The sequence below is a fragment of the Trichosurus vulpecula genome, chromosome 7 (genome assembly GCF_011100635.1).
Source record: "Trichosurus vulpecula isolate mTriVul1 chromosome 7, mTriVul1.pri, whole genome shotgun sequence".
Taxonomy (NCBI): Eukaryota; Metazoa; Chordata; class Mammalia; order Diprotodontia; family Phalangeridae; genus Trichosurus; species Trichosurus vulpecula.
In genome coordinates this window covers 218,556,651-218,700,829 of record NC_050579.1, presented here as the reverse complement: position 1 = coordinate 218,700,829, position 144,179 = coordinate 218,556,651, and the positions used below count along the sequence as shown (strand labels likewise).

General features: G+C 36.0%; 1 protein-coding gene across 1 annotated transcript; it reads right to left on the bottom strand.

The window, feature by feature from the left end:
- Positions 1 to 35,105: 35,105 nt before the first annotated feature.
- On the bottom strand, positions 35,106 to 85,751 carry LOC118857818 (developmental pluripotency-associated protein 4-like). Its single transcript, XM_036768328.1, has 2 exons — positions 85,671 to 85,751; positions 35,106 to 35,930 (listed from the first exon to the last, which is right to left on the bottom strand). The coding sequence occupies exons 1-2, from the start codon at positions 85,749 to 85,751 to the stop codon at positions 35,106 to 35,108; spliced, it is 906 nt and encodes a 301-aa protein (XP_036624223.1).
- Positions 85,752 to 144,179: the final 58,428 nt, after the last annotated feature.

The window sequence follows — 144,179 nt, the reverse complement described above, 5'->3', positions numbered from 1 at the left end:
CCAGAGGTCAGGGGTAAGAAAGCTAAGAAGCAAAATGGGAACAAACTTACGTAAATGGAACACTGAGGTAGGTAAATCTATGTGCCTGAGACAACTCAGAAAACTCTTTTAAAGCCTTAATGTCCTTGGTCTCTTTAGGAACAGTCTGTACTATATCAATGGCTGGATGGGACTAATCAATTTTCTTACATGTTGAAACCATCTCTTTGCTAGTTATGAAGCATGTTAACAAAGTTAAGCTCTTTCAGTAAAATGGCAATGTTATACTCACAAACACAGTTAGAGGCAGTCTAGGTTCACCTGGCATCCACAGAGCTATGCCGATTGTCTCTCTGGTCTAGGAGGAATTTCTTACCCGAGAGGGCAGAAGAGGGACATACAGTCAAGCCTCAAAGGAATTTCTCCTTTTTCAATTTGTAAACAGCACTAAAGAAAACTGAAGACAAATCCAGGCCGCTCTTCAAAACGTAGAGGAGATAGCTTTCTTGAGATGATCTCCCAGCATCAAAGCTCTTCTACTACAGAATCAATGCCAAGTAGAGTTGTAGAGTCTGTGTATCTTCAATCAACTTTCAACCTGCAAATGTTGCCAAGAAGTAATATGGACAATTCCAGCCCGCACTCCGCCCACAGTAGAGCTTTCTCCAATCAGATCTAAAGAATAAATCCTGCATTTCTCCTCTCAGCTCACTAGAGAGAAAATAAAAATTCTGAGATCTTTCCCAGCTCTTAGTTCAACTGCTTTTCTCTTCTTTGGCATCAGTGCTGGCTCATTTTATTCTCGTTTTTTGTACTTCTGTCTATGTGCTATCTTCTCTTCTCTGTTGGCTTCTATTATGACTTATGTCAATGCCTTCAGTTTCATTCTACTACTTCAAATCATAGCCTCCTGATATGGTGATGTACCTCCATCTTATTGTGGCAAAATGTCCATCTCTTTCATGTATGACACATAATTATTATGCAATTATCCCACAGTTCCAAAATGGCTCTTGGATGAAAAATTTCCCAGTAATAAATTCCATAGTCTTAAATGTAACTGTATTCACATTAGATATAGAAAAGCAATGCATTGCTGCAGTTTTCGTGATTTTCAGTATTTTTGCCATTAATTTGTTTTAAAACAGGTCAGCACAGTACATTTTCCATCTGTTTCCTCAAGAAAATGTCTTTTTGTCTGCTCCTTTAAATAAACAAAATTCCCACATAAGAAAGGGTTACTATTTATATCCCAGTTACCTAACACAGTGAATACTAGCCAGTATGCACTTCACTTATGTTCAGTAAAAATAATTTCTGGAGTGATGCTTCTTTTCATCTATTGAAAGCTAACAGATACTGAGGAATCTATATCCAGTTTGACACTCTCAATGATATAAGGCAGGAAAGGAAAATATTGGAGGCAGAGCCAAGATGGTGGAGTAAAGGCAGGGACTCATCTGAGCTCTCCTGCAAACCCCTCCAAATACCTTTAAACAATGACCCTAAACAAATTCTAGAGCAGCAGAATCCACAAAAAAAAACAGAGTGAAACATTTTTCCAGCCCAAGAAAATTTCAAAATTTCAAAGGTTGGAAGGAAATGTCTGTTGCACCAGGGTAAGAGAGAAGCACAGTCCAGTGCAGGCTGTACCAGCACAGGGCAGGCCCCAGCAAATCAGGATCAGACCTTGGAGCAACTGAATCACTGGCAGCAGTGGTGGTTTTCAGACCTGTCAGCCCACAGATGCCAAAGATAACTTAGAAGATCAGTAGGAAAGGTCTGTCATACCTGGGTGAGAGTGGAGCATAGTTTAGCATAGCCTGAGCCAGCACAGGAGCAAACCAGGAGCAGGCATTGGGAACCACTGAATCAGCAACTGCAGCAGTTGCTAATAAAGCTCTCAGCACTCAGACAGTAAAGGGGTCAAAGCATTGGTCAGAAGGAGATTATAAGGATCACTTTGCTAGCACTGAGGCAGTAGTCTATTGCTTTAACCATACTCAGATCTGGGTTGCAGTTCTTGGTGAAAAGGAGGACTAGCACATTAGATTTTGCAGGCACAGTGGACCAGGTACCTTCCTCACAGTTCTAGGGAAGAAAATAGTGATTATGGTCAATCACAGGCCAGAGCACAGGCCAGGAGAGTAGTAAAGACCTCTCCTTATATCACACTACCTTGGAAGATTTGAAAACTTAAAGTTCCTAGAAGTATCTCTGAAAACTGCTGAACAAAATCTCTGAAGTTGGGACAGTGCAACCTCTGTCCTGGAAGGAGAGCCCTTCCTTAATAAAGAGTTAAAAGTGAAATAAAAGGCTAGGAGAATTAGTAAACAACAACAAAAATATCCTGATCATAGAAAGCTACCATGGTGACGAGGAACATCAAAACACACTCAAAAGAAGATAACAAAGTCAAAGCTCCAACAACCAAAGCCTCCAAGAAAAAATATGAATTGGCTATGGGCCATGGGAGAGCTCACAAAGGATTTTGAGAATCAAGTAAGATAGGTAGAGGAAAACCTGGGAACGGAAATGAGAATGACATAAGGCAATCATGAAAATCAAGTCAGCTTTAAAAATACTGAAGAAAATAATAACTTAAAAAACACTATGTCAGGGGTGGAGCCAAGATGGTGACTGGAAAGCAGGGACTCGCTTAAGCTCCCCACCAGGTCCCTCCAAACACCTATAAAAATGGCCCTGAAGAAATTCTAGAGCTGCAGAACCCATGAAATAGCAAAGGGAAGCAGGGCTCCAGCCTAGAACAGCCAGGATGGTCGCTGGGAATGGTCTATCACAAGGAGCTGGGAGTGGAGCAGGAGCAGAGCCCTGCTTGGGCCACACCAGGACCAGCCAGACCAGAAGCCAGGGAGAACAGGCATAGCACCCTGAAGCAGTAAGATGTGGCAGTTACCAGACTTCTCAACCCACAAACACCAAAAGCAACTGAAGAGTTTAGTGGGAAAAGCTGCTGGGACAGAGTGAAAGGAGTTCGTGGTTTGGCCACCAACCAGTGGGGAGAAGAGGTCGTGCAGCTACATAACTACAGCTGCAGTTGCTTCTGGCCCCAGGCCTGAATTAAATGGTGGATCAGAGCAGGAGTGCAGAGCCTGCTTGGATCTGAGTCGCAGTTCAGGTTGGCTGTTCTTGAGGGAGGAGGAGTGCTGCTGTGGCAGAGCTTGCTGTGTAGAAATAGCTCTGAAAATAGTAGCACAGCTCCTCAAGCTGGGGACAAAGTAGTCTATACTCTACAAGCAGTCATACCCCTATAAAAAACTCAAGGGTCAAGTAGTTGCCTGGGAACATGGCCAGGCAGCAAAAAAGGACCCAGATTCAGACTCAGACTTTGGAATCTTTATTTAGTGACAAAAAGGAGAAAAAAATATAGCCAGAAGAAATCAACAAAGTCAAACAGCCTACATCAAAAGCCTCCACAAAAATATGAATTGGGCTCAGGCCATGGAAGAGCTCAAAAAGGATTTGGAAAAGCAAGTTAAAGAAGTAGAGGAAAAATTGGGAAGAGAAATGAGAGTAATGCGAGAAAACCATGAAAAACAAGTCAATGACATGCTAAAGGAGACCCAAAAAATCCTGAAGAAAACAACACCTTAAAAAATAGACCAACTCAAACAGCAAAAGAGCTCCAAAAAACCAATGAGGAGAAGAATGCCTTGAAAGGCAGAATTAGCCAAATGGAAAAGGAGGTCCAAAAGACCACTGAAGAAAATACTACCTTAAAATTAGATTGGAGCAAGTGGAAGCTAGTGACTTTATGAGAAATCAAGATATTATAAAACAGAACCAAAGGAATGAAAAAAATGGAAAACAATGTGAAAAAAAAACCACTGACCTGGAAAATAGATCCAAGAAAGATAATTTTAAAATTATTGGACTACCTGAAAGCCATGATCAAAAATAGAGCCTAGATACCATCTTTCAAGAAATTACCATGGAGAACTGACCTAATATTCTAGAGCCAGAGGGTAAAATAGAAATTGAAAGAATCCACTGATCGCCTCCTGAAAAAGATCCCAAAAAGAAAACTCCTAGGAATATTGTTGCCAAATTCCAGAGCTCCCAGATCAAGGAGAAAATACTGCAAGCAGCCAGAAAGAAACAATTTGAATATTGTGGAAACACAATCAGGATAATACAAGATCTAGCAGCTTCTACATTAAGACATCGAAGGGCTTGGAATACAATGTTCTGGAGGTCAATGGAGCTGGGATTAAAACCAAGAATCACCTACCCAGCAAAACTGAGAATCATTTTCCAAGGCAAAATATGGATTTTCAATAAAATAGAGGGCTTTCAAGCTTTCTCAGTGAAAAGACCAGAGCTGAATAGAAAATTTGACTTTCAAACACAAGAATCAAGAGAAGCATGAAAAGGTAAAGAAGAAAAAGAAACCACAAGGGACTTACTAAAGTTGAACTGTTTTGTTTACATTCCTACATGGAAAGATGATGTGTATGATTTCATGAGACCTCAGTATTAGGGTAGCTGAAGGGAATATGCATATACATATATATATATATATATATATATATATATATATATATATGTGTGTGTGTGTGTGTGTGTGTGTGTGTGTATGTATATATGTATGTGTATACATACATATATATAGACAGAGGGTACAGGGTGAATTGAATATGAAGGGATGATATCTAAAATAATCAAATTAAGGGATGAGAGAGGAATATATTAAGAGAGGGAGAAAGGGAGAGATAGAATAGGGTAAATTATCTCACATAAAAGTGGCAAGAAAAAGCAGTTCATTGGAAGGGAAGAGGGGGCAGGTGAGGTGGAATGAGTGAATCTTGCTCTCATGGGATTTGACTTGAGAAGGGAATAACACACACTCAATTGGGTATCTTACCCCACAGCAAAGAAGGAGGAAGGGGATAAAAAAGGGGATATGATAGAAGGGAGGGCAGATAGGGGGAGGAGGTAATCAAAAGCAAACACTTTCAAAAAGGGACAGGGTCAAGGGAGAAAACTGAATAAAGGGGACTAGATAGGAGGGAGCAAAATATAGTTAGTCTTTCACAACATGAGTATTGTGGAGGAGTTTTACATAATGATACACATGTGACTTATGTTGAATTGCTTGCCTTCTTAGGGAGGGTGGGTGGGGAGGAAAGAGGGGAGAGAATTTGGAACTCAAAGTTCTAAAAGCAGATGTTTAAAAAAAAGTTGTTTTTGCATGCAACTGGAAAATAAGATATGTAGTCAATGGGGAATAGAAATCTATTTTGCCCTGCAAGAAAGTAATGGAAAGGGGGGTGTGGGGAGTGGGGTGACAGAAGGGAGGGCTGATTGGGGAATGGGGCAATCAGAAGATATGGGGGAGGTAGAAATGGGGTGAAAAATTTGTAATTCAAAATCTTTTGGAAATCAATGCTGAAAGCTAAAAATATTAAATAAATAATGATAATTAAAAAAAACTATGTCAAATGGTGAAAGAAGTATAAAAAACGAATGAGGAGAAGAATGCCTTGAAAAAGCAGAATTGGCCAATTGGAAAAAAGAGGCACAAAAATTCACCGAAGAAAAAAAATCTTAAAAAAGTAGAATTGGAGGGGAAGCTAAGTGGCTCAGTGAATAGAGCACTGGCTCTGGAGTCAGAAGGACCTGAGTTCAAATCTTACCTGAGACACATTAAAAGATAGGAGGACTTGTAATACAATATTTTGGATGGCAATGGGGCTGGGATTAAAACCAAGAATCTCCAACCCAGAAAAACGTAGTATAATCCTTAGGGGAAAAAATGGGCATTCATTGAGATAGAGAATTTTCAAACATTGTTGATAAAAAGACCAGAGCCAAATAGAAAATTTGACTTTCGAATACAAGACTCAAGAGAACCATAAAAAGTTAAACAGGAAATGGAAATCATCGGGGACTTAACAACGTTAAACTGTTTGCATTCTTACATGGGAAGATGATACTTGTAACTCATAGAAACTTTCTCATTATTAGGGCAGATAAGAGTGTATATAGACAGAGGGCGCAAATGTGAAATGAATATGAAGCGATAATATCTAAAAAAATTAAAAACTAAAATTTAGAGGTGAAAGAGGAAGGTACTGGGAGAAAGAGAAAAAGAGAGGTAATAATAAAGGTAAATGATTGCACATAAAAGAGGCAATAAAAACTTTTGTAGTGGAAGGGAAAAGGGGAGAGCTGAGGAAGGGTGATTGAACCTTATTATGATCAGAATTGGCTCAAAGAGGGAATAACATATACCCTCAATTGGGCATAGAACCCTATCTTATCCTACAGGAAAGTAGGAGGGGAAGGGGATAAGAGAAGGAAGGGGTAATAGAAGGTAGGACAGAATGAAAAGGGGATATCAGAACCAAAACACTTTTGAAGAGGGACAGGGTGAAAGGGGAGAGTAGAATAACTGGTGGGCAGGAATAGGCTGCAAGGAAATAGAATTAGCAATAGTAACTGTGAAAAAAGATTAAGCAAGTTTCTTTGATAAATTCCTCATTTCTCAAAAATATAGAGGACAGAGTCAAATTTATAAAAACAAGAATTACTCACCAATTGATAAATGATCAAAAGTTATGAACAGTTTTCAGAAGATGTAATCTACAAGATATCTATAGCCATAGGAAAAAATGTTCTAAATCATTATTGATTGGAGAAATGCAAATTAAAGCAATTAAAACATTTCTGAAGTACTACCTTGTAACTATTATATTGGCTAATAGGACAGAAAAAAGTTGAATGATCATGGAGGGGTGTGGGAAAAGGAGACATTAATGCATTGTAGAGTTGTGAACTGATTCAACCACTTTATAGAGCAATTTCCAACTATGCCCAAAAGGCTATAAAACCATGCCTACATATTGACCTAGTGATACCATTACTAGGGCTGTATCCCAAAGGTGCTAAAAAACAAAAAGGAAAAGGACCTATGTGTACAAAAATATTTATAGCAACTCTCTTTTGGGGGCAAAGAATTGGAAAATGAAGGGATGCCCATCAACTGGGGAATGGTTGAACAAATTGTGTTATGTGATTGTGATGGAATTCTATTGTGCTGTAGTGAAGAAATGATGAGCAGGATGCCCTAAAAACAAACAAACCTGAAAAGACTTATATGAGCTGATGTGAAGTAAAATGTACTGTGTACAAAGTAATAGCAACGTTGTAAGATGATCAGTTTTGAATGACTTAGCTAATTTTCAGCAATACAACAATCCATGACAACTCTGAAGGACTTATGATAAAAAATGCTATCCATCCCTGGATAAAGAACTCTCAGTGTCTGGATGTAGACTGAAGCATACTTTTTTACTTTCCTTATTTTTCTTCACTTTTTTTGTCTGTGTTTTCTTTCACAACATGACTGTTATTAAAATGTTTTGCATGACTATACCTGTATAACCTATATTAAATTGCTTGCCTTCTCAATAAGAGGTGGGGTGAAGAAAGAGGAAAGGAGAGAATTTGAAAGTCAAAATTATAAAATTAATGTTAAAAATTGTTTTTCCAACAACTGGGGAAAATAAAGACCTATAAAAATAAATAAAAAGAGGAAAAAAAAAGAAAGGAAAGGAAAATATTTAATTAATGTACACCTAACTGAAGTCGAAGAACATGCAATATGTCCTTTAGGTGAATACATTATATTTTTAGGTGATAAACAACAGTAGAAAGGGAACAGGAATTTATTGTACAGTGCTATCATGCACAAAAAGTTTCTTCATTAGTAACTAAATAAATTTAAGAGATTTTATGGAAACAAATTAAATTGTATTTAATTCTATTTTGCATGTATTTATGAAGTACCTACTATGTGTTAGATACTTTCCTCTACATTGGAGATCCAAATGAATGAAGATCCCATGACCTCAAGGATTTTGCCATCTTTTTGGAAAAAATGAAAAGAATAAGCACTACCATTTGCCAGACACTATGCTAAGCACTCATAATATCTCATTTGATCCATTTAAAGCAATTAGATGGACCAGTAATTAGAGTGCTGGGCCTAGAGTCCGTAAAACCTGAATTCAAATCCAGTCATAGACAGTTAGTAGTTATGTGACTATGGGCAAATTTTTAACCTCTTTGCCTCAGTTTCCTCATCCACAAAATGGGAATGAAGGATCAAATGAAATAATTCTAATATGTTTCCAACAGTGCCTGGCACATAGTGAGTGATATATAAATATTATATATTATTATCATTTGATATTCACAACAACCCTATAAAATAGATGCTATTATTATCACCATGTTACAGATGAGGAAACCAAGGCAAGTAGATATTAAGTAAATTGTCTGGGTTCACATAGACAATAGTTTCTGAAGCCAGATTTGAATTTTGGTTTTCCTGTTTCAGTGTGCAACACTACACAATGGAGCTTCCTTGAGATATATAACATTTACTCAGATGAATAAAAACAAGATAATTTGAAAAGGAAGTGCACACAAAGTACTGAGGAATCACTTCAACTCATAGGTGGTGAATATTCGGGTAAGGAAGCAATAATTATAAAGCGACAGCATAATTTTATTTTTTAAGATTAATTTATTTATTTTTGGTTTTCAACATTCATTTCCACAAGATTTTAAGTTACAAATTTTCTCCCCATCTCTACCCTAACCCCCACTCCACTACAGCAGGCACTCTGATTACCCCATCCCTAGTCTGTTCTTCCTTCTGTTACTCCGCTACCCCCCATCCCTTTCCCCCTTACTTTTTCTTGGCATGCTAGATGTCTATACCCCATTGCCTGTATATCTTGTTTCCCAGCTGCATGTAAAAACAATGTTTTAACATTTGTTTTTACAGCTTTGAGTTCCAAATACTCTCCCTTCTTCCCTCCCCACCCACCCTCATTAAGAAGGCAAGCAATTAATATAGGTTATACATGTGTCATTATGTAAAACACTTCCATAATATTCATGTTGTGAAAGAGTAACTGTATTTCCCTCCATCCTATCCCATCCTGCATTTATTCAATTTTCTCTTTTGAGCTTGTCCATTTTCAAAAATGTTTGTTTCTGACTACCCTCTCTCCCAATCTGCTCTCCCTTCCCCTTATCCCATCCCCCCCCATTTTCCTGTAGGTTAAGAAATCCAATTGAGTGTGTATGTTATTCCCTCTTTAAGCCAAATCTAATAGGAATAAGGTTCACTAACTCCCTTTCACCTCCTACCTCTTCCCTTCCATTATCGCAGCTTTTCCTTTTTCTTTCATGTGAGATAATTTATGCCATTCTATCTCTTCCTTTCCCCTTCTCCCAATATATTCCTCTCTCACCCCTTAATTTTATTTTTTAAATATCATCACTTCATATTCAACTCACCCTGTGCCCTCTGTCTATATATGTGTATATTCCTTCCAACTACCCTAATGCAGAAAAAGGACTCATGAGTTACAAATATCATCTTTCCATGTAGGAATATAAATAGTTCAACCTTAATAAGTCCCATATTTTTCTTTCCTGTTTACCTTTTCATGCTTCACTTGATTACTGTATTTGAAAGTTGAATTTTCTATTCAGTTCTGATCTTTTCATCAAGAATGCTTGAAAGTACTCTATTTCATTGAAAATCCATTTTTTGCCCTGAAGTATTATACTCAGTTTTGCTGGGTAGGTGATTCGTGGTTTTAATTGCAGATCCTTTGATCTCTGGAATATCATATTGCAAGCCCTTTGACCTCTTAATGTAGAAGATTTTATATCTTCTGTTATATTGATTGTGTTTCCATAATACTCAAATTGTTTCTTTCTAGCTGCTTGCAATATTTGCTCCTTGACCTGGGGACCCTGAAATTTGGCTACAAAATTCCTAGAAGTTTTCCTTTTGGGATCTTTTTCAAGATGTGATAGGTGTATTCTTTCAATTTCTATTTTACCGTCTGGTTCTAATATATTGAGGCAGTTTTCCTTAATAATTTTTTGAAAGCTCTCTGCTCTTTTTTTTTGATCATGGCTTTCAGGTAGTCCAGATAATTTTAAAGTTATCTCTCCTGGACCTATTTTCCAGGTCAGTCTTTTTTCCAATAAGATATTTCACATTGTCTTCTATTTTTTCATTCTTCTGGTTCTGTTTTATAATTTCTTGATTTCTCATAAAGCCACTAGCCTCCATTTGCTCCATTCTGATTTTTAAGGAATTATTTTCTTAATGTGAGCTTTTGTTACCTCCTTTTCCATTTGGCCAATGCCGTTTTTTAAGACATTCTTCTCCTCATTGGCTTTTTGGATCTCTTTAACCACTTGTGTTAGTCTTTTTAAGGTGCTATTTTCTTCAATATTTTTGGGGTCTCCTTTAGCAAGCTGTTGACTCATTTTTCATGGTTTTCTTGCATCCCTCTCATTTATTATCCCAATTTTTCCTCTACTTCTCTTACTTGATTTTCAAAATCCTTTTTGAAGTCTTCCATGGCCCAAGACCAGTTTATATCTTTCTTGGAGGCTTGGGATATAGGATCTTTGACTTTGTTGTCTTCTTCTGGTTGTATGTTTTTATCTTCTTTGTCACCAAAGTAAAATTCTCTAGTATGAGAATCTTTATGCTGTCTGCTCATTTTTCCAGCCAATTACTAAAATTTTCAGCTCTTTGTCCAAGTCAACTCTGTTTCCAGAGTGGAGAGTGCTCTGTCCAAAGCTTCAGGGGCTTTTCACAGCTGTTTTCAGAGCTACTTGTAGGCACTTGTCAATTTTCAGATCTTCTGAGGTGGTATGATCCAAGGAGTGGTTTTTACTCCTGTACTGGCCTGTGATCTGGTCTGTGAGTGTATTCAAGGACTCTTTTGTGCCTTGGAACTTCTAGGACGCTCCCTCCACAGCCACCACACACTCTTTCACACTAGCGCTTCTCCTCACCCCAGGACTACCATCCAAGACTGAGACCCAGAACGAAGCCGGGCAAAGCAAGAGAATACTGCCTCAGTGCAAGCAAAGAGATCCCTGCACTCTTGCTTTAATCAGCCACTTGATCCCCGCACTCTCTGTGGGCCTGGATCTCCAAAAGTAACAGCAGCTGCTTCTGCTGCCGCTGCCACTGCCACTGCCAACACCTCTAACATAGTCACTACCTCCGACTCCATGGGGTTGGGGCCTGACCATGACCTTTCCTCACCCACATCCAAGAGAGTTTTCTCATGAACCTGCTAAGTTGTCTTTGTTGTTTGTGGGTTGAAAAGTCTGGAAACCATTACAGCTTCCAGTGATTCAGTGCCCTGAGACTTGCTCTGCCAGGTCTGCTCCAGCCTGGTCTGTGCCAGCACGGCCCATGCTGGACTGTGCTCTGCTAACAGCGTGGTGCAATAGACCTTTCCCATCTATTTTCCAGGCTATATTGGGCTAGAGACTTGTTTTGCTCTGTCATCTTGTTGGTTCTGTAGTTCTAGAATTTGTTTAGAATATTTTTTACAGGTGTCTGGAGCGATTTAAGGGAGAACTCAAGCAAGTTGCCACTTTTACTCCACCATCTTGGCTCCACCCAATAACTTTACTTTGTTTAAAAGGGCTTTTGCCAGATAGAACTAATTCCTTTTCTTGATGAGATTACTGAACTAGTACACTGATTTAGAGCTCAAAGATACTTTGGAGTCAACAGAATCCAATGATGGTAGTTCATCACCTGATGACCAAACTTGTGTTGATTTTCTAATAATGAAACTACTATGTCACTCAGATGATAAATTGTATCCATAATTAGGACCTTTCCAGCTTTGTAGTTTCTTCCAGGGAAAAGGGTGGTCCCCCTCAGATGATGAAACATCAGGTAAGGATTGTAGTGGAGGACTTTATGAAGGCATATCAGATATATTTACACATGTGAGATATATTTAAGCTGCAACATCTTATCAGTGAAGCTATGCATGAAAGAAGCAACATAAATTTTATCATCATAGAAACGTATGATAAGAAAAGCAGTAACATATTCAAAGTTGAAAATAACCAATGGAAAATCCATGTGCCACACTGGTATCCATATAATGCCAAGAGCTCTAGAGGAAGTAACTCAACTTTTGATATGGACATCTTGTTGGGGAATTAAAAAATATTCATAGCTAAGAGACACCCAAGATGAGATGGCATGGGATTGCTCCAATCAGTATTATTGGAAGGACCAGCCACATTATCAAGATTAAAGATCTACTAAAGGATCTAAGTATATGACTATTTTAAGATTTCCAGAATATAAATATATTTGATGCATTTGTTCATAATAATTTTATTTTCTTCTGCTTTTTAAATGTCTAAGAGAAAATGGACATAGAAGTTTCCTATGGCAGGCACAGCTTGTAATTACAGAATCATATAAATTGTTCATGCATTAAGAGAACAAACAACCAAACACTAGGGGGAAAAGAACCAGAAGTCATCAAAAATGTCACAGCTCAGCATGGCAAACATATTTCTATAGGAAGTGAATGTTGTCTTTGTGATCATTTCTATAACAAATAGCAGTTCAAGTGGAGAGTTGTTTTTTTTTGCCAATTACTGAATTTTCTTTTTTTCTAATAACTTTTCAAAGTACTAAGCAAATAGAATTATTAAATTACATTCAACTTATTCAAAGCACAGAAATGACATGCTTGTGTCTTAGTTCCTAAATTCCTTGCTTCTTTTTCCATGAGGAAAATAAATATCAATATCTCAAATGGTGCCAAGGAAAAGAAGGAATAAGGATGCCATTTTTAAGAAAGATATTTTTGTAACATTTTCAGAACTACCAGCTAAAACTACTAAAATTTGAAAGTATATATTGGAGTGGACTACATTCCTAGCTTAAGGAAGGAAATCTACTATTACACAATTTATAAAAGAACTCTAGGCATTTTTTGTATTTCTGTATAAACATGGATAATGCATTTGTGGCTGTTTGTGTGGATATATATGTATGTGTGTATATGTGTATGTATGTAAATATATATACACACACATGTATGTATATGTGTATGTATATATACATATATACACACATATATTCATACATATACATTTATGCATAGAGAGACAAAGTATTGCTAATCTCCTTCCATTCTCTGTCTTGTCCCCTACCCCTTAAATTTGAACTGGCCTACTTTATGCAAGTGAGAATGTCCAAAAATATCCATACTGGAACTCAAAAAATAGATGTGCATTACACCTCCTTATTCTCTTGAAAGAACATATTTTCCACTTCACCAATATATTGAGAATCCAGGTTTCCTTTCGTGGCATGATGTAGCAACAATAGGACTCTAATGAAAGTATATTTAATTTAACTTGCCATGAACATTCATTCATATTTAATAATTTCATATTCCTCAATCAAAATTTCATGAAATCTGGAGGACAGATGAAGAAGAGAAAATATAAGAATAACTGGACTACCTGAAAGCTTTCTTGTTCTTAAAACTGCTTGTTCATATCCTTGGACCATTTATCAATTGGAGAGTGGCACTTTTTTTATAAATTTGAGTCAATTTCCTATACATTTGAGAAAGGAAGCCTTTATCAAGGAAGAAAAAAATATGCTGTAAAATTTATTTCCCATTATCCTGATTTCATTCTTATTTTGGCTCCATTGCTTAGTTTCTGTAAAAGTTTAATTCCATGTGATCAAAATTATTCATTATACTTCCCATCATCCACTCTATCTTTTGTTTGTTCATTAAATATTTATTTATCCATAGTTTCACATGTAAAAATTTCCATGATCCCCCTAATTTCCATATGATACCACAATTTCGTCTAAATCATGTACCCATTTAGACCTTGGTATATAGTGTGAAATGTTGGTCTATGATTAGAATCTGTCAAACTACTTTCCAGTTTTTGCACAAGTTCTATATATTTCATCGATACAATGAAATCTGCCAGTGGCAGATTGTCCTCATTATTATGTCTTTGTAATATAGTTTGAAATCTGGTATTTCTAGCCCATCTTCCTTTACATTTTAGTTGATTCTGTTGATATTCTTTACCTTTTGTTCTTCCATGTGGATTTGTTATTTTTTTTCCTAACTCTATAAGGTAATTATTTGGTATTTTGACTGGTATGGCTCCTAAGTAAATAAATTAATTCAATTAGAATTGTCATTTTTATTATATTGGCTTGGCTTACCCATGAGCAATTAATAATTCTCCAATTATTTATACCTATTTCTATGCAAAGTGTTTTGTAATTGCATTCATATAGTCCCTGGGTTTGTCTTGGCAGGCAAACCCCAAAATATTTTATATTGTCTGTAGTTATTTTTAATGGATTTTTTTCTTTCTATCTCTTCCTGATGGACTTTGTTAGTAATATGCAGAAAGGATGATGGTTTATAAGGATTTGTTTAATATCCTGCAACTTGGCTGAAGTTGTTAATTGTATAAATTTTCTTTTAGTTAACTCTCTAAGGCTCTCTAAATATATCCTGTATCTGCAAAGAATGATAGTTTCATTTCCTCATTGCCTATTCTAATTTCTTCAATTTCTTTTTCTTCTCTTATTCCTCTAGATAGCATGTATAGTACAGTATTGAATAATAGTGGTGATAAAGGGCATTCTTGTTTCACCCCTGGTCTTTTTGAGAAGGCTTCTAACTTATTCCCCTTATTGATCATGCTTGCTGATGGTTTTAGATAGATACTACTTATTCTAACAAAAGCTCCATTGCTTCCTTTGCTCTCTAGTGTTTTTATTAGGAATGGGTATACTGTATTTTGCCAAAGTCTATTTTATGGATTTATTGACGTAATCACATGATTTTTATTGTTTTTGTTATTGATATGGTCAATTATGCTAAAAATATTCCTAATGTTGTATCAGTTTTGCATTCCTGGCATAAAACCTACTTATTCATAGTATGTGATCTATGTGATATATTGCAGTTATCTCCTTGCTAGTATTTTATTTTAATTTTTTTACATCAATATTCATCAAGGAAATTGTTCTATAGTTTCCTTTCTCTATGGGTTTTGTATCAAAACTATATTTGTGTCATAAAAAGGAATTGAGGAGGACCACTTTTCCTATTTTTTGAAAAAAATAATTTATGTAGTATTAAGATTAATTGTTCCTTAAATACTTGGTAGAAGTCATTTGGAAATATATCTGTTTATGGGACTCTTTCTTATGGAACACATTGAAAGCTTGTTCAATTTCTTTTCTTTTTCTTTAAGAATTTTATTTCCTTTTCTATTCATATGGGATGTTTATATTTTTGTAAATATTCATACATTTCACTTAGATTGTCTGATATGTAAGCATATCCTCAGGCAAAATAGTTTATAATAATTGTATTAATTTCATCTTCATTGGTGATGTATTCAGTATTTTCATTTTCAATGCTGGTAATTTGGTTTTCTTCTTTCTGTCTTTTTTTTAAATCATCTCAGCCAATGGTTTGTGTATTTTCCCCCTTAAAACTGGGTCCTAGTTTTATTTCTTCATTCAGTGTTTTTTTCTTAAGCTTCAATTTTATTGACTCTCCTTTGATTTTCAGGATTTTTATTTTGGTGTTTAATTAGGGTTTTTTAATTTGTCCTTTATCTAGCTTTTTTTAAAAATTGCATACAGATTTAATTGATCTATTCTTTCTGTCTTCTATTGATATACAGATTTAGAAATATAAATTTTCTCCTAAGTACTGCTTTGGCTGCATCCCATAAATTTTGGTATATTGTCTTATTATTGCCATAATTTTTAGTGACATTATTGTGTCTATAATTTGTTCTTTGAAAAAGAAATTCTTTAGGATTAGATTATTTAATTTCCATTTTTTAAAAAATCTAAGCTTCTAAGGCCCTTTATTAATTTGTACTGCATTGTGTAGACTTATCTAGTTTTGAAATGAGAAAGTTGAAGTAACATACTAGCATAGTTTCGCTATGTCCTCTTTTAGGGTTTCAACAATCTGGCTGGCAACTGCTGTGGGGGTGTAAAACCAACAACAACCAGCTAACCAAACACTGCAAGCCCAGGTTCTTTGATCTGCTTTACTAAGGACAGCAGCGTTAAGGAGTTAATAATCTTTCTTTAATCCAGCATACAAATGTCATTCACTTAGTTCAGGGGAAAAAGCCTGCACCCTAAACTTCAGAGCAAATACAAACAAATTACAAACATACATTTATAAACAGACCAAATACAATTCATAGTTACCAACATCTGAGTTCAGCCCAGAGCTCAACAATGGCTGGCTCAGAGTCATGCATCACTACTGCTGCAGCTCAGAGCTCTGGAAAAAGAAAGCCAACCCCTGGTTTTATATCTTGTTCGGGGTCAAAGGTGACTTGCATGTGTGACCTAAAATCATCACAAAATGCAACTTAAACCCATGTGGTCTAAAAGCCTCTGATGTCACAAACATGTCACTCAAACCCATGTAAACTAGGCTTTCCCTTGAGGCAAAGAGGTCATCAAAGACTCCTAATTTAATCAAGGAAACAAAGGCCAAACTCTTCAAGGGCACTTGGTTGAATAAGTGCTAAGAGCCCATCTTGATTCCCAATACACTTATTTACTATTTCCTTTAAGAATTTGGGTGCTCTGACATTTGGCATATATATGTTTAATATGAACATTACTTCATTTTCTATGTCACCTATGAGTAAAATATAGTTTTCCTCCTTATCTCTTTTAGTTAGGTCTACTTTTCACTTTTGCTTTGTTGGAGATCATGATTCCTCTCCCTGCCTTTTTTATCTGAGCTCAGGCATAATAGATTCTGCAATAGCCTCTTATTTTAACTCTTTATGTGTCTTTCTCTTTCAAGTGTGTTTCTTGTCAACAATATATTATTGTATTGTTCTTTTTAAGCCATTCTGTTATCTGCTTCTGTTTTATTGATGAGTATATCCCATGTACATTCAGTTATGATTATTATGTATTTTCTTGAATCCTACTTTGTTCTGTTTATCATTTGATCTTTATTTTCATCCTGTCCTATCTCAAAAGTCTGTGCTACTTCTGACCACTACCTCTATTAATCTTCCGTCCCTTTTATCAACCTACTTTTTCATATCCCCATTCCCTCCTACTTTATTTTTGTTAAGATAAATTTCTATACCAAACTCAGTAGTTGTGTATGTATGTATGCATGTATGTGTAAACATATGTATATACACACATGTGTGTATGTGCATATATGTATATTGTGTATTTTATCTATATATGCGTATATATGTATATATATGTAAGTGTGTTCTTCACTCCTTGAATGAATTATAAAGGAAGTAAGGTACCAGTGTTGCTTCCCTCATTTTCCCCTCAACTGTAAAAGCTATTCCTTGCATTGTTCTTTTCTGTGAGGTAATTTTCCCTTTCCTTTCCCATTCCCATTTTTCCAGTTCATCTTCCTTCCTCATCCTTTCTTTCTGTTGGAGATTATCCAAACATAATCAGCTCATACCCATGTCCTGTATGTAGACTCCTTTTAACTTCCCAAGTAATGATAAAGTTCTTAGGCATTACATGTATCATATTCTGATAAAGGAATGTAAACAGTTTAACCTTACTGAGCCTATAATGATTTCTCTTAGTTAACTTTATGCTTCTCTTGAGTCTTCTGTTTCAGGGTGAAAATGTCTATTCATCTCTGATATTTCCATTAGGAATGTTTAAAACTCCTCTATTTTCTTAAATATTTACCACAGCCACCCCCAAAGGATTGTACTCAGCTTTGCTGATTAGGTGATTCTTGGTTGTAATCTTAGCTCCTTTGCAGAATATTATATTCTAAGTGTTCCTCTTCTTTCATATACTGTTAAATATTATGTGATCCTGAATGTAGCTCCATGATATTTGAATGTTTTCTTTCTGATTGTTTGTAGTATGTTGTCATTCACTTGGAATCTCTTGAATTTATCTATCACATTCTTGGGAGCTTTCATTTTAAGATTTCTTTCAGGAGGTAAATATCTAATTGGCCTTCTGCTCCTAAGATACGAGAGCAATTTTCCAGTATAATTTCTTGAAGCATGACATCTACGTTCTTTTTTGGATTATGGCTTCCAGATAGGTCCAATAATTTTTAAATTATCTCTCCTACATCTATTTTCCACATCAGTTTTTTTTCCAATGGAATTTATATTTTCTTCTATTTTTATTAGTTTTACTTTATTTTATTATTTCTTGATGTCTCGTGGAATTATTAGCTTCCACTTGCCCAATTCTTCTGTTTAAGGAATTATTTTCTTTGGTGAGTTTTTGCACATTTTTTGTTCATTTGGCCAATTCTACTTTTTAAGGAGTTCTTTAATGATTTTTTGTGTTTTTTTCTTTTTCTTTCTTTCTTTCCTTTTCTTTTTACCATTTGCCCTATTTGCCCTATCTTATTTTAAGGTATTATTTTCTTCATTATTTTATGTCTTTTACCAAGTTTTTAATTGTCTTTTCATAATTTTCTTGCACTAATATCATTTCTTTTTCCAAATTTTCTTTTCCCACTATTATATCTTTCCTTAACTCCAGCAATTCTTGTTGGGCTTATGCCCAATTTGTATTTTTCTTTTAAACTTTGTCTTTGTCTGCTTTCACGTTGTTGACTTTTTCTGAGTTTGTGTTTAATCTTTCCTGTCACCATAATAGCTTTCTTTGGTCAGGTTCTTTTCTTGCTGTTTCTTCACTTTTCTGCTCCATTTCTTTATTTTTAACTTTATATTAATACTGGGTTCTCCTTGCCTTAGGTTGTGAAGGCATTGAAACAAGCTTCAATATTTTTTCATACTGCTCCTCACAGAGCTAGTTTTAGCGTCCTATAAGTTTTCAGTGCTTCAAAGGAAGTGTAGAATAGAGAGAGGAGGGGTCACTGCTCTCCTTGCCCGTACTCTGGGCTCTCCCCAGGAAGGTTCTGATCTCCTGCAGTCACAAGAGATAGCACTTTTCTTGGGCCTGTAACTGTGACCAGGTTTCCTGCTACCCTACATACAAAGGCAGTAATCCTTCTCTCTGCCATGAAAGTGTGACCAAGGCCCCTGCTCACTCATGACTAAACAGAAGAGTTCCTCTCTACACTGTAACTGTGACCTTTTGCCTGACCCGCCTTCTCATCTCTGCACTGACAGATTCAGAAGCCGTTACACCATTCTGGATGTCGCCCACTCCAGTGTCCCAAACATCTTTGCTGACTTCCTAAGTTGTCTTAGGCTTGAAGGATGCTGCACCCCAATATTTTGTTGGGTATGCTATTCCAGAATTTGATTTGACACACTTGGAGGGGAATTTTGGTAGGATTTGCCAGTTCTACTCCCTTAAATCTACCATGTCAGCTCTGCACCCCTTACAATACTGTGTTTTTGAGAGCTAACTGGGTTACTGAGAAATTAAATGATTTGCCAAGGGTTATCCAGCCTAAATATGTTGCAAGGCAAGATTTGAACAGAAGGGTACCAGATATCTAGGCTAACTGTCTATTTACGTAAGAATGTACAAAGAAACATCAAACAGTAATTTGTCATTTTCCTAGTTGTTCATCAATTTATTATATCATATAATTATATCATATTTAATTGCTTGCACTTTTAGACCATTTTGGCACATTCTTCTTTTCTCTTCAGACAATGTTGCTATTGTTTACAGTTTTTGTCATGCCTGAAACTTTGTGACCCCATTTGGGGCTTTATTTGCAAAGATACTGGAATGGTATACCATTTCCTTCTCTAGCTTATTTTATACATGAAGAAACTGAGGCAAATACAGATAAGTGACTTGCCCAAGGTCACATATCTAGTAATTGTCTGAGGCCAGATTTGAACTCAAGTCTGCCTGACTCCAAGTCTAGAACTTTATCTACTGCACCTTCATCTCAGAAGCTATGCTTTTTTTAAATAAATATTTGTAGTATTTTTAGTATTACAATCTATGAGGGCTTGGTTTAAAACACAAACATATAATATGCCAATATCTTGAGAATCACTCATGTTTTAATCTTTTGATTATGCATATATAATATCATTTGTTAAGACATTAGGATTAGATGAATCACAGAGAAAACTGGTAAAGTTCTTAGATATTAATTTGCTGTTAAGAATTATAGATTAGATCCAAACCTTCTGATATTCAGATTTAAAGATAAGTTAGGGTATAAATCACCACCAATGATGTAACTTAGTCTGTGCATTATGTTAAAATTTTAGTTTGTGTTTGATTTAAATTGAATTTTAGGTTTTCTTTTGGACTTCTTTTGGCCAGATTGGCCATCAGAAATTTTATTCATTCTCCTCCTTCAAAGTTGTCCTATTTCAACTAATTAATTTGCTGCTCAGACCTCTGTAGCAGAGTCTTACCCTTCTCTCTGTTATGGACTCCTTGGAAATCTAGAGAATCTTCGGACACCTCAGAATAATGTACTTAAACCAATAAAATATATAGCGTTACAATGGGAAATTGCATTGAAATACAGTTTGTTGCTACTCGGGCTTTTTCCAGTCATTTCCAACTCTTCGTGACCCCATTTGGAGTTTTCTTGGCAAAGATACTGGAGTGGTTTGCCATTTCCTTCTCCAGTTCATTTTAAAGGTGAGGAAACTGATGCAAAAATATGCCTATGGTCACACAGTTAGTAAGTGCCTAAGGTCTGATTTGAACTCAGGAAAATATGTCTTCCTGATTAGCATTCTACTGATTATGCCACCTAGCTGCCCATATGGTTAAAAATGCAGTTATAAAATTATTATTTTTAAAAGAATCTTGTGGAATCCATTCAGGTTAAAAAATTATACTGCATTGTTTTACACTTATTTTAATTGGTAATTTTGCTGTGTGCATTTCTTTCATTCTTTGTATTTCTTAAAATTTTAGCTTTTACTTTTAGTTATTGCTTCAAGGAATTAAAATTTTCTGATAAAGTACTTTTTCTTATTTTCTTAATTTCTATTGTTGTCTTTTTTTTTAACAGCAGATGAATTCCTGCCAATATCTATCACCCTTCCTCTTAAAGTGAGTTTCATAAGTATATGTGTGTGTGTGTGAGTGTGTGTGTGTGTGTGTGTGTGTGTGTGTGTGTAATATTTTAAAGAGAAATGGGAGGAGGGGATGAAAAACTAGCCTGATTCATCTGTACACCAATTTTTTTTTCATTAACATACCTGTGGCTCTTCCAATTCTGCAAAGGGATGGGTAGGGATGTCTTTTTTGTATTCCTTCTTTCAAGGAATGCTTGTTATTTTGTTTTGTTTTTAAGTTTGCAACATTCACTCCTGATTGGTGGTGGGGGGGGCATGGTGGTCATTCTATCCACCTACATTTGCCTTTTCTCTGTAGCAATTCATGTAAATCTTTTCATACTTCTTTGTAATCATCTATTCATCATTTTTATAGCACCATGTCATATATGTGTGTATGCTCAATTACAATTTCTTTATCCATTTGCCAATTGAAGGGTATCTGCATTGTTTTCAGTTATTTTCTATTACAAAGAGTGCTATTAAAAATATTTTGGCATACATTGAAGGCAGCAAGGTGTTGCAATGGATAGAGTATGTTGCCCAAAGTTAAGAAAATGTAAGTTCAGAAATTTCCTATGTGCTTGATCATGAGCAAGTCACATAATCTCTGTCTACTTCAGATTCCTCAACTGGAAAATGAAGATAATTGTGAGGATCAAATGAGGTAATATTTGTAAAGTACTTAGAACAATGCCTGATCCATACTTGCTACTTAAGAAATGCCTTCCCTTCATTCCATAGGTCATCTTTGCTTATCTATGACTCCCTTGGGGTATAATAAGCCTAGTAGCAGACATGCTACATGGACATGTAAGTAAATTTAATTGCGTAATTCCAAATTACTTTCCAAAATAGTTGTACTGATTCTCATCTCAATGAACAATGGACTATTCTACTTCTCTTCCTACAACCCACCTGGCAGTTTGTTCTAGTCCAGGGGTGGAGAACTCACAACCTTGAGGCCATATGTGGCCCTCTAGGCCCTCAAGTGTGAACTTTTAACTAAATCGATTGTCAATGGGCTGCACTTGAGGACCTAGAAGGCCCCATATGTCCTCAAGGCTGCAGGTTCCCCAACTCGGTTCTAGCCACTTTAATTCTGTGTATTTTTTTGTTTTGTTTTTTTAGGGGTGTTTTCTGTAAGCACTATATAGTGGGATTTTATTTTGTGATTCAGTCTGTTTTATTTTTAATCTTAATGGGTTGTTTTATACATTCACAAGTTACATTTCAATTTATATTGTCCTTCATTTATCTTTAATACTTTTGTTTCTGAATTAGGATTTTCCCTTTTCCTCTCAAAAGTCAATACTTTATCTCTACAGTAACTTTAGCTTAATTTAATTCAAGGCCACAATATTCTCATGGGATTTCTCCTCTTCAATCTCAATCCCTCCTGTGTTCTCCTATTTGTTTCCCCTTTCCCAATTTTGAGAGTTTGTTTCATTTATTTATTTCTTTTTCCTTCTTCATTTTATTTACTTATCTAATTCTTTCACTCATTTTTATCATTAAGTGATTGATTTCTTTTTCCTCTCCTCCCCTAAACTTTTTTTGTTTGTTAGTCTTAAATTTTCATTTTTTGGCACCTTTTGCTAAAAAGGATTACTTTCATTATTTCTCCTTCCTTTTTGAATATTCTAGTCTTTTATTTTTTTGATTCATGACCCTTTTGCCCTTATTCCTTCTTTAATCTCTGTAGTCCTCACAAAACCATCCTATAACCACTATATATAAACTTTTGGACTTCAAAAATTTTACATTACTGCTTTAAGGTTCAGTTTCTTTACCTATGAGTTTAGTGACACAGTCACAACATTATTATGCAGATTAGATGAGGTAATCTATTTAATAATTTGTACTTGAAGTGATGTCTATAGGAGCTTATTATTAATAATATGGATAAGAAGCAAAGAATAAAAGTGTGTTGTTGAAAAATTATGTCAGTGTCATGACTCAAGTTAAAAACCAGCACACATACATGTTTTATTCTTTTCAATACTAAATAGAAATCTCCCGGGAAGTGTTAACAGTGCATTATCACTACATGATAAGAAAGTTAAAAGTATAACATCTTAATTTAGCAGCCCTTCTTGTGACCTTTATATCTGTAAAACTGGAATGATACTTTGAGACTTCTAAAAGATGCAGTGTAACAGGACTCACTAAAACAGAGACCCATGAAGACTTCCTTTTGATTAAGATAATACTCAGTGGAGAATCTTTTTTTTTTCTATTTTAAATCCTGATGATGGTAGAAAAAAATGCTGTAAGGAGAGATTCTAAGTTGCCATTCTTTAACAAACAAAATTCTAAGTTGAATGAGCTGGTCGTTTAAAAGAATTTTTTTGACATGAAAAAGGCACTAATTTGCAAAGTGGATCAAGAGAAAAAGAGAGAGAAATTAGCTGTTAGGAAACACTATGACTACGAGTATATACAAATATGTATATGTACACATATGCACATATACATATGTGTGTATATGCATAAGTATATGTATGCATGTGGATACATGTGAATGTATGTTTATCTATGAATGTGTGTGGGTGTGGTTTGGATATATACACATGTACAAATATGCAGAGAGAGAAGCCATTTCTTAATACACACACACATACACATAAACACACATACACACATAGGATTCCACCTCCCCAATTCTGTACTTTTCCCGCGTTTTCTGGGATATACTCACACCCAGAGGGTGCCCCAGCTCTCATTGTCAGTCCTAGTTTTTTTGGTGTCAAAAAAGGATCTGAACCTAATTCACACAATGTTGGCAATAGATGGTAGCTTAAATTATCACCTATCCTAAGGGAGGATTTGCATTTTAATAAGGATTAAAGCTTTAAGGAAAAAGAGAGGAAACCCAATAAATGCAATTGTGGACATCAGCCAGACTAGGTTTTCCCATTGCCTGGTACGGTGCTTGGCCCATGGTAGATGATTCATAAATGCTTCTAGGTTGATAGATTGATGATGAGCAAAATATCTACATTTGGAAAAAGTAAAACAGCACACTTTCTTGGTACTCATGATATTTAATCCATGTAAATGATATACAATATGGTCTATAGGAATTGCCGTATATGGAACATGTTCATAAATGTATATAATCCACACATTCATAGAAAATATATTAAAGAATTCAAAGAGAAGGTGAAGAACTTCAAAAGATGAGAGACTCATAATATTTATAAATTCTGTCAAAGTCCACCAAACATTTAACATGCACTAGGCATTCTGGTCACTTAAGTAAAAATATGGCATCCTTAAATATGAGAACAAAAGGTCCATTTCTAGAAGCAGTGTTCAGCCTTGACAGGAAATATGGCAGCACAATAAAAAGAAAGAGAAATAAAGATAAAATTTTTTAAAAAATTAAAACAATGAGTTCACAATGGGAAAATAAACAAATAAATTAAAAACACTAGAATTTATGGAAACAGTAATGACAAGAATCCAAGTTGAAAAGAAAATAGAATTGAAATGAAAATAGGATTATATGTGTATGTATATTACCCTATGCTGCCTCTTCATCATTTGTGTTTCTCTACTTTGCAAAAATTTGTTCAGATTCACTCATTCAGAACATGCTTTTTAGCACCTGTGAAGTTCAAAATATTCTGATTGGTACTAGGGATATAAAGATTTTTAAAAATGGATGCTGTCAAGGAATTTAGATTATACTGGTGAAAATAGTAAAGATTCATCAATGAGAAAAATAGATTCAGTATTAACACAAGTTAATTCAGGAGGGTTTAAATTTTTGTCTTTGGCAGAAATATGCACTCACATAACTTAATAATAATATTCATATAGTTCATAAAGATTTTAATGAGAAAGTCATGATGGAATACATTGATATTTATGAAATTTATCGGCATCTGCAAATCAAGGGGGACTAAGGACACACTTAAGGCAATTAACATCTATATCATGCAAGTCTTAATGTATATTTTGAAAAATGTCAAATTGATCATGACAGACTTTGAAAAAATCTTCACACAATACTAATTCTCATACAATATTAATCAAACTTAGGACTCTGCTTAAAGCAATTGTAGAAAGATTACCACTTCCTCAACAAAGGAATAACAGAAAGATTGAAACATTCTAAGAGCAAATGAATAAAACAGGTAGAAAGATATAGAAATGCTTTTGGAACAACTAGATTTCATTTCAAGAGGCAACAGTAATGATTTATAATAGACATAAAACTTTGAATATACAACTGAACCAGTTTACCTCTGGGTGAAGCGGATGAAAATTCTGACATCCAAAAGGGCCAACAAAACTTCCTTGGCAACATAAGCATAACTTTATTTATTTTTTTTTAACATAAGCATAACTTAATTAAAAATATATCACAAAACAAGTATTAAGCAAATGAATGAATCATGCAACTTTTAAGGTTAGTGGTTTGTTAAAAATGAAGTTCGTGATAGTAATCTGGGAACAGATCATTTCCATGAGAAAATACAGGCGTTTAACCTAAAATAATCTTGTTGAAAGAGTGGGTCAAACCTAGCACAGATTTTGATGCAAATCTATTTTCAATGGTCAGAAAAATCTGAGAGGCCACCACATTGCTTATACATAATGAAAGTATAGTCATTTGCTAAGGCCATTTCTACCCAAAAGATGAAATGTGGATGAAGATATTATGGATGTAGAAATACTGTACTTTTTAGTAACTTTTTTGAACAAGAAGAATATACTCACTATTATTTCAAAAGAAAAAATAGGATATTTTTTTAAACAATGTTAAACCTAAATAAATGACTGTTTAATGAAATTTAAATTCTGTCAAACATCATGGATGATCTGTAGAGACTGGGGGAAGAAGAGAAAACAGAATATTCCCAGAAAATCAATTTGATTGAATTTTTCACTTTGTAAGTATTTGCTTTTATGACAGATATAAACAATCTTGATGATGCAACATACTCTTTGCTATATCTTCTTTTCAAATAAATAATGCAATATGATAACTCAGTGAGTTTTAGGTATTACCTAGTCTAAGCATCTCATTTTAAAGGTTAGGAAACTAAGGCTATGAAAGATTAATCATCTTCATAAAGGCCATGCAGGTAACTAGTTAGTAGCTAAGTTATAAGCCTTTATGGTATCCAAGGCCATGCTCATATTGCACTGTCCTTCCTCATAGTACAATTAATTTCAACAACTTCAATATTCATTCTTTGATATCCCCTCTTAACACTTTTGCATCTTTAAATAATGATAAGAAAAGAGATGCTGAGTTATCAGCATGTGCATATGATTGTTACAACTGGTGAAAGATCTGTTAGAATAGGATAGACAGAATAGGATAGATAGATAGATAAATAGGTAGATAGATATGCAGAGACAGACAGACAGATAGATGATATATGATAGATAGATGATAGATAGATGATATATGACAGATGATAGACAGATATAGAATTGTAGATGATGATGATGATAAACAGAGGATTGATAAATAAACTAAAATGCCTAAATTGATAAGTATCTATAAACATATACCAAAAAAGCTATCAATATCAACATACCCACACTTGGGAGAGAAAATGAACTAGGAGAGAAAAAAATCTGGGCCTAGACTGTATTCTGGGTCTCCATCTAATTTTAATTTTACAAATGCCAAGATATGAAAAGATTCACATTCACCTTTCTGGTATGTTTTATAAGAAAAAACACACACTCATGTATTTCTCTTTTTATAGCACCTATTTCTGTCATATAAAAAATAGGTATGCAATCTGTAATTTTGAATGGTTGATGGCTTTACCTATGTTATATGACATATAAATATCATAGGAAAAGAAACCTGTGAATTTAGGTTAAAAGAAATCAAACAATTAACTTCATTTATAATCTATTAATACTCTTTTCTTCTACATTGTGTTGTATTGTGTCTTATTTTCAAATAAAATAATATATTTAGAAGTAGTATACAATATTAATGAATGAAAAGTTGAATTATTAATAGGAAAACTTTTTATTGGGAACCATAAATGCTGTTAAATAATGGACCACATTTAAATAATAAAAATAGTATGCTGGATAAGATGCTGAATGTAAAGTCAGATCACTTTGTTTCAAATCCTGGCCTGGGAGTTACTTTCTATATGACTGTGGAAAAGTCAGCTTAACCTTTTAGAAATTAGTTTAGTTTATTTTCTTTTTTTTATTTTATTTTTTTTAAAATTTATTTATTTATTTTTAGTTTACCACACACGCTTCTACATAGTTTTGAGTTCCAGATTTTCTCCCCTCCCTCCCCCCTCCCTCCCCAAGACGGCATGGAATCCCATATAACTGTCATGGATAACTTCGCATTGAATTAATTTATGCACTAGTCAAGTTGTGGAGAAGAATTATGACCAATGGAATGAATCATGAGAAAAAAGAAACAGAACCAAAAAAAAAAAAACCCAAAAGCAAAAACAAAAGAGAAGCAAAAAAGGCGAGCATGTAGTACGCCTCAATCTGTATTCAAACTTCACAGTTCTTTCTCTGGATGAAGATAGCATTCTCCATCGTGAGTCCCCTGGAGTTGTCCTTGCACCTTAGGTTGCTAAGAAGAGTGAAGTATGTTAGGGTTGGACCTCACAGAATCCATATATCTGTGGCTGTGCACAACGTTCTTCTGGCTCTGCTCCACTCACTCAGCATTATGTCGTGTAGGTTTTTCAAGGTTGTTACGAAGTCTGCATCATCCCATTTCTTATGGCACAATAGTATTCCATCACCTTAATATACCACAGCTTGTTCAGCCATTCCCCAATTGATGGGCATCCCTTTGATTTCCAATTCTTGGCTACCACAAAAAGAGCTGCTATAAATATCCTTATACATATTGGTCCTTTTCCCGCTTGTGTGATTTCTTTGGGATACAACCCTAGAAGTGGTATTGCTGTGTCAAAGGGTATGAACATATCTATAGCTGTTTGGGCATAGTTCCAAACTGCTCTCCAAAATGGCTGGATCAGCTCACAACTCCACCAGCATGCAACAATGTTCCAATTTCCCCACATCCTTTCCAGCATTTATCATTTTCCTGCTTTGTTATTTTAGCCAATCTGACAGGAGAGATGTGGTATCTAAGAGTTGTTTTGATTTGCATTTCTCTAATCAGTAGTGATCCAGAGCATTTTTTCATATGCCTATAGATAGCTTTAATTTCTTCCTCTGAAAACTGTCTGTTCATATCCTTTGACCATTTCTCAATTGGGGAATGGCTTGTATTCCTATATATTTGGCTCAGTTCCCTGTATATTTTAGAAATGAGGCCTTTATCAGAGATACTAGTTGCAAAGATTTTCTCCCAATTTTCTGTTTCCCTCTTAATTCTTGTTGCATTGGCTTTTTTGTACAAAAATATTTCAATTTGACATAATCAAAATTAACCATTTTGCATTTTGTAATGCTTTCTATCTCTTGTTGGGTCATGAATTCTTTACTTTTCCGTAAATCTGATAAGTAATCTATTCCTTGCTTTCCCAAATTACTTATAGTATCAGCTTTTACTCCTAAATCATGAACCCATTTTGACTTTATTTTGGTATATGGTATAAGATATTGGTCTATGCCCAGTTTTTGCCCTACCATTTTCCAATTTTCCCAACAGTGTTTGTGAAATAGTGAATTATTAGCCCAGAAGCTGGCCTCTTTGGGTTTATCAAAGAGTAGATTGCTAAACTTGTTGATTTCACCTACTTGTGTACCTATCCTATTCCACTGATCCACACCCCTGTTTCTTAACCAGTACCAGGCAGTTTTGATGACTGCTGCTGTGTAGTACAGTTTAATATCTGGTGTGGCTAAGCCACCTTCTCTAGCATGTCTTTTCATTAATATCCTAGATACTCTAGACCTCTTGTTTTTCCAAATGAATTTTGTTATTATTTTGTCCAGCTCAGTAAAAAAAATTTTTTGGTAGTTCGATTGGTATGGCACTGAATAGATAGATTAATTTAGGTAAAATTGTCATTTTTATTATATTAGCTCGGCCTAACCATGAGCAACTGATATTTTTTCCATTTATTTAGATCTGATTTTATTTGCGTGAAAAGTGTTTCATAGTTATGTTCATATAGGCCCTGGGTTTGTCTTGGCAAATAGACTCCCAAATATTTTATAGTGCCTTCAGTAACATTGAATGGAATTTCTCTTTCTGTCTCTTGCTGTTGGGCTTTGTCAGTAATGTATAGGAATGCTGAGGATTTATGTGGGTTTATTTTATATCCTGCAACTTTGCTAAAGTTGTTTATTTTCTAAATGAAGTGGGAATTGGATGACTTCAGGGGATTTTTCCAACCATAAATCAATGACCTAGTATAGTTTCATTGCTTGTAAACTTGGACATGATTGAAAAGCAACTGAACAAACAACAGCAACAAAAAGTACTTTAACTCAATTGAACTTCAGAACAACCTATTAAGTGTGTGGTTCATGCATCCTTGTCTCCATTTTACAAATGAGAAAAATGAGTTTCACATAAGTCAGTTCATAAAGTGGTAGAACTTGGAATTCAAACTTGGTTATTTTTACTACATATCCAGTTGCCCTTTTGTTACATCAGATTTGCCTAAAACTAAAATGGAACCAAGTGTGAATTTTTCAACCACAAAGAAATAATATAAATATACATGCAAAATCTAAAAGTCTTAAGGTAACATACAGATACAATTTCGTAACTTCTTCTTAAGTTCTTTTTGCTTCATGTTCCATACTTATTAGTGTTTTACTCATAAAATTAATTTCATCTAGAAATATGAATTGATTATCATCTAATGAATAAAAACAGTACTTGTGATTCATATAGTTCCTATGCTATGCTAAATTTCTTCTATGACCTTCAGGAAATCAACTAATTTCTGTGGCTCAACTGAAATATTTTAATTTCATATATTGGCAAACTACTAGGCCAAGCTTTTGATTTTATGAATTAAATATTTAGTAGCCCTTTGATGACATCATAACTTTGAAATATTACTTTTTCACTAGATGGCAGTGTGACTTTTTAAGAAAAATCCATTTTATATTATTAATTCATCAGTATAGAATCATGGATATTAAAATGGAAAATACCCAGAATAACTGAAAGATCTAACACATACAAAGACTAATACTAGGAAGGCAAAATGAATTGGGAATTTAAAATAATTTTCCAATACTTAGAACAGGTCTTGAACGTAGTAGGTATACACATACACATTCACAAACACATACACAAAGGTATTGACTTGGCATAGTAAACTGACCACTGTTCTTTGAGTCAGGAGTGTCAACTGAATCTTATTTTAGACACTTAATAGCTTTATTACACTTTGTAAGTCAATAACCTCTCTCAGCCTCAGTTTTCTTATCTATAAAAAGATGAGGGAGATATCATCTATCTCTCAGAATTGTTGTGAGGATTAAATAATTTGTATTACAGTGCTTCAGATACCTTGAAATGTAATGCACATGAACAAATCAGTTGATATTTGATTGAATGAAGTCAGACAAGTAAACTTACCAGTACAAAATAATGGGTCATCGTAAAGTTCAATAACATTCTTGGTCAGATAATTTTTCATATTTTATATTCTATTGCCAGTTAGATATAAACTTTGGGAAATGAGCCACATTTTAGTGTTTCAGGCCAAGATAGCACTATTTTGTTTGTTGGGTTTTATATGTATAATCTATGCCCTCAGTTTATCAGTATACCATTTAGTTAGGGAGTTTAGAGATACCAAACACAGCTAACAATAAAAGAACAAAAATGCAATATATAATATATATACATGTGTGTGTGTGTGTGTGTGCATAGAGTTTGTTTTATAAAATGCACAGAGTTTGTTTTATGAAATAATAATTCCAGTAAGAGTTTCAGAAAAAGTATAGATAAAAAAGTAATCACTTTGACTTAGTTAATCAGGAAATAGTTCTTTTTTTATGGCCAGGTATCTCTAAGATGATACCCCTTATTTCTATGCAATTCCTCATTGGCAAAACCATGATCTGCTAATAACAGGATGTACCACCCACCTAATCTTCTTTAGGTGACCTTTATTTTTTATTTTGGGAGTATATTGTATTCTACTATTTGTAACCATACAGTATCTCTGAGACAATATTCATGTTTAAAAGACCAGCTCTTGTTTTAGGGAGAATGTTAGGATCATTAAAAGCACTAGAAATTTCCTTAAGGCAATGCAGCTTGGTCTCCTTTTCCTTTCCAACTGCTATTGTACATAAAATAAAGCTATTTCTTCTTTTGTAAAGTGGGGTCTTGTGATTTTATAAATATAATAATTAAGACACAGAAAAGGATTGGGAGAATAATGACTTGTATTCACCAGATAAGTCAGTAGCAAATCAAGATGCTTGAGCTCCAAGACAAAATCTCTTTCTACTACACTCTGAAGCCATTAACAAATCTATTATCTCTTTATCATTACATTATAGATTTAGAGCTGGAAGGATATTTTGAGATCATCTAGTCCAATCCGCTCATTTTATAAACGATAAAAGTGAATGTTAAAGAAGTTTAGTAACACTCTAAAGGTCACATATGCTGTAATTAGCTGAGATAGGATTTAAATTTGAGTTTCATGATCAGATCATGCTTTTTGATGCTCCAAGTATACATCAACTCAATAGAATTAAAAATTAATAGATGGAATAGACTCAAAGAGATTTCTCCTTTTAAGGTGATTGAACAGTTAACTCATCTAATGGCTGGTTTTATGAAGGCTTGGAATGGAGCTGGCTCCTATATGAGAATGTGACATAGCAGGCCCCTCAACTGCATTTCCACTAGTGGATTTAGTCTTAATAAATACTACAGTCTCTTGCTGCAAAGAGAGAATATTCTTGAAGAATTGCTGGGCCACACACACATACGCACACAAGTATACATACATGCATGCATACATACATGCATGAATATATACATACACACACATACACACAAACAAGAAACAAGATTTGGATATGAACTATTACATTAAGGAGGAACAGGAAATGGTGTGTACTGATTACTGCCTGTGACAGGAAAGGAGAATGGGGTTAAAGGAATATAATGGCCTGTGACACTGTAACTTAAGGTAGGCATATGGCACATTTGTTCTTTATCGGCTTTAGCATCTTTTATATAGACCAAATTGTACCAGGTCCAAAACTGCTACTGATCATGGCCAAAAGAAAGCATTTGGAATTTACCAGTCATTATAAATCATCAGGATGTCAAAACACATGAGATAACATAAGATCCTCTATAAGGTAAAGTGAAAGAAGGAAACAGATTCATGGGATTGAGAAGAAAGATGGTTTTCTTAAATAATGAGAGCAACATGGAAGAGGCTGACATGAAGGAAACTGTTTATCTCTTAAGACCAGTTCAATTGTATGGTAAAGACAGTTAGTTTTCTTGTTACTAAGACTTTTATAGAGAGGCGTACTGGATAAAGAGATGGCCTGGGAGTCAAGAAGACCTGGGTTCAAGTGCTTCCTCTGGTACTAGTAACTATCCTGGGAATGTCACAACCTCTCAGAGCCCAAGGCAAATTTCTGAGAGTATTAAACCATTGTTTAATGGTTTAATTTCTGAGAGTATCAAAACCATTGTTAGTTGGAATTGGTAGAAGGAGCTTGCTTCCTGGGAGTCCCCTATACCAATGAAACTACAAGTCAAGTTTCCTTCTGGATGTAGCCAAAAAATTAGTTTTCCAGATATGTCTCCTTGCTATTCATGTCCCCATACTTGAGATGAAATGATGTCTCTGTGAGAAATGTTTATTTCCCTCTAGTATTAATAACTAATTATTGTAGTAAGACTAAAGTTTCCCCCCTTTATCTTTCCTCATCCAAAACCCAACCAGTGTGGGAAATCTTAGGCAGAGAATTACCCATGCCAAGATCTAATCAAACAGTAAAACCAGTTGGAAGTTTGGGCCAATGGATGCATTCCTGTTTATTGTGTTTGTTCAGAGAGGTCTGGGGAAGTGTTGATTCTCCCTTGTATCAGACAGGGGATATGGAAATTTACGTCTCTTTGACCAAGACTTGGGTGATCTAAAACAAGTATACCAAGACTCTCATTGTAATATAGCCTACCACTTCATTATAATATTCATTTTCTTGTGAATTTTTAACCAATCAGAGTTTAGAGTCTTCCTCAGGAAACTACTCTTCAAAGGGCATACAAACTGTGAGCCCACCTCCATGAGGGATCTTTGGTCTAAGAGAGATGGTGAAATGACTATCCTTTTATTAATAAATATGCTGAACTAGTTAATAAAATCATTAAGTTACCCAGAAATTATGTTTCTCAAACCTTTTTAAATGCCATACCCCCTAGAATATTTTTAACTAATATGATTGGAGAAATGTGCAACATGATATTTTTATGAAAGTACTTGAGGAATTTGCAGAAAGATTTCAGCTTCTAGTGGACAAACTATACCTCTCCAAAAGTGGAATGGGCCACTTCACATGGTGATAAGTTACCTATCCCTGGAAATCTTTAAGATGAAACTGAAGAACCATTTGATAACAGTGTTAGAGAGTAGGCCCCTTTTCAGGTGTGGGGTGGGCTAGAATGAAGCCTGAGATCACCTTTCACCCTTCCCCTTATAAAGAACAAAATAAAAACAAAACCTTTGCAACAAATATGTGTGTGTGTGTGTGTGTGTGTGTACACGTATATAAGCAAAACATATTCTCTCATTTCCCTTAATGGTAAATGAATGTTCGATTCTCCACCTTCTAGCCAGCACATTCTGTCAGGAGGTGGGTTAGACCCTTCATTATGGATCCTCTAGAATTTAGTTTATTTCATTAATTAAAAATCTTAAGTCTATAAAAGTTTTCTGTTTTTGCAATTTGTTTGTTTTATGCCTCTTTTTCTGTTTAAGTTGTTATCAGAGGTCTGTTTGGCTTATTCAACATGAGTTCATGTAAGTATTTTCAGATGTATCTGAAGTCCTTTTCATTGTCACTTATTTTCTATCACAATCATATGCCATAATTTGTTTATGTACTCTTCATTGATAAGCACCTCCTTAATTTCTAGTTCGTTGACATTTCAAAATACATGTATCTATGTCCTTGTCCCTTGCATCTCTTCTATCATCTTTGTTCTATAGACTTAATAGTAGCATTTCTGACTCAAAAGCCGTGCATATGTTAGACATAGTTCTGAATTGCTTTTCAGAACAATTAAATCAATTCATACATTATCTCCATCAAAAGCACATTTCTTTGCCTGTCTTTCTGCAGCCCCTACAGCAGCTCAAATGTTTCATTTTTGAATAAGTTTCTCAGGCTAGACTGCAAATAAAGATTAAGAATCAACTAGTAAAATTGCTGTGTCACTTGGCAGTCCATGCCAAAACCCTGTGGTACTTGTCACCTTCAGAAGGATACATTTGGAGGTTTGACTGGAAGCAATCAAAAGTCCCAGATATTTCATATCAATAAAATAAAACTTAACCATAAGACACAAGAAAATCTGAGCCGTGGATTGACCAACAGAATTAGAGAAAGTAGCCCCATTTTAAATCAGAACTCATCCATGGCTAGAAGCATTAAAGAGTACCACAGGGCATGCCAAAAGTAGACAGCAGTATAAAAGTATACTAGGAAAACTGAAGCCCAGAAAAAGAAAAGAAGAAGGATACATGCAAAGCCAGAGAAGAAAAATTGAGTTGTAGCACTGGAATACATATAGATTTGATGAGAGAGATTATATTCATGCTTTTCCTAATATATATGCATACATGCACTCATATATACATATATATGAAATTTTGTTTCTGTAATCAAATGATTCTAAGAAAATATGTATTCCAGATATGCAAGAGAAAGAAAATTTTAACTTTTTCTATTTACAGTAAAATTCTTTTTTTTCTGTTTTTTTTTTTTGTGAATAGACTTAAATTTTATTTGGTTGCAAGATTTTCACCTTTCTCTGTCCTCAGCTGCTGATCAAAACCATATAACGTGTGGACTTGGTTACAATGTACTACCGTGTTGATTCACAAGGACTTTTCTATCTGTACCAAAATCCTGGGTGGATAAAAACTGTCTCCCAATGGAAATGGGAGTTACATCAAGGAATAAGTGGGAAAGAAAATTAAGTTGAAGGAAAGTCACATTTCTAAGTCAGGATCTTGAGGAATTCAAAACAGTCTTGCAGCCTTGGTCCTTTATGGTTATAGAACATTGTTCATCAGAATTTTATTCCTGTCGACACATTTAGGGCACAACCAATTGTCTTCTACTTGTGGGGGTGGAAAAGAGCAGGTCGGCAGTAATAGGAGAGGAATCAACATATCATTTTCAGGCACCCAGGTCTGTCCAGCATGGAACTCCAAAGAAGCTGAACCAGGGGCATCATTAGGAAAAGCTTCACCATGTACTACACACCATCGTGGTAAATCTGATTGCTTGGACCTAAGAGGCTCAAGAGATGTGGGCATGACCCACACTGCCTTGGACTTCACTGTGGCCATGAGTCTGCTCCATGCTGCCATGCTGGCTGTCTGCACAAGAGAGTTCTTTGTCACCTCTCTTTTCTTTTTCTTATTTGTCCCTGTCTCTGGTTCTTTAGCCATCATCAGACTTTCACCTGGAGAATCTTCAATTGAAGCTTCTGTTTTGATTTTAATCAAATGGGCCTTTTCTTCTATGCTGGAAGTATCTTGCTCAGGTGACACATGTTCCAAAAGTCTCTTGTATAAAACGTGCTTCCGGCCATTTTTACTGATATTGAGTCTCTGGCACCATGTCTGCAGATTATTTCGGGATAAGGTATGCAGAGGAGGTAGAGGGGTGGGCATAGGAGGCACTTCCTTATGCTGCAATTTCTGAGGTGTTGAGGCAGTTGTATTAGATTTCATCTTTGGAAAATGTGCAACAGCTTCCTCAAGATTTCCTGATTGTTCCAGGGTAAATCCTCCGGTTGCTGCTTTCATCCTGGCCTGAGCATCTGCCACCAGCTTGGCCCATGCTGCCATCACAGCATTTTCTCCCCATTTCTACCCTCCCCCCCACTCCAAGATGGCATATATTCTGGTTGCCCTGTTCCCCAGTCAGCCCTCCCCTCTATCACCCCCCTCCCCTCTCATCCCCTTTTCCCTTCCTTTCTTGTAGGGCGAGATAAATTACTACACCCCATTGCCTGTGTATCTTATTTTTTAGTTGCATGCAAAAACATTTTTGTTTGTTTTTGAACATCTGTTTTTAAAACTTTGAGTTTCAAATTCTCTCCCCTCTTCCCTTCCCACCCACCCTCCCTAAGAAGTCGAGCACTTCAACCTATGCCACGCGTGTATCATTATGTATAACCCTTCCACAATACTCATGTTGTGAAAGGCTAACTACATTTTGCTCCTTCCCAACCCATCCTGCTTTATTGAATTTTCTCCCTTGACCCTGTCCCCTTTCCAAAGTGTTTGTTTTGATTACTTCCACCCCTATCTGCCCTCCCCTCCATCATCCCTCCCCCCTTTTATTTTTTTTTAATCTTCCTCCCTCTTCTTTCCTGTGGGGTAAGATACCCAACTGAGTATGTATGGTATTCCCTCCTCAGGCCAAATCTGATGAGAGCAAGGTTCACTCATTCCCCTTCACCTGCCCTCTCCCCTCCTCCCACAGAACTGCTTCTTCTTTCCACCTTTATGTGAGATAATCCACCCCATTCTATCTCTCCCTATCTCCCTCTCTCAGTATGTTGCTCTCACATCCCTTAATTTCATTTTATTTCTTTTACATATCTTCCCTTCATCTTCAACTCACCCTGTGTCTGCTCTCTCCCTTTTACATATATATATATATATATATATATATATATACATATACATATATATGTATATATATACAAAAACACACATATATATACATACATACACATGCGTACATATACACATAGATACATACATACATACACATTCACTTATATATATGCATAAACATATATATATATATATATATATATATATATATATATATGCATATTCCCTTCAACTACCCTAATACTGAGGTCTCATGAATCAAACACATCATCTTTCCATGTAGGAATGTAAACAAAACAGTTCAACTTTAGTAAGTCCCTTGCAATTTCCGTTTCTTGATTACCTTTTAATGCTTCTCTTGATTCTTGTGTTTGAAAGTCAAATTTTCTATTCAGTTCTGGTCTTTTCACTGAGAAAGCTTGAAAGTCCTCTATTTTATTGAAAATCCATATTTTGCCTTGGAACATGATACTCAGTTTTGCTGGGTAGGTGATTCTAGGTTTTAATCCTAGCTCCATTGACCTCCAGAATATCACATTCCAAGCCCTTCGATCTCTTAATGTAGAATCTGCCAGATCTTGGGTTATTCTGATTGGGTTTCCACAATACTCAAATTGTTTCTTTCTGGCTGCTTGCAGTATTTTCTCCTTGATGTGGGAGCTCGGGAATTTGGCGACAATATTCCTAGGAGATTTCTTTTGGGGATCTATTTGAGGAGGTGATCGATGGATTCTTTCAATTTCTATTTTGCCCTGTGGCTCTAGAATATCAGGGAAGTTCTCCTTGATAATTTCTTGAAAGATGCTATCTAGGCTTTTTTTTGATCATGGCTTTCAGGTAGTCCAATAATTTTTAAATTCTCTCTCCTGGATCTATTTTCCAGGTCAGTGGTTTTTCCAAGGAGATTTTTCACATTGTCTTCCATTTTTTCATTCCTTTGGTTCTCTTTTATAATATCCTGATTTCTCATAAAGTCACTAGCATCCACTTGCTCCAATCTAATTTTTAAAGTAGTATTTTCTTCAGTGGTCTTTTGGACCTCCTTTTCCATTTGGCTAATTCTGCCTTTCAAGGCATTCTTCTCCTCATTGGCTTTTTGGACCTCTTTTGCCATTTGAGTTAGTCAATTTTTTAAGGTGTTGTTTTCTTCAGTGTATTTTTCAGTATTTTTTTGGGTCTCCTTTAGCAAGTCGTTGACTTGTTTTTCATGGTTTTCTCGCATCCTTCTCATTTCTCTTCCCAATTTTTCCTCTACTTCTCTAATTTGCTTTTCCAACTCCTTTTTGAGCTCTTCCATGGCCTGAGACCAGTTCATGTTTTTCTTGGAGGTTTCTGTTGTAGGCTCTTTGACTTTATTAATTTCTTCTGTCTGTATGTTTTGGTCTTCTTTGTCACCAAAGAAAGAATCCAAAGTTTGAGACTGAATCTGGGTGTGTTTTCACTGCCTGGCCATATTCCCAGCCAACTAACTTGACCCTTGAGTTTTTCAGTGGGCTATGACTGCTTGTAGATTACAGAGTTCTATGTTCCACGTTTGGGGGGGAGCTGCCAGCTCTGCCACACCAGCACTGCTCCTTCCCAAACCCCCAACCCGAACTGGGCTTAGATCTTTGGCAGGCTGTGCACCCCTGCTCTGATCTGCCACTTAATTCCTCCCACCAGGTGGGCCTGGAGCCGGAAGTAACAACAGCTGTAGCTGATCCACCTCCGCTGTCCCCGGGGCTGGAAGCCCAACCGCGAACTCCTTCTACTCCCGCAGCTTTTCCCACTAACCTTCTCCGCAGTCTTTGGTATTTGTGGGTTGAGAAGTCTCGTAATTGCCGCAGCTCACTGAATCAGGGCGCTAGGGCCCCCTCTGCCTGGCTTCTGGTCTGGATGGTCCACGCCGCTCAGGCTGGGCTCTGCTCCACTCCGTTCCCAGCTCCCAGCTCCCAGCTCCAAGCTCCGTGTGGGATAGACCTCACCCAGAGACCATCCAGGCTGTCCTGGGCTGGAGCCCTGCTTCCCTCTGCTGTTTTGTGGGTTCTGCCATTCTAGAATTGGTTCAGAGCCATTTTTTATAAGTTTTTGGAGGGTCTCAGTAGGGAGCTCACACTATTCCCTGCTTACCAGCTGCCATCTTTATTTACAGTAAAATTCTAAAAATAATTTTCTATATTATTAACTCTAATACGTAGCTAGTCAACCATATATGGCTAATAATAATAAGATTAATGCAAAGATGTAGTTTTATAGATCTCTGAAGATAATATAAGTTCCATTGATCTAAGTGATTCAGATGAGTTTTCCATTTTACTATTACTTGTCTCCTATTTTAACCTACGTATCTGAAAAATAATTTCAGCAGTGGCACATCTGAAGATCTTCTTCCATCTGATAAAGGTTAGCACCCAACTTCTAACTAATTTTTATTTTTTTCTACCCTATATACTAGCAGTCATGTGTAATGGGGTTCCATATTCAGATTTTGACAATTTTGCTCATTTAAAATGACAATGACAAAGATAAATATGAGAGTTGTATGTTTAGGGAGAAAAAACACTAACAAAGCACATGACATTAGCAACAGACTTCCTTAGGGTAATGGTGACCAAAGTATTATTTTACAACTTACATGTAATTTGCATACTAGCAATAGGAGGACTTTGGAGCTGAAGGCTGGAGAACCTTGAGCCAAGAATTGTTTTGTGATTTTTAGGAATTTTAGACAATTAGTACATTTCTTACTTATTATTTACCTGTCAGAAATGAGGATTTGGTTAATTGGATCATGCTTTGGACCAGCAGAGACATCTAAGAATAGACCTCAGAGAGTGAAAGAGATTATACCTTTCTCTGTGCTGCCACCTGCTGCATTGAAGACCTGTCTGGATAAAAGGAAGCTACAACTTTTTTTTTCTCTTCATAAAAATTACTATAATAGATGAATCTCTAGAAAGGGATAAGGGGAGAGATATGTGGGAAAGTTTAGGTGAGATTAAACAAAATACATCAAAAACTTTAAAGTGTTTATGGAGACTTCCAGGTCAGATGAAGGGGAAAGGAATCAGCATTCATATAGCACTTTATTCCAGGCACAGTACTAAGTAATTTATAAATATTATCTTATCTGATCCTCATAAAACCGATCTAAAGAAAGTGCTGTTATTATCCCTATATTAAGATGAGGAAACTGAGGAAAATAGAAGTCAAATTACTTTTACAGCATCATATGCACAGTAAGTGCCTAAAGCTTGATTTTAACTCAAGCCTTACTAACTGCAGGACCAGCACTCTTCACTGCGACAAGATCCAGACATTTTATCAAGTCCCATTCACTATCAAAAACAAAACCAAACCCCAAAAAGTCAGTCAGTCAATAAACATTTATTAAAATCTATTAGATTGGGAATTATTATAGATTGAATCTGGAAGGAGGCATGCAAAAGGCAATAACATTATATGACACAAGATCTGTATGTAAGTAAAACATATTGATATTAAAGATAGAAAATTTCTCAATTCTCCCAGAAGAGGAATTATAAAAGAAGTAGAGCAAATACAGCTATTTTTATAAGATAGCAAAGCAAGAAGTCCAATATGGTGACAGGTATATTAATTTAAAAAAAGAATGATAATCCTTAATGTGTTCACCTACAAGATAGACATACCAACTCCCACTATGCTCCATGACCTGAAAGGATGCATGAATCAACCTACCAGCTTATGCTCTGAGATATACTCATAAATTTATCTCTTAATATAACTCTGATATTACACCCTTCTTCTCCCTTTCCCATGTCACCAGCATTTTATTGTAATGAATAATAAGCCTTGTAGCTATATATAGAGGAAAGGTGTCCCTTAGGTTTTCAACTCTAAGGCTGTAGAAGTTTTATATAGAACATTCATACCTACCTTTCCTGTTATTAATGGTTCAGTTGCTTTTCAGTTATGATGGCTCAATTTGGGCTTTCTCGGCAAAGATACTGGACTAGTTTGCCACTTCTTTCTCCAGCTCATTTTTACAAATAAGGAAACTGAGACCAACAAGGTTAACATACTTGCCCAAGGTCACGCAGCTAGTAAGTGTCTGAGGCTAGATTTGAACTGAGGAAGAGTAGTATTCCTGACTCCAGGCCTGGTGCTCTGTCCACTGTGTTGTCTAGCTGCCCGTGTCCTACCTTTCCGACAATCCTGAAAATGTTTCAAACACTGATGCAGGGCAGCAAGAGAACTAAATAATGGCAAGAATTAAGGTAGGATCCAGTATGTAGCCCTATCTAGCTCTTGAAAAGAAAGAGGGTTTGAACTCAGCCTGGCCCAGTTCTGTTCTCTTCTGAATACTTTATGGCAGATTCAGTGGCCATTCATTGAAAGGTAAATTCCTCCAACATGGGAGTACACTGAAACAACTGTGAGAACGATGTTAAGTGTAAATGTATACTTAAAAGACAATGAGTTAGAAGGTAGAATAGGAGAATATCAGGGGAAAGAACTAATACCAACAATGTACATAGGAAGAAAATTGACTTAAAATTAGAGTATGAGGGGTCAGCTAGGTGGCACAGTGGATAGAACACTGGCCTTAGGGTCAGGAAGACCTGAGTTTGAATCTGACTTCAGACAATTGACATTTATTAGCTGAGTGACCTTGGGCAAGTAACCAAATTACAGTTTATACACACACACACACACACACACACACACACACACACAGAAACAAATTGTTTATAAGGAGATTAAACAACAGAGGATGTGCGGCCATACCTTGCTCTGTTGTGCTTCATTTTATTGCACTTCACAGAAACTGTATTTTTTACAAATCAATTTGTAGAAATGGGTGCAAACCCTGTGTCAAGCAAGTCTTTGGGTACCTTTTCTTTTAACCAAATATGCTCAAATTGTGTCTTTGTGTCTCATTTTGGTCATTCTCACAATATTTCAAACTCCCATCATCATCATCATCATCATCATCATTATTGTTATTATGGTGATCTGTGATCAGTGATCTTTTTTTTAATTTAATTAAATTTATTTATTAAACATATTTAGTTTTCAGCATTGATTTTCACAACAGTTTGAATTGCAAATTGTCTCCCCATTTCTACCCTCCCCCCCACTCCAAGATGGCATATATTCTGGTTGCCCTGTTCCCCAGTCAGCCCTCCCCTCTATCACGCCCCCTCCCCTCTCATCCCCTTTTCCCTTCCTTTCTTGTAGGACAAGATAAATTTCTATGCCCCATTGTCTGTGTATCTTATTTTTTAGTTGCATGCAAAAAACTTTTTTTTTGTTTTTGAACATCTGTTTTTAAAACTTTGAGTTCCAAATTCTCTCCCCTCTTCCCTTCCCACCTACCCTCCCTAAGAAGTCGAGCAATTCAACCTAGGCCACATGTGTATCATTATGTATAACCCTTCCACAATACTCATGTTGTGAAAGACTAACCACATTTTGCTCCTTCCCAACCCATCCCGCTTTATTGAATTTTCTCCCTTGACCCTGTCCCCTTTCCAAAGTGTTTGTTTTGATTACCTCCACCCCTATCTGCCCTCCCCTCCATCATCCCCCCCCTTTTATATTTTTTATCTTCCTCCCTCTTCTTTCCTGTGGGGTAAGATACCCAACTGAGTATGTATGGTATTCCCTCCTCAGGCCAAATCTGATGAGAGCAAGGTTCACTCACTCCCCCCTCACCTGCCCTCTCCCCTCCTCCCACAGAACTGTTTCCTCTTGCCACCTTTATGCGAGATAATCCACCCCATTCTATCTCTCCCCATCTCCCTCTCTCAGTATGTTGCTCTCTCATCCCTTAATTCCATTTTATTTCTTTTAAATATCTTCCCTTCCTCTTCAACTCACCCTGTGTCTGCTCTCTCTCATTTACATATATATACATATATATACATATATACATACATACACATACATACATATACACATAGATATATACATACATACACATTCACTTATATATATACATAAACATATATATATACATAAACATATATATATATATATATATATATATATATATATATATATATATATGCATATTCCCTTCAGCTACCCTAATAGTGAGGTCTCATGAATCATACTTATCATCTTTCCATGTAGGAATGTAAACAAAACAGTTCAAATTTAGTAAGTCCCTTGCAATTTCTGTTTCTTGATTACCTTTTCATGCTTCTCTTGATTCTTGTGTTTGAAAATCAAATTTTCTATTCAGTTCCGGTCTTTTCACTGAGAAAACTTGAAAGTCCTCTATTTTAACTGTTTTGGGAGTGTCATGAACTGCATTCAAATAAGATGGAAAACTTAATTGATAAATGTTGTGTGACCAGCCATTCCCCATTTCTCTTCCTCTTCTCAGGCTACCCTATTCTGTGAGACAAAATAATATGGAAATTAGGCCAATTAATAATGTTATAATGACTTTTAAGTGTTCAAATGAAAGGAAGAGTCAATCTATGTGGCAATTTCCATTGTTGTTTTCTTTAAAGAAATTGCCACAGTCACCCAAACTTCAGCAACCACCATGCTGATCAGTCAGCAACCATCATTGTAAAGGCAAACATCATGAGAAAAAAGATTATGATTCACTGAAGCCTCAGATTAGGGATAGTACTTTTTTAGTAATAAAGTTTTTAATTAAGGAATATACATTGTCTTTGCTACATAATTCTATTGGTCACTTAGGCTACAGTATTGTGTAAATATCACTTTTATATGCATTGGAAAAGAAAAGAATTCATATGATGTGCTTTATTCTGATACTTGCTTTATTGCAATACTCTAGAACCATACCCACAATGTCTCTCAGATATGCCTATATTAAAATTAAAAGGAATGATGTTAACACAAAGTATGAGATTACAATTTTTTTTAAATAAACGTGAATTACAATATGAATCAAAATCTAAAAAATATAAATGCCAATAGGTTGAAGCCTAAGAAAGTATGGCAGTATAGCAAGATGTTTCAGAATGTTGAGTCCTCTCTTTAAGTACTCTTTATAATATTAAGAGAAGATAGATAGGAAGAAATACAAGAATGTGAGACCTTACAACAAATAATTAGTCAAATGGCAAAACTTGAATCCACAGTGGTGAGTCTATCCAAACTAGCAAAAGAAAAAACACTAAATTATAAAAATAATTTCTAATATATTTAAAAAATTTATAAATATATTTAAATGATAATTTATAATTTTGTAGTAAATAATAAGAATAATAATTATGCATTAAATCTGGAAGAGGATGTGCAATAAACAATAACATTGTATGACACATGATCTGTATATAAGAAAAACACACTGATATTAAAGACAAAACTCTCCCAGGCAAACTTGACAAATCAAAGAACATGCATATTTTAGTGCAATAAATAATATAAGGAAACTGCCTAGAAATTTTGAATACTGAAAACAAAGCATGAGTCCAAAGAATCCACAGGGTTTGGATTAAAGTGTATTCTTTCAACTCTAGGACAAATAGTACTTTAATTTAATAATTTGAATGACAAATAACACACTCAGCAAGCAATCAGGATTAAGATTTTAAAATACAAAGGATAGGAAATCTGAAAATAGTCTGTACATACCAGAAACCACAGAAAGGACCAAAAGTCTTATAGCATTTTTAATAATATAATAATACATTCCAAGATGTCTAACTTCAAAATGCAAACCAAAATGATAAATTCTATACACCTGAGCATAATTATCAAGGAATAAGTGATATATGTTCAATTAAAGACAAACACTTTAAGTATCCCCCCCCAAAAAAAAACCAACTCATCTCATGAGCAAATTATTAGGATTAGAAAACCCAAAAAAAACCCAGAAATATGAGAAAGGTAAAAAAATAAAAACAACAAACAAGGAAAACACAAGGAATAAAATGAATTAGATAACCTTTAGAAGCTATACTTTTTAAAAATCTATAAAGAGAAACATATTCATTGAGTTAAAAAAACCAGAAGTCATCATTAAGAGATTTTTCCCCTAAAATTACATAAGGATAGGCGGAGCCAAGATGGCAGCTGGAAAGCAGGGACTTGTGTGAGCTCCCCGCCACTTCCCTCCAAAAACTTATAAAAAATGGCTCTGAACCAATTCTAGAACTGCAGACCCACAAAATAGCAGAGGGAAGCAGGGCTCCAGCCCAGGACAACCTGGATGGTTGCTGGGTGAGGTCTTTCGCACACGGAGCTGGGAGAGCTGAGAGCTGAGCAGAGCAGAGCATAGCAAAGCCCAGCGTGGGCGGTGCACACCAACCACACCAGGAGCTGGGCTGAGCAGGCCCTAGTGCCCTGAATCAGTGAACTGTAGCAGTTACCAGACTTCTCAACCCACAAATACCAAAGACAACAGAGAAGTTTAGTGGGAAAAGCAACTGGGGACAGGGGGATAGAGTTCACAGTTCAGACACTTCGCCAGGGACAGCGGAGGTGGGGCAGCTACAGAACTACAGCTGTAGTAGTTTCTGGCCCCAGGCCTGCCTGGTGGGAGGAATTAAGTGGCGGATGAGAGCAGGAGTGCAGAGCCTGCTGAAGATCTAAGTCCAATCCCGGTTGGGAGTTCTTGGGGAAGGAGGAGTGCTGGTGTGGCAGAGCTGGCTGTAATAGCTCTGAAATCAACAGTGCATCCCCCCAAGCTGGGAACATAGTACTCTTTACTCTACAAGCAGTCATAATCCGCTGAAAAACTCAAGGCTCAAGTAAGTTGGCTGGGAACATGGCCAGGCAGCGAAAATGCACCCAGATTCAGTCTCAGACTTTGGAATCTTTCTTTGGTGACAAAGAAGACCAAAACATACAGCCAGAAGAAGTCAACAAAGTCAAAGAGCCTACAACAGAAACCTCCAAGAAAAACATGAACTGGTCTCAGGCCATGGAAGAGCTCAAAAAGGATTTGGAAAACAAGTTAGAGAAGTAGAGGAAAAATTGGGAAGAGAAATGAGAAGGATGAGAGAAAACCAAGAAAAACAAGTCAACGACTTGATAAAGGAGACCCAAAATAATACTGAAAAATATACTGAAGAAAACAACACCTTAAAAAATTGACTAACTCAAATGGCAAAAGAGGTCCAAAAAGCCAATGAGGAGAAGAATGCCTTAGAAGGCAGAGTTAGCCAAATGGAAAAGGAGGTCCAAAAGACCACTGAAGAAAATACTGCCTTAAAAATTAGATTGGAGCAAGTGGAAGCTAGTGACTTTATGAGAAATCAAGAAATTACAAAATGGAACCAAAAGAATGAAAAAAAATTGAAGACAATGTGAAATATCTCATTGGAAAAAACACTGACGTGGAGAACAGACCCAGGAGAGAGAATTTAAAAATTATTGGACTACCTGAAAGCCATGATCAAAAAAAGACCCTAGATATCATCTTTCAAGAAATTAGCAAGGAGAACTTCCCTGATATTCTAGAGCCAGAGGGCAAAATAGAAATTGAAAGAATCCACCGATCGCCTCCTGAAAAAGATCCCAAAAAGAAATCTCCTAGCAATATTGTCACCAAATTCCCGAGCTCCCAGATCAAGGAGAAAATACTTCAAGCAGCCAGAAAGAAACAATTTCAGTATTGTGGAAACACAATCAGAATAATCCAAGATCTAGCAGCTTCTACATTAAGAGATCGAAGGGCTTGGAATATGATATTCCAGAGGTCAATGGAGCTAGGATTAAAACCAAGAATCACCTACCCAGCAAAAGTGAGTATCATGCTCCAAGGCAAAATATGAATTTTCAATAAAATAGAGGACTTTCAAGCTTTCTCAGTGAAAATACGAGAGCTGAATAAAAAGTTTGACTTTCAAACATAAGAATCAAGAGAAGCAAGAAAAGATAATCAAGAAAAAGAACAAGAAAAAGAAATTGCAAGGGACTTACTAAAGTTGAATTGTTTTGTTTACATTCCTACATGGAAAGATCATGTGTTTGATTCATGAGACCTCAGTATTAGGGTAGCTGAAGGGAATATGCATATATATGTGTATGTATACATATGTATATATGTATATGTGTTTATATGTGTATATGTATGTGTGTGTGTGTGTATATATATATATATATATATATATATATATATATATATAGAGAGAGAGAGAGAGAGAGAGAGAGAGAGAGAGAGAGAAAGGGCACGGGGTGAGTTGAAGATGAAGGGGTGATATCTAAAAGAAAAAAAATCAAATTAAGGGATGAGAGAGGAATATATTGAGAGAGGGAGAAAGGGAGAGATAGGATAGGGTAAGTTATCTCGCATAAAAGTGGCAAGAAAAAGCAGTTCTGTAGGAAGAGAATAGAAGGCAGGTGAGGGGGAATGAGTGAATCTTGCTCTCATCAGATTTGATCTGAGGAGGGAATAACATACAGACTCAATTGGGTATCTTTACCCCACAGGAAAGGAGGAAGAAGACAAAAAAGGGTGGATGATAGAAGGCACAGCAGATGGGGGAGGAGGTAATAAAAAACAAACATTTTCAAAAAGGGACAGGGTCAAGGGAGAAAATTGGATAAAGGGGGATAGATTAGGAAGGAGCAAAATATAGTTAGTCTTTCACAACATGAGTATTGTGGAGGGGTTATACATAATGATACACGTGTGGCTTATGTTGAATTGCCTGACTTCTTAGGGAGGGTGGGTGGGAAGGGATGAGGGGAGAGAATTTGGAACTCAAAGTTTTAAAAACAGATGTTCAAAAACAAAAAAAAAATGTTTTTGCATGCAACTAGAAAATAAGATACACAGGCAATGGGGCATAGAAATTTATCTTGCCTTACAAGAAAGGAAGGGAAACGGGGATGGGAGGGGAGTGGGGTGACATAAGGGAAGGCTGACTGGGGAACAGGGCAACCAGAATATATGACATCTTGGAGTAGTGGGAGGGTAGAAATGGGGAGAAAATTTGTAATTCAAACTCTTGTGAAAATCAATGCTGAACACTAAATATATTAAATAAATTAATTTTAAAAATTACATAAGTATAAAAATTAAAGTGGAATTTGAATGAAATTGAAGAAGTAGACATGAATGAACAAATTTCATCCACCATGAACAATACCCTACAATAATTACTATAGCTGAATCAGTGCATTTCATGTAAGTAAATTGCAGAATGAGAAAGTGCATAAAAAAGTGAGATGGGATGGATAATAGATGAAAATGTGTCATGTACCTTAATCAAGTTTCTGGATAAACATCCAAGGGAGGATAACTCTTGTTGCCTTATGCTAAGAAGAGGGGTTACAGGACAATATATGAGTTGAAAAAGGCTAGATATAAATGGGGGAAAGAAAGAGGAGATATCACCTCACCAAGGGCTGGGAGGTCCCACTTAGAAACATTCCCTGTGGGAGAGGGATATATTATGCAATGAGAATTTGTGTCTCCATTGACAATATCTTGCCTCAGAAGATGTTAGAGTTTCTTGGACAATCAATACCCAGAAGGGTTGTAATGCATGGAACTATATAGATTATCATGTGACAGACTGGAAAGCAAATTATCATAGTGAAGGCAAGAGTTAGAACTGAATTAAATTGATTCGTACCACTTGTAGGGGAATAGAGGGTCACATGTGAATTTACAATTTGTTGGAGAGAGGGGAGATAGTGAGGGGAAAGATGAAAATAATTGGACAGCTAAAGAAAAGGAAGAAAAATTTAAAAATGAATAAGTCATGTAAAATTCCACAACTAGTTTAAGGGCTGAAAAGCAGGAGGGGTAGGACTGACAATGAGAGAAGAGAGTCTCTGGGAACAAGGTTGCTAGGTGGTACAGTGGGTAATGTCAAGCCTGGTGTCTGGTCCCAGACCCTTACTAGCTGTGTGACCCTGGGTAAGTCATTTAACCATATTTGTCTCAATTCCTCATCTGTAAAAATGAGTTGGTGAAGGAAATGGCAAACTATTCTAGTATCTTTGCCAAGAAAAGCCAAAATGAGATCAGAAAGAGTCAGACATGAGTGAATGAACTGAACAGTAGAATAGATTGAGGAAAACTAAATATAAGAATAAAGTACTCATTTTAAAGAAGTAGGGCAAGAAAACCTACTTGAAGGGGAGAAAACACCAGACATTAACAAAGAAGAAAATATAAACTTTATTGTGATGACTTTAAACATGAACAAATTAAATGATCTAATTAAATGAAATAATGGCAGATGAAATTAAGCAAAACTCCATCATCTGTTAATTACAAGAATTAACATCTAAAATTCAAAGACCTACCTATAATAAAAATGAGACACTAAAAAAGAGTTATTATTCATTAACACAATAAAAAAGGAATTATAATCACACTTTGCTATCCAACAAATTCAAGAATTCAAAATATATAGAGATTTTAAAAATCACATTATGTAGAAAGAAACCATAGCCAATATTAAAATTTTAATATTAAACTAATAATGCCAAAATGGCATAGAATCACAATTCATAAAAGAAAAAAAATTAAATAAATTTTAAGATGACATAGAAAGCAATACAATAATTGTAAAAAAAATTCATTTTCCTTTCTCAGAACTGAAGAAATCAAACAAGAAAATAAAAGATAAGCAAAAGGCAAAATTTGGTAGAATTCAGCAAATTTTGGAAGAAATCAAAACTAAAAAAATGTCCAAAAGTGAACATTAATGAATATACTTTTTTATCAATACATAGAATCTCGGGGGGGAGGGAGAGGGGCAGAGTCAAGATGGTGGGGTGAAAACAGCGACCTACTGGAGCTCTCTTACAAATTCCATCAGATACCTCCAAAAAAGTGAATCTGAGCAGATTTGAGAGAGGCAGAAGACACTAGGATAATGTGTGTTTCAGACTTCAAGCCCAAGAGAGTCCCCAGGGTTGACTGGACAGATCTGTGTGCTGAGAGAGCACTGGGAGTTGGGAACTGTACCCAACCACAACAGAACAGGAGCAGCAGCTAACTCACCCAGCAAACCAGGCTGGGAGAACATTAGGCATGTGGAACAAAACCATACCAGAGCAAAAGCAGGAACAGGCCCAGGACTGAATTGACAACTGTGGTGGCAATGCCCAGGCCTTTCAGCCCAGGACAGGAGTCCATCAGAGCTATGTGAGGCAGCAGCACAGACCCTGTGGCTGTGGCAGAAGCTACTCCTGAGGCATTCAGCTCACAGTCTAAAGGTATGAAACTTGACTTCTCAAAATTCTGGCAGCCATGATGACCAAGTAAAATGGCTCTCATCCCTCCCTTGAATACAACTGGAGAATACTGCCCTAGGAGAAACCCTGGAATAGAGGAGGCAAAAGTGGACATTCAGTAATCTTATAGCATAAGAAGCTGGGGAAATGGCCTCTCTTGTGGTGGTGGAAGGAGACCAGTACAGGAAGGGATGTGTCCCAGGAAGCCTCACCTTGGCAGACCAGCAGAAATTCCTGAGCCCCAGGGGGGGTGGAGCTGGCAAACACCAACACCAGGACCCCAGGCATGCCTTTACACATCCAGGGGACTGGCAGACACCAGGGCAGACAATGCCTGAGACCAACCATGCTGTAGTGCAGCCCTAGGGGAAGAGAAGACTTCCAGAATCCAGATTACCTCGACCCCACACCTCATATGGTGACCCCACAGGGAAACTCAGAAAGACGTCCCTGGGTCTCAATCCTTATCACACACGAGCCAAATCCAGCTCAGCACCAGGTGAGTAGCAGTACTATATGGCCTCTTGCTGACAAAAGCAGAGTCCATAGCACACAAAACCAGTAACCAGGCCCCCAGTCCCCAGCACAAGAATCTTGAGACAGAGCCCCCTGGGCCCCAGAAGCAGAGATACACTTAAAAAGCCAGGAAACAGACAACCACCATGAAGAAGGAATCTAGAAAAGTAAAAATGACCATTGAATCATATTGTGGGGACAGAGAAGATCAAAATACCAATTCAGAAGAGGACAACATTGACACTATATCCACATCTGAAAACACAAAAGGGAGTGTGAACTGGTCTCAAGCCCAAAAAATATTCCTGGAAAAGCTCATTGAGGATTTTAAAAGCAAAATTAGAGAGGTAAAAGAATAAGTGGAAAAAAATCACTCATGAGAACAAATCTTCAAAAGGCAACTTTGGCAAAATGGTTAAGGAGGTTCAGAATCTGATTGGAGAAAATGACTCTGAAAAGTAAAATTAGCAAAATGGAAAAAGAGGTGTAGAAGCTAAATGAAGAAAACAATGTGTTAAAAATTAGAACTGGGCAAGTGGAAACTAATGACTCTATGAGACACCAAGAATCAGTCAAACAAAATCTAAAGAATGTAAAAATAGAGGAAAATATAAAATATCTCACCAGAACAACAACTGACCTGGAAAATAAATCCATGAGAGACAATCTAAGATTTAGTGGTCTACCAGAAAGCCATGATGAAAAAAAGAGCTGGGACAGTATCTTCAAAGAAATCAGCAATGAAAACTTCTCCGAGATCCTAGAACCAGAAGGGAAAATAGTCACAGAAAGATTCCACCAATCACATCCTGGAAGAGATCCTAAATTGAAAACTCCAAGGAATATTGTAGCAAAATTCTGGAATTATCAGGTCAAGGAGGAAATACTGCAAGCATCCAGAAAGAAACAATACAAATATCATGGAATTACAGTCAGGATCACATAAGACCTTGCAGTTTCTATATTAAAAGACAGGAAGTATTGGAATATGGTATTACATAAGGCAAAGGAGCTTGGACTACAACCAAGGATCCAATACTCAGCAAAATTGAGCATAATTTTTCAGGCATGGAGATGGGCATTGAATGAAATCGGGGACTTCTATAACTTCCTGATGAAAAGACCAGAGCTCAATGGAAAATTTGATCTTCAAATACAAAACCCAAGAGAGACATAAAAAGATAAACAAGAAAGGGGAAAAAATCCTTGTTATTCAGTAAGGACAAAAAGTTTATAACCTTATATAGGATTATCTTATTTTATATATGTTAATCTTAAGAATGGTATAGTCATTATGGCAGTCAAAAGGGATATGCATAGACAGAGGATGTTAGTATAAAGTAACTTATGTGATGATAAAAACATAATTAAGGGGTACAAAGGGATTGCTCTAGGAGAAGAGGTAAGGAGGAGGGAGAAAAGGGTGAATTACATCACACAAAGAGGCACAAAGACATTATAGTAGAGGGAAAGAAGGCGGAGAGAAAACCAGTGTTGAGCTTAACTCTCATTGGAATTGGTTCAAGAAGGGAATAACATACTCTGATTAGTAGAGAAATCAAACTTGTTCTATGGGCAGTAGTCGAGGATAAGGGGAAAAGGTGGAGTGGTTAAAAGGGAAGGAAGTAGTAAGTGGAAAATGGTAAGCAGTACCAAGGGAAAGAAGTAAGGGGGGACCAAAAGGAAGGGAATATGGAGGGAGGCAGGGGTCAAAATCAAAACTTTTTTGAGGAGTGGAAGGGAGAAGGGAGAAATAAAAGCATAAACAGGGGTGGGGGAATAGGACAGAAAAAGAGACACAGATAGTAATGATAACTGTGATTGTGAATGGGATGAACTCTCCCATAAAACAGAGGTGGATAGCAGAAGGAATTAAAAATAATAATCCTGCAATATGATGTTTAAAAGAAACATATTTGAAGCAGGGGGACACACACAGGGTAAAGGTAAAAGGCTGTAGTAGAATACATTATGCTTCAGCTGAAGTAAAAAAAAAAAAAGCTGGGGTAGCAATTCTAATCCCAGACAAAGAAAAAGCAAAGATAGATCTAACTAAAAGAGATAAGGAAGGAAACCGTATCCTGGTAAAAGGCACCATAGACAATGAAGTAATATTATTACTAAACATCAATGAATCAAGTGGTACAGCATCCAGATTCTTAGAAGAGACGTTAATCTGGAAAAACCACTGACCTGGGGAATAGATCCAAGAGAGATAATTTAAAAATTATTGGACTACCTGAAAGCCATGATCAGAAAAGGATCCTAGACATCATCTTTCAAGAAATCATTAAGGAAAACTGCCGTGATATTCTAGAACCAGATGGTAAGAGAGAAATTGAATGAAAATTGCCAGTTCATATCCTTTGACCATTTCTCAATTGGGGAGTAACTTGTATTCTTATAAATTTGACTCAGTTGCCTAGTTTAAAATTACTAAGCCAACAAATTAAAAAGTCTCAAAATTGAAAAGAAAGAAAATTTTGAAAATTAGAGGATAAATAGATACACTGGGAGAAAAGGCTAAAAATTATAAGCAAAAATAAATCTGGATTAATTGAAAATATTAACTAAATTAATAAATACTGAATCAAACTCATAAAAAAAGAACACAAAAGTCCAGTCAACAAAATAATTAGACAAGGTAAAATTTACAAAATCACAAGAATTAAAAAGGATGTTTAAGACTTATTGTGAACATTTATAATCAAATAAAATGGAGAGCACAAAAATAGGGAATTATTTTCCAAAATGTAAAAATAAATAAATGGATAACTAATACCAAGTAGAAATTGTAAATAATTCAAATTTAGAATAGGAAATAGAACTAGTTGTAAAGGAACTAACAACAGGAAAAAATTATCTTCCTAGATTTATAGGTACCCATCAAAAATTAAAAGAACACTTATACCAATACTATGAATATTACTCTTAAAAAACTGATAAAGAAATAACTCCACATTATTCTTTTTTTTAGTGGGACAAATGTAGTTCTGATACCTAAATCAAGGAAAGAGAAATCCAGGTACAACTAAAAACTAGTTTTAAGGGTAATTGATAAAAAAAATTTTTTTCAAAAGAATAATCCTGTCAAGAGACTATAGCAACTTATACAAGAAGGCATTCATTATTATCATCACATTTATGTCAAGAATGAAAGGATGAAATCACATTAAAACAATTAAAATAACTATATTAAAACAATTTGTATAAATACAGAAAAATCCCTTGATGAAACACTCATTTATGCTGAAAACAACTCTACTAAGAATAAGCATAAGAGAAGTTGATGCTTTCTTTGCTATTATTTGCTTATATTTTTAGAAATGCTAACGATAACAAGAAGACATAAGAAGAAATCAATAAATTGATAGTCAAAGAGGAGATAAAACTATCCCAATTTGTGAAGACTTGAGGGTTCACTTAGAAAATTCTAGGAAATGATCAAAGAGAATAATAGAATTAAATAATAGCTTCAACAATATTGCAACATTGCCCCTTAACCCTGAAATGAATAGTATTTCTGTATAATAACATCTAAATCCAAAAAGCAATAATAGACAAATTATATTAAAAATAAATACAGGGGCAGCTCTCCTCATTGAGGAGAGGGCAGAATAGTTCATTATAAATGGTGAAAGGGAGGGTCAGAAAAGAATCAGGAAGAGATCAAGTTCCCATTATTATAGTTTTTTCTCAAATGTTTTGGTCTCAGAACTCATTTATACTCTTAAAAATCATAGAACACTCCAAATAGACTTTATTTGGGTTGTATCTATCAGTGGTTTACCATGTTAGAAATTAAAATATCTTAGTATTATTGTGAGAAAAGTTTTGATGTTCCAGATCCACTCAAAGTGTCTCAGGGTCCTCTCTTTGAGAGCTGCTATTCTAATATAATACCTCGGGGAGTTGGGCTGTCCATTGATTGGCAGAAAAGGCTTATTCATCAGTTTAACAGATGACACAAAGCTGAGGACACATAGGATGATAGAATTGGGTTCCCTAATATTTTAATGCATGAAAATGTTGAAGTGAATCTACCATGAAAATGACTTGTATAAAAATAGTCTTTATATTTTGGTCCTAAAAATAACCTTTTCAAGTTTAAAAAAAATGGAGAAGAGGTACTGGAGATTAGATAATCTAAGGGAAAAAAAAAAGATCTGAGGGATTCATTTGCAACATAATCTCAGTAGAAACAAAAAGTGAATATATTATGATAATCCAAATATTAACTCAGTCTTGGGCTGTATTAAAAGAGGTATGTTTTTCATTACCAGAGAGTAGACAGAACTTTTGCTGTTCCGACTAAATCTGAGATATTGCTTCCAGCTCTTGATACCACATTTTAGGAATTGGATTTATAGAATACAGAGTTTCTAATATAGAGTGGTCAGGATAGCCCAAGGCCTTGAGATCATATTGCAGGAAACCACAGGAAAACCAGTTGAAGGAACTGAGCATGCTTAAGTCCAAGTAAATGATTTATTGTGGTCATCATATTTGTATTAAAGTATTTGAAGAACTGTTAAGTTGAATGCACTCCTGCTTGGCCTCTGAGTCTACAGATAAGAAAAGTAGGCTCCATTAAGAGTACATTAATATACAGAAAGTTAATTCTTCATTAAGACTTCATTAACATACAGAAATATTTTCAACCTAGATCACAAAAGCCCCAGAATTTACACTTCCATAGGACTTTATATCCCTCAGCCTTCTCCCTTTGAATAGATGGTTCTTCCCTTTCCTTCCATTTAAGGATGACATCCAGGCCAGCCATCTGTCCAGATTTCTCATTAGTAAGGTACCCTCCTACCCACTATCTTATTTTTTTTTGAATTTGTATTCCCAAATCATAGTTTAATAAGTGCTTCTTAACTGACTGATGATGTGCGGACACATTTCAGCTTGATGTAAGGAAATATTTCCAAAAAAAGAAGATATATACACAATTAGAAGTGTTTGGGAAAGTACTAGATGATCCCAGGAAGATAACAACATAGACTCAAGCTAACTGTAGAGCTTATCTTGCTAAACTCCTTCATTTTATAGATGAGAAAACTGATGACATGTAAATTAAGTGACTTGACAAAAATCATACAGGTCATATGTACCAGAGCTAGGATTTGAATTTAAGTCCTCTGAATCTAAATCCAAAATTCATTCCATTGTCCTCTTTTGCTTCTTATTTGATATTCTGTAAAGAGGATTCATTTTCAAGCATGGATTACTAGAAGTATCCTTCTAACTCCGAGATTCTGTGATTATATTAACACAATGGATGATTGTTTTCCCAGTTTCAGCATTTGCATAACGATTGACTCATATTGACCAGAAACCATGTACTAAGAGGTTGAGGGAACAATGGACATTAAAAAAAACATGAGAGACTAAAATAAATCTAATGTCCACAAGACTAAGAAGAGAGCTCTCCTTACGTTGACCCTGCACTCCAAATCAAGTTGGAGTAAATATCCATGAAACAATTGAGAATATCAATGACATTATGAATATGCCCACTTTTGGCATTTGATTTGGCAATTGATAATCTTCCACCTTCCTTCATAGGTTTAAGCACTAATTTTCCTAAAATCTTACTGAAATTGTTCAGATAGTCAGAATGTTATTTTAGAGGTTATCATCCATCTTAAGAAGTATTTAATTTCAAAACCAGTACACCTGGAATCATTAATATATTTCTTACTTTCAATGTTAAGGCTAGGGTACATTTCTTTGCTTATCATTGCTTATCACCTTTAGTTTATACTAGTGTCTAATATTATATGGTCATTTCTTAATTCAGAAAACCCGTATTGAATGCCTATTATGTGCAATATAGTATTTTATTACTTCCTAATCAACAATCAATTCTTCCACTTTGGTCAAAATTCTGTAGATTAACAGTTATCATTCTTCTTCTATTTTTGAGAAATTAATTGGCCAACATCATATGTCAATAAATCACTGAGTGACCTGCTGTTAGAAAAAAAATAGGCTTATGGAAGAAATCTGTATAATTGCTAGTAATTAATTTTATCATGCATTGGTCATAACTGTGGGAGCAAATGTATGATTAATTTTCAATACTGATTTATTAAATATTTTCATTAAATGCAGAAAGGAACATATTTGTCTTATCTAGTAAGCAGTCAGTTCTTATGCCTTTAATTAGTCCTACCCATAATACTGAAAGTCTTTAAAAAGGTTCCCAAGGTCAGAAATGTAAGGAGCAGAAGTGACAAGAGACATGGGCTAGGTGTCAACTTTCTTTTTTTTAATTTTTTTTATTTAATATATTTAGTTTTTAGCACTGATTGTCACAAGAGTTTGAATTACAAATTTTCTCCCCATTTTGACCCTTCACCCACTCCAAGATGGCGTATATTCTGGTTACCCTGTTCCCCAGTCATCCCTCCCTTCTGTCATCCCAATCCCCTCCCATCCCCTTTTCCCTTCCTTTCTTGTAGGGCAAGATAAATTTCTATGCCCCATTGGCTGTGTATCTTATTTTCTAGTTGCATGCAAAAACTTTTCTGTTTTTGTTTCTGAACATCTATTTTTAAAACTTTGACTTCCAAATTCTCTCCCCTCTTACCTTCCCACTCACCCTCCCTAAGAAGGCAAGCAATTCAACATGGGCCACATACGTATCATTATGTATAACCCCTCCACAATACTCATGTTGTGAAAGACCAACTATATTTTGCTTCTTCCTAACCTATCCCCCTATACTGAATTTTCTCCCTTGACTTTGTACCTTTTTGAAAGTGTTTGTTTTTGACTACCTCCACCCCCATCTGCCCTCCCTTCTATCATTCCCCCTTTTTTATCTTCTTCTTCCTTCTTTCCTGGGGGGTAAGATACCCAATTGAGTGTCTATGGTATTCCCTCTTCAGGTCAAATCTGATGAGAGCAAGATTCACTCATTCCCCCTCACCTGCCTTCTCCTCTTCTCTTCCTACAGAACTGCTTTTTCTTGTCACTTTTATGCAAGATAATTCACCCCATTCTATCTCTCCCTTTCTCCCTCTCTCAATATATTTCTCTCTCATCCCTTAATTTGATTTGATTTCTTTTAGATATCATCCCTTCATCTTCAACTCACCCTGTGCCCTCTCTCTCTCTCTCTCTCTCTCTCTCTCTCTTTCTGTATGTATGTATATATATATATATATATATATATATATATATACACACACACATACAAATATACATACATACGCACTCACATATACATACATATACATAAACATATACATACACACATATATACATATGTACATATACATATATATATATATATATATATACACATACATATATACACATGCATATTCCCTTCAGCTACCCTAATACTGAGGTCTCATGAATCATACACATCACCTTTCCATGTAGGAATGTAAACAAAACAGTTCAAATTTAGTAAGTCCCTTGCAATTTCTTTTTCTTGTTCTTTTTCTTGATTACCTTTTCATGCTTCTCTTGATTCTTGTGTTTGAAAGTCAAATTTTCTATTCAGCTCTGATCTTTTCACTGAGAAAGCTTGAAAGTCCTCTATTTTATTGAAAATTGATATTTTGCCTTGGAGAATGATACTCAGTTTTGCTGGGTAGGTGATTCTTGGTTTTAATCCTAGCTCCATTGATCTCTGGAATATCATATCCCAAGCCCTTTGATCTCTTAATGTAGAATGTGCTAGATCTTGGATTAATATGATTCTGTTTCCACAATACTCAAATTGTTTCTTTCTGGTTGCTTGCAATATTTTCTCCTTGATCTGGGAGCTCGGGAATTTGGCGACAATATTCCTAGGAGATTTCTTTTGGGGATCTATTTGAGGAGGCGATCCATGGATTCTTTCAATTTCTATTTTGCCCTGTGGCCCTAGAATATCAGGGCAGTTCTCCTTCATAATTTCTTGAAAGATGATATCTAGGCTCTATTTTTGATCATGGCTCTCAGGTAGTCCAATAATTTTTAAATTCTCTCTCCTGGATCTATTTTCCAGGTCAGTGGTTTTTCCAAGGAGATATTTCACATTGTCTTCCACATTTTCATTCCTTTGGTTCTGTTTGATAATATCTTGATTTCTCATAAAGTCACTAGCCTCCACTTGCTCCAATCTAATTTTTAAGGTAGGATTTTCTTCAGTGGTCTTTTGGACCTCCTTTTCCATTTGGCTAATTCTGCCTTTCAAGGCATTCTTCTCCTCGTTGGCTTTTTGGAGCTCTTTTGCCATTTGAGTTAGTCTATTTTTTAAGGTGTTGTTTTCTTCAGGATATTTTTCAGCATTTTGGGGGGTCTCCTTTAGGAAGTCATTGACTTGTTTTCCATGGTTTTCTTGCATCATTCTCATTTCTCTTCCCAATTTTTCCTCTACTTCTCTAACTTGGTTTTCCAACTCCTTTTTGAGTTCTTCCATGGCCTGAGACCAGTTCATGTTTTTCTTGGAGGCTTTTGTTGTAGGCTCTTTGACTTTGTTGACTTCTGGCTGTATGTTTTGGTCTTCTTTGTCACCAAAGAAAGATTCCAAAGTCTGAGACTGAATCTGGGTGCATTTTCACCACCTGGCCATGTTCCCAGCCAACTTACTTCATCCTTGAGTTTTTCAGCGGGGTTTGACTGCTTGTAAAGAGTTCTATGTTCCAAGCTTGGGAGATGCACCAGCTCTGCCACACCAGCACTCCTCCTTCCCCAAGAACCCCCAACCAAGACTGGACTTAGATCTTCAGCAGGCTCTTCACTCCTGCTCTGATCAGCCACTTAATTCCTCCCACCAGGTGGGCCCTGGGCCAGAAGCAACTGCAGATGTAGTTCTATAGTTGCCTCACCTCTGCTGCCTCTGGTGCAGTGGCTAAACCACAAAATCTATCCCCCTGTCCCCAGCAGCTTTTCCCACTAACCTTCTCTGTTGTCTTTGGTGTTTGTGGGTTGAGAAGTCTGGTAACTGCTTCAGCTCACTGATTCAGAGCACTAGGGCACACCCTGCCCAGTTCCTGGTCTGGTTTGTCCATGTGCCCCATGCTGGGCTCTGCTATGCTCCCAGCTCTGCGTGCAAAAGACCTCACCCTGCAACCATCCAGGCCATCCTGGGCTGGAGCCCTGCCTCCCTCTGCTATTTTGTGGGTTCTGCAGTTCTAGAATTGGTTCAGAGCCATTTTTTATAGGTTTTTGGAGGGACTTGGCAGGGAGCTCATGCTAGTCCCTGCTTTCCAGCTGCCATCTTGGTTCTGCCCCCTAGGTCTCAACTTTCAAAGAAAAGCACCTACTGTGTCAGGTGTTTTGCTAGGCATACAAATACAAATAATAAAAACAATTTTTAATTTCAAGGAGATTACACATAAAAGTGTCACACTTGTGGTTAGTGCTTTGGAAGGTACTCAATCCTCACCTATTTTGGATGAGATGAAGTTGAACAAGTCCTTCTAGATCTTGCCAGTCTTCTACCTGGGGATAGAAAACAGAATGAGGAATCAAGAAAAGAGTGTGTCTTTAATAATTTCTCTATGTATTTGAAGAGTTGATACTCAATATTCTCATAACAAATCTCTATCTCTCCCTTCCGTTACATGGGTAAGCTCTTTTTTAGTTTCTTCTTTAGATTATAGACCCTGTGTCATTGCTTTTTAATTTAGGATTAATATGATTTGAATATGAGCATATAGCCATCATGGTCAGGGAGGAGACTTCTAGCTGGGTCTTCCTGGGCAAAGGAGCTCTTCCAAGGAAACAGCAAATCTGGTAGTTTTTCTACCTTGTCAAAGATTACAAAATGAGGATTTGTCCCATAAAACAATGAACATTCCTTAATTGTCAGAGAAGAGTGGTTACTAGCCCTATGTTGGTTCAAGTTTGCTTTCTTTGATATAACCAATGATGTTTCCCCAATCCCCACCATGCTGTCTATCCTGTAACCAATCACATTGTCTTCCCCACCCACCCAACTCTGTTCTTCCCCAAACTTTATGAAGACTAGAAATCATTGCTTTAGAGAGGCCATAGGTCCAAAATATCATTTCCTTGTTGTTGCTGTGTCGAACTCTTCATTATCCCATTTGGGGTTTTCTTGGCAAAGATACAGGAGTGTTTGCCATTTCCTTCTTCATCTCATTTGATAGTTGAGGACCTGAGGCAAACAGGGTTATATGAATTTCCCAAGGTCATATAGGTAGTAAGCTAATGATATTCTTTACAGATTATCATAGGAGGAGCAAGATAGTATAATGGAATGAATTTTGGATTTGGAGTAAGAGGGCTTAAATTCAAATCCTAGCTCCTTTACATATAACCCCTATAAGGACAGTCAGGAAGACATCTTTCTGACTTTAGGGCAGCACTCTAACCACTTCACCACATAGATTCCCAATTTCTTGGTTACTGCTAACCTAACTAATAAATTGATTGTGATCAGACCATTGTTTCCCATTTACCTTAATTTTCAAATGTAATACTGACATGTACATTTCCTTTCTAAAAAGAAATTATATGGAAAACAAATAAAAAATTAATTTGGAGTGTGGGCTCTGAAGTTTAGGGGATCAGGAAAGGCAATGTGGAGGAGATAGCCATTAGTCTAAACTTTGAAGGGAGCTAGAAATTCTAAGAGACATATGTGAGGAGGAAGCGATTCTAGCATAGAGGACCAGCAGTCAGGGCAAAGATATTTAGAGAAGATAGAGAATCTGTATCAGCACTTCTCTGGACTTCAGTTTCATCATCTTTAAAATGAGAGGGTTATACAAGATGACTTCTGTCTCTTCTAGCTCAAAAATCTATGATCCTCTTAACATAGATTTTGGAATATTTGGTTTAGTAGGTTGTATAGTATTTCATGTGAAGGTTTACTTTTTCATCCTTTACTTGTGTTTTACTTTTCAATTTCCGAATATTATGGTGACTATAAAACTTTTAATTATGAATTTCAGCTTGAATTGTATCTCTATATGATATATATTAAAAATATACATAGAGAAACATCCATCGAGTATCACCCAGGAGGGCACTGTGGTTCATATTCTGTTCTTCTGGCTCAGTAGGAGATGTTACAATCACTATATAAAGATAAAGATCCCCCCTGAGCAGTATTTATGGCTCTGAGGCTTTTGTGAAATAGTTTAGCATTTCATAAGCAACAGATCACCAGTCTGAAGAGTTTGTGTAAAAAAGTTCATTATGCTGAATGGGAGAAATGTGCAGTATTCAGTCATTAAAACAAACTCACATACATTTGGATGAAGCCATATTTTTGTCAAAGACAGGTTTATTTTAGTTTTACTTTATAATGAGGCAGTATAGAGATTTACCAATTACCACAGCATGTGTTGGGCTGTATTTTATAATAAATGAGCATGCACTGAAGAATGCTACTGTAAATTATTTCTCTATGTTTTTAAAGTGCAAACACTTAAATATCGTAGGGTTCCAGAAAGAGTCCACCTGCATGAGGCACATAATAATGAAAGAATGCAGTTTTTCCTTCCAGGATCTTACAATACAGCAGAATGTCATGAAAACCTTTCACAGTAAACTGGGGAAAAATGAATCTAGTAGTACGTTGACAGAGAAAGCTTGGGGAATGTCAGTGTAATTTACACAACATCAATACATGTTCTGTGTATGTATCATTCACTATGACCACCAATGAGGGAATGTTCCTAAAAACCATTGAAACAGTCCTTGGGCCATATAACTATAATGTTTTCTTCCCCTGACCCCAAGATGTCAAAAGAACGAGATTCAAAAAATTAGTGTGGTTCTTACCAGCTGGGGCTATGTTGCATATATCTCATTATCCCATAGCAGATCAACCAGCTTGGGGAGGTATGAATCAGATCAAGCAAGGCCATCTCTTGTCTCTCTTATTTTTTATTAGTCTGTTGGCATGAAAAGGAAAGAGGACAAAATAGAGTAAAGAGCAGCCTAAGGAAATTGAATAGCTTTTGAGTTCCTGCTCAATTGAGTCTTTAGGGTATTAACATTGTTATTTAATTAATAATAAATTAATTTGTGAATTTTGAGAATAGTATGAAATAATAGTAGTGGAGATGTGCCTGGACATTATGGTTTGCAAACACTTTATTTATATTATCTTACTTGATCCACACAACAACTCCATGAGACAGAGTCTATTATTGTTCCCATTTTAAAGAAGGAAAATAAATTTTTGGAGAAGTTGAATTAGTAGATAAGGGTCACACAATAAGTCAATATCTGAAGCAGGAATTGAAGCCAATTCTTCCCCATGTAATCACATATTCTTTCCTCTGTATGGGACACCCTTGAAGAACATCTAGTCTAGGGTTTCTTAACCTTTTTTTGTCATGGACTCTCTTGGAATGCTGGTGAAGCTCTTTTCAGAAATTTTTTAATAATAAAATTAGGATTACAAAATAATTCAACTATGTAGAAAATTGTTATCATTTGTTTTAATTTCATGGACACCAGATTAAGAAGGTCTGACTAGTATACCTCATTAGGTTACTGATATGGAAACTGAGGTCCCTTGGGGTTAAGTGACTGGCCTATGGTCACATACAGTATAACTAGCACAAAAAGGATCATATAAATCTGTACAAACACACACACACACACACACATACACACACACACACATACATACTACAGTACACTTATAAAAAGAGTGCCTTGGGAAAGATCTGTCATGTATATGTGTACATTTGGAGTATACCAGATGGACCTGAACTGAAACTTTCAGTATGTATGTATGTATCCATGTGTGTATGTGTGTGTGAATTTAATCTCATGATATTCTCTTTTAAAGCAAGCATCGTCATTGTAGTATTTTGCAATATGTGCCTAACTGATTAACGTAGTTTTTGTCTGTTTTTAAGAAATGTATAGAAAGTATATGTTTACCTACAGCATGCATCTTCAAATTTGGCTTCATTATAATTTAGCTTTCTTTGCCTGTTTTTGTGTTTTGTAGTTAGTTCATTATCTGGTTAAAGATCAAGATCAAGAAAATTTATTGAGCCTTCTCATATATCTGGTTATTATCAGAAGATAAATTTGTTACTTTGTGTCTCTTTTTTAAAGTTTCTAATTTTTAGAATATAGTTCTTAATTCAAAAGTAGGTTTACTTAAGACTTAATTATATAGAGACCTTTCTTTTGTATGATATACAAATCTTTGTCCTTGTTCATTTCTGAATGTGTGTTATGCGTGTGTGTCTGTGTATATGGGGGGGAGGGGTATTCCCATCTTTACCCTTCCTCATCTTTACATGGAATTTCTCTACCACTTTGTTCTCAGCAACCAACATTGAAGCATAAGCTGTTTTTTTCATGATAATCTTTTATTTGCAATACAAGACAAAAAAAAACCCTTATTATTAGTACTACCATAGATAATAGCCAAATTTTCCATGGATTAATTCTTAAGTATTTAAACCATTAAAAAATCACTTAACCATTTTTTCCCTAATAACTGCAAGGAATATCTTAGATGACTTTAGATTTATTATTTGTGGTATCATTTTTTATTTATAATGTCCATCATTTATTAATTTATCTGAACCCCTGGTTCTGTTTAGGCCACAAGTAAAACTCTACCTTCTCCAGGAAGCCATTTAGATGCAATCTATTCTTTTTTAATTGAAAGAACATAAATATTAATATAATTCAGGTTTTCTAGCACTAATTTCACTCTTTGGTAATTAGATAATAATCTCATAATGGGAGACCGCCATTCAAAATACAGTTTGTTAACAATATAAAAACTATGGTTATTAGCACCCTCTGTCTCCTTTCCTACATTCTACCACCATCATTTCAAAGACTCTGGATTCAAACAAAGGTAAGATTCAATCAAAGGCACTTGATTGCCTTAGTGCTGAGAAGCCCTCCCAAAGAAAAAACCAGCAAAAAGTCCCACTTTGCTTGCCATTACATCATGCCAATTAAATTACTAAAAATATTTTACTGAGTTAGAAAAATAATAACAAAGTTCACTGGAGAGAACAAAAGGTCAGGAAATTCAAAGAACCTATGAGAAAAAGATGTAAAGTAAGGAGGTTTGGCAATATCAGACTTTTAATTTATTTTAAAAGGCAAAAGCATTATTTAAATATGAAATGGATAATTTCAATTATTTTAAATTAAAAATTTCTTGTATGAATAAATCAATGTAGCCAAGAACAGAAGGAATGCAGAAAATTAGGGAAAAATAACTTTCAAAGATAATCTCTTGGATAGGATGTGATTATGTTAGAATACTGCTGTGGTGTGGGAAATGCTAAGCTGATTCATTCAGAAAAAATATGGAAAGACTTGGACCTATGAAGAAAGATGCTATCCACCTCCAAAAAGAGATGAGAAGTGGAAATATGCACGGTACAGTATTACATACATGTGTACGAGCGTATATGTGTTTGCTTACAGATATCTCTATATATACGTATATATATGCGTTTAATTGCAGCCTTCTTTATGGCAGGGAGGGGAGAGAGAGAACAGAAACAAAGTAAAAAGCACACAGCTGAGAACAAAAGAAAACTTAGAAGGAAGCAAAGAAAAGCTGGGTAGCTTTGAAAACAATGTGTTGTATTTCTTATGAATATTTACTTTAAAGGGAAATTGATTTTTTTATATTGAATCCTCTCATTTTGCTATGTACATGACATTTTTTCTTTTCTCCTTTTGCATTTTTAAATTAATAAAAACTTTACCAAAAATGTCCAGTCAGCAGATAAAGTATCTTGTGTAAGGAGACTAAAGAGAATGAAGTTGAGGGGTAAAAATAGACAGATTGGAAGAAATATTTATAGAGAACTTTTGTTTTGGTAATAAACAGTTGCGAAGGGATGAGACAACTGATGTCAAATGTACCTAGAATATGGGAAGATTCCAGAGGTATGTCAGAAATCTCAAAGCTTTCATTATCAGCAAAATAATTTAGTGAGAAACCATTAGCAAATACATACACATATGCCTACTGTATTTATTTAAACGTTATGAGAGCTATTTATATAAAACGGAAATCATTCATAAATGTATATGTAGGTTTTTACCTTATACTACAATAAGGATTTCACAAATGATATTCAACAACGAAAGATATCTTTACTTTCTCATAATTGAATAAAAATGTTTGTAAATATAAGATCCCATGGTTCCTGTTGTTTGTTGATTGTGAATGCATTGATTTAGTAAAATGTAATTTTAGTAAAATGCAGTGCTATGAACATTTTACAGGAAGACATCTCCCATAGAAATATCAAGACCATTTAGGAATCTTTATCAGATAAAACAGAAATAATTTTTATTTAATTTAATAACTCTCTGATAACAAATAGCATGTGAGGGACAAATAATAGAGATATATGCTTTTCAAAATCATCCACCTATGTAATGGAGGAGATCTATCATAAAGTCTAAGTCAAAGAGGGAACCTCTGTAAAAAGTCCTCCAAACATTCCTCTTTACAATTGATGTATCAATTAAATCAAGCCCTAAGACATTATAAAACCTCCTAGAAGACATTTACAATCACTCAAAGGAATCTGATTTGTCTATCCATACAAGAAAGACCAAATTGATGAAAAATGTTTGTTTCATACATTGTAACAAATACCCGATTGAATATCCCACAAAGTTTGTACCTCAGGACATATGTATATCTGGCATAGACAATATAGATGGATAATAAGCAGGGCCCAGATTTAGGATGATTGCAATTGAAGAACTGTAATGCTCTTCTACTGATCCCAAGTTTTCCATGAAAGTAAATATTTGTCAATACAAGCATTGTGCTGATGTTGCTATAAAGCCATGAGATCTAGCACACCAATGACTCTGAAAATCTAATGTTCTGTGACAAAAAGAACAATGGAGAAATGCATGTTGATTATGAGCATGATATAAAATATAGCCAATGAGGTACTTTAGAGAACAGAAATAAAATATACCACCGACTAATTGTATCACAAGAAGGTGGACTAGTAACTTGGCAAGAGTGGGAGATGACAGGTTTACAGCCATAGTGGTCCATCCTTAAATTCAGGATGTTGGAAGAAGGCAAAGAAGTCATCTGTAAAATTCTGGGGTCTTTGATCTTAGATAAGTCACTTAACCTCTCTATGCTTTGATTTCTTCATCTGCAAAATGGTGATAAAGTTAGACTAGATATTTGAAAGTTCTTTTTTCCATTTTTTTTAATATTCTAGGCTTCTATGATCCATTGACATAAACAAAAGAATAATTTAATTAACATTACTTCTATAAAATTGGATTCGTCCTTCATGGTGATCTTAAAAGAAGTACGGATGATTCATTCAGAATGGCCTGGCAGGGGTAGATTCAAATTTACTTTGCCGTTGAAGGAAACTCTTTCATATATGCAATCACAGAACACTTTGGGTATTGAATCATATTGGGTATATAAATTTTATTTCCTTTAGTTTGTTTAATGAATTAAAAGGTACTTTAAAATGAATGCTTGATAAGAACTGACTTTAAAAAATTGATAAAATGTAAAATGTAATTTAGTAAAATGCAGTATATTCTTTTTTTAAAAAAAATTATTTTTAGTTTTCAACATTTACTTCCACAAGTTTTAAATTTTTCTGCCTCCCTGCCCTTTCCCCTCCCCAAGATGGCATGTAAGCTGATATAGGCTCTACATATACATTCTTATTAAAAATATTTTTTACATTAGTCATGTTGTATAGAAGAATCAAAATGAATGAGAAGAATCATGAGAAAGAAAAAAAACAAAATAAAGGAAAAAAAGAGCAAATAGTATGCTTCGATCTGCATTCAGATTCCATATTTGTTTCTCTGGATGCAGATAGAATTTTTCCACATGAGACTTTTGGAGTTGTCTTAAGTCCTTGCAGTGCTGAGAAGAACTAAGTCTATCAAAGTCAGTCATCTTACAATATGGCTGTTGCTGTGTACAATGTTCTCCCGGTTCTGCTCATTTCACTCAGCATCAGCTCATATAAGTCATTCCAGTTTTTTTTTTTTCTGAAGTCCATGTGCTCATCATTTCTTATAGCTCAATAGTATTCCATTACATTCATATGCCACACTTACTCAACCATTCCCCAATTGATGGACATCCCTTCAATTTACACTTCTTGACCACCACAAAAAGAGCTGCTATAAATATTTTTGTACATGTGGGTCCTTTTTCCATTTTTATGGTCTTTTTGAGATATACCCCTAGAAGTGGTATTGCCAGGTCAAAGGGTATGCACATTATGGCATAGTCCCAAATTGCTCTCCAGAATGGCTGGATAAGTTTACAACTCCACTAACAATGCTTTAGTGTACCAATTTCCCCACATCTTCTTCAGCATTTATAATTTTCCTGTTTTGCCTGACAGTAAAGTTTAATGAAAGATGCTATTTACATCTAGGCTGTCATTTTATTTATTCATACCTTCCATTAGTATAAATAACTATAATATACAAATATATATTCATATTATCAACCTTCATGTTTCCAAGCAGTATTCCCAAGCTGGTAGGATTAGTTGATTTCCATCCGTGTGCACCAGTGGCTTGAATATTATATTTGTTACATGACATGATAACATCATTTATCCAGAAAGCACAGGTGAGTCACCTTACCTGTGCTTCCTGGATATTTGATGTTAGAAAAATTACTTAGCCAATCTGGGCTCTAATTTTAAAACGCATCTGTAAAAAAGTGGGATAAGATTGGATTATATGTTTTCTGAAGTTGTTTTCTCCAGTTCTACAATTCTATGTTTCATTGATTTATTGCTGTGAACAAGAACAATTATGTTAAATATCTCATTACTTGGGACATTGTGTATATAATACTGCGGAATTTGGAAGAGAGGTTTTCATGAATCAGATTCAATATTATAGATGTTGCTAGACTTTATCCTTTTTAGGTTATCTTTTATCTAATTTATCATAGCCCTTTATTAGGTCTTACATTGATTGCTCATTTCCAAGTAAATCAAAAGAAATACCAGAGGGTTTTTGAATCTCCAAAGTTTTACTCAATTGTTAAAGCATTTTAAATGTTGCTTCTTTTGACTCACATGAAAATAAATGTTACTAATGAACAGCAGATTTTTTTTCTTGGAAATATTTGTCATAGTGAGGCAGGACATATTTTCATTCTTTGTGACCAGTCAACAAATACTTTGAAGATTTTGAAAGTTAGTAAACATTCTCAAAAGTTTTATGAGTTTTAACAATATATTGATGGTCATGATTCTGCTTGAATAGGGATTACTGAGAAAAACTCTTATGTGAAAAAAGGCAATGATACATCTTTGAGTATTTGAGCATATTTATCTTTCTTAATATATTAGTTACCTCCCAGTAAAACTTAAGACCTGCTAGCACTTTCTCACATATCAAAGAAAAATACAACAGTAAAGCAAAACCAATAGAAACCTCTACTCCATCTGTCAGTGTACGTAGCATTCTGTATCTATAATCCTACCTTTCTACCAAAAAGAGAAAAGTCTTTTTTATCATTTGTACTCTCTGAGGAAAATTGCTCATAACATTTAATCTGAAATGAACTACTTTATAGTAATATTACCATTTTCATTATTGGAGTCATTGTATATTCATAATTCTCTTGGTTCTACTTTCTTGGTCTTAAATATCTTCATACAAGCATATGTGTATGGATGCATATATGCATATACATATATATGTGTCTGTGTGTATGTATATATACATAATTTATCATATTGGTTGATTCTTATTTGTAGTAATATTCCTTTATATTCAAATAGCATGGTTTGCCTGGGCCATTCTCTAATGGATAGGAACCCACTTTTTCCCATGTTTTTGTTTGTTTGATTTTTTACTAGGACAATAATGATTTTGTCCCTATTCCAAAATTTATAGTCTTTTTTTCTCCTGACTTTGACTCATTGAATGCATTTACATGGAGAATTATAACTAAATAAATTTTCAATCATATTCTATCCCTGTCTAGAAAGACATGACCTAAGTCATCCGAGAAGAACAGATTTAGAATTGTACAGAACCATTAAATGATATAATCACTCTGAGGTCCTAGATTTTGAGCTGACAGTAACCTTAATGCATGGAGTCTTACCTTCTCATTAAACATTCAAGGAAACTAAATCCCATGGAGTTAACGTGACTTACCCACATTCAAGTGGCAGAGCTGGGATTTGAACATAACTTATTCCATCCTGAAATCATATCCACTTTTTACTACAAGTTGACTAAAACAACAAATATTACAAGAAACCTGTCAATAATTGGTAAACATACTTGTGATATACATGCTGATGATATCATTGATTTGTTGCTTAGAAAAAGGACAAAGCAAATAAAAATAGAAATAAACACATTAGTCACCACAAGTTATTTCTATTTTCTTAGTTATATTAAATTTTTGTTTTGTCAGTATTGGAAACTTTAAAAAAAGAGAGACCAAAATTATTACTGAGAACTGAATAAACTTCATTTTCAAACAAAAAAACCACAGATTTTAGGGAGAAATATAATCTACAACTAATGTTATAGCTTTGATTTTGTTATAAATCTCTATTGCCAGTGTTTTACCTGCAAATCCAATAGTTAAGGTTGTATTTGGCCTTTGTAAATGTCACATAATTTTATATATAGTGTTTTAAGTACTCTAGACTTCCTTATTATATTCAGCTATTATAAAATTAAACAGAATATATTGCTCTGAAGTGTGTAGGTATTTTTTTTATCTAAAGACTACATCTGTTAGAGAAATTTTCTCTCCTCACAGAAAAAATAGCTCTTTTATTTGAATCATTTCCATTTCATTGGTGAGTGCTTGTGTGTGTGTGTGGGGGGGGGCTCTTGTATGTATAACAATTAAACTGAGCATTTCTATTTTTTCCATTACCTAACTCATGATTTCTCAGAAGGGGATGCATTGTACATTGAATTTTCTTCCATTGAGTAGAGGAGATAAGATTCATGCCTACGAAGGAGAGAAAATGGAATATTTGCCCCATAAACAGTACAAATCTCAGTTGCTGAATAAATAACAGCATCATGTACATGCATTATCTCAATTTTTCATCTCTTTTATTTTTACAATGTGATATCATTAAATGGTAATTTTCTAGGTACATTTCTTTTACCTATCAAGAGAAACATTCCTGTTATTATAATAGAACTAAGAATGTAAAAAATAACAGCTGTCTAGATTAAGACTGTACTTCAGGAAAAGCTGTGGTTATTAACCAGTGTTTGACATACTGTACCCTGACTGGAATTATATTATCTTAGTTTTAAAAAACATAAATTGCAATTGCATGTTGGGGATAGCTGCTGCACTTCAATATCAGAAAGACATGGATTCAAGCTGTTGCTGGGTGACCCTAGGTGAATCTGTTATTCTATCAGTTTCCCAGTCACTAATGGAGTAAAATAAGGCTGTGTGCTGATGTTTTCAGCAATGTTGCCAGAAACCTTCAATGAGGGTCAGCTACCACACTGAGGTAAATTATTTAACTTGAAACAGGTACAAGACAAGAATAAAGAGGAGGAAAAGTTGGCGCATGATTTTTTGTTCATAAATAATTGTGCATTCAATGCATCCTCTGAAATTGAGATGCAATAAAATATGGATCAGTTCTGTGCTGCTGTGCTAATTTTGGCTTTACACCATCAAGAAAACACAGCTTCTTCATCAGGCAGCACCACACCATTCATCCGTGGAACCATTTGTGGATAAAGTTTGAATACTATGGGTAAGTTCATTTACCTCGGCAGTATACTTTCCAGAGATGTTCATATAGATGATGAGTTGGAAGCACATGTTGCCAGAGGTAGCTCAGTGTTTGAGAAATGCCAAAGGAAAGTATTGGAGAAAAGAGGTATTAGACTGCCTGTCAAATTGAAAGTCTACAGAGCTGTTATGCTGATCTCATTGTTGTATGCCTGTGAAACCTAGACAGTATACCCATGCCATGCCAGGAAAAGGAATCATTTCCATTAAAATTATTTTAAGAAGATTCTGAAGGATACCTAGAAAGATAAAAATACTGGACACTGAGATTCCCTGTTGAGTTAAATCGTCAAGCATTGAAACTCTACCCAGAGAGTGCAACTCTAACAGGTTGAGCACATTGTTTGAATGTCAAACATACATTTGCTTACAAAACTATTTTATAGAGAACTCACTGAAAGCAGGTACTCATATCATGGTCAGAAGAAGTGATACAATGACACTCTCAAGGTCTCTCTGAAGAACTTCAGAATAAATTATATGACATAGGAGATGCTGGCAAAGGAATGCCTAGCACACCATTCCCACACAGAAAAAGGTGCTGTGCTCTGTGAGCAATGCAGAATTGCAGTAGCTCAAAAGAAATGTGAGATGTGAACATTTAGAGACATCTCCACTCCAAATATTCATATGTACTAATTCTGCCTTATTTGTGATAGAGTGTTCTGATCTCATATTGGTCTGTTCAGCCACAGTTGAACACACTTTGCCTTGACTCCAACACAGTGATGTCATTTTGGTCCTCTTCAAGAATGAAGGACAACAACCAACCACCAACCATTCTCTCAGAGCTCTAGGCAGTTGTCTGGAACTGCAAGTTAGAGATGATTTATGAATCTGAAAGCTCCCCAAAAGGATGAAATCATTGGCTTTGATGAGAAGAGGGTAATTTTGCAATGGGAAAATTTTGCAATATTATTAAATTATGCAAAATTATCAAATTCATCTTTTGGATTGTGGAGAACACAATCTCTGTTTCTGTCTCTGTCTCTCCCAGTATCTCTCTCTCTCTCTCTCTCTCTCTCTCTCTCTCTCTCTCTCTCTCCTCTCTCTCTCTCTCTCTCTCTCTCTCTCTCTTTCTGTCTTTCATTGGTTGATATAGTTTCAGTATTCGATTCAGACCACAGGCTTTTCCAGAAGAACAGAATATACACAGTCTTCTATACACAGGTGGCTTGTGAGTATTTACATGAGCTCATCACTATCACTCTACTTCCTACTGAAATGTCATTTTCTGTCTCTTTTGAACTTCCTAAATTTAATTTACTTCAAAAGGCATTTATTAAGCATATACTGAGTACACTGTGGATACAAACTCAACAACCATAAAAGTAAAACAAATCCTCAAGGAGTTTAGTGTCCCAGAAACCTTGTAATCTATGGGAATTTAACGTCTGTTTATCTCCTTAAACAGCACTAGATTCCTGTATATAAAGGGCATGGGTAGTTATTTCCAGCTCCATTCCTAATTAATTGTTAGAGCTACTTAAGCTATTGCATATACTCCTGTATTTGTTCGGTCATATCTGATGTTTTGTGACCCCATTTGGGGTTTTGTTGACAAAATGACTTGCCATGGATCATTTTACAAATGAGGAAAGTGAGATAAACAGGGTTAAGTGACTTGCCCAGGGTCACACAGCTAGTAAGTATCTGAGGTTGAATTTGAACTCCTGAATCCTGGCTTCCTACTCTCTACCACTGTGTGTTTCCACATGTACCCCTGTGCTAGGCTATTATTTAAGATATTAACTCTATTAACATAGTTTGGTGTAATGAGTAAAATGCTGGAATTGGACTCCGAAAGAACTAATTTAAAATCATGCCTATGACACTTGCTAGCTGTGTGAATATTAGCAAACTTTTTTCACACTCTGAACTTCAATTCCCCTATCTTTAGTTATATTTTACATTACCAAAAATGTTTTTTCTTTTACATATTTTTGTTTTTATCAATTAATTTATTTTTAGTTTTCAACATTCACCTCCATAAGATCTTGAGTTCCAAATTTTCTCCCCATCTTCCCCCCCACCCCAAGATTGCATGCATTCTGAATAACCCTTCCCCCAATCTGCCCTCCCTCCTATCACTACTCCCTTCTCTTATCCCCTTCCCTTACAATTTCCTGTATGGCAAGATAGATTTATGTACCCCATTGTCTGCATAACTCCCCCATCTTTAAAATGAGGCAATTGGAACAAATGAAATCTATGTCCCCTTCTAGCATCACATCTATGATCTTGTCCTATGAGTTCTTTAGTTATAGGCGGGTTGGCATATTCTTTGACCTGGCACATGTGTGAGCACCTCCATCTGACAAAGCTACTAGTTTTTCTTGCAATAACATTACTGACTTTTTAAATCATAGACACTGTTGGTGAGACAAATGACATGCTATATAGGAAGTATTTTGAGTTCTTTTGTCTTGATCACAGAAGGATCATTTACTGCTCTGAAATATTGCTATTTCCCCTCACATTTTAGGTAGATTCAGAATTCTGTAAGGCTGACCCAGAACTACTCTAGCAACCCAATTAATAGAGATTACTTTCCAAAGCATCCAAGGTTGAAAAATGTTTCCCTCTCATCTTCTCTGTTGCTAAAGGTCAAATGCAGAAGATGGAATTTCAAAGATCCCAACCCAACTTCAAGTATCCCCAGTGTAAGCAAATCCCCTACAGTCATAATCACCATGCTACCAGTGCCATTTAGAAATTTACTGCATTTCACAGTCCACTGGCTCAGGAAAAGCAATTTTTATTTTTACCTCCTGTATCAACCTGTGTAAAAATCTTTCAATGTTGGAGAGGCAGTAGGAGGCTCACATTAAAGAACTTTTTTTTTTTTTTGAAAATTTTACCTTTAGAAAATGAGGCTTCAAAACACTGTCTGTTTCAGAATGTTGGCAGCTGAAGAGCCAGTGGGAGGTAAAATAAAGAGCAGGTTAATACACTCTAATAAATGTCAACACACTAAAATATTCTGAAACCAAATTAAAAGAAATTGTTAATGTACCATGAGTGTTTCACATGCTCGGACTAAGCTGGCTTATGCAGACTATATTTTAAAATATTTCAAATTTTCTGGGGACGCCCAGTGATCAAATGGAACATGCATATACTTTTTTCTTTAGCTCTACATTTCATCAGAGACAACTTTGCAGGAATGAAAATGAGCACTTTTTGAAAATGATTTAAAGATGTCCAGTCATGTCAGTGAACTAAAAGAATATTTGTAATAGTAGAAAGGTGGTGTCCCTTTCTTGAATGGACATTTACTTTCTAGCTAGTAAGTGCTAAAGGCAGGAACTGAACCTACTTACTCAAAGGCTGGCTCTCTACCCATTTTGCCAGACTGCCACCTGAGAATAACATTTATAATATTTACCTCATGGAATTGTATTATGAAAATCCCCTTTAGACATTAATGTCATAAATAAAGATGAATTGTGTATTGTTATTATTCTTACTACCCCAATTATTCATGTTTTATATTCTTTTGGTCCACATGTGATTTTATCAGCATAGGGAAGTTGTGGTATGTAAACTCCATTTACACATGCAGATCAGTAACTTTACATAATATGTAATCTTAAATTTGGATAGGCTGACAGTGCCTAGATGGGGGTTGGAAAGCAAGGAGCTGCATATGGTCTCCCCCAAATCCCTCCAAACACCTCTAAAAATGGCTCTGAACAAATTCGAGAGCTGCAGAACCTACAAAATAGCATAGGGAAGCAGCTCTCCAGCCCAGAGCAGCCTGGATGGTCTCAGGGAAGGGTCTGTTGCACAGGGATGGGAGCAGAGTGCAGCACAGCATGGGCCACACCAGAACAGACCAGACTGGGAGTTGGCCTCATGAATCATTGAGCTGTGGCAGTTACTAGACTTCTCAACACACAAAAGCCAAAGACCACGGAGCAGATTAGGGGGAAAACTGCTAGATAGGGTTACAAAGCAGTCCAGCCCCAGCCCTGGGGGTGGTGGAAGTGGTGTGGAGGTGGTTGCAACAGCAGCAGGAATCTCCTGTGGCTGCTTCCAGAGCTCCAGAGTTAGATCCTTCCAGGGACAATGGCTCACACAATGGGAGAAATCAAGTGGCAGACTAGAGGAGGAGTGCAGGGCTTGCATTGCCCTGCTTGGAACTGGGTCATAACACTGGTTGGCAGTTCTTGGGGGAGGAGAAGCGCTGCTGTGGCAGAGAGTGGAGTAGAAGTGCAGTGGAAGTAGCTCTGAAAACAGCGGAGTAGAAGTAGCTCTGAAAACAATCACGCAGCCACTAAAGCTTGGGACAAAACACTCTCTACTCTACAATCAGTCATACCCTGACAAAAAGTTCAAAGGTCAAATAGTGGGCTAGGAGCATGGCCAGGCAGAAAAAAAAGGACACAGACACAGACTCAGACTCAGACTCTAGAATCTTTTTTGGTGACAAAGAAGATCAAAACATACAGCCAGAAGAAGTCAATAAAGTCAAAGTGCCTACATCAAAAGCCTCCAAGAAAAATATGAATTGGTCTCAGGCCAAGGAAGAGTTCAAAAATGATTTGGAAAAGCAAGTAAGAGAAGTAGAGGAAAAGTTGGGAAGAGAAATGAGACCTATTGTGAGAAAAACATGAAAAACAAGTCAACAATTTGCTAAAGGAGACCCAAAAAATTTTGAAGAAAATAGCACCTTAAAAAACAGACTAACCCAAATGACAAAAGCGCTCCAAAAATACAATGAAGAGAAGAATGCCTTGAAAGGTAGAATTAGCCAAATGGAAAAGGTGGTCCAAAAGACCACTGAAGAAAATCCTACCTTAAAAATTAGATTGGAGCAAGTGGAAGCTAGTGACTTTATGAGAAATCAAGATATTATCAAACAGAACCAAAGGAATGAAAAAATGGAAGACAATGTCAAATATCTCATTGGAAAAACCACAGACCTGGAAAATAGATCCAGGAGAGATAATTTAAAAATTATTGGACTACCTGAAAGCCATGAACAAAAAACGAGCCTAGATATCATCTTTCAAGAACTTATCAAGCAGAACTGCCCTGATATTCTAGAGCCACAGGGCAAAATAGAAATTGAAAGAATCCATCGATCGCCTCCTCAAATAGATCCCAAAAAGAAATCTCCTAGGAATTATGTACATACATATACATTTATACATATGTATGTATATATTAATATATATGAGTGATTATGTATGTATGTATCAGATTTATGGTACACTATTCCTGTAACTTATTACCTTTATGTTGTATTAGGGAGCTCAAAGCTTCTGATTAAATCTGTATATTGGTGTTTACTTTGCCTTCTAGTCATAAACTCTTCTCTTACCTAAAGTCAGCCATGATGCCATTGGTCATAGGATTTAGAACTGGAGAAGAACTTTGGAAACCATATAAGCCAAATTCTCATTTTTATAGATGAGCTCCTCATAAAGTGATTTTTTCCAATTTCATGCAGACAGTAAATATTAGAGAAAAGATTCATGTCCAGTTCCTGTAACTCTGTACTCGTTTTAAACTATAACTAAAACTATGTAATACTGTGAGTGCATTGGAAAAAAAATCTGAAGTCTTTATTTGAAAAAGTACATGCTTTGTTTTTGTCCCTATATCTCCATGATCCTATCATTCTCACTGTTCTTACTTCAGATCCTAATCACATATGTAGATGAGAAGGTGAGAGAAGAGAATTTGAAACTTCTATAAAATTATCTTTTCTCACAGAGGCAATATGGTATATTGGAAAGAGTGCTAAACTTCAAGTCTGGAGAAACCAAGGTTCAAAGGCTCTGACTTTTCTTATCTACAATGTGGAAAAGACAATAATAATGCCTGCATCAGCTACCTTACAGTTTGATATTCTCAAATAAAATAATTTACATAAAGTTCTACTTAACTGCCAATTATTATTTGTTTTTTCACTTTACTTTTTTGCTCATTTTCAGAGCTTTCTTTTCTCAATGCATTTGCCATTACATTGCATATCTATTTTGCTCCTCAGAAGCTTTTAAAGAAAATGTTCTAAAGTTACAAATACTAACTGTGGAGCAATGAAGAGTATTAGATTTGGAATCAGGGTTTCTTTTCTATCATTTATCTGTCCTATCTGACTTTGTGATGCCATTTTGGGTTTCCTTGGCAATGATACTGGAGTGGTTTGCCATTTCCTTCTCCAGCTCATTTTACAGATGAGGAAACTGAGGCAAACAGGAGAAAGTGACTTGACTAGGGTCATAGACCTAGTGCCTGAGGCCAGATTCGAACTCAGGAAGATGGCTCAGCACTCTATCAATTTGTATCACCTACAAATTCAGATTCAAAATAAAATCTTGCTCCCTTAGTACCTGTGTGATCTTTGCCATTTCACATCACTTCTCATTTTCCTCATTGTAAAATGAGAAGGTTGGACTAGATAATCTTCAAAATCCCTTTCAAACTCTAAATCTATGAACTATGATTATTTCTTCCTGGATTTTTAAAAAAAAATTACTTATTTATTTTTGGTTTACAACACTCAGTTCCACAAGCTTTTGAGTTCCAAATTTTCTCCTCCAACCTCTCCTCCCCTCTTCCCAAGATGGCATGCAATCTTATATAGGCTCTATCTATACATTCACATTAAGCATTAGTCATGTTGCAAAGAAGAATTATAACCAATGGAATGAACCACAAGAAAGAAGAAACAAAATAAAAGAAAACAAAAAAGAGAAAGAGAGCAAATAGTATGTTTCAGTCTGCCTTCAGACTCTGTAATTCTTTATCTGGATGTGGATAGAATTTTCCATCATGAGCCTTTTGAAGTTGTCTTAGAAGCTTGCATTGCTGGGAAGAGTAAAGTCTATCAAAGTTAGTCATCACACAATGTGGCTGTAACTGTGTACAATGTTCTCCTGGTTCTGTTCCTCTCACTCAGTATCAGTTCATATAAGTTTTTCCATGTTTTGCCTGAAGTCCACTTGCTCATCATCTCTTATGGTGCAATAATATTCCATTACATTCATATATCACAACTTGTTCAACCATTCCCTGATTGATAAGCATCTCCTCAATTTACAATTCTGGCCACCACAAAAAGAGCTGCTATAAATATTTTTGTATGTGTGGGTCTTTTTTCCATTTGTGTGATCTCTTTGGGATGCAGCCTAGAAGTAGGGTCAAAAGATATGCACATTTTTATAGCCCTTTGGGCATAATTCCAAATTGCTTTCCAGAATGGTTGGATCAGTTCACAACTGCACCAATAATGCATGAATGTTCAAATTTTCCCATGTTTTCCCCAGCATTTATAACTTTCCTATTTTGTCACGTTAGCCCATCTGTTACATGTGATGTGGTACCTAAGAGTTGTTTTGATTTGCATCTCTGTAATCAATAGTGATTTAGAGCACTTTTTCATATGACTATATATTTCTTTAATTTCTTCCTCTGAAACTGCCTGTTCATATCCTTTGACCATTTATCAATTGGGGAATGACTTTATTCTTATTCATTTGACTCAGTCCTCAATACATTTTAGAAATAAGGCATTTCATAATGTTCTCTGTTTCTTGTTTGGTCATAAGATCTTCCATTCCCCATAAATTTGACAAGTAAACTATTCTTTGCTCTCCCAGATTGCTAATAGTATCAACCTTTACAACTAAATTTTGATCCCCTTTGGAATTTATTTTGGTAAATGGTATAAGATACTGGTCTACGCCCAGTTTCTGCCATACGATTTTGCAATTTTCCCAGCAGTTTTTCTCATATAGTGAGTTCTTATCTTAGAAGCTGGAGGCTTTGAGTTTATCAAATAGTAGATTACTATGGTGTAACCAGAATGGCCTTTGTTTTCTTTGAGTGACTCAATTTATCTCAGTGAGTTTTACTAGGTGCTAAGCCCCAGGCCCAAACCCCATTAGGTGTTAATGTAATCCATGTGGATGTGAACCTTTCAGGGTCCTAGGGGGAGGGGCCAACTCAAGAACCAATCACCAGAGTCTGAGCTCTGGTGATTCAGATGATGTTTGATGTCTGAAGTCCTATAAGAAGGGAGGACAGAGCCATTTGTGCAGGGCTCTGGAGATGGTGTTGATGAGGAGACTCTGGGCAGCTGTAGCTAAGGAGCCCTCCAGCTTGTAAACCCATGCTGAAACTTTGTTGAACTCTGGTAACTGAGTGATGGGATTTGAATCAGACAAAGTCTGTTGATGTTTGTAATTTGTTTGCATTTTGTTTTAAAGTTCAGGGTGCTGGATTTTTCCCCTGAACTAACTGAATAATATTTGAATGCTGAATTAAAAGTAAGCTTGTCAACCCCTTCACCTTGCTTGCCTTGCTTAAGCAGATCAAAAGAACCTATGCTGTTGGCAGCTTTCTGGGTGCTGGCTGTGGGTGAATCTTATACCCCCACAGAAGCTGCTAGCCGGATTGTTGAAACATATGGTCATTGTCTACAGTGTCTTCTGTACCTAACCTAATCCAATGATCCCTGACTCTATTTCTTGGCCAGTACCAAGTGGTTTTTATGATGGCTGTTTTAAGATCTGGTATGGTTAGGCCATCTTCCCTAGCATTTCTTTCAGTAATTCCCTTGATATTGTGGATCTCTTGTTCTTCCACATAATTCTATTATGTTTTCTGCTTCTATAAATTTTGGGGGTAATTTAATTGTTATGGCACTGAATAACTAAATAAATTTAGATAGAATTGTCATTTTTATTATATTAGCCAGGCCTACCAATGAGCAACTGATGTTTTTTCGAATTATTTAGATCTGACTTTATTTGTGTGAGAAATGTTTTGTAATTGTGTTCATATACTTGCTGGGTTTGTTTCAGCAGGTAAACTCCCAAATATTTTATAATGTCTACAGTAACTTTAAATGGAATTTCTCCTTCTATCTCTTGCTGTCGGGATTTGTTAGTAATATATAGAAATGCTGAAGATTTATGTGGGTTTATTTTATATCCTACAACTTTGCTAAAGTAATTTATTATTTCAAGTAGTTTTTTTTACTGATTCTTTAGGATTCTGTAGGTATATCATCATATCATCTGCAAAGAGTGATAGCTTTGTTTCTTTTTTGCATACTCTAATTCCTTCAACTCCTTTTTCTTCTCTTATTGCTAAAGCTAACATCTCTAGTTTCATATTGAATAACAGCCATGATAATGGACATCCTTGTTTCACCCCAGATCTTATGGGAAATACTTCTAGCTTATCCCCAATACATATAATACTTGTTGATGGTTTCAGGTAGATCGTACTTTTCATTTTAAGGAAAACTCCATTTATTCCTATGCTCTCTAGTGTTTTTAATAGGAATGGATGTTATATTTTGTCAAAAGCCTTTTCTACCTCTATTGAGACAAGCATGTGGTTTCTGTTAGTTTTGTTGTTGATATGATCAATTATGCTGATTGTTTTCCTAATATTGAACCAGTCCAGCATTCCTGGAATAAATCCTACCTGGTCATAATCTATTATTCTCATGGTAAGTTGCTTTAATCTTTTGGCTAAATTTAAATTTATTTAAATTTTTTTGCATCTATAGTCATTATGGAAATTGGTCTATAATTTTTTTCTCTGTTTTGGCTCTTCTGGTTTTAGGTATAATTACCATATTTGTATCATGAAAAGAATTTGGGCATCCTCCTTCTTTACCTAGTCTACCAAATAGTCTAAATAGATCTGGAATTAATTGTTCTTTAAATGTTTGATAAAATTCACTTGTAAATCCATTTGGCCCCGGAAATTTTTTTTCCTAAGGAGTTCATTGATGGCTTATTCAAATTCTATTTTTTTTTTGTGATGGGGTTATTTAAGTATTTTAATTCCCCTTCTGTTAATCTGGCCAATTTATATTTTTTTTTGTAAATATTCACCCATTTCATTAAGATTGTCAAATTTATGGGTGTATAGTTGGGTGAAATAGCTCCTAACTATTGTTTTAATTTCTTTTTCATTGGTGACAAATTCACCCTTTTCATTTTTGATACTTGTGATCTGGTTTTCTTCTTTTTAAAAAAATCAAATTAATCAATGATTTATTTGTTTTTTCCTATAAAACCAGCACTCACTTTTATTTATAAGTTCAATAGTTTTCTTGATTTCAATTATATTAATTTTATTAATATATCTTTGGTTTTCAGTACTTTTAATTTGGCATTTAATTGGGGATTTTCATTTTGTCCTTTTTCTAGCTTTTTTAGTTGTGTGCCCAATTCATTAATCTCCTCTTTCTCTATTTTATTTATGTTAGTGTTTAGAGATATAAAACTTCCCCTTAAGAACTGCTTTTGCTGCATAAGTTTTGGTATGCTGTCTCATTATTGTCATTCTGTTGGATGAAGTTATTGATTGTTTTTTTTTATTTGTTCTTTGACCTATTCATTCTTTAAGATTAAATTATTTAGTTTCCTATTGAATTTTAGTCTATCTTTTCATTAGCCTTTATTACATAAAGGTTTATTGTGTCATGATCTGAAAAAGATGCACTGACTATTTCTACCTTTCTGCATTGGATTATGACATTTTCATGCCCTAGTACATTGTCAATTTTTGTGTAGGTGCCATGTACCACAGAGAATAAGGTGTGCCTTTCTATCCCCATTCAATTTTCTACAGAGACCTACCACATCTACTTTTTCTAAAATTGGTTCCAATCTAAGCTCCTTTGCCTTACTGAGTATCCTATTCCAAGCACTCTGATCTTTTAATGTAGAAGCTGCAAGGATCTGTGTAATCTTGTCTGTGGTTCTATGATATTTGAATCGTGTCTTTTTGGCTATTTGCAGTATTTTCTCCTTGATCTGTTCATTTTTGAATTTGACTACAATATTCCTTGGCGTTTTCAATTTGGGATCTCTTTGAGGAGGTGATTGGTGGATTCTTTCTGTGACTATTTCACCCTCTGATTCTAGAACCTCAGGGAAATTTTCCTTGATGATTTTTTGAAAGATGCTCTCCAGCTCTTTGGTTCTCATGTAGACCAATAATTCTTAGGTTATTTCTCCTGGATCTATTTTCCAAGTCACTTGTTTTTTCAATTGGGTATTTTATGTTTTCTTCTATTTTTTTCATTCTTTCAATTTTATTTGACTGTTTCTTGATGTCTCATAAAGTATTTACCTTCCACTTGCCCAATTCTAATTTTTAATGAATTGTTTTCTTCAATTAGCTTTTGTAGCTTCTTTTCCATTTGGCCAATTCTACTTTTTAAGGAGTTATTTTCTTCAGTGGACTTTTTTTCCATTTTGTCAATTTTATTTTTAAATATTTCTTCTACCTCTCTTATTTGACTTTTAAATCTTTCTTGAGCTCTTCCAAGAAGGCTTTTTGGGCTTGAGACCAGTTCATATTCTCCTTTGAAGTTCCAGATGTGAGTATATTGACCATGTTGTCCTCTCCTGAATTTGTGTTTTGATCTTCCCTGTCACCAAGATATTTCTGTATGGTTATTGATTTATTTTTTGATTCTTCTTGCTCATGTTGTTTGCCTTTTTTCTAGCTTTTGAATTTGATCTCTGCTTCTGGGGCCCAGGGGCCACTGTCCCAGACTTTTTTTTTCTTTTTTTGCTGAGGGCTAGGGGCCTGGGTTCTGGTTTTCTCTGCTGGGGCCTCAGGTGCTGGCAGTTGGATGTTGTAGTTGTCTGCTACTTTACCTAGTCCTGGGCTGAAGGTGGTGTGTGCCTGTTGTTGGTGATTGCCTGCTCCTCCACCCTGGAGTTCAAGATATCCCAGTGGTCCACCAAGGTGGGGCTTGCTGGAATGTCTCCCATCCTGTACTGGTCCCCTTCAGCCACAGCAAGAGTGACATTTCCTATCAATTCCCCTAGCCTCATGAGCTGAAAGGCTGCTATACTCTATCTTTAAACTGGCTCCACTATCCCAGGATTTTTCCTGGGGCAATATTCTTTGGATTTTTCAAGGTCACCAAGGGAGGGTGAGAGTGACTTACTGCTTACTTCACCATCTTAGCTCCAGGAAGTTTAAATAGGTCACTTTCAAACATTCAGTCTTTAGGCTGATATCCCCAGGGGTAGCTGCTGGTGCTGCCATAAGCCCTGTGCAGGACTTTGCTTCTCTCTTACCCAGTTCTGACAAACCCCACTCCTACACTGAGAGATCTGGCAATCACCACTGTTGACAGTGATTCAGTCTGCTGAGGTCTGCTCTGGCTTTACTGTGGTCGAGTCTGCACTGGTGCAGCCTGCATGCTATACTGCACTTCTCTCACAGCCAGATGCAACAGTTCCTTCCTGTCAACCCTCCAGGTTGTATTGGGTTGGAAATATGCCACACTCTGTCTCTGTCTCTTTGGGGGTTCTGCTGCTCCAGAATTTGTTCAGATTCACTTTTTAGAGGTATTTAAAGGAGATTGTGGGAAAGCTCAGGTGAGTTTCTGCTTTCACTCTGCCATCTTGGCTCCGCCTGTCCCCTCCTGGATTTTCAACGATCTTCATAGTTTATCCCTACCCTAGCTAATCAGATCTATTTAAACTATTTCCTAACATATTCTCTCTATTCTATTCATTCTTCTCCGCAGACTCCAATACCCACTCCCTACTAGTTACCACCTACATTTTTTCAATCATAACTTTGCCTTTCACATAATCTCTACCCTTACTTATGCTGATCATGTCCACTCTTTAAAGTTCTGCTCAAGTTCAATGTCTCCTTCATGGATCTCCCTCTCATTTATGTATCTATTAAAGCTGTATTATATATAATCATTTTTTATAAAATTCTGTTGTAACTGTGATTGCATCAGAAAGTGCTCCTGTTAGAAATGCAGCTAATGAGGATCAGTTCCTTCTCCTCAATGGACGTAGTCTTAACATGTTTCTTCAGAGCATTGAAAAGTTAAGTGACTTTCCCAGCCAGTCTGTGGCAAAGGATGGACTTGAACTCCTTTTAACTCATAGGTCAGCTGTCTAACTTCTAAAATATGCTGTCATATACTTTATCATACACTTTAGCATTTAATTATATATTCTCCTACCCCCACTAAAGTCCTTGAAATGTCCAAGCTTCAACTGATCAGACTAATTTGGAAAGACTTCTCATATGGACTTGACCACAGATTGAATCTATCAGAGATCAAAGGATCTAGGTAAAAAGATTCACCACTAGAAATTTAGTGAGTGGCTACACTGAACAAAGTCCAAGGCCTTATCGTGGAGACAGCATGAGATATTGGAATAGATACTGGATCTGGCATCAGAGTACTGGGTTACAATCCCCACTGTACCTTCAGCAAGTCCACTAATCTCTCTGAATCAGCTTCCCCATCTGTAAAATGAAAAAAAATATACTAGGTGTTCTCTCAGTTCCCTTCTGCCTGTGATTTTATAAGCTCTTGAACCCCTGAAAAACTACATACCATGTAATAGTGTTAATCACTACAATTTTGTATATTTCCCTTTTGTCTCCATCTAAATCATAAACTTCTGGAGAGAGGGTGTCATATTTTTGAGCACAATGTTGAAATTGTGTTTTAAGAGATAATGAATAAATGCCTATTGGTTGATTCAATCTTAAGCTCTAGGTTCAAGAAAGGTGTGGAGTTAATTCAGATTTTCTGGAATACCAGAATTGTTCATGAAATTCCCTAAAATATATGTCTTTAAGTTGGAATAAAGGATAGAGGAAATCAATCAACATTCAAAATACTATATAAAACTCTTGATTATATCTAGCCCAAGAAATGGTTAGTATTAAATAGACTGAAGAGAACAGGACAAAAGAGATGGCAAAATGGAGAAGATATTAGAGGAAATTTTCACATAAATTAGATATTAAAATCTGGAAAAAGATTTTGGAGGTCAATAAATATTAAGCTCCTCATTTTAGGATAGGCAGGTGGGTCAGGAGTCAGGAAGCCCTGAGTTCAAATTTGACTTCAGATACTGACTAGATGTGTGACCATGGGAAAGCCACTTAATCTCTGTTCACCTCATATTCCCCATATGTAAAATGAGTGTAATAATAGCACCATTCTCCTAGGGATATTCTGAGATAATAGTTGCAAAGTACTTAGCACAGTACCTGGCACATAGTAAGCAATATATAAATACTATGTGTTATTATTTACAGCTCAAGGTGCTAAGGTCTAAAGAACTTAAGTTACACAATGTCACACAGGTAGCAAATGGCAGGGTTAGTTATCAAAACTAGTGTTTCAGATATATAAAATACTAATTGTGTTGGTATCTATGATGTGTTTTGTGTGTATATTTTTTAACTAATGTTTAAGCTAAAAGAAAAGTTTCTTCATATACTATCAAATTAAAAGTCTTAGCCTGAAGTCCTAGAAATCTAAAGTATTTAACATTTTCTATTCTTGGCTTAACATACTAAATATTTTGCTGTAAATACAAGCACAATTATCCAATGTAAGGTCTTGAATCATATGCTGTGACCTCAATCTAGCAGGTAAGAAAAATCTGTGGTTTTAGACATTTACAGTAACTGGTAAACTAATAAATCAGGTCCAATTAGTGCTACTCTGACTCCCAATCCACTCCTGGAAGCAAAATCCCTTTATACATACACATCACAAAGCTCACCTGCTGAGAAGTCCATAACTTCTGCAATTTTGCTGTGAGCACATTTTGTCTTCCTGCAGCTGAGAGGGGTATAAGGGCCATGCTGATCACCTGAACTGAGTCAGCAATTTGGGAAAAACCACTCTCTACAGAATAGGCCTTCAAAAATCACCTCTGAGTAGAGTCAAATCTGCTGTGATGTGATTTTTTAAAAAGAGGGGAAGCTTTGAGATGAGTGCTAAGAATTAAGTCATCTAGCTTGGGGTCTAATAATTAGCAAGACTAGCAAGTATAGAAAGAAATGAAAACAAAAAAATTAGGGTGGTGAGATAAGAAAGTAGAAATATAGGATTACAGGACAGTACAAATTAATTGATTAATTTATTAAATTAAATTATCAGAGCACTCTGAAGAAAACATTTAAAGATAAAATGATCTCAATGAGAGAGAAGTTGAGATGAACAATGCATTTATCAAATTTTATTCATAAAAGGCAGAAAACACAACAGATTTGAGTCCTGTTTCTAGTTCTGGCCATCAAGTGCTATACCTTCCTGGAATGCTCACATAACTTATCTCAGCCTCAGATGCTTTTTAAAAAAAATTATTTATTTTCAATTTTCAACATTCACTTCCACAAAATTTTGAATTCCAAATTTTCCCCCAACCTCTCCACTCCCCCTGTATCAGGACAGTGTGGATTCTCATTACCCCTACCTCCAATCTGTCCTCCCTTCTATCACCCCCCCCCACCTTTCTCTTCTCCCCTTCCCTTCTATTTTCCCGATAGATTTCTATACCCCAGTGGCTGTATATTTTATTCCTGAGTTGCATGTAAAACAATTTTTAACATTCCTTTTTAAAGCTTTGATTTCCACATTCTCTCTCTTCCTCCCTACTTACCAACCCTCATTGAGAAAGTAAGAAATTCAATATAGCTTGTACATGAGTAGTCACGCAAAACACTTCCATAACAGTCATTTTGTGAAAAACTTCCCTCTATGTGGTGCTATTATTACACCCATTATATTTCCCTCTATCCTGTCCCTCCGTCCATTCATTCTATTGTCCTTTTTGACCTATCCCTCCACAAAAATGTTTGCTTCTGATTGCTTCTTCCCCCAACCTGCCATCCTTTCTATTAACCCCTCTCTCCTACCTCCTTCCCCTCTGCTTTCCTATAGGGTAAGATAGATTTCCATACCCAACTGAGTGTGCGTGTTATTCCCACCTTAAGCCAAATCCAATGAGAGTAAGGCTCACTTATTCCCTTTCACTTCCCCCCCTCTTCCCCTCTATTGTGAAAGCTCTTTCTTGCCTCTTTTATGTGAGATGATTTACTACATTCTCCCTCTCCCTTTCTCTTTCTCCCAGTATATTCCTCTCAACACTTAATTTTATTTTTTAGGTATCATCCCTTAATTTTCAACTCACACTGTGCCCTCTGTCTATACACACACACACACACAGAGAAATATACATTTGCATGCATATACATACAGATATGCATGCACATACACACAAACACACATATGTGTATATATGTATATGTATATGTCTGTGTGTTACAAACATCATCTTTCCATGTAGGAATGTAAACAGTACAACTTCAGTAAGCCCCTTATGGCTTCGCTTTCCTGTTTACCTTTTCATGTTTCTCTTGATTCTTGTACAGGCTCTTCCTAAAGTCTGGACACATAGGCAAAAATGTGTATTTTCAAGAAAAAAATGAATGAAATTTTCAACAACATTTTATTTAATTGGAATATTAACAAATAACATCTTCAATATGATTCCATCATTTTTGATGCAAAGGTTGATGAGCTTTGCAAGATTCATGTGAACTTGATGCAGTAACTCCACATTGACGTCAATTTTATCAATTTACTCTTTATGCATTCAATCAAGTGTCTTGCATCTGTGATTTTCATTGAATACACCTTCTCCTTTAGTTTAACCCAGAAAAAGAAGTCAAGGGGGCTAAGGTCTGTTAATATTCCCAATATTTAAAAATATACATTTTGCCTATGTGTCCAGATTTTAGGGATGCCCTGTATTTGAAAGTCACATTTTCTGTTCAGCTCTGTTCTTTTCAACCAGAATGCTTGGAAGTTCTCTATTTCATTGAAATTCCATTTTTTCCCCTGAAGTAGTATACTCAGTTTTGCTGGGTAGGTGATTCTTGGTTTTAATGCTACCTCCTTTGACATCTGGAATATCATATTCCAGGCCTCTTGATCCCTTAATGTAGAAACTGTTAAATTTTGTGTTATCATAATTGTTTCTATAATACTTGAATTGTTTTTTTTTCTGGCTGCTTGTAATATTTTCTCCTTGACCTGGGAACTCTCGAATTCGGCTACAATATTCCTATGAGTTTTCTTTTGGGGATCTCTTTCAGGAGGTGATCAGTAGATTCTTTCCATTTCTATGTTACCCTCTGGTTCTAGAATATCAGGGCAGTTTTCCTTGATAATTTCTTGAAAGATGATGTCTTTTTTTGATCATGATTTTCATGATGTCCAATAATTTTTAAATTATTTCTCCTGTATCTAATTTCCAGGTCAGTTGTTTTTCTTTTTCCAATGACATTTTTCACATTGTCTTCCTTTTTAAAATTCTTTTGGTTTTGTTTTATAATTTATTGATTTCTCATAAAGTTATTAGCTTCCATTTGCTCCATTCTAATTTTTAAGGAGTTATTTTCTTCAGTAAGCTTTTGGACCTCCTTTTCCACTTGGCCAATTCTGCTTTTTAAGGTATTCTTCTCCTTATTGGCTTTTTGGACCACTTTTGCCATTTGGGTTAGTCTATTTTTAAGGGTGTTATTTTCTTCAGCATTTTTTGCGTCTCTTTTAGCAAGCTGTTGACTCATTTTTCACAATTTTCTTGCATCACTCTCATTTCCCTTCCCAATTTTTCCTCTACTTCTCTTACTTGATTTTCAAAATCCTTTTTGAACTTCTCTGTGGCCTGAGACCATTTCACATTTTTCTTGGAGGCTTTGGATGTAGGAGCTTTGACTTTGTTGTCTTCCTCTGTATGCTTTGATCTTCCTTGTAATCAAGGATGTAAGAAAATACCTTTTCACCAAGAAAGTAACCTTCTATTGTCTTATTTTTCCCTTTTTTGCTCACTTCCCCAGCCAATTACTTGACTTTTAAGCTCTTTCTTAAGTGGAGGGTGTGCTGTCCCAAGTTTCAGGGGTTTTATGAACCTGTTTTCAGAGATATTTCTGGGGACCAGTAAATTTTCAGTTCTTCCAAAGTGGTGTGATCAACAGAGAGATCTTAACTCCTCTCTTCGCCTGAGCTGTGGTCTGTGAGCAACCACAGCACTCTTTTCTTCCTTGGAACTGTGAGGAGGATACCCTCTCCATAGCTGCCATAATCTCTGCCATGCCAACACTCCTCCTTGCCCCAGGACCACCACTGAGGATGGTGAAGCAAATCAGCTGCTTGATTCCCCCACCCTCTGTAGGCTGGGAGATCCAGAAGGAACTTCTGCTGTGGCAGTGGCTGCCACCATTCTGGGGCTGGGGCCAGACCATGCTCCTCTCTCATGCAGGTGAGAGCTTTCCCACTGAACTTAGCAGCTGTCTTTGGCATTTGTAGGTTGAGAAGTCTGGAAACCTGGGCAGCTGCCAGTGATTTGGTGCCCTGAGGCCTTCTACAGCCCCATCTGTGCTGGGGCCCATGCTGGCCTGGGCTCTGCTCCCAGCTTGGTGCAATAGACCCTTTCTGTCAGCCTTCCAGATTGTCTTGGGCTGGATATCTGTTTCACTCTGTCATTTTATGCCTTCTGCTTCTCTAGAATTTGTTTAGAGTCATTTTTACAGTTATTTTGAGGGGTTGGGGGGGGACCTCAAACATATCCCTGTTTCTCCTCAGCAATCTTGGCTCTGCCCTCCCCCAGCCTCAGATTCTTTACCAATAAAAATAACAAGACTATTAAATCATATGTAATTTTTTCCTCCAGCCTTAAAGTTCTGTCATTTTAGTACCTTATCACTTGAAGAAAGAAAGAAAGGAAGGAAGAAGGAAGGAGGGAAAGGAAGAAGGAAGGAGGGAAAGGAAGAAGGAAGGAAAGAAGATAAAAAAGACAGATAAGTGCTATTAATATGTTTGTAAAATTTTACAAATGTAAAAATCATAATAACATTTCACAAAGGTTTCTGGGAAATTAAGGAATAAAGAGCATGAACTGGCTCATAGATAAAGTCCTTTCATTTTTACCTCGACTTTTTTAATGGTATGTAGAAATAAGGATATAAAATCAACCCCATTTCCAATTTTTTTGTAAAAAATCTGTTTTTTAATCAATAAGTTCTACATGTATTCTATATTTCCTAAATCTTTAGCAAGTTCTTCCAAATGAGAAGTAATTCCAATTAGAAGTTTAAAAAGACATTTAATCCAATAAACATTGAGTGGCTATACTATGCAGAGAATTGTAGTAGATTTTGGTGAAGAAATCAACTGACTATGCCATGACTCCAGGGCTCATAGAGTCCACAAATTTTTAAAAGTGCATAAAAAAGAATAAAAAACAACACATGATTAGAGAGAAGTCCAAATAAAATACCATGTGAAGCCCAAGATGGGAAAAAAATTGCTGCTTACCTGGCGGGGGGCGGGGAGGGTGAGACGGAAAGGGTATGGAGAAGATTTCATGAAGGATGTGGCATTTGGGATATATTTTAAAAGTTCAATGGTAATGCAAAAATTAAAGAGTGTGTAAGAATATTCCAAATATGAGGTATGTCATGAGCAAAGGCACAATGTCAATTCAGTTTGTCGACAGACTTCTATTAAGTGCCTTCTAAGTGCCAGACATTATACTGAGTGTTAGAGGTACAAAGCATGGCAAATGCATTTCCTACTCTCAGAAATCCAGTTGTTAGCCTAATTGGGAAAAACAAAACAAAAACAAACAAACAACATAAATACAAGATATATGCCAAGGAAATTGAAGGTAATCATAGAGGAAAGGCACCAACAGTGGTGGAGACGTGGGAAGACTTGAAGAAGAAAGTAGTATTTGAGCTGAGTCTTAAACGAATGTGAAGTCATGAAGGAAATCATGATTCAGAGGTAAAAGGCCATTGTAGAAATGCAGGATAGCCAATAAAAAGCCACAAAGATGGAGGCAAGTGTCTCATGTGAAGAGCAGCAAGAAAGCAAGTTTTACAGGATTTTAGAGAATTTAGGAGGTAATAAACTGTAAAAAAAAAATTGGAAACATAGGAAGGAGCAAAGAGGATATTATATTTGATCTTGGAGGTAACAGGTGGACCACAGGTTTCCTTGAGTAAGGAGGTGACGTGGTCACATCTGGACTTTAGGAAATTCATTTTGGCAGCTGAGTAGAGAGGATGGACTAAGAAAATGTAAGCCATTCCTTCCTCACAATTAAAAGTTTATAATAAAATATATTTTCAGTTATGGCCAAGTGTATTTGTTTTGTTTGGTTGACTATATTTTGTGTTATTAGGGTAGTCTTATATAGGGGTAGAGGATGACCTAATGTGTAGTAATAGGAAGGAAGGAAAGGGGAAGGAAGGAAGAAAGGGAGGAAGGAATGGGAGGGAGAGAAGGGAGGAAGGAATGGGAGGGAGAGAAGGGAGGAAGGAATGATTGAAGGGAGGGAGGAAGAAAGAAAGAAAATTAAAAACAGATACAAGCAGAATATTCAACTTACAAACATCTCAAAAAAGAAAACACTTGGAAAGTAAAATAGTACCACTATCAAGAAAAGAATAAGCAATAAAATCAGTTATCTTATGTCTATAGATTATTGTTAAAGAAAACATAGAGAAAGATGGGCCTACCTAGTAAAATTAAAAAAAAAGCATGAGGGACATCAGGAGATAGAAAAGGATGCAAGTGAGCTATTATATTATTTTCATTTTTATTTTGTTTTTGTTATGCTTCTGTTTTAGTTTTCACTTCCTCCTTTAATGCTACTTATAACAGGCTTCTTGAATACCAGAGATCAATATTGACTGGTTAAGAACCCTGAAGTCACTAATTGGTAGAAGTCCCTATAAACTAATGATGTCAACCTCGAATAGAGATGGGGACCACTAATCCATCCCTGCAGGCCAAAATTGACTTAGTTTTAAAATGTAATATTACTTATCTTTTGTTGTATTTTTAATTTATTTTATTAAATATTTCCCAATTATATTTAATCTGGTCATAGCACTTGGGAGCATTGCAGAGTAAAAGAGTAGAATGTAGAAGGAACTATACTCTAAGCCCTTGGCCCATGCAAGTAAGGTTGATTTTTTTTTCCTTAAAAGGTATTGAGACTATACTTTGGAGTTGGTTGGCTTAGGGGACTAAAATTCAGACTGTCCACAACTCTTCATTGTTGACTGTTTACAAAGCACCCACAAGGAGTTTCAGGGACATTCTGATGCTGGCATAATCCCTTCTCTCTCGTTTGGTTAAGAATTATTTCCCCATAAGATAGCCACATCATTTGTTTCCATTGTTTAACTTATACCATAAGGAGGACAGTGATAAAAAAAAGAAAGGTCTCATATGAAGCAAAATATTTATAACCACAATTTTTACAGAAAAAAGGCCAGGACAAAAAGCAGATCTTGATCACTTGGGAAATGGCAAAACAAATTTTGATACCTGAATATGGTAGAATGTAACTGCACTGTACAAAATTATGAATATGATGAATATAGAGAAGCATCTGAAGACATGCTACATTGATGCAAAGTAAAGTAAGCAGACCAGGAAAACACTGTACACTATGACCAGGCTAATATGAGTGAAACAAATGACAACTAAAAAGAATCTAACAACAAATGTTTTGAAATTACAGTGACCAAGCTTGGCTCCAATAAGATATGCAAATTCACAACCACCCTCCCTTTTTGGCAGCAGTAGGGAACTATAGATGTTGTAATATTGTCATTTCAGTCACGTTCAAATCTTTGGGACTCCATTTGGTGTTTTCTTGGCAAGGATACTGGAGTAGTTTGCCCTTTTCTTCTCCAGCTCATTTTACAGATAAGGAAACTGACAAACATAGGGTTAGGTAACTTGCCCATGGCCACAAAGCATGTAAGTATCTGAGGCTGGATTTGAACTCAGTTTTTCCTGATTCTAGACTCAGTGCTCAATCCACTGTACCACCTAGTTGCCTACTCTGGATCTGGAAGGCAATAAATAATATCAGACTTGACTGATGTATCTGTTGGATTTACCTAAGTTTTTTGTTCAATTTTATTTATTCTTTGTTGTGTGAAATAACCTCCTACTGTTGGAGAGGGAAAAAGATATTGGGAAATGTAAATTATATTTTTAAAAGCCTTTTTTCCCTTAAAGTGTTGTACTTTTCTAAAAAGTGGAAAGTATTTTAGGTTAATTCCATCCCATATAATGGCAGTATCTTAGTACTAGGCTAAGGAATTTTAATTTTATTCAAAAAGGAATAGGTAACCTTTAAAGAATTTGGGGAAGGGAAATAACCAGATCTGTGCATAAATAAAAGATTAATCTTGAAGGAGCATGAAGGATAGATTGGAAGGAGAAAAAGGTAGAGGCTCAGGTCTAAGACCAGGTAGAAGCAAATGAATGCTTATACTAGAGCAGTAGCAATGGGAATGGAGATGGAAAGTTAGAAGAGGTATTTTATTGGCCGATTCAACAAGATGTAATCAATGGTTGGTTGTGGGAAATGAGGGAGAATGGCAAATCAAAAATCATAGGGCGATAGGAATTTCTGAAAATATCAATACCTGGGGTGAATTTAAAACTTCAAAATTCATTTCAGAAAATAATTGAAGAAAATATATTTCCTATTTTTAATTGTAGAAACTGATTTCTACAGAGAGCTATTTAGCATTTAGGAGAATATATGCATTATAAGCAGATTGTGTTTATGAGAAAACAATAGTCTACATACAAAACAGAAGTCATCATTTTTTTAGTTAATTATTTTGTTTTTTTCTAGTTTACAACACTCAGTTCCACAAGTTTTTGAGTGTTAAATTTTCTCCCTTCCTCTTCCCCACTTCCCCTTCAAGACAACATGTGATTTGTTATAGGTTCTACATATATCTTCACATTGAACTTATTTTCCCAATAATCAAGTTGTAAAGAAGAATTATAACCACTGAAAGGAACCATGAGAAAGATGAAACAAAACCAAAAGAAATTTAAAAAAAAATAAGAGAGAGCAAATAGTTTGCTTCAATCTGCATTCAGACTCCATAATTCTTTCTCTGGATGTGGATAGCCTTTTCCATCATAAGTCTTTTGGAGCTGTCTTACAACCTTGCACTGTTGAGAAGAGCCAAGTCTATCAAAGTTAGTCATCATAGAAGCAGTGTGTCTGTGACTCTGTACAATGTTCTCCTGGTTCTGCTGCCTTCACACATCATGATATCTTATAGGTTTCTCCAGGTTGATATGAAGCCCATCTGCTCCTCATTTCTTAAAGAACAATAGCATTTCATTACATTCATATACCACAATTTGTTTAGCCAATCCCCAATTGATGGGTATCCCCTTGATTTCCAATTCTTTGCCACCACAAAAAGAGGTGCTATAAATATTTTTTTGTACATAGAGGTACCTTTCCCCCTTGTATGATCTCTTTGGGATACAACCCTAGAAGTGGTATTGCTGGGTCAAAGGGTATGCATATTTGAATAGCCCTTTGGGCATAGTTACAAATTGTTCTCCAGAATTATTGGATCAGTTCCTAACTCCACCAGAAATGCAATAGTGTTGCAATTTTTCCCACATCTTCTACAAGATTTATTATTTTCCTGTTTTAACATGTTAGCCAATCTGACAGGAGAGATGTGGTACCTAAGAGTTGTTTGGATTTGTATTTCTCTAATCAATAGAGATTTAGAGCATTTTTTTTCATATGACTATAGATATCTTTAATTTCTTCCTCTGACAACTGCCTGTTCTTATTCTTTGACCATTTATCAATTGAGGAATGACTTGTATTCATATATTTGACTCAGTTCCTTGTATATTTTAGAGATGAGGCCTTTGTCAGAGACACTGGTTGTAAAAATTCTTTCCCAATTTTTTACTTCCCTCCTAATCTTGGTCGCATTGGCTTTCTTTGTAAAAAATACTTTTCAGTTTAATATAATCAAAATTATCCATTTTGCAATTTGGTAATGCTCTCCATCTTTTGTTTAATCATAAATTCTTCCCTTCTCCACAAATCCAACAGGGAAACTATTCCCTTCTCTGCCAAATTGCTTGCAGTATCAGCCTTTATATCTAAATCATGAATCCATTTTAACTGGATTTTGGTATATGGAGTAAGATATTGGTCTATACCCAGTATCCGCCATACCATTTTCCAATTTTCCCAGCAATTTTTGTGAAATACTGAGTTCTTATCCCAGAAGCTGAACTCTTTCAGTTTATGAAAGAGTACATTTCTATATTCATCAACTACTGCATCTTGTGTACCTAACCTATTCCACTGATGCACCACTCTATTTTTAGCCAGTGCCAAGTAGTTTTGATGATTGCTGCTTTATAATACAGTTTAATATCAGATATGGCTAGGCTCCCTTCCCTAAATTTATTTTCATTAATTCCCTAGATATTATGTATCTTTTGTTCTTCAGGATGAATTTTATTTTTTTTATCTAGCTCTATAAAATATTTTTTTGTACTTTGATTGGTATGGCATTAAATAAGTAATTTTTTTTTTTTAGTTTTTATCATATTACCTCAGCTAACCACGAGCAACTGATGTTTTTCCATTTATTTAGATCTGACTTTATCTGTGTGAGAAGTATTTTGTAATTGTGTTCTTATAGTTCCTGGGTTTGTCTTGGCAAATAGACTCATAAATATTTTATAGTGTCCGCAGTAACTTTAAATGGAATTTCTCTTTCTTTCTATTGCTGTGGGGCTTTGTTTTTATTATGTAGGAATGCTGTGGATTTAGGTGAGTTTATTTTATATCCTGTGACTTTGCTAGTGTTTTTTTTCATTATTTCCAGTAATTGTTTACTTGATTCTCTAGGATTTTCTAAGTAAATGATCACATCATCTGCAAAGAGTGATAACTTAGTTTTATTTTGTCTTTCCTTATTCCAATTCCTTCAATTTCTTTTTCTTCTTTTATCGCTAAAACTAACATTTCTAGTGCCAAATTGAATAATAGGGGTGATAATGCACATCCTTGTTTCACCCCAGATTTCTTGGAAATACATCTAGCTTATGCCCAATACATATAATGCTTGGTGATGATTTTAGGTAGATGCTTCTTATAATTTTAAGGAAGACTCCATTTATTCCTATGCTTTCTGGTGTTTTTAATAAGAATGGATGTTGTATTTTATCAAAAGCTTTTTCTGCGTCTATTGAGATAATCATACGGTTGCTAGTTTTGTTGTCGATATGCTTAATTATGCTGATAGTTTCCCTAATATTGAAGCAGCTTTGCATTCTAGAATAAATTGTACCTGGTCATAGTGTATTATTCTCATAATAAGTTGTTGTAATCTTTTTGCTAATATTTAATTTATAATTTTTGCATCTATATTCATTATGAAAATTTGTGTAAAATTTTCCTTATTTGTTTTGGCTCTTCCTGGCTTAGGAATTAGTAACATATTTGCATCATAAAAAGAATTCTTAGGACTATTTCTTCACCTATTTTTCCAAATAGTCTATAAATATGAGAATTAATTGTTCTTTAAATGTTTGATAGAATTCACATGTAAATCCATCTGACCCTGAAGATATTTTCCTGGGGAGTTCATTGATGATTTGTTCAATTTCTTTTTTCTGAGATGGGGTTATTTCGATATTTTAGCTCCTCTTCTGTTAACCTGGGCAGTTTACATTTTTGTAAATATTCATCCATTTACCTAAAATTATCAAATTTGTGGCCATACTATTGGGCAAAATAATTTCTAATTATTGTTTTAATTTCTTCTTCTTTGGAAGTGAATTCACCCTTTTCATTTTTAATACTGGTAATTTGGTTTTCTTCTTTCCTTTTTCCATTAAATTGACCAAAGTTTTGTCAATGTTATTGTTTTTTCATAAAATCAGCTCTTAGCTTTATTTATTATTTCAATAGTTTTCTGGATTTCAATTTTATTAATCTCTCCTTTGGTTTTCAGGTTTTTTTATTTGGCATTTAATTGGGGATTTTCAATTTGTTCTTCTTCTAGCTTTTTCAGTTGCATGCCAAATTCATTGATCTCCTTTATTTTATTCATAAAACTTTGCCCACTGCTTTCACTGCATTCCATAAGTTTTGATATGTTGTCTCATTATTGTCATTCTCTTGAATGAAGTTATTGATTGTTTCTATGATTTAGTGTTTGACCCACTCATCCTTAAGGATTAGATTATTTAGTTTCCAATTAGTTTTTTGTCTATCTTTCCATGGCCCTTTATTACAAATAATTTTTATTGCATCATGATCTGAAAAGGATGTATTGACTAAATTTTGGCCTTTCTTCACTGGATCATGAGGTTTTTATGCCCTAGTACATGGTCAGTTTTTTTTGTGTGTGTATGTGCCATGTACCAGTGAATAAAATGTATATTCCTTTCTTTCCCCATTCAATTTTCTCCAGAGGTCTATTATATCTGCCTTTTCTAAAATTCTATTCACCTCCTTAGCTTCTTTCTTGTTTATTTTGAGGTTAAATTTATCAAGTTCAGAGAGGGGAAGATTGAAGTTCCCCACTAGTATAGTTTTTCTGTCTATTTCTTCCTCTGTCTTCTTCTCTAAGAATTTGGATGCTATACCACTTAGTGCAAACATGTTAAATAATTATATTACTACATTGTCTATGGTGCCTTTTAGCAGGATATAATTTCCTTCCTTATCTCTTTTAGTTAGATCTAACTTTGCTTTGGATTTGTCTGAGATTAGAATTGCTATCCCTGCTTTTTTTCTTCAGCTAAAGCATAATATATTCTTCTCCAGCCATTTACCTTTAGCCTGTGTGTATCCCCTTGTTTCCAATGTTTGTCTTGTAAGCAACATATTGTAGGATTATTTTTTTTTTAATTCATTGAGCTATCCACTGTTGTTTTATGGGAGAATTCATCCCGTTCACAGTTATAATTAGTATCTGTCTTTTCCATCCTATTCCCACTCCCCCCATTTATGTTTTTATTTCTCCCTTCTCTCTTCCCCTCTTCAAAAGAGTTTTGCTTTTGACCACTGCCTCCCTCCACATTCTGTCCCTTTCTGCCCCCCTCCTTATCTTACCCTTTTCCTCTTACACCCTTACAACTTCTTCTCTCCCTTCTAACCACCCTCCTTTTTCTTTCCCCTGTCTCCTCCTACTGCCTATTGGACAAGTTTGATTTCTATACTTATCAGAGTAAGTTATTCCTTCCTTGAACCAAATCAGATGAGAGTAAAACTCAAACACTGCTCTTCTCCCTCCTTTCTTTCCCTCTACTATAATATATTTTTGTGCTTCTTTGTGTGATGTAATTTACCATTTCCTCCCTCCTCCTTACCTCTTCTCCCAGAACAATCCCTTTGTACCCCTTAATTATTTTTTTTGCATCACATCAGTTACTTTATACTCATACCCTCTCTATGTATATCCCTTTTGATTGTCATAATAACTATACCATTCTCAAGATTAACATACATATATATATATTTATATATAATATGCATATATAATATATATATGTGTATATATATATATATATATATATATATATATATATATATATACAAAGAGAGAGAGAGAGAGAGAGAGAGAGAGAGAGAGAGAGAGAGAGAGCTCATATATTCCTATATAAGGATGTAAACAAATTGTCATATGGAATAACAAGGTTTATTTTTCCTCCCTGTTTAACTTTTTATGTTTCTCTTGAGTTTTGTATTTGAAGATTGGATTTTCCATTGAGCTCTGCTCTTTGCATCAGGCAATTCTGGAAGTCCCTTATTTCATCGAATGTCTATCTCATTGCTTGAAAAATTATGTTCAATTTTCTGGGTAGTTGATCCTTGGTTGTAGTCCAAACTCCTTTACCTTATGCAATATAATATTGCAAGCTTTCCTGTCTTTTAATGTAGAATCTGCAAGGTCCTGTGTGATCCTGACTGTAGTTCCAAGATATTTGAATTGTTTCTTTCTGGATGCTTGCAGAATTTTTTCCTTGACCTTAGATTTCTGAAATTTGGCTACAATATTCCTTTGCATTTTCAATTTGAGATCTCTTTCACTAAGGGATTGGTGGATTTTTTTGATGACTATTTTATGCTTCTAGCACCTTAGGACAATTTTCCTTGATGATTTATTAGAGGATACTGTCCCAACTCTTTTTTTCATCATGGCTTTCCAGTAGACCAATAATTCTTGGATTATATCTTCTGGATCTATTTTCCAGATCGGTTGTTTTTCTTATAATATATTTTATGTTTTCTTCAATTTTTCCTTTCTTTAGATTTTGTTTGACTGATTCTTGATGCCTCATAGAGTCATTAGCTTTTATTTGACCAATTCTCATTTTTAACAAATTGTTTTCTTCATTTAGTTTCTGTATCTCATTTTCCATTTGGCTAATTTTACTTTTCAAGGAGTCATTTTCTCCAATCAGATTCTGAACCTCCTTAACCATTTCACTAATTTTACTTTTTAAAGATTTGTTCTCATCAGTGAATCTTTTTCCATTTTTTTTAATTTTACCTCTCTAATTTGGTTTTCAAAATCCTCCTTGAGCTCATCCAGGAATGCTTTTTTGGGATCAAGAACAGTTCATATTCCCTTTTTGAGGTTTCAGATATGAGTATAGTGTCAATCATGTCCTCTTCTGAATTGATATTTTGATCTTCCCTGTCCCCATAGTATGATTCAATGGTCTTTTTAAAAAAATTTTTCTAGCTTTCTTCTTCATGGTGTTTGACTTTTTCCTGGCTTTTTAAGTTTATCTCTGCTTCTGGGACACAGGGGGCTTTGTCTTAAGCTTCTTGTGCTGGGAACTGGGGGCCTGGTTACTGGCTTCATGTGCTGTGGACTCTGGTTTTGTCAGCTACAGGCTATATAATGCTGCTGCTCACTTGGTGCTGAACTGGAGGTGGCTGGTGTGTGCCAAGGTCAAGGCTAGATGATGTCTTTCTAAGTACCTCTGTGTTACAATGAAGCTCCTGGTGTGAGGTGGAGTGGGGGGGAAGCGATGCTCTGGTTACTAGAAGTCTCCTCTTCCTCTAGGGCTGAACGATAGTATGGTTGGTCTTAGCCGTTGTCTGTGCTGGTTTCTGCCAATTCCCCTGACTGTGCGATGGCATGTCTGAGGCCCTGGTGTTGGAGCTTGCCAGCTCCATTCTGCTGGAGCTCAGGAACTCCCACTGGTCTGCTGAGGTGGGGCCTACTAGAACATCTCCCTTTCTACAATGGTCTCCTTCCATCACCACAAGAAGAGCCCATCTGCCCAGCCTCCCAATTTAAAAGATTACTGAACCCCCACTTCTAGGCTCCTCTATTCCATAGTCTTAGGGCATTATTCTCTGGGTTAAGAAGGGAGGGACTAGAGCTCTTAGAGTTTACTGAGTCATCATGGTTCCCAGAAGTTCAAGAAGGCAAGTTACAAACCTTTAGACTGTAGACTGAAAACCTCAGGAGTAGCTGCTGCCATGGCCACAGGCTCTGTGCTTCAGTCTCACATAGCTCCAACAGACTCCCCTCCCAGCCTTAGAGGCCTGCAGATCACCCCATAGCTGGCAATTCAGCCCTGGGCCTGTTCCCACTCCCACTCACCACTCAGATATGGTTTAATTCTGCATGTTCAGTGCTCTCTCATCTCTGTCCACTGGCTGGGTTCAGCTGCTGCTCAAGCTCTGGTGTGGTCAGATGTAGTTCTGTGTACCTGGTGCTTTTCCAGTCCACAGAACTGTACAGTCTACCCTGGGGACTATAGTGAGCTTGAGGTCTGCCACACTCAGTCTACTAGTGGTTTCTACCTCTCTCAGATCTGCTCAGATTCAACTTTTTTAGAGGTAGCTGACAGAATTTGCAAGAGAGCTCCAGTAAGTCCCTGTTTTCAGTCTGCCGTCTTGGCCCTGCCTCCCATCATTTTTTTTTGGTCTAACAACTTTTATAGTTTGATTTTAAATTTTATTTTAAGTCTAGAATTAATATGCAAGCTAATCTTTCATATGTGGGGAAATTTTCCCTCCATTATATAAGGTGTATATTTTTTAGGTCATTTTCAGGCTTTCCTGAAGCCTCAAATCATTTTTGTCTTGAGGTTCATCAGTTTTCTGACATTCATTAGCTGTTGCAGTGTATATTGTTTGGAGATGTTGCAGTCTCAGTTATATTATAGGGTTATGGATTTGCAGCTTGAAGAAACTTTAGTAGTCATTTAGTTCAACCTCTTTATTTTAAAAGTGAGGATGATGTGTCCCAGAAAATTTTAGTGATTTGCCCAAGGTCTCACAGGTAATAAGTAGAAGAGCAGGCATTCAAGCCCAGATCATGGTATCCTAAATTCCACATAACTTGCACTATATTTTGTATATGTGTTTGTGTGTGTGTATGTATATGTGTGTATATATGAATATATGTATATATATGTATATATTAATATACATAAAATTTGGAATTTTACATATTATGATATAATGTATTTTATATATGAAATTTGGAATTTGAAGGAATGAGTGAATGAATGTGTGAAAAATATAAACATTCATTTTATGTTTAATATGTGCTAGGCACTGTCTTAAAGGTTGAGAACATAAATAGAAAAAGTTTCATAGCCTCCAATCTCAAGAAGCTCACACTGTATTTGGGGGACAAAACATATAAATGAAAGCTCAATTTGAGGGTTGATACAAAGGCCTCCAAAGCCCAAGATTTTATCAGTATCATGGATTATAAGGTCCAGATGATCTGAGGTTACCTAAATAGATGCAATGGCATTACTAAGAGAATAAGGGGCCTTGAAACAGAGCAGATGGAAGGGTCCGGAGAGTATTTGGAAGCAGTGACAATACAGATAGTAAGAAGTAGGGGTCCTCTATTTCTCAAAAGGAATTAAGGTGCTGATGATGCTCCCCTCTTCTAAGTCCTATAACCAGGAAAGGAAGATAAGCCAATGTCCTCCTCATCCTCCACTCCCTCTTTCCTGCCTCCTATTGTGTGTTGTCTTTCCCTTTGGATTGTAAGCTTGTTGAGGGCAGGAACTCTTTTTCTTTTTATTGTATCCCTAGCACTTAGCACAATGCCTGGCATGTTGTAGACTCATAAGAAAAGTTTATTGGATTCGATTAGATTTGTAAATGCTCTTGGTATGGCAAATCTTTCTGCCCTAGACATCCTGAATGAGTTGTAGAAATGAAGTGGCAAGAGAGGAAAGTAAGTTTCCAGTGCCATACCAATCAAACTACCAAAATATCATTTTATAGGAAAAAATAATAAATAAGAAAAATAAGAAAATTTAACTGGAACAAAAGGTCAAGAATCAAGGGAATTGATGGGAAAAAAATGCAGAGGTGGTGGCCTAATTATACCAGATCTAAAATCATATTATGAACTGGCAATCACCAAACCTATTTGGTACTGGCTAAGGAAATAGAGTGGTGGATCATGGGAATAGGTTGGGTACACAAGACACAGTAGTAAATGACTATAGTAATCTATAGTTTGTTCAATAATTCCAAAGACTAAAGCTTCTGGGATAAGAACTCACTATTTGACAAAACTGTTGGAAAAACTGGAAAATGATATGAAAGAAACTAGGTATAGACCAACATCTCACAACATATACCAACATCAGGCCAAAATGGGTACATGATTTAGACATAAGGGATGATACTATAAGCAAATTAAGAGAGCAAGGAATAGGTTATCTGTCAAATTTATAGAAAATGGAAGAATTTATGAACAAATAAAGAGATAGAGACCATTATGAAATGTAAAATGGATAATTTTAATTACATCAAATTGAAAAGATCTTGCACGAGCAAAATAAATGCAACCAAGATTAGAAGGAAAGCAAAAATCTGGGAAACAATTTTTATAGCCAGAATTTCTGATAAAAGCTTCAATTCTAAAATATATAGAGAACTGATGCAAATACATAAAAATACAAGTCATTCCCCAATTCATAAATGGCCAAAGAATATGAACAAGCAGTTTTCAGATGAAGAAATTAAAAAAAAAATGTTCCAAATCACTGTTGATTAGAGAAATGCAAATTAAAACAACTCAGAGGTACAACTGCACACCTATCAGATTGGCTAATATGACAGAAAAGGAAAATGATAAATGTTGATGAAGATGTGGGAAAATTGGAACACTAATGCATTGGTGCAGTTGTGAACTGATCCAACCATTCTGGAGAACAGTTTGGAACCAAGCCCAAAGGGTTATAAAACTCTGCATATCCTTTGATCCAGCAATACCACTACTAAGTCTATATCCAAAAGGGATTATAAAAAGTGAAAAGAACCCACATGTACAAAAATATTATAGCAGCTCTTTTTGTATTCGCAAAGAATTGGAAATTGATTGGATGCCCATCATTTGGGGGATGGCTGAACAAGTTATGGTATGTGAGTGTAATGGAATATTACTGTTCTGTAAGAAATGTTGAGTACCTGAAGTTTTATCTTCAACAAGAAGGAAAAATAATCAAAATAATTATTCTGAGGCTATGTTCCCTAAAGATTATCTGAAAGATTTTTTCCTTCTCTAATTTGATCATAGAAAGATTACTCTTGTTATCCCTTTTGCTATTGTTATGGTAATTAGGGTGGGACTTTTTTCCTATTTTCTCTTTTGGAATGCTGAGGCAATTAAGTACCTTTAATGAGTTTTGCCTTTCAAATGTAATGGCAAGCAAAGTAGACTTCTTATTGTGTTTCTCAGCACTAAGGAATCTTTGATTGAATCTGAAGTCTTTGATGACCTGTTTACCTCACAAGAAGGCCTAAGTCATGTGGGTTTGAGTCTCACACAACATGGTTGTGATGCCCTTTGACCCTGAAGAAGTGTATATGAACTCAGAGGTTAGCGTTTTGCCTTTGGGGGCACACTCATTGAAAGAGTGTTCGTGAGGAGACTCTAGGTAGCCGTTGAAGCAGCACCCCTGGCTTTGAAAACCCAGATGTTGTTGCTTGTCTCTCTGTAACCATTGGTGTATTGATTGGACAGACAGCTAGAAGCTTGTCTGCTGATTCATGTTTATTTGCTCTATTTACATAATGCATGCTTGTAATTTCTGTTTGTATTCTCTCTGAAGTTCAGCATGCTGATGTTTCCCCCTGAACTAAGTGAATGATATGTTTAATTAAAGTAAGATTGTTAACCCCTGAAAGTTGTTTTCCTTAGAAAAGCAGATTAAAAGGACCTGTGCTGGCAGCCCTTCTGTGTGCTGGCCTTGTTGTTGGTCTTTCGCCCCAACAACAGCTGCTAGCAACATTGTTGTTACAGCTATGCCTCAGGTTTTTTGCTGCTAGAAATTAAGTATCCTTTGTTTTAAATCAATTTTAATCATCTCATTTAGAGTGAGAAAGAAATGTAATATTTCCTTTTATGTGTAGGAGATGTCACTCTGAGCTGGCTTGGAAAAACTTGGGAATTCTGTGAGGAAGGTTGAGGAAGGATGACATTCCATCCATGGAGGGATGCTTGGGTAAATGCACAGAGATGGGAGACATCATGCCACATATGGTAAAGAGGCATAAAGTCCTAAAAGAGACCATAATGTAAGAATAGATGGGGAGGTGTGAAGTGAGTCAGGGGTGAAGTAGAAACAAGACATATTGACGCCATTTTCTAAGAGTTTGTCAGTGAAAGGGCAAAGTGATATGAGAAGACACCTTCAGAGAATAATAAATTCGAACTAAATAATATGAGTGGCCAAATTTCATGTATGTTATTTTATAATCATAATGTGTCAACCTTAAGTTATGTAAAAATCATTCCTTCAGGGACCTCTGTAACTGCTCAAGTATACACTGGTCTTCATATGGAAAAGAATCCATTTAATTTTCCCAGTCCTATTACCTATTACTCTTGATACTAAATCAATTACTAATTTTGCATCTGCTTTTTCTAGCACAAGTTTGATTTTTGAGAATCAAAAATATGTTTTTCAGTTGTGTTTGACTCTTTGTGACCCAATTTGGCAAAGATACTGGAGTGGCTAGCCATTTCCTTCTCCAGTTCATTTTACAGATGTGGAAACTGAGACAAACAGGGTTAACGATTTGCCCAGGGTCTCACAGCTAAGAGGTGTCCGAGGCTGGATTTGAACTCAGAAAGGAGTCTTGCTGACCCAGACCTGATACTCTATCCACTGTGCCACCTAACTCATGATTCTCTATCCCTATCCTAATTAACTACATGGACACAGAAACATTAATTGCCTTTGTAAAAGCAATATAGAGAGTTGGAGATGAGTTAGGAAAATTTCCAGATAGACGAGATTGTTTATAAGTTATAACCTAGATTCGTTCAGAATGCAGGCCAGTGAAGATCAGCCCTTTTGAAGCCATTGACTGGAAAGTTAATTCCGTAAGAATGTTTTACACATGGATTAAATAGACTATGACAGGACCACTGGACTAGTGATTGAAGTAGGATACTACCTGGGGAGCAAAATTATAAACAGCACCCCCTTGCCAGTTAATCCTAAAATAATGATACCCTATTTTTCTGTTTCTTTACGGAAGGTAGGAGGCAAGGCATTGTGGGATACTGCCTCCATAGAAGAAAGAAAATATATTCACCAAGTGCATAGGCATCCTGCACCATGTGTTCAATAGATTATTCCCATTAATTCTTACCCATTCTTCATAATGGCTTTTTTACTACCCACAATAGATGCAAATTTAGATTTCTAACATATTACAGAAAAATCCAAAAGTCCTGTCAGGAAACGCCTTCATTAAGAGCTGTATCTGTTCTTTGCTCCTCTTACCTCAAGTGAAAGGATAAGATGCCTTTGTCCTGAATAAATCTAGATCAGTCTACTCTCCAGTCAAGACGAGGAAAAAAAAAAGTATCCAGAAAAGACTTCCTTTGTATATCACTTAGCTCTAGGTAGATAACTTGTAGATAACTTGGTTCTAAGATTTCTTTTCTACTTTCTTTCATTCTATCTCATGTCTGACTGCTTGCATAGACCTTGGGTCTCCCTGTACACTTGACATCTGGAACATAGGCCTTTCTTGTTCCTATATAGGTCACTCAGATTTTTATCCACAGCTTGTTGTATACTCTGACTTGTACTAACTTCTCTATTGCCCCCATACCTTGCTATACTTAACCCCTTCAGACTTTATTTTCACTTTCCTGGCTATGGAATTTTCTTCCTTTTTGACTACTAAAATTCATAAAAATTATAGATTTATAGCTTAAAGGGACCTCAGAGGCCCTCTAGTCCAATTTTCTTTCCTTACAGATGAGGAAACTGAGACTCAATGATGTTAAGTGAATTCTTTTTTTCCAGGTCACTCAGCTATTAGTATTTTAACCCAGGTCATTTGATTCCCAAAACAGTGATCTTCCTATTGCAACTAAATTGGTACTTGCTATAAGTTTATTTTCAGGTATCTAAATTCCACAGAAAGATAACTGATGATTTACAAAATGCTTATTCATATAAAGACTTATGAAGATGGGATTTTTTGGAAAGGTTCGCTTTAAACACAAACCTAAAAATAATCTCTCCATCATTAGAAAAGTCACTGGTACACTTTTTTAATTAAAGTTCTATAACAACCATATTTTAAAAAAATAGAGCTAAGAGCTTAAAAGAGGGAGACTTGATAGAGTTAACATCCATTTTCATTTATGATGAAACAGCAATACATTGAGCAGATTTATGCTTGTGGTAGAAATTAAATTCTATTCCTCCAACTGCTAATATGCCAATGTATTGCATTAACTACTTCCTTCCTCAGTATTCAAGTCAACTATTCCTGGACTGAGGTGACCTCTTGCAGTTAGTAAAACTCCCAAACCTTAACCACTTGAGGTAAACCACATGTTTACATATTTATGCATTTTAAGAAATTTGGCTTCTGAATGGCACTTATTACAACCAAATGAAGAATGCCTAACAATGATTTTTCCAAAACCATACCAACTGACCTTTTTAAAAGAAATAAAGATTAATAAAAACTACCCAATCCATAAGATATTTACTGGTGGTTCGTTGAATTTTTTTGAACCCTGGGGCTTATCAGAATAGCTTTTGAAGCAGTTTTATGAATTATCAAGTCCTGCAGTGACTTTAAATCCTCAGAGTAATTAACATATCTCAATGAGTTTTACAGCTTTTAGATAATCATATTTTGGTGAATAGTTACCTTCCAGCTCCAAATCTAATATCATACCACCCTGTTATTTTATTTTATTCTTCATCTTTTTTATTGATGCCTTTTGTGTTTATATCACATTTATTTCAATTCTGCTCCACTTCTTTTCTACCCAATAAGTCATCCATTGTAACAAAGATTTTAAGAGGAAACAAAACCTGCAAAACTAACATATTGACTCCCTCTTATACTGCATAAAGCATTCCTTGCTAATGGTATGCCACCTCTGCAAAGTAAGCAAGTAAATTTTGTTAATTTTGCTTTTGTGGTCAAGTGTGGTCATTTTAATTGCACAGCATTCAGATTTTTTAAATTATTATTTTGTAGTCCTTGTGTATTTTATTTTTCTTGTTCTTATATCCATGTGTAAGTTAACTTACATCTTACCACACTTTGAATTCTCCATATTCATCATTTTTGATGATGTAGTGATATCCAGTTACATTCATGTGCCACAATTTATTTAGTCATTTTCTATAGTCATTGTACATTTGCTTCATTTCCACTTCTATATATAAGATTTTTCTCTCTTTGAGAGATCTACTTGAGATATGTACATATCAGTGCAAAACCTATCATTTTAAAATCAGCAGCATTTTGAAAAATTTGAAAGATAATTACTTTTTTCTGCATGGCAAAGACCTATCATGTTGGTAAAAATGTTTCTCACATTATTATATTCTAATGGAGAAATCCAAAAAATTAATAAATCAATGCTATTGTTTATAAAAATATGTATGTGTTCAGAAATGTATAATTTTTAGAGAAAATAGTCCTATTTAGTAAATCTTTCTCAATAACCCCCAACCCATCCAAGGCCAGATTTCCAATTTCAACTTCTAGGACATACATACTTAGAAATCAGAAACTGAGCAAAAAAAGGAAAGAATGAAAAGAAATCTGAATGTCAAACAGCTGTCACAAAGCACTATTCTCAAGTCAGAGGATATTTATTTAAAAGTTTTCCTAAATAAAAGTTTTATATATTTGGTAATCCAGTTTCTTCCTCCTAGGTAACATTTATCCACATGTGAGAAGCATAAGATATGAAGGAAGGATGTATTCTGGCTCAAAAATGACATCCATAGAAATGACAGGTGACAGCTAAAGAAGAGAGAGCAGAATTGCCAGCAGCTGCCCAGGACCAATTGAACATAGGAGCAAACCATCCTTCACACCTCAATATGATCATGAGTCATCAAGAAAAGGTTAATTATTTTTCAAACTATTCTACTTAATAAGGTGCATTACATTCTTTCCAAGTCCATAAAAATACTTAATTCTCATAAGTGTTTCTGCTGAAAGACAAATGAGAAGACATGACATTTGTATACCCTAGATAGTGTTGGAATATTTTATCCTATGTATTTAAAAATTATGCCCCTAATATAAAGTTATTCACCAGAGACTTTGATTGTTCTCTGCAGTATAGGTAACTTAAAGAATTTTATGAACTTGAACTTGACATGACCTTAGAGAATATCTAGGTCGACCCCCTTCTTTTACACTTAAGGAAAAAGAAGTCCAGAGATGGGATGAGTGGTGCAATGCAGATAGTTTAGTGGAAGATTTGGGATTTTATCTCAGCTACTCAGATTCCCAGTCTAGTGGGCTCAGAGCACTGTTGCTCAGTTTCAGTTATGTCTGACTCTTCATGACCCCATTTGGAATTTTCTTGGCAAAGATACTGGAATAGTTTGCCATTTTCTCCCCCAGCTCATTTTACAGATGAGGAACTGAGGCAAACAGGTTAAGTTACTTGCCCAGGATCACACATCTAGTAAATGTCTAAGGCTTAATTTGAGCTCAAGAAAATGAGTCTTCTGACTTCAGACCCAGTACTCTATTCAATATACCACCTAGCACATCCCATTGTTGTGGTTGTTGCACAACTCTTCATGACCCTGTGGACAACATCATGCCAATATTATCCATGGGGTTTTCTTGCCAAAGAACTGGAATAGTTTGCCATTTCTTTTGTTAGTGGATTAAGGCAAACAGAGGTTAAGCAACTTGCCCAGGGTCATATAGCTAGTGAGTATCTGATCTTTCTGACTCAGCATTCTATCCACTGAGATGCCCACCTGCCACAGAGAACTCAGTGGGACATAACAGAGGTCATGAAAATGTTCCTAACACTCCAAATGCAGTGAGTAGACCCTTCATTTCCTTTAACTAATGATAAATGTGGTGGAATATAACTCTGTGAAAGAACAGACTGAGCCTTGCCCTATTGCCTCTTATTTTGGGGGGGTAGAATACCTTTTTCTTATTATAACCACCACAATTCTGTTCATATACTCGTCAAGTTCACAACTAGTCAATCTGTGGCATGAGGCAATTACAGCTAATAGACAGTTACAGTAACCCATGCTAACAAGGTCCTGTTAATCAGTCCACTTGCCACAGGTTTCAGTCACTAAAACAAGACCTTCTAGGTGTTCCCTGCTATCATAACTTATATAATAGTGTGTGTGTGTGTGTGTGTGTGTGTGTGTGTGTGTATGATCATCTCATTACATCTTCCCAATAGCCTTGTCTGGTTGGTATTGCTATTATTACCATTTTATATAGAAGGATATTGAAGCTAAAAGCAATTAAGTGACTTTCCTATGGCAATATATCTATTAAGTGTCTGAGGCAGGGTTAGAACACAGGTCTTTCTACCAATATGTCCAGAAATATTCAACTAGAATCCATGAGAGATGAAGTGCCAAATAGGGATTTTTATGCATAGAGATGATAATTATATCAATAGGAGCTTAGGAGAAAGAAAGAGAATATAACTAAAAGAAAGGTGGGATTAGGATAGCACTTTGGGCTGGGGTTGGAATATGAATGATAAACTAATAAAGGAAAGTGAAATGTTTACAGAAACAAGACAGAATAGTGCCACGGAAGTCAAGGATGAAGGAAGTATCCAAGAGAAGGGGATAGTTCACACCTGAAAAACATGTAAAGTTACCTATTTATGATTAAGTATCCATTTTCAATTAATTCCCCCAGATAAAAATTTATAGTTAGAAGAAATGGTGAATATTTATTATTTCCACTCATTGTATATATTCTTTCTAAAGGTAATGTCAATCTCAGTAATGCAATTTTGGACAAAATAATTAGGGAAAGCAATACTTCTGGTCAATCTATATTGATGAAAAATAACTATAAAACTATGAAGTCACTATTTTTAAAAATGTCTATTTATTCATCTCACCAACCTGAATGTCTAATAATTCCAGATTAGAGTTATGCCATAATGATAACAAAACACTAAAAATAATATTTTACAGGTACATAATATTTTAAGGTTGGCAAATCTCTTTATTTAAAATATTTCACTTGACCCCAACAACCCTGTGAAGAAGATACACCACATTATTTTACCTATTTTATGGATAAGGAAACTGAGAACCAGAGACTTACACACTAAGTTATGTGATGGAGTGAGAGTTTAAGTTCCGAAACCAGCTTTACCTTGATTCCAGATCTTGAATTCCCTTCACTTCTTCCACCCTTCCCTGTGGAGGCATATGTCTATCACAGCAACGTTCAAAAGAGGGAGAGTGGAATGTGTAATGAACGGAATAGTTGACTAGCATGTAGATTGATATACACAGTATTTTTTTTCCAGAAGATCAGTTAAATGATAAAAATGTCCCCCCCACCCAGGTCCTTTCTTTAAACAGTTTGTGATGGCCCTTTGAACTCCCAATTAATAGCAATGTTTCAATTAAAGCAACTTTATATATTAGGCTTCCCACTCTATTTCATACAAAGTAAACATTTCTGTCTAGACCCTAAATCAAATTTTGATTGGGAATTGAACTTTGAATGAGAAAAGGAGGGAGAAGGGAAAGAGAGAAAAAAAGGAGAGGGAGGGAGAGAGAGAGACAGACAGACAGACAGAGAGACACAGAGACACACAGAGAGACACAGAGACAGAGAGACGCAAACACAGAGACAGAGACAGAGATAGGTAGAGAGGGGGAAATTACCAGAGTATTCTAATATGGTTGGATGACCAGAAAGTGTATGACACTAAAATGTCATTAGCTTTATGGTGGAAAGTGGAACCTTGTTTTATACAATTCTAAGAAACATTTTGAAATGCCATGCATTATGAAATTTGAAATACATACATTTAATAGTTATCATTTTGAGCAATAGTTATCATCCAAATGATATTCTTGCAGTTTAAAAGAATTCATTTTTCTCAGGAGAACAATTTACCTAATAGCTGAGAGATAGTACTGTATTGGAGCACTGGATTTAGAGCCAAGAAGATGTCAGACAGAATACCAGAATAACCCTAGAAAAGTGAATTAACTTCTCTGAGCCTCAGTTACCTCCTCTGTAAAATGAACACCAAACTTCCAAGGACCCTGGGAGGAATATATGAGATACTGTGTTAGGCACTTTCCAAACTCTAATGTGTTTTTTAAAATGTCTATGACAATTATATCTGATCATAATTTAGAGAAAAGGCCTTTAAAAGCACACAAAATAGTATAGAATAGGGAAGCTAAATGTGTATTTGCTTGCTAAAAAAAATGGTAGGGCTTGTGTGTTACACTTTGCATAATTTGCAGTGTGGTATAATGGAATCCAAAAACCTGACTTCCTGGCCCCCCAACGATGGGCAAGCTGTTCAGTATCTCCAAATGTTGTTTTGCTCATCTAGGCAACGGGAAAAATATATTTTCCTACTGACCATATTGGGTTGTTGTGAAGAAAGTGTTTTGTAAACTTTAAATCATTATGTGAATGTGAGTTATTGTTGCTGTTGTGAGAGGTAGCTTCAATTGGGGCTATAAGACTTGATCTCAAATCTTACATCTGATACACACTAGCTTTTTTTCACTTCATCTCAGTATCTCAAGTCAACTCTACAAGTTCTAGACATCACCAATCTGCGTGGATAAAAGGAGTTTCATTGACTTCACTACACTAATGGGGTTACAGGTATTAATATAATATCTATGTATTGATATTGACATTAATATGTCTATTTCTATTCTATAACTAATTAGTTGGCTTCTTCAGAGCACCTTTCTCAGTGCTTCATATATAATAAGTATTCAATAAGTTCTTATTGAATGAATGAATATTCAATTAAAATAATGGAGAGCTACAGGGGACTCAATAAAACTATTTTAAGCATACAATTGTACTGGGAAAAACTCACTGAGCATTTTTAGTCTCCTGATAGATTTAAATTATGAATGCATCCTGAACAAACTTATGAGGTCACATTGAACAAAGAACTAATAGATTATCAACCACACAGTACAATATCTCAATGAGAGAAAAATTAATTCCTTGGCAAACATTGTATTCAAACACTAAACACAGTGTTCCGACATCTGAAACACTGTGGACCCAAAATGTAATTAGGAAATTGAAATCAATATGTGTATGCCAGCACACACATTAGGCTTCATGGTAACCTAAAATTGGAAAACAATTAATATATGTTTGAAGTAATTTTTAGTCTTCTAATCAATGTATCATAATGGTACAATTAAAAACTCAGGTTCTAAGAATGCACACAAAGCATATCAAATCAAAGATTTGGGAAGAATAGCAAATTATCACAGAATGAAATAGATCTTTTTCAATAAAGCATGTAATTAAAAAGTGCTACCTAATTAAAAATGAATTATATATTACTATTCTGCTTTGAAAAAATATTCAGTATTTAAAACATGGTTGCTGGAAACAGGGTGATGTCATGGAAAGAGAACTGAACCTGGAGTAAGGTTTTAATTCATCACTGAAACTCACTGGCTGGCTCTGTGGCTGTGGGCAAGTCACTTAAGGTCTCTGTACCTCAGGCAATTCTCTAAGACTAAAATAGGTTGTGCTATGCCCTGGGAATAAGTTACTACACCCCAAAAATTCAGGAATCCTTGACTTATGCTGGCATTAAACCTGCTGTGTAATATAATACAACTTCTGAATCTATAAAACAGGAATCAAAATGAAACCATGAAAAATTATTGATGCACACATGCATATATGTCATATTCATACACATTTTCATACATAGAAGTACTATATCTGTGTATGTAGTTTTATATATGCATCTATGTGTGCAAGATACACACATAGGGAGTGTTAAGGCAAGACTAGCACCTCTGGTATGAGGGCTTCCCAAGTCTTTTTCAGGGCTGATCATCTACCTTTGATGTCTAAGTGGTCACTCACTACCTGTGGCTCCACGAATATTTACCATGCATAGTAGCCATACCTGGTAAACTATCTCAGCAGATGGGCTAAACCAGTTTGAGAGTCATGGACAGACCTCAAACCTGTCAATGAATTAGGGAAATGTCTACCCCAAGCATTGTAACAACAACGTGGCTAGGAGCTGTTGTAGGAGTGAAAGACCAACATCACCAGCACACAGGAAGGCTGCCAGCATAGGTTCTCTGATCTGCTTTTCTAGGGAAAGCAACTTTAACAATCTCAGTTTAATCAAACATACACATACCATTCACATAGCTCAGGGGGAAAAGCCAGCAACCTGAACTTCAGAGAAAATACAAACAAAAATTACAAACAGAGACAATATAAACAGATCAACATCTCTGTTACCCAAATCACAATATACCGTTACTTGAGAAACACCAACATTTGGGTTCCCAAAGCTGGAGGGGTGGCACTTAACAATGGCTACCCAGAGTCTGGTCAAATCACATAACATCTGCCAGTGAGTGAGAGCCCCAAGCAAAATGCTAACTTCTGAGTTGATATACCCTGTTCAGGGTCAAAGGGCATTACAACCAGGGGACTCAAAACCATGTGATGCTTCTTCAGGTGTCACAACCATGCAACTCGACCTATGTGAACTAGGCTTTCTCTTGATGTGAGCAGGTCATCAAAGACTACCAATTTAATCAAAGAAACAAAGGTCAGACACATCAAAGGCACTTGATTACGTAAGTGCTCCAAAAGAGAAAACAGTAAAAATGTTGCACCCTAATTACCAATATAAGAATTTGGAGACATCCTCTAGTCAAACGGATGGATAAGAACAATTTAATCCAATGGTCATACAAGTGGCTGAAGTAGATGCTGTGGAGCACTCATAACTTCATCAGACATCGAAGACACCAAGGTCATTCCTTGCATTTTGGGCCGTGGCCTGTCATTCTGACTTTAGTCTTGCCACTGGACTTCTATGACTCTGGACAAGAAAGTGAGGCTGATGACTTTGTGCAACTCTGCCTCACTTAAATCCAAATCACAGGAAAGTGAAGATATTACCCCATGATGTCACTGGTCCACTTTGAAAACAAAGGACAAACAACAACAACAACAACACCACACACATATATACATATATTTGTATACACACATATATGCGCATGTATGCATATAGATGTGTATATACATGTACATATACATATATATACACATACATATATATGGCACCTGAGAGTTTATAGATGTACATAGTGCCTCTTGGGAGACTTCCTTTCCAAATTAGTTTATGCACCTGTTGTAATGTCAATTAATGATTAAAGATCTTTCCAGCCCATTCAATATGCCTCAGGTGAGGCCAACAAAGGGAGGCTTGATTAGAGGCAGGCCCATACCTTTGTGATGCCAATCTGTGATTAAAGACCTTTCCCAGCCACTCAATAGACTTCAGGTGAGGCCGATTAAGGGAAGCTTGATTAGAGGTTTGTTTGTAGGCAGGCCTTCACTTACTAGGCACTAAGCCTCAGGCACATATTCTTTTGCTGATTGGGTGTGAAGCCCTTGGGCCCTAAAAAAGAGTATAAACACCCAGAAGGAAGCCATTGAGAACTGGGAATTCAGAAGTCAGAAGTCAGAAGTGAGCATTCAAAATCCAGCACAAGGAGGAGAAGGAAGAACTCTGAGACAACAGAGCTGCAAAAAGAGTGCGGCAGAGAGTGGAGTGGAAACTAGGGAGCTACAGAGACCAGAGAACTGAGTGGGGAGAAAATGCAGGAAAGCAGACAGGATTCCTGAGTATTTAAGGGGAGACCCCAGCAGCGAAGAAGTTTAGTGCATGACTTGGTTCCTTGCTACAATGCTGTGTTATAATTTCCTTGTTGCTACATTGAGGTGGGCTTACTGGTTTTGGAATATAATTACTGTTATATTGAATTGCAGTTATTGGTCTTGGGACTTGATCCGCTGTTGTCTAAATAAATGTTATACTTCCTCTGCCATCTACCTAGAGAGTTTTTCATACTTTGTAATTGTAAACCATACAGGCATGTTCATGGTCATCCTTGAGGTCACAAATTTCACCTCACTGATACACCTGCTGGGCAATTTATGATAATGTATTTATGTATATTTATTGTTGGGGGAAAACAAGAACCACAATCATTTTTGTGATGTCTTTTGGGACTTAAAATGTAGAATTTCACCAACCACTTGGTAACCTAATAGTAGAAAGTCCCTAACCACAACCAAAAGATAAATATAATTTAGCAAACAATTCAAGGATATTGTTGTAACAACCATTCATTGTCAATAGCTCGGAGACACAAGAAGTTCTTTATCTAAATAGACTTCTTTAACGATTGTAAAAGTATCTGGTCACATGTCACTGTCTCCTTCCCTTTAACAGAAGTTGTCTTCTCATTCTAATAATAAATCCTGTAAGTTACATTCCAGATATTGCCCTTTTTCTACCATGAATGATTCCTTTCTTTTTCTAACCCTCCATTTCCTGTGAAATGCTTTAGTAATTTATCCTAAGTTTCCATAGAATGCTGTTCAGTGGCTGTATACTCTAAGCAGACCCAAATAGAAATAAGACTCAAATCTATAATACTAAGGCTGAAGCTATTATCAACCAGTATGTTTTTTTCCTTAAAGTACTAATAAATTTCTTTGCTTTTAGATTTATCTTTGACCCACAGTCTTTAGGCCCCTTCTGATGAATATTCTTATCCAAAAAGCTTCCATTGCTTTTAGTTGAAAGAATTCCCTAAAAATATGCATGTATGTATGTACGTATGTATATACATATACAACTCAGACCTATATATGAAACTCATATATGCACCCAAATGGGTATATATATATATGTGTGTGTGTGTGTGTGTATACACATCTACATATATATGCATACATACACATATCTGCATATACTACATATGCATGCATATATGCACATATATACACATACTACACACATATATAGATGTAATACACATAAATGTATACATATATACATTTACATATATAAATATACAAAGGCTTATGTGTATACATGAATGTGTATTTATATTTATACACATATGCTATATGTGTATGTGTATATATGTATATATGTATTTATAAAGTTGCCATGACCTATTCCACATACATACATGTGCACACACATGCATACATTTACATATGTTTATGTGTATTGTATGATTATGTAATGCAGCTAGCTGGCACAGATGATATAACACCAATCCTGGAGTCAGGACTACCTGAGTTCAATCTGGCCACAGACACTAGCTGTGTGACCCTGGGCAAGGTACTTAACCCTGTTTGCTTCAGTTTCCTCAATGAAAATGAGCTAGAGAATGAAATTGCAAACCACTCCAGTATCTTTGCCAAGAAAACCCCAGATGGGGTCACAAAGTGTTGGATATGACAAAAATGACTAAACAACGTTTATATACCTGTAAATATGAGTGTATATGTATGTATGTGTATCTTCATCTGTGTCTCTACACTTATCAGCATAAAGAATTCCTGGTGTGCAAATTCCACCAATGTTGATAGCAACTCATCTGTGACTTAAAGTTTTCAAAAACTGCTTAGAATATTTGCTTTATAGTGTTTTTACTTTTTATGTATGTCTGCACAACCTGTTTTAAAAACCAATATATTTTGCTCATGTAGAGATCATGCATTCTTTCAACATTATTCCTATTTCCTTCCTTTTTTCCACATTGACCTATATTTCTGTATATTTGTATTACTATTCAGTTCTCCTCTCTGTCTCTTAGTTCTTTAAAGAGACTCACATTTTCATATTATAGCAATTATTTCTTCCTTCATAAATCTTATTTTTCTGTTAAACCATTAAGGAACATCTTATTATGTTTCTATACTCATTTAGAAATTTCCAGGCAGGGCCCTGTGCCTCACGAGATATTGGTAAAATATGCTTTCTCTGTCATCCTCAACACAAATACATGCATGTCCAAATGTGCATGCAAACCATGTGCATATGTTATAACAACAATGTTCCTAGCAGCTGCTGTTGGGGCATAATACCAATAACACCAGCACACAGGAGGGCCGCTAAGTCTGGTTCTTTGATCTGTTTTTCTGAGGGAAGCAACTTTAAGGTGTATACAATCTCACTTTAATTAAACATACATATATCATTCACTTAGTTCAGGGGAAAAAGTCAGCACCCTGACCTTCAGAGAAAACACAAACAGAAATTAAAGAAATTATATAAACCGAGCAAAATAACTCAGATCAACAGAGAGGCTTTTAGCTGTCTGACCAAGAAAATACCTACATAGTTACCAGAGAGATAAGCACCAACATCTGGGTTTTCAAAGCCAGGGGCACTTTAATGGCTATCCAGAGTCTCCACATGAACACTTCCAATGAGTGAGCCCCAAAAGCACAATGCTAACCTCACATCATATATACCCTGTTTAGGTCCCCGGTGTTTATTGCCTATTTAGCAAAAATGCATTGGAAAGATCTTTAATCATGACCAGCACGCCATCATATATATTGTTTCTAATCAATGACTCTTGATCCAAAGAAAGGCAAGGCTCATCAAAGTCACTTGATTGCCTTAGTCCTGAGAAGCACTCCAAAACAAAAGACAAGAAAAAGTCTCACTTAGCTTGCCATTACATATGTGTATTTTCTGTTTCAAAGATTTAGAGAGATTCAGACTTGCTTGGATATCCTATAGACTATCTTCTCTTCAATTTTAATATCATCTCCATGGATTTACCCATTTGTTCTCAAAGCTTTTAACTGACTTTTCTCCCTCCTGAGATCTTAGCTATTTCTAGTCTTTTCCCCCTTTTAATCTCCTATTTCTCACTTCATAATTCTTTACCCTTTAATGACATTCTACCACCACCACCCCCAAGAGATGAAATTCAAAGCTGTCTTAGGTTCCACCCATGTTGGGGAATTTATCTTTCACTGGTTTCATTCCTTGTTCTAAATGATTTATTGGGGAGAGGAAAGATACCTCAGCTGGATGCTTCAGGTGTGGTTTAAATCCAAACTGGCATTCTGTCCTAATTTCTTCTTTCCCTGAATTCTCTAAGGAAGTGCTGCAATACCATGCTGTTACCTCAGGACAAACATGCACATAATTTTCTACATTTTTCTTCCCAGGATTACAGGTGCTGGCGAGAGGTGAGGTTTTTTGCTTGCTTCCACAAAATGGTGGATGAGGTGAGGCCAAGGCAAGGATAAGTTATCAGAGACTGCAGTAGCAGCAAGAAAATTCCTGAGTGGTTCACAAAGCAGCTCATGGGTCTGATTGTGCAGCACTGCAAAAATATATGGGCTGGCTGGGTGCAGGGGTGCTGAGTAAGCATATAAAGAATTAGAAATTACCCTTCTTTGGTTTTAACTCCTCAGATGTTCACCTCACTAGATTTCTTAGTGCCTTGGCCTGTGACAACACTTACAATTACTTTACCTCTTGAACATAATTCTTATTTTAAGGGGTTTTGAGATTATGTGAAGATTAGAGAAAGTATCTAGTCATCCATCTTGTTGGTCCCATGACTACCTCAGAACCATCTTCAATTTCTCCCTCTCCCCTACTTCCTTACATCTAATCAGGTGGTAAATTGTATTTTGACTCTGCAATATTTCTTTAGTTGATTCCCCACCCCCACCTCATCCCTTGCCTTTCCCTTCTATTCTTATTGTCACCATTTTCACTAAGGTACTCATATCTTACTTGAACTACTTTAATACCTTTCTAATAGTTCAGTCTACCTCCAATCTCTGATTAGTCCAATATATCCTGTGTTCTGTTACTACAATAATTTTCCTAAAGCACATTTCTGGTGCCTCATCAAAAACTTCCAGTGGTTCTCCACTGCCCACTTTAAAAAGTCCCAAGTCATTAGTTTGATATTAAGGGATCTCCATGTTCTTATTTCTACCATGTCTAAAGCCTTTCACTTTCTTTTGGATGTTCTCCAAACATGTTTAGTGATTTGCTTTCATGATCCATTTTATCAAAGAGTTTCTTACAGTTAGAATGAATTTATCTTAATCTTGACTTTCTGACTTCCGGGGGCGGAGGCAAGATGGCCGGTGGAAAGCAGTGAGCTCCCTGCCGAGTCCCTCCAAAAACCTATAAAAAATGGCTCTGAACCAATTCTAGAACTGCAGAACCCACAAAAAGGCAGAGGGAAGCAGGGCTCCAGCCCAAGACAGCCTGGATGGTCTCTGGGTGAGGTCTATCCCACACGGAGCTGGGAGCTAGGAGCTGGGAGCTAGGAGCTGAGCAGAGCAGAGCCCAGCCTGAGCTGCTCGGACCAACCAGACCGGGAGTCGGGTGGAGCAGGCCCTAGTTCCCTGAATCAGTGAGCTGGAGCAGTTACCAGACTTCTCAACCCACAAACACCAAAGACAGCGGAGATGGTTAGTGGGAAAAGCTGCGGGAGTGGAAGGAGTTCACAGTTCGGCCACTGCCCTGGGGCAGCAGAGGTGGGGCAGCTACAGCTGCTGTTGCTTAAGTGGCGGATCAGAGCAGGAGTGCACAGCCTGCTGAAGATCTAAGCCCAGACCTGGGTTGGGGGTCCTTGGGGAAGGAGGAGTGCTGGTGTGGCAGAGCTGGCGCATCCCCCCCAAACATGGAACATAGAACTCTTTAGTCTACAAGCAGTCATACCCCACTGAAAAACTCAAGGGTAAAGTTAGCGGGTTGGGAATATGGCCAGGCAGCAAAAACACACCCAGATTTAGTCTCAGACTTTGGATTCTTTCTTTCGTGACAAAGAAGACAGAAACATACAGCCCAAAGAAGTCAACAAAGTGCAAGAGCCTACACCAAAAGCCTCCAAGAAAAACATGAACTGGTTCCAGGCCATGGAAGAGCTCAAAAAGGATTTGGAAAAGCAAGTTAGAGAAGTAGAGGAAAAATTGGGAAGAGAAATGAGAAGGATGCAAGAAAACCATGAAAAACAAGTCAATGACTTGCTAAAGGAGACACAAAAAAATACTGAAAAATACACTGAAGAAAACAACACCTTAAAAAATAGACTAACTCAAATGGCAAGAGCTCCAAAAAGCCAATGAGGAGAAGAATGCCTTGAAAGGCAGAATTAGCCAAATGGAAAAGGAGGTCCAACAGACCACTGAAGAAAACACTACCTTAAAAATTAGATTGGAGCAAGTGGAAGCTAGGGACTTAATGAGAAATCAAGATATTATAAAATAGAACCAAAGGAATGAAGAAATGGAAGACCATGTGAAATATCTTATTGGAAAAACCACTGACCTGGAAAATAGATCCAGGAGAGATAATTTAAAAATTATTGGACTACCTGAAAGTCATGATCAAAAAAAGAGCCTAGATAGCATTTTTCAAGAAAATATCAAGGAGAACTGCCCTGATATTCTAGAGCCACAGGGAAAAATAGAAATTGAAAGAATCCAACAATTGCCTCCTCAAATAGATCCCAAAAAAGAAATCTCCTAGGAATATTGTTGCCAAATTCCAGAGCTCCCAGATCAAGGAGAAAATATTATAAGCAGCCAGAAAGAAACAATTTGAGTATTGTGGAAACACAATCAGAACAGTCCAAGATCTGGCAGCTTCTACATTAAGAGATCGAAGGGCTTGGAATACGATATTCTGGAGGTCACTTGAGGTAGGATTAAAACCTAGAATCACCTACCCAACAAACCTGAGTATCATGCTCCAAGGCAAAATATGGATTTTCAATAAAATAGAGGACTTTCAAGCTTTCTCAGTGAAAAGACCAGAACTGAATAGAAAATTTGACTTTCAAACACAAGAATCAAGAGAAGCATGAAAAGGTAAACAAGAAAGAGAAATCATAAGGGACTTACTAAAGTTGAACTGTTTTGCTTACATTCCTACAATCATAGTAGATGAAAGGAATATGCATATATATATATATATATATATATATATATATATATATATATATATGTAGCAGACACAGAGTGAGTTGAAGATGAAGGGAAGATATCTAAAAGAAATAAAATCAAATTTAGGGATGAGAGAGGAATATATTGAGAGAGGGAGATAGGGAGAGATAGAGCAGGGTGGATTATCTTGCATAAAGGTGGCAAGAGGAAGCAGTTCTGTGGGAGGAGGGGAGAGGGCAGGTGAGGGGGAATGAGTGAATCTTGCTCTCATCAAATTTGGCCTGAGGAGGGAATACCAAACATACTTAATTGGGTATCTTACCCCACAGGAAAGAAGATGGAAGAAGATAAAAAAAGGGAGGAGAGGATGGAGGGGAGGGCAGGTGGGGGTGGAGGTAATCAAAAACAAATACTTTGAAAGGGGACAGGATCAAGGGAGAAAACTCAATAAAGGGGGATGGGTTGGGAAGGAGCAAAATATGGTTAGTCTTTCACAACATGAGTATTGTGGAAGGGTTATACATAACGATACACATGTGGCCTATGTTGAATTGCTTAACTTCATAGGGAGGGTGGGTGGGAAGGGAAGAGGGGAGAGAATTTGGAACTCAAAGGTTTAAAAACAGATGTTCAAAAACAACAACAAAAAAGTTTTTGCACGCAACTAGAAAATAAGATACACAGGCAATGGGGCATAGAAATTTATCTTGCCCTACAAGAAAGGAAGGGAAAAGGGGATGGGAGGGGAGTGGAGTGACAGAAGGGAGGGCTGACTGGGGAACAGGGCAACCAGAATATGTCATCTTGGAGTAGGGGGGAGGGTAGAAATGGGGAGAAAATTTGTAATTCAAACTCTTGTGAAAATCAATGCTGAAAACTAAATATGTTAAATAAATAAATTTAAAAAGAAAAGAAAAAAATCTTGACTTTCTGAAACTCTATCCATTCTTTGAAGTTTAGCTCAAGTGCCACTTTATCCATAAAGCTTTTCTTAACCAGAGGAATTTGTCCTTTCTCTGAACTCTGAAAACACTTCTTTCTCACCCCTCTAGTAGCAATTTGCAGTGAAGTTTACATATCTATGCATGTTTCATCTCCCTAGCTACACTGCAGCAGCTAGGTAGCATAGTTGATAGACCGCAGGGCCTAGAGTCAGGAAGAGTTGTCTTTGTCTGTTCAAACCTGGCCTTAGATATTTACTAACTTTGTGATCCTGGATAAGTCACGTAACCCTATGGGGTCATGAAGACTCAGAAATGACTGAATAGCAACAAACCTTCACTGAAAGCTTCATAGGACAGAAATTTTCTTATTCACCTATATACTACCTATGCACTACCTTGTGCACATAGTAGGTGTACAAAAGTAGTTATTTATGGAATTAAGTATGTATCAAGAAGCATGTATCATAGGAGTATAAAATTGCAAAATGCTTTTGAAACTTTCCAGTGTTCCATTATCATACTCCATTTTATTTTTCCTCTCAGGAGCTCAGTTCTTTGCCACTGCCAAGAGTCTTTGTGGTACAAAAAGCATAGAACTTCAGCAGGAGTAATCAGCCTTGCAAGTGGCTGGATCAAGGCCATGCTCATCCATCAGATATGGTCAACAGACCTAAATTGGCACAGCTTGCCTGGCCTCAGGGAATCAATAATGTAAAGAATTGTCTCATAAAAGGTCCAATTGGAAGTGTTTCTTTCACCAGCTGCTAGTCTCATTCACATAGTTAACCTGTAGTTTTTATCAACCAGTCCTGGGGTTCATCCAATGCTAGTGATCTGACTATCTTTTTTCCTATCCTGCTGGAGGAAGTTATTTCAAAAAGGCAACCCTGGCTGATACTATCTCTTGGGTATCATTGTAGGAATTTGAGCCTTTAATTGTTCTATCCCTACAAAGTCCGGGATTTTTTTTCCTATGCCTGGCCCTTTGTGTGATTATGACTTTCTCTACATTAGTTTCCTTTTGTTTTTGAGTAAAAGAGTTCTGAAGAGGAGAGGTAGGTAGAAGTATGAGTCTCTGTCCATTTGATTAAAAGATAGTCTGAGCCAGTAAAGTTGTTAGTGTTCTCGGATGCTGTTGAAAATTTGCCTTTCAAAAGAGGATGCCATGTGCTTGGCAACTGCCTCAGTTGATGGTCACTAATTTTATGATTCTCACAAACTCGCAGGGCAACATAGAACATTTAGTACCTTCCCCTTGTTGCTTTCATATCCTTCCTCTTCCAATCTTCCAATCATTCCTCAAAATCATTCCTCTTTCAAAATCCAAGGAATCTTTCCCCACTTATTTTGTAGCTAGGTGCTGATGTCCAGGTTCCTCTCCTACCTTTCTGGATGAATTCAGTATTTGACACAAGCTGCAGCTTTGACATCTACTTTTATCATGCTTTGGAAGTGTTGATAAATATGCTGACAATAACTAATGCTCTGACAATAAATCTTCAAACCTTTTAAACTCTAAGTGATTTCCAAATCTACCCCACATGAGTAATACACACATCAGATCTCAAGTGTTGCAAACATGCCTTATTTTGAAAATTCTGTAGCTCAAAATTTTCCTCTCCAACAACATTGTCTTAATTACTATGCAATTTAAAGAGCTCTGGATTTTGAATCTGGGTTTTAAATCCTGGCTCATTTACTACTATCTGCAAGTCTTTGGTCAAATCACTAAAGTGAAAAATCTCTTGGGCCTCAATCTCTTCACCTGTAAGGTCAGGGGATTCAGCTTCAATTTAGTTCTATGATCCTAATTCATATCCTTCACATGTCCCATACTTCATCTTGCTCTCATCAAAAATTTTAGAATCTTGACTCCTTCCTATTCTCAGAAACAGAGAGCTTCAGACTTTAAAGAGACCTCAAGCATATTCTAGTATAATTTCTACCTGAAGAAAGAACAGGGGCGATGATATCTAAAAAACAAAATTAAGGGGTGAGAGAGGAATATATTGGGAGGAGAAAGGGAGAGATAGAAGGGGGTAAATTATCTCACATAAAAGTGGCAAGAAAAAGCTGTTGTAATGGAAGGGAAGAGGGGGTAGGTGAAAGAGAATGAGTGAATCTTGCTCTCATCGAATTTGGCTTAAGGAGGGAATAACATACACAGTCTGGGTATCTTACCCTACAGGAAAGTAGCGGGGAAAGGGATGGGGGGGAATGATAGAAGGGAGGAAATATTGGGGGAGGTGGTAGTCAAAAGCAAACACTTTTGAGAAGTGACAGGGTCAGAGGGGAAAATTGAATAAAGTGGAACAGGATAGGATGGAGGGAAATATAGCTAGTCTTTCACAAGATGACTATTATGGAAGTGTTTTGCATAACTACACATGTATAACCTATATTGAATTGCTTGCCTTCTCAAGAAGGTTGGGAGGGGAGGGAAGAAGGGAGAGAATTTGGAACTCAAGGTTCTAAAAACAAATGTTAAAATAAAAAAAATTGCTTCTTTACATGCAACTGGGAAATAAGATATCTATCTTGCCCTACAAGATACTGATTTCTGAAGTTTAAATGCTTGCACTAAACATTTATCAATCAGCTCTTGTGAGCCAGTTGGAGCTAGCTCTAGCATAACCTTGCTGATACTTTTTTTGAAGTGACAGTTTAACTCATGTATAACATGGTATGTAAGGGTAAAAGAGATAAGGTGGGGGGAGGGGGGGTAAAAGGGAGGGAAGACTGGAGAAACAGGCAATAAGAATACATGCCATCTTGGGGTAGGGGGAGGTTGGAGATGGGGAGAAAATTTGTAGCTCAAAATCTTATGGAAATGAAAGTTGAAAACTTAAAATAAATTTTAAAAAATTAAAAGAAAGAAAAAGAAAAGGAGACCTGTGTGATGCAGCATTCACTGGAATATATCTAATAAAATATACCTCATTACCTCTTGAGGTAACCCATTCCACTGGTTGATGGTTCCAGTTGTTGGAAATTTTTATATTTAGTTCTTTATCAAGCCTAAATTTACCTGCCTGCCCAGAACTCCTGATTGCTCCTGGTTCTATACCCTGACAGCCTCATAATAAATCTAATCTTTCTACCACATGATAGCTTTTAAATACTTGAAGATAGCTATGATGCCCTTCTCTTTAAACTTCTCATATCCAAATTAAATATTCCATTTTCTTTTCAAGAGATCCTTATACAGTACAATCTAGAATGTCCTCACATTCTATTGTGGGGAAATCTGAGTATACTTCAGTTTGCTAATGTGTTTCCTGAAATGTAGTTCCTGGAACCAAACACAGGACTCCAAATATCTCATCAAGGCAAGGTTGAGAGAAATGGTTATAACTCTAAATTTGTCTCTCAAAATACAATATGATTGCATTATTTTTGTTTTTCATTTCACACTCTTGAATAAAATTATATTTCTGATAGAGCTTTAAAAACAGATCTTTTTCATGTAAATTGACGTCTAGTCATAACTCTCATATTTCGTAAAGTTAATTCTATTTTGGAGTGCGACATTTTTTACCTATCCCTATTAAATTTTATCTTAGCTAATTTGTCTCATCATCCTAATATTTTGAGGTCTATTTGAATCCTGAATCCATCATCAAACTCCGTAATTATCCCATCTAGCTTTACATAATCTGTAAATTTGCTTAGTATGTCATGTATGTCTTCAAGTAAGCCATTGATACAAAAAAGAAAAAGAAAAAAGAAAAGAAACAATGCTGAATGGAAAAACATCCAGGACAAAACCCTTGGGCATTCCTTCTTTCCAAGCTGACACTGATCAATTAATCTTTGCATCTGATCCTTTAACAAATTAAAAAATTCCCTAGTAATTTCATTTCCTATTACTGAATTGTCTATTAATTACTAAGATTATTTTGTAATCCAAGCGATATCTCTCCACAAGAATAGAATGAGAAACTTAACAAGTTTTTTGCTGAAATATTGATACCTCAAAGTCTACTACATTAATATTATCAATGGTAGTCCCCATATCTACCAGTCTAATATTCCTAACAAAAATTAAAATGAATTTTTTGCCATAACCAATTTCCTTAATAAAATCATGATAGCTCAGTGATTATTGCTTCCATTTTGAGATACTTAGAAACCATCCCTTTACTAATATGCTCTAGAATTTTATGAAGAATTATTATAAATTTTATCATTTTGTAGTTTGTCAAATCAACTCTCCTCTTTGCTTTAGTTTTTAGAAAATTAGAAAAGATTTATGATTTCCATACATTCTTGCCATTTTCCTTAATGTGTAACAACCATTGCTTATAATGGTTTAGAAATCTCATAAACAGATTCTTCCAATATTCTGAGGTACAGCTGGTCTGAGCCCAACTACTGAACTCACAGGGGAAAGGTAGATTCCCTCTTCTATGTCATTCCTCTTGGTTTTCTACTCTAATTAATGATTTTTCTTCCAATTTTTCAGGTCAAAGATCATTGTCTTTGGTAGACAGATCAAAGCAGCAAAAGTTTTAAAGAACTTTAATAATACCACTTGCATCTTTTCCTTTCTTATTTTTCCCAACTTCCCATCATTATAGAGATTGTCCTTATCACCAACCTCTACAATAGTATCTAATAGAGTTTTCTGCTTTTAACCTCTTCTTCCTCCTAACTTCATATGGCGATCAGACTTTTCTTCCTTGGGTATAGGTCTATTCACAATAATCTTCTCAATATCTTTCTTTGGCTACTGAATAGAGGTCAAACTCATTTGCCTGACATTAAAAGTATTCAGTTATTGCTATTCTACCTTTTCAGTCATTGCATACTACTCTTTGCCACATAATCTGTGTTCTAGTCAGACTGGAATACTCCTGGTTATTCATTCCTACACTTAGTTCCCCAAACAATCTTCCTTTGATCTTTCTCTTATGCCAAAAATGTTCTCTTCCTTTCTCCACTTACTGAATTCCTACTGATATTTTAAATCCAAGTCAAGTGTAACATCCTCTAGGAAGTCTTACATAATTTTGTCTTTATCCTAAGATCTCCCTTATGATTTAGTCTAGCCTCTGGTGTGTGTGTGTGTTTGTGTGTGTGTGTGTGTGTGTGTGTATGCGTGTGTGTGTGTGTGTGTGTGTGTGTATGCGTGTGTGTGTGTATATGTGTGTGTATGTGTGTGTGTGTATGTGTGTGTGTATGCGTGTGTGTGTGTATATGTGTGTGTATGTGTGTGTGTATGCGTGTGTGTGTGTGTGTGTGTGTGTGTGTGTGTGGATGGGAAAGAATCCAGATCGGTAATATTGCTGGCACAGATGTCAACACAGATCAGCAATTTTTTTTCGAGTCTCAGAGAGTTTCTTGGGGCATTAAGTACTTATGTGACTTGTCTAGCTCTTAACATATAGTGTATGTGAGAGGCAGGATTTGAACTCAGATTTTCAGTATTCTAGGGCTATACTTAATATGTCAGGTTGCTTTTCCAAGTTTTATTTTGTTTTATATACTCATCTATATGCACATATACATATGAAAATATTTTGTATACCTATATCAAACATTTGTATTATATCCCCTTCCTAACTTGCAAGCTTTATTAAGTGATTTGATTTTATAACTCACCTGCCACATGACCAAGCCACTGAAAACAGAAGCACTCAATAAGTGCTTATTGAGCTGAATTTAATTGAACTATTTCTGACTCTGTCTTTGACAGATATTAAGGAAAGATACCTAGAAGAAAAAATTATTGTCTCATTGTCCTGGTGATCCATGGGGAACAAGAAATAAGCAGAGTCTAGGCTGCAATCCAATACCAGGAGAGTCAAAGCAAGGATTGGAGTAGAGTGTTATGAGTATATCAAGGGGACAACTTGAACCAGGAGGAAAATGGAACAAAAGTACAGAGAAGTAAATAAAAGATAATCTAGCTGTCAAGAAGCATGGAGAAAACAAAACTACTTACGTGATACTAGTCAGAGGAAAATAATGTGAAATAACTTCTGGGACTCTGAGCAAAGAACTCAATTCTCTCAGCCTCAGTTACTTCATCTGTAAAATTGGAATGGGGGTAGATGACTAGATGAACCCTGGAGTCTATTCCAGCTTTAAATCCTGTAACACAGTAGTTGTTCAAAGCCAGTAACGTTAGAAGGTAAGCAAATAGTTCATATCAGAGACTGAGATTTGAAACCAACCTTGAGAGAAGAATCTTCTCAGATTTTTCTCACTATTTCAGGAATAGACAATTTTTAAAAAATAATTAGAATGTGATTTCATTGTGCATAGGTATTATTTTATTATGTGACTCTATGCCCAGTACTTTGGACAATATCTAACAAATGTTAGGGACATAAAAATATTTGTTGATTTTTTAAAATATGCTATATTACTCCTGTCATTCCCTTACTTGAAAAGTTTTTCATGAATCTCCACTATCCACAGCATAAATTAAAAACTCTTCAGCCTGACGTTCAAGGTCCATATATTCAGTTAACAATTTCATTTTCTTGTTCTATTTGCCAGTCAGTACATAATTTCTAGGCCTCTTTTTCTTCCGAATCTTTTAACCTCCCTTCCCCCACCATCTTCTCTACCTATTGACATTCTACCCATTCTTTATAGCTCAGGTCAAAATTTACCTCCTTTATAAAGCTTTGTCTCTTCATACTGCTCTTATGGAACCTATCACATACTACTTTGTATATGCAAATTTCTGTCTCCTCACTTCTGCCTTTTAGTTTCCCTGGCTTATCTCAAGATTCAACTTAAACTCCACCTTTCACAGCTAGCTTTTCCCTGAGTATTTTATTTATTATCCTCCATTTACTCAGTATAAATCTTGTATGTATTTACTTATTTACATGTTTTCCCTCTATTTCCGTCGAACACATCTTCCAACAGCTCCTCATTTACCACCTAGCTGCTTTCATTTTGGACTTATTTGATTGTGCCACTACACCACAGAGCTGGGTTGTTACCCCCTCCACTTTTCCCCATTTACAACTTTTTTTCTCCATTAGACTGTAAGCTCCTTGAAGGCAGTGACTATTTTTCTTTTTTGTATTTGTATCCACAGAACTTAGCAGGTGCCTAGAAGATAGTAGGAGCTCAATAAATGTTTTTGACCATTGACTTGACTGTTAGAGAGTAAGCTCCTTGAAAACAGGAACTATTTTTGTCTTTCTTTGATCTCCAGAGCTAAGTATACTGCCTGCCACATAGTAAACATTAAATGAATTCTTTGTGATTGCAATCAGCAATGTTAATTAACTATGGCTTTTCAGTCCATAGTCTGTTCTGGCCTGAAGATTCAAACATATTTTGTGGGATAGCAACATGCCACATAAAGAAAGTGCTAACATACTAGCTTTTTAATATTAGAGAATCTATATAGTGCTCTTGCTGCTGCCCAGAATTTTTTCCAAGGAGCTCAGACGAGAGGCATAGCATAAACCACATATCAGGAGGTATGAGAGGCATAGCATATACCACATATCAGGAGGCATGTTCATGCTAAAACTTCAAAATATTTTGAGACTGATTGTTAATATTTGCTTTCTTTGAGGTTGTATATTCCTTTATTATGTTTCATAGACATTGGATTCCACAGAAAAAAAGTACACCCAGTTCAGTTGCTAACAAGTTTGAGCTTGGCTAATGAACTGCAATCCTCTGGGCCTCTATTTCTTCATCTCTAAGGGTAAGAAATCTAACTCTAATCTTTAAGGTCCTTTCCAGCTCAAAAATTTTATTAGTCTGAGTCTTTAAGATCAGGGAGAACAAAGCAGAGAGGGGTCTTCATGATATAGGATTTGAAAAAACAAGTATTGCAGGAGCTATCAAACCATTCATCCTTCTCTTCCTATCCTCAATGATTCAGTTAGGATAGCTATTCCCTACCTTGATACAAATTGTCACAATTCAACACTTAGTATAAGGTCTTTGAAAATATTTGTGGCTGAAAAATGATCCCCCTAGCAGTCATCCACATAATATGGCTCTCTCTTAACTTTGCAAAATTGGTCCTCAGACCAGTTTTGTATTCACAGGCAACTAGTTGATAAAGTGGGTAGATTGTTGGACCTGCAGCCAAGAAGACCTAAATTAAAATCCAGCCTCAGAGATTTATTAGTTATGCAACCCTCAGGAAAAAAATCAGGGCAGTAATAGCACCCATTTCCTTGTTGTGAAGACAAAATGAGATAATATTTGGAAAGCACTTTGCAAATCTTAAATTGCTTTATAAATGCTAGCTGTTATTTTTACTATAATTTCCTCACTAGCACCAATAATTTATTCATTCATTCCTTAGAGTTCTATTTTTCATGTAGTGAGGATATAGGCACGTGGGTCCACTATCCCAGGCCCCATTTCTAGGGAGTTATGATAACAAAATAGAAAAAAAAATTATTAGCAAACTTTCAATAGTCTGAAGAAGTCTGTATAGGTGCTGTGTGTATATGTGTTAGCATATTTTTTGCATATGATTATACATGTATGTATAACTATATTTATAGAAACATATGCATATGTATGTTTTTTTCTACCTATAGAAGATGAATTCATTGAGGGAAGGCACTGATTCAATTCTTTCTTTGTTTCATTAGTGCTTCTAAAGCCAATGCATTTGGCACGTAGCAAGTGCTTAGTACAAACTTATTGAATTATGCTAAGTACTTTTTACTTCATGATTAACTCTCTTCTGCAAAGCTTTTTCCTTGATGTTACTCTAGAAAGGCTTTTAATGTCTCCGACTTCCAAAATCTGCTTTCCCTATCAAGGTCCTGCCAACATGAAAGATACAAAGGTATGACCATGCCACTACCTTGTTCAATGAACTCAATAACCTCAATGTCTCCCTAGGATCAAATATAAAAGTCTTTTTTTGACATTTCAAACTCTTCACAACCTAGATCCAGATTGTCTTTTTAGCTTACTATGGATTAGTCCCCTTACTTCCTACTTTGGATAAACCAAACTGTCTTGTTGTGCCTCACAAACAACATTTGATATCTTTTCTCTGCCTCTTTACATTCACTGTCTTCCATCACTGCCTTGATTTCCTCCTTCACTTCCATCTTTTAGAATGCCAATAGTCATACAAAGATTAGCTAACAAGCTACTTTCTATAGGGTATCTTTTCTCTTCCCTCACTTGCTAGTGCCTTCTCCCCTAAAATTTTACCTGGGATTAATTTTGTATACTCTCATCAGTCTTAATTTTATCTAATTTTATATAATAGGAGCTTCCTGAAGACAGGACAAAACATTGTTGAGAACTCCCATTGAGGAAACTTCTTCCATCAATTCATATCATTTACAGAATTACCTGGAGTGCTGAGAATTTAAGTAACTTGCTCAATACCAATAAAATCAGAGCTCTAAACAAAAAAAAAATCTCATCTTGGTTCACATAAGGCTTTTTGCATAAATCCCTTTTTTCCTTAATCGTTTATTCATTAGATATGGGAGCATCTGGAACAAGTACTTCTCTATCTTCTGTTTCTCTCAATTTGCATGGGTCTTAGACTCACTGGCCTGGACCTTGGGCATGTCTCTTCTTTCTTCCTCCCCTGGAGGCACAGACAAGTAAACCGTTTCCCTATCTTACCTACCAAACTATTTCCCTTACTAACTTCAGGTCTCATACTTCTTTCACCTTCCAGGAAATCTCAGTAGTCATCACAGGAAATCATTCCTCTTTCCTTCTCTCTCAACCCACTCTTTACATTTTTACTTGCCATGTCTGAAGCACATTGTCCATAGTAATGAGGAGTATTCATTACTTCCTCCCAAACTGGTGTAACTGTTTTTGTTTGTTTGTTTTTAACCTATTGTTTTAAATTAGACAAAAAATCTGACATGACATTTGCCTTACTACCAGAACAATGGCAAGGGAACAGAAAATTAATATGATTATCCCAGACTTCATAATTTGTGAGACATAGTGTCATAGAGACCAGGTGTATGGTTCAAAAACTGGTTCTGAGTCACTCATAAAAAGTTCATCTTATACTAATTTCCTATATCTGATAGCAATGGACTAGGTCTGGATGCTTGTTATGAAAATTCTCTTCTTTCCTTCAACACATACCTGCATATAGGTCTTATAAGAATGCCCTTGTCTTTCAAAACTGCCATTTATGTTGATTTTAAGTAGATAATGATAAATCACTTGTACTACAACTCACATAATCTGATTTGCCCCTGGCCTTTCATATGTCACTTAGCTATTCACAGACCTGTCTTCCAGCTCAAACAAAAAGAGAGACAAAGAGACAGACAGACAGACAGATGATAGATAGATACATAGATATATAGATACATAGATGAATAAATAGTTGGCTAGATAAATAGATGAATAAATAAATAGCTTAATCAATTAATTGATTAATTAAAGGGTGAGTAGATAAATAATTAAATTGTAAATCCTCCAATAACACTTTTATCCCCACAACAAGATCCTCTTCCAAATGTCTTACTGTGTCAGGAGGTTGACAGTTGACTCTAAGTTTACAAAACATATGCTAATGAAAGACAAACTATGCCCAGTAAAATTTGCCCTTGGTAAGGCTTTGAGCTTTGTAAGGGTTGTGCATAATTCAAGTAGAAAGGAAGAGATAGCCTCTCTCCTCAAGGAGCTTTCATTCTAATGCAAAAAAAGACTGAAATGGGGAGACAAAGGTAGCCAGGTAGGGGGCATGGTTGAGGAAATACACAGTACACCTAATAGAGGAATGAGACATTGCTAGCCTTGTTGCCCTGATTAAACTGAGGTTCTGAGAAGAACCATCCAATGGGGTGAGAAGTAGCTGTGGTATTTCCAGTGTGTGAATTCCAAGGTTGGAGTGAAGTAGAGGATCTGCATCTGGGATGTGGTAGAAAAGATCTGGAGTGCAGTCTGGAGAAGAATGAATTCAGGAGATCTAGGTTCAGATCTAACTCTGCCACTTATCTTCTGTATATTAAAAATATGTTTTATGGAGATGATTAAACCTTCAACGATTGCCATTGGGCCTTGCCTCGGGTAAGTCTCAATAGAAAGAACAACTGAATTTGGAGAGGACTTGGTTTCAAGTTAAGACTCTTTTACTTCCTATCTATGTGACCTTGGGAAAATCAATTAACTTCTGCAGCCTTTGTTTTATAACCTGGGAAATGAGAGGATTAAGCTAGTTGGCATTGGAGGTCTCTTCTGGATCTAAAGCTATAATTCAGTGATTAGAGGACCTTTAAATTTCCTTCCATCTCAATCTATGATGTATGAATCTTGTTGTCCAAGGATTAATCTAACTGAATTTGAAGAGGCTCATCACCTTCAGGATGATGAGTTTTTCAAGCATGGTAACAAAGGTTGGTTGCTAAGAAATTGTGATCTCCTATAGAGAGAGTGCCCACATTGATAGAATGATGAATCTATGAGAGGATCAATGTGTATCAAGATATTCCCCCTCCCTCCACCATACACACACACTTCCTGCAAGGTAAGTTAAGCTAATCATTCCCCTTCTCCCCCCAAAAAAGGGAGCCATACACAGGGCTTGATTGGCCCAGGAGTCCAAGACTTAATCCATGTTGTGTTGCCATGACACAGTTTCTTCATGCCCTTAGGCCATGCTGATATGGCTTCCTGGTCAATGGAAGAACATGAAATCTCTATCCGTAATGAGATGCTACAGATTTGGCAGATGTCCCAAGTCTTCTGACTCACCATAACCTGCTCTGCTGACCAGATGATTTCCATAAGTAGATAAGAGGGATGAGGATATTTACATGAGATATGTTATATTTTTGTCAATTATCATTCTATTATGTGGCTAAATAAATCTTTTTGTTAACTGTGAAATTACCTACAGGCATTTGATTTCAATCTAATATTAAATCTAAACTACCAAGGCACTGGCCTGATTTGGGCCCAATCCCCAAAAGATCCAAGTAAGTACTGAGGAAGCATGATCTGTTCTATGTTAGTCATTCAACAATGGAGGGAAAGGGTGATTTCATTAAAGAGAAAGGATTTTGGAGGCAGAGATAAGGAAACTGTGAATTTTAGATCAGGAACATTCTAAGTCACCCCTGCTTCATAGTGCTTAGGGGGGTGTAAACTAAGCAGCCACCAATCCAGTATTCCTGAGACTGCAAGTGTGTGTGTGTGTGTGTGTGTGTGTGTGTGTGTGTGTGTGTGTAAATTATATTGTGGGTTTATAGCCAAACACCAACCCATTAAGGAGGATTTTATCCAAATATGTAACTAGGTCAATCTTATTCCTCTGAAATAACTTCATGGATTTGTTTTCCATGCACCAAATTCCCAGCTCAAATTATAATAAGCATGAATTGTTGCATTTTACAAGTTAATTGGTTTGGTTCTAAGCTCCTGAAAATAGAAGCTCTGAGTGGAAGTGCCTCTCAGTCATATCTTTCCAAAGAGATGCATTTCAAGAACTAAACATTACAAAGCCTGATGTGAATAGCTGTGAATGCAGAGAAATGGACTAGTGAGCAAATGACAAAAACAGGATTATCCTGTCCCTGTGAAATCCATTGCAGTCAGAAACTAAATCAAGAATCTCTGCAAGCAAAAATCAGTAGAACTACTTAAGGAGATAACAGCAAATCTTTATCTCTCTCTCCCCAGCCTTTTCCCTTCCCAGGCAGTAAATCTGCTATTTTAGATTTGTAAGCAACAATGGTAAAGATATGCTCTTTGCTATACATTTTATTATTTGGCAGGAGTTAATCCAATTACTGTTCACATATATTAGTGCTTCACTTTAACTACTGCAGCATTTAGAAGGCAGTTGCTCACTCTCTTCCCCATTCTAGCTAAGATAAAAGACTACTGAATTTCCATAAACTTTTGGGGAAAACTCTGATTTTCCATTAGCTCTTAGGAGACTTCCTGAACCCTTAATTATAGTCTGGTTAATTATATTCTTTCCAATCTCTAGTCTATAGAGCAGCGCCCAAATCTCAATAATTTCTTCCTTCATTGGGCATCTTTCCTTCTGTGACTGATGGGCTTGTTTGTAACACTTTGTGGATATCTCATGTGGCCCTTTGTGAGCTTCAGTTGCGTGAAGTGTCCAAACCAACTTGTGCACTGCATTCCTTAAGGCTACAGAACAAGTACATCAAGATATTACTTATTTAGTGAGAAGGTGTAATATTTGAGTTGTTTACCTAGACACAAGCCAATGAAGGGGTGTTGTTGGAGTGTGTGTTTGGAGGCAGGAAGAGGAGGGGATATTTAATAGCACTGAATCATGTGTCCCTTATCAACCACCACCAAATAAGGATAAGTCCATGCTGGCCAAATTCTAAAACTAGACAAAAGGATATAGAAATAGTGCTGAAAGACAAGTTTAAAATAATTTAAAAAGTAGGAATTCTATGGCTCCTCCTATACTATGCATCTGAAATTTTTCTTTGTCAAATGACCCTCCATATTCAGAGATGAGAGGCAAACTATCTATAAGTTATTAGACAGTGAAGAATTAAAAGAAAATGCTTAAAGATTCTTTCATGGGTCACTAAACAAATGCTCATTAAACTCCTCTTTATTACCTTCCATAAATGTTGATGTAGCTATGAGAATATCTGAACCAGTCACAACTAGAGATTAAAGAAAGGGGAGAGGTATTTGTGTCCAGTGCTCCAATCATGCACATTGTAATTAAATAAGAAAGGCAAGGATGTCATAAGTAGAGAAGTCAATCTCTCTGACCCTGTGGCTCACCAAACCACCAAGCTTTATGATAGCTGACAATCCCCAGGCCTCAAGACTCTTTCCTCTGTGGTCCTCACTTCTCCTCCCAGTCTGGTCATATTGGGTTTGAGAATGGTCCTGGTCATCACAGGTATAGTCTCAGAAAATGGCCACCACTATCTCCGGCCTGGTCTCAAGCCTTTTGTTGTAAGTCCCAATCACCACTGACTGAAACAAAAGTCATGGCAGCTGGCCATAGAAACACAATTCCCAAAGACCCCTGCATCGACCCTCAGTCTGTCTGCATTGATCCTAGTGGACAAGAAGTCTTTCTCAAGGACAAATAAAAAGGAAATTAAGAATTCTGAGCCCTTGTATACCAACACATAGCTTTCTTCATTTTTACCTCCCTTACAATTTGTTTCACCCTTTGAAAAAGTCTAGGGACATATTGGCTCCCTACAGGGCTAAAACATAATATGGGGATGGGGAGGTAATTATTCTTACAAGTCTTTTGGAGCATTTTTTCTATGAATGCTACTTCAATTATAAAGAATAAAAATTTTGTCAAATGTGAACACTGTAACAAATTTAACTCTAGATTAGTGATTGGAAAACTATAGAAAATGTTCCAAAAATCGCATAAGGTTTTACTTAGTCTCTCATGCATACTCTTTGATTCAATTACAGTGTCCTCCTGGTTGTTCCATCTCTCTTCTCTGGGCATTTTCTCTGGCTGTCCTACATGCCTGAAATGCTCTCTGCTTCATCTACATACGTCTCTGGTTCCCATTAATTCACAACTAAAATCCCTCCTTCTACTGGAAGCCTGCCTCAATCCCTCTTAATTCCAGTGCCTTCCCTCTGTTAATTATCTCTATTTTTCTTGTATATAACACACACACACACACACACACACACATATATATATATATGTGTGTGTGTGTGTATGTATTTGTTTACATGTTGCTGCCTCCATTAGACTGTAGCCTCCTTGAAGGCAGAGACTATCTTTTGCTTCATTTTGTATGGCAAGCAATTACCATTTTAGTGATGAGGAAACTGAGTCTCAGAAAAAAAAAATCAAGATGTATCAAGAACTGTCCAAAGTAGCTGGTCTAATATAGGACTAAGGTATGACTAGAGTTTAACCCTTTCTCCTCATAGATCAGTGCTTTTCTTCCACTATAATTTTTCCCATTTTTCTGTGGTATTCACTAAGCCAAAGGCTTGTTACCTTAAGTGAACCTTTATAGGAATCTCCTGGTATAGTTGAACTGAGTTCTGAATTTGGGGTCAGAGGATCTTGATTTTAATCCCATTTCTGTGACTGCTCAGCTTTACTCAAGGAACTCAGTATGGGCCTTAGTTTTACATGTAAAAATATAGGTTTTACTTTGTGATTGCAAAAATGATCTGTGGTTCTCCAAAGTCCCTTCCAAATTTAAACCTACAATCTTTGATCAACTTCTCTGCTATATTCCCTAAATAATGCCAGTCACCAGTACTGTCATTTTTATCATTAAATTATTTTCAGTATCTGTTTCTTTTTCTGATTCCCTATTGTCACTATTATTCATGATTTTAGACCTAGTTACTCTAACATTCCCATTTGGTCTTTCTGACTTTATTCTCTTCCTACCCCAACCCACTCCATATCACTGCCAGCATTTTTTTCTAAACCACTTTCAGCAGTTTAATTCTAATGATCAAAAGCTTGCTACTGCATCATCAAATCTTCTTTGGTTGTTCATCAAAGTACCCATATTTATCTAACCAATCATACACAAAACCAGAAGACATAAAGTAGTAAAGACAAAATGGAAAGTTGGCCATTAGCAACTCTTCAGAAGAGGTTTAATTATACAAAAACTTCAATAAGAAATATAATCCCATAGAATGCTTGGCAGTCTAGCCTTGCATGATTCATAACCAATATAAGCAAATGATCGCTATGTACATAGCACATATTCCAAATGAAGTCAACATTTGTTTTGCTATTTAAACACAAAAATAGACACAGGAAACAATGACTAAAAGTGTGTTAGTAACTGTCATCTGTGAACAAGGAATAAAAGAGACCAAAGGATTATTAATTACTCAAAACTGTCTTATCTTTAGATCGTGAATATTTATTTTTCAGGAAGTATGTGTTAAGCGGTGAATGCTGAAGAGTAGTACACAAAATGAAATTGACTATATCTTAGCAAACAGGATTTTATCTTAGGTTTTCACAACATCTGTCCACAATTTCGGTAATATTTACAAATGTCATAGATACTCTACTTTGAAAGTTTGAAATAAAAGGATTACTCACTATTAGCAAGATTCTCCAAATGTTTGCAGTAATACATCAAAGCAAACTCATTACTTTGAGCTCCCACATACTATAAAGTCTCATGTCATTTAAAAATCTGATAAGTATGCCTTTTATTCTTTCATTTGGACCATTGAGAGAACATGTTGAATGGCACAGGGTAAGTTACTAAACCCTGAGGCACCCCAAATAGGATCTTCCTGCAAAATCAATTCATTAATAATCACTCTTTGAATTCAGGCATTCAAAGAGTTCAGAAACCTCTTAAATGTACTACCTTTTCACTCATATTTCTCTATCTTGTCCATGAGGATAACTGTAACAGCAATGTTACTAGAAGCTGCTGTGAGGGCTTAAGACCAACACCACCAGCACACAGGAGGGCTGCTAGCACAGGGTCTTTGATCTGCTTTTCTAAGGAAGGAGACTTCAAGGGGTTAACAATTTCACTTTAATCATATATATTATCATATATAATCACATATATAATTTGCTTAGTTCAGGGGAAAAAGTCAGCACTGTGAATTTCAGAGCAAATACAAATAGAAATTACAAACAGAGAAAATATCAAGAGAGGCTTCTAGCTGGATGACCAAACTTATACATACATAGTTACCAAAAAGAGAACCCCCAACATCTGGATTTTCAAAGCAAGGGGGGGGGGGGCTGCTTTAAAGGCTACCCAGAATCTTGTCACCAACACTCTTTTGATGAGTGTGCCCCCAAAGGCAAAATGCTAACCTCTGAGTTGATATGCGTTTCTTCAGGGTCAAATGGCATCACAGCCATGCGCCTCAAACCCACATGACTTCTCTTCATGTAAGCAGGTCATCAAAGACTCAGGATTCAATCAAAGATTCCTTAGTGCTGAGAAGCTTTCCAAACAAAGACAACAAAAAATCCACTTTGCTTGCCAAAAGAGAAAACAGTAAGAAAAAGTCACACCCTAATTACCACAACAATAACAAGGAATATCTTGTCAAATGTTTTGGTAAAATCTAGACAAGTAGGCTATATCAATAACATTTCCCAGATCTCTCAGTCGAGAAGCTCTGTAAGAAAAGGAATGAAAGTTATCATATGAGCCCATGCTGGCTTTAAGTGATCACAGTATCCTCCTCTGAATTTTGATACACTATCCCTATAAAAACTGTTTCACAATTTTTACAGCAATAGAATACAAATTTACTGGCATTTAGATCAGAGAATCCAGAATCCTCTTCTTTTCCTTTTTTTTTTTTGAAAATTGAAAAATCATTTGTCTTTCTCCAGCATTGTACCTGTCATATTATCTTCAGAAATCAAAGAATATATTTACATAACAGGAAAAAAATAGGAAAAAAAGAAGCAAGGTAAAGTAGAAAGAGAACTGATTGGAATCAGAAGACCTTGGTTTAAATTGCGCCTTAGATATTTGCAACCTGTGTGATCCTGAGCAAGCAACTTAGCCTCTCTGGCCTTCTGTTTCTCACCAGCAAGGTGAGAGGGTGGAACTGGAATACATCTGACGTTCTTCTCACCTCTGTCCTTCTGAATGATGGTGAGTGTAAGCAAATTATAACATTTTACTAATGACAATTTGCTTTCCCCCAATATTACATAGTATATTTTAAAAGATACATAAACCCAGAAAGAAGATTGACCAATCAATGCAATAAGAATGAAAGAAAACGATAATGTCATATTGGCATCTCCGGAATACTGAATAAATGAACAGTGGGAACATCTCCAACAGGTTGGGTAGATATTGCACAGAGATTTTATGTGAAAAAGTACTTGCTTAGAATGAGAATCATTTGTGGAAGATTTGCTATCTTCATTGTTAGGAGATTGGGAGACTGCCGAATTAGAAAAGGGGATGATGTAGAGGAGCTATCATTTTCTTGGGAAAATTTTACATAATAACATTTATATAATGCTTATTATGTGCCAGGCACTCTGCCAAACACTTTCCAATTGTTATCTCATTTGATCATCAAAGCAACCCAGGGAGGTAGGTATTATTACTACCTTCATTTCATAGATGAGGAAAGGGAGACAAACAGAGGTTAGTGATAAGTAGTGAGATATGTCATAGGGAAGACTGAGGATAGAGAGACAGAGAGAGAGAAAAGAGGGAGGGAGAGAGAGAGAGAGAGAGAGAGAGAGAGAGAGAGAGAGAGAGTGATACATAGATATAATATAGAAATGGACAAACATATTATATTCATTGACCAATGGAGGTAACCTAAGACTGTGCTTTTAAGAGGTATCTTACATGGCATAGATATAGTACTGAGCCTGAGTCAGGAAGACTTGAGTTCAAATATGGTCTCAGGTACTTACTAGTTTTGTGACCCTGGTCAAGTCACTTAAACTGTTTACTTTGGAGAGTGTAATTTCATTTGAATGATTAGACTGAAAACCAGAATGAAGGGGGTTTAGAAGAGAGAATGGAAGGGGAACCAGTTTTGTGCTTTAGTATGAGAGCAGTGAGTACAAAGCAAAGAGAGGCTGGGACTCAGTACAGTACTGGCATCACAGTATTTGTCTTGAATCTCCTTCCCTTATATGTTTACCATGGGGCATATTTTGTGTGGGTATTGTGTGAAGGGTTATGCACAGGTGTTTGTTCAGCTGGGACATATAATTGGTTTGTTAATTCCTTGCCCCAATACAAAATATACCACTATAGAGAAAGGAATTATGATCTTTGTAAGATCCAGTATAGCTTCATTGAAGTACAATGCCTGGTTGAACATACTTTGAGTTTCCATTTCCAAAGAAGAGTTCTTGAAAGGTTGTGATAGGATGGGGAGGGAGGAGTAGGAAAGAGATGCCTTGGGCAATCTTTGGTGCATTGAGGACTCACAGGGATGAAATTATATATCTTTCAGAATATCAGAGTATCAACTTAATGACAATTTTTCAAATAAGAAATCCAATGTAAGGGAAAACAATCCACAGTATTAAACTAATATTGTTTAAATTAAATTGACTTGAGGAACTTAGGAAACTAAAATAACTTTTCTCAGTTTCAGAATAAATTTTTAAATTTCTTATCCCTATGTTACAGGTCATCAACTGAAGGAAAATATGCAATACTAAATTTGATGTTACATTTAGTTCAAGGTTTTTCATAACAGTGCAAACAAATAGCATATTAATTTTATATAAGGTCAAATGGAAGCTCCATCAATATAAGTGATTTGCTCAAGGTTATGCAGAAGATCAGCAGTGGTAAAGGGAGAATCTAATAAAGGATTGTAGGCCTATCCTTTAACCACTAGAGACCATTTCCTATAAAATGAAAGTGCTATAGTGATTCTGTAACATGTGTCGAGAAAGACATTGAAAACTCTCATGGAAATTTGTTTTGTATGCCTTTTCTTTCTGTCTAAAGGGTTATGAATGTCATATTCTACCTCGATTCCCATTAAGTATTCAACATAGTCTAATTCTAAAACCCTAAAATACATTGTTAAACTTCACATTTCTCTACCATAGGACTTAGAAGATTTATGTATAATTTCAGGGGAAATGGCCCTTAGAATTGAGGGAATGAATTCATGCTGAAATGTTTGATTAAAGTGAGAAAAAGGAGTACTCACTCAGTTGCTAAAGTTCTCAAAAAGGTTTCGAATGGTCTGTAAATTAATCAAAATAGATTAAAGTACAGTTGGCCAATCATAGAACACTTTGAAAAAACATATCATTTAGAAGCAATTTTACCTCTATATTGTACTTTCTTTTTACCCATCCGTTCATTTCTTATTCTATGTGCTCTCATTTTCTTAAGGTCGAATGGCTACACTTTGGAAGGGGAAAAAAGCTTTCAGATTAAAATTTAGTATTTTTTTCTGTAATAAGGAAAATTGAGCTTAAAACAGATTCTATGCCAAGTTATAACCACAGACCTCATACCATATTTTACCTGCAGTAATGATTGAATATATTGCTTGCCACTGTATCTTTCCTGTAGTGTATTAGGAAAAGGATGCCATTAACACAAAGGTTAATCTGGTTCTCTTTCAGTTACCTGCGGATAATTCTCTGAGTTGGGCTGACTAGTTCAATATTCATTTACAAAGTGTCAGGCTTCTTTATTATTTCTGTTCCCTGTTAGGAAAATGTAATAACTTTTTTTGGAACAAGGATGTGAAACATGACTTCAGGTATAGATTCTAATTATAGCTTCTTCTATTCACCAAAAGACATCCAATGAAATATAGTTAGAATGATGGCTCCGAGTTTGTTTATAAGTACATGGGAACTCAGCTTTTTTGAATAGTTTCTGGCTAAGATGATATCTTGATTCTAAATTCTCTATTTTGTGCTCATTTATTGGAATATTAATTCAAAAATACATTTAGTAGATAACTACTGTAAGCAAATATTTTACATAGAGAACATATTTTTAAGAAATACTCTTGCTAAGCATCAACCTCCAGTAGTTTGAGTAGTATTAGTAATAGAGGCAAAAAGACTAAACAAACTGATAAACATTTTTTAAATTAACAAAACTGAGATTTATCATTGATGCTCTTTTAAATGTCAGAACGACCCAGAATGATATTCTGTCAGACTGTAAGCTGCCTAAAGTCAAAAACTGTTTTTCCTTTGTATCTCCTATACTAACATACCATTTGCATAGAAAGTACTCAAATACTTGCCGAAATGATAAAGTCAACAATTATTTAGGATACAGTTTTTACTAAATTAAGCAACTTCTTTATGGATGTATTTACATGGCTGATTGGTATACAATATTCAGAAAAAGATGTAGGCTTCACAAGGACCTGAGGCTATGTATTATTCCTTTAGACATTAGACACTTATTAAGTACCTATTATATGTCAGGCAGCTAGGTGGTATGGGGGAGTAGAGTTCTGTGCCTGGAATCAGGAAGAACTGAGTTCAAATCCAGCCTCAGATACTCACTATCTGTGTGACTCTGGGCAAGTCACTTCATCCTGTTTGCCTCAGTTTCCTCATCTGTAAAGTAAACTAGAGAAGGAAACAGCAAGTCAAGAATACTTTGCCAAGTAAACCCCAGATGGGGTCACAAAGAAACAACTGAACAACAGCAACATGAAATATGTCAGGCACTGGGTAAGGCCCCTAATTAGAAGTCTATGTTGGTTTTGATTTAGTGCTCATCTTTTCACTTACTTATAAATCTGTCCATTGGCACATTGAAAGGAAATCCTTTTTTCTCTCCATAAATGAAGATTGCTTTGCTCTTCTCTTTGATTTTGCATTTGTAGAAATGACCACTGAGTGAACAGGATAGTGCATAGTTCCTAAGATTCCAGCCTGGAGATTCCTAACTGAACTATGAAGTCCCATACTTTATTTAGTTTTTTTAATGCCTTTTTAATGCTTAGTTAATTTTTAATGCCTTTTAAAAAGGTGTCTTTTTCTATGTAGATGTAGTACCCCTTTAGGTACCTCCCTCACTTTAGCTTAGTAATTATGGACACACTCTGGACAGGCTCACATAGTACTTATGGACAGGCTCATGGAAAAGTGGAGTGGATCTGTTTCCAGGCATTTGTGATGGAGGAGTCCTTCCTGATGACTCAAGGGTTTGTACTGAGACCTAAAAAGTCATCTGTCATCTTCCCAGTCCTGGACATCAAAGAACCAGGTACATCTGTCAGGCTATCAGAGATGTAGAGAAACAGAAATATCAGGCCAAAATGGAGAGAGAAAGAGAGAGAGACAGAGAGAGAGAGAGAGAGAGAGAGAGAGAGAGAGAGAGAGATCAACTTGGTAATAGCCAAACTATTTGCAGTTCCAGTGAAAATGTAAAAAGGCTATTTATTAGCCTTTCCAAAGAAAGTGTTTGCAAATGCTCAAATTAGGCTTGAATATTAATCTCCCAACTTATTGATTGTAATAGTAGTGAGGAGTTGTTAGATTCTGTATTAATCTTTTTGTGGTTCTTTATTATCCCTAATCCACTATTCCATTCTGACTTAGAAAAGATGACTTGCTTTCAATGAACAAAAAGTCTTTTTCAATCAATGAACAATTAAAGGACTTTGGATTGTCACAATGGAGCAATCACAGCATAGAGTAAAGTTCTATCCTGACCGTGAGATGACTTTCAGTAGTCAATTCCTTGTCATATTAAGAGAAAAGTGGTATTTTGTA

What these genes read in the sequence shown, in the direction of transcription:
- LOC118857818 (XM_036768328.1), bottom strand. Translation starts at nt 85,751, where the DNA reads ATGGCCCTTATACCCCTCTCAGCTGCAGGAAGACAAAATGTGCTCACA. An exon ending in AGTTATGGACTTCTCAGCAG is followed by an intron (nt 35,931 to 85,670) that starts GTGAGCTTTGTG and finishes GGGGGAGGGTAG; the next exon opens with AAATGGGGAGAAAATGCTGT.